Source organism: Uranotaenia lowii, chromosome 3 (genome assembly GCF_029784155.1).
Source record: "Uranotaenia lowii strain MFRU-FL chromosome 3, ASM2978415v1, whole genome shotgun sequence".
NCBI classification, from domain to species: domain Eukaryota; kingdom Metazoa; phylum Arthropoda; class Insecta; order Diptera; family Culicidae; genus Uranotaenia; species Uranotaenia lowii.
Genome location: NC_073693.1, coordinates 250276703 through 250418653, shown reverse-complemented (window position 1 = coordinate 250418653; position 141951 = coordinate 250276703). Strand labels below are relative to the sequence as shown.

Genomic DNA, 141951 nt, shown 5'->3' with positions numbered 1-141951 from the left:
TCCCGGGACATCACGACGTTTATTACCAGCCGTGGCCTTTTTAGGTTCAAAAGGCTCCCGTTTGGCCTGGTATCGGCACCAGAGATTTTTCAGAAGGTCATGGATGAGATTTTATCAGGATGCGAGGGAACAGTTTGCTATCTCGATGATATTTATGTCGAGGGAAAGGATGTAGAAGAACATGACATTCGACTCAAGATAGTCTTCGATAGGCTGACTAAACGGGGAGTTGTTTTGAATATGCAGAAATGCATAATCAGAGTATCGGAACTGCAATTTTTGGGACACGTCATCAGCCCAAATGGGATTCGACCATCACCCTCTAAGGTAGAGGCACTGTTATCTTTTCGACAGCCTGAAAACGTATCTGAAATCAAGAGTTTCCTCGGGCTGGCTAACTATCTTAATAAATTCATACCTAATCTAGCAGCCGTGGACGAACCACTCCGAAGACTTTTACATCAAACAGCTAAATTTTCGTGGGGTCAGGAACAGCAACATGCATTTGATGTCATTAAGCAGGCGCTGACGAAGGATAACAATCTAGGGTACTACAATTGCAAGGACGTGACATCGGTGATTGCAGATGCAGGTCCTACTGCCTTAGGTGCTGCTCTTATCCAGACCAACAACCAGGGTGAACATCGCGTGATTTGCTTCGCCTCCAAGTCGCTGACCGAGACAGAGAGGAGATATTGCCAGACGGAAAAAGAGGCATTGGCGTTAGTTTGGAGTGTCGAAAGGTTCCAAATGTACCTCCTTGGAAAATCGTTCGATCTAATAACGGACTGCAAAGCGCTATTATATCTCTTCAATCCCAGATCCAAACCATGTGCGAGAATTGAAAGGTGGGTTCTTCGTCTTCAAGGATTCCAGTACAATGTCAAGCATATACCCGGACATAAGAACATAGTAGACGCGCTCTCCAGGTTATCCACTCTCAAACCAGTACCGTTCGACGTTGCTGAGGAGCTTTTTGTTAACGGAGTTGGACAGGCCGCAGCTTCAACTGCAGCTATACGTTGGGAGGAAGTAGATCGTACCTCCGAGCAGGATGAAGAAATTATGCAGATTTTTGAGTCTATTAGCAGTGGTCGTTTATTTGAACTTCCGATGGAATATCGCGGCGTGGGAAGAGAGCTTTGTCGGGTAGGGAATGTGCTGATGCGGGGTGATCGCGTGGTTGTTCCTAAGAGGTTGAGAGAACAAGTGTTGAGTCTGGCTCACGAAGGCCATCCGGGCACTAGGATGATGAAGAGTCACCTTCGGTCTTCGGTATGGTGGCCTAAGCTAGACTCTGATGTCGAAGCGTATGTGAAACAATGTAGAGGGTGCTTACTCACATCAGCTCCGGACGCCCCGGAACCAATGAGAAGACGAGATCTACCATCTGCTCCGTGGGAGGATATAGCAATCGATTTTTTGGGGCCGTTGCCCGAGGGGCAGTTTCTACTTGTTGTGGTAGATTACTACAGCAGATACTACGAAGTTTGTGAAATGGCAACTATCACAGCTGAAGACACCATAAAGGAGTTAGTGACCATTTTCAGCCGACATGGAATACCGGTTACACTAACTGCAGACAACGCTCCACAACTTAGCGAGGATTGTGAACTTTTCTCCAAGTTTTGCAAAGATTTCGGTATTCTACTAATAAACACAATTCCCTACTGGCCTCAAATGAATGGGGAAGTGGAGCGCCAGAATAGAACCATTTTGAAACGTTTGCAGTTCGCTCAGGAGCTAGGCCAGGATTGGCGCAGGGAACTTCAAAAGTTTCTTCTCACTTATCGAGCTGCATCCCATTCTACGACCGGTCGCTCACCAGCAGAGCTGCTATTTGGCAGGAAAATACGCACAAAACTTCCACTCATGGTATCAAGCCGGGACGATGAGGAATTAAGGGATCGCGACGCTATGGTTAAGCAGAAAGGAAAGGAATACAGCGACAAACACAGGAACGCACAGGAGAGCGAAGTGTCAGTAGGAGATCGGGTATTGATGAAAAGATTCAAGAAGGACAACAAGCTGAGCACACCATTTAGCAATGAAGAATATGTGGTGCTAACCAAAACGGGTTCTGATACTACAGTGAAATCTACGGTATCCGGGAAGGAGTACAGGAGAAATACTTCTCATCTCAAAAAGATACCGAAAAGAATGGACAAAGAGGCGCATGACGACGGTACAACTGAGAGGACTTCGATGATGAGAACATCTGCGGAAACTGATGACCCTGGTGCAGCTGATCATGTAAATACAAATGCGGAACATGAAAGAAAACGGATGCGCAAGGAACCGGCTTGGTTTCAAACGTACGTGCCGCATTAGTTCAGGATGTTTTGAGGGGGATGTAGGGGCGCATCCCGAACAACACATACAACTATACAACGAATGATGGTACCTGTTCAAGATTATCCATCCTGAAAGAAGAGAGAACTGTCAAGTGTCACGAGCGGGAAAGGGGATACGGTTTTAGTGCGTGCGAGGTTTTGGACGTGTTTTATGAAGCAGTGAAAATAAAGAGGTTTTTTGATAATCGGAATTCAATAGTGTGGCAAGTTCTTATTTTATTGTTCGGAATACCTTTACAAAAATAGATTCAGGTGTAACTTCGTCGGCATGAAAATCTCATTGTTATGTATACAAAAAATTCTAAAATATTTTTTTTATGGCAAATTTAGCCAATGCTAATAGGGATAAAAGGCAAACACAAAACGCACTTAACAATATTTTTTGGCAAATATATCTAAGAAAAATCTCTCGGATGAAAGCTCAGAGGATTCAGAGTTTTCGACAGGCTCTGATCATGATGTCACATACTATCCCACGGAACAAAATGAAACTTCGAAAAGTTCAGATGGGTCGTTGCGACAGGTAGTTTATAAAAAATTACATTAAGTCTTTTAAGGAATATTTACATAACTGTCTAGGAAAGAGGCCTGGTATAATTAGACCAAAAAAAGAAAAATTAAACATCCACGGTTCTTCTGGAGAATCAGAAGTTGCTGCTGCTGCAGTTGCTAGCGAGAATGAGTCCATTCCTGGAGAGTCAACTGGCCATTCATCAAGACCCCAAAAACGCCAACGAAATCAGGCAGTCTGGAAACTCATCTTGCGAAAAAAGCTACGAAACCAAGGGGAAGCGTACGTTGGTTCTACCGGAAAAAGCGACCAGCTAAACAGTTAATTTCAATGAATGAACACATATGCAGGTATTCTTGTGTATCCATTAAGGAAAAAGAGAGATTGAAAGTTTTCAATAAATTCTGGGAATTAGGATAGTGGAACTTGCAAACCTCGTTCATTATAAGTTGCATAGAAATTTGAAGCCCGAAAACGCAGAAAATTAAATGTGTGAACAAAAACAAAACATCTAGTATCGTACTGAAAATACTCGTTACATACAGATTTCAAAAGGATGCTATCATATTGTTTGGAGTCAGAGGGGTGCAAGTGTCATTATTGGGATCAGAAGGGTGCAAGTGAAAAATATCAATAAAAGTGGTTCGCCGTTTTAACATAAATATCGCAAAAACTTTGGTTTTTCCTTCAGAATCGTTCATTTTAGACCTCATGAGACACACTCCATCGAAAATTTAGTAGAAAAATTGATTCGATAATTTTGATTTAGAAAAAAAAACTTTGAGGCCCGTTTTCTCGAAATCATCATTTCGGCACTTGCACCCCTCTGATCCTAAGCGCCTCGATTTATATTCAAAGAACACCAGAAGCTTGGTTCAAATGTGCGTTTCTTTCGTTCAATGGCAGTTTTCTCTGCGTGATCTAATGACTTTTTCTAACATATTTTAAAAGGTCTCGCTTTTTCTCTCAAAATGTCCCACTTTTTTTTAAAACTATCTTTCGAGCCTATGATATCGGCTGACAATTATTTTCTTGAACACACGGTATGCAATCGGTCTGGAGCGGGCTAATGAAAAGTATGCAACAGGTGGCGTAAGCTAACGGTTTTATTTTGAATCCCACGTTTACTATTGCCGCCGCCGGTTTTGCAAACGATGGTGCTGTTGATATAGTTATACCGACATGTTGCTGCAATACATATATAGAACCAACAAAAAATCGATACTGGCACTGCCAGTCGAGTTTGAGATGTTGTTTATTTAGAATGATCATCGAGATGGAAATGAAAGCGAAATAAATAGTGTGAATTAATTGGTCCTCGGCATTGAAAGCACTATGTTGCCCTTTTTCTCGAGTAGCATCGCGAAGATGCATTATATTATATAAGAAAAAAAATCTACTTGCAAGGAACCGTGGAGCGCAAAGAGATGTTCATAAGTATCTACTGAAAAAGTTTTGGAAATTAAATGGCTCAAGTTTTGAAATGCCTGTTTTCGGGTCGTCCTCCTAGGCGATACTTCAGCTCAGTGATTGGGAATACGACTCAAACGGCCCGAGTTGTAATAGCCGGGGCTGGACTGCTGGGTAATTCGGTGGCCTTTCATCTTACCGAACATGGGTGGAATAACGTAATTGTGCTGGACCAACATAAGGTTGGTAGTGGTACTTCAGAATTCGGTTCCGGTACCATCGGGTTGTTCAAACCAACACCTGAGAAAAATATCATCCTGGAAAGCGTTAAGCTGTACGAGAGATTGGAACGAGCAGGTCATAGCGTGGGTTTGCAAAAGTGTGGTAGCTTGAATTTGGCTCAAACTCATGATAGAGAGATTGCGTTGAAGCGTCGAATCGCGTATAATGTTCCGTCCGGTTTGTTCTGCGAGTTCATCGATGCTGAAGCAACGAAAAAACTACACCCTCTACTGAATGTGGACGATATTCAGGGCGCAGTATATGTCCCAGATGATTGCGTGGCTGATCCGGCGTTGGTACTACAAGTATTGGTAAAGTTGGCAAAAAAACAAGGCGTTAAGTATTTCGAGGAGTGTCAAGTCAAATTTGTAAGTACAATCTAATGGATGATTCTCGGACTTGTTATTGCTAGTATCAACCCTACAGGTAAACACGAAAGGTGGTCGTGTGGAAAGTGTTGAAACCGACATTGGTACAATCAAATGCGAATACTTTATAAACTGTTGCGGAATGTGGGCTCGTGATTTGGGATTGAGATGTAAGAGACCCGTCAGCATACCTGCTTATCCTGCTCAACACTTTTACGCTTTAACAACTAATCTGCAATTGACGAACGAAGATCTTCTACCTTGTGTTAGAGATTTCGATTCAAATCTTTACGCAAGACAGCTCAATGATGAAATGTTAGTTGGTTGGTTCGAAAAAGAGGCAAAACCAGCATTCGAGAATATCAAAGACATTCCCAAAAAATGGAAAGGCCATTTGCAACAAAATTTATCTGGTCACTGCTCTGCACTTTGGGAAAGAGCTATGGACAGAATTCCACTACTGCGAGACAACCCCGATCCCATGGTCACCAACAGTCCTGATAACTTTACCCCAGATGGTCGCTTAATATTCGGAGAAACTGCTGAAGTGAAAAATTATTATGTTGCCTGTGGAATGAACGGTAATCCACTCCAGGGCTCGGGAGGTGTAGGGAAAGCTCTTGCCGAATGGGTAGTTAGCGGCAGTCCTTCCATAGAAATGTTACCATTCAATGTGCAAAGATTTCTCAGCTTGCACAACAATCGGCAATACTTGCAGCAACGAATCCGAGAAGTTGTAGGGCGACAGTACGCAATTCTTTATCCGAACCAGAGTGAGTATAAGTTTTCTCGAAAGCTTAGATGTTCACCATTGTACAGCGTCCTGGAGTCCAGGGGAGCAGTTTTCGGAACCAAAATGGCCTACGAACGTGCGTTGTATTTCGATACTGATTTTAAAAGTAAGTCGCTCGGTTTAATTTTCCTGTGAATTTATTTATTATGGTCTGTTCTAATAGGGGGAGCTCCTTTGCCAACCTTGCCAAATGGGAGTTTTTATAAGCCCAAATTCTTCAACTTCATGCAAAAAGAATACTACGCATGTGCTCAGCATGTGGGAATCATCGACATATCATCGTTCTCTAAAATTGAAATTATGGTAAGTAGCTTTTTAATTCAATCGATTAAATTTGTTATCAGAATAAAAAAAAAAAGCAAAAGTACCAGAAAAACTAGAAAAAATAGGTTTTGAAGTCTGTTAGCTTTAATTTTTCGGCTGAAATGATAAGCTAAACAATTTTGGTAATGTAAATAAAAAAAAAAAACAAATGAAAAGCTGTATACATACGTCTGCATTTAATATCTACATACCTAGTTGTTTCGCTCTAATAATATTTCTTAGCCTGGAGTACGTCGTCAGGGTAACAGCGTTCTAGATTACCTACAGAAGATGTGTACCAATGATATAAACATCGAAATCGGCCACATAGTCCATACCGGAATGCTGAACGAACGAGGTGGTTACGAAAACGATTGCATGCTGATCCGGCAGAGCAGTGACCACTATTTCATGATATCGCCTTCATCCCAGCAAACCCGGATATACGAATGGATGTCTCGGAATCTGCCCCAGGACGCCACTGTCAAGTTGAACGATGTCACCTCGATGTACACGGTGCTGAATGTGGTGGGACCCAAATCGACGCAGCTGATGAGTGAGCTGTCCAATTCGAACGTGAAACTTCAACCGTTCACTTACCGGAAGTTGAATATCGGTTACGCCAGTGACGTGATGATCATGTCCTTTACACACACCGGCATGCCAGGGTACTGTCTGTATATCCCATCGGAATATGCCCTTCACGTGTACGATCGTTTAATGACCGTGGGTCGCGACTATGGGGTACGTGATGTCGGTACATTAACGCAACGATTTTTGAGAATCGACAAGTTTATTCCGTTCTGGGGAGACGAGCTAACGAGCATGACAACGCCCTTGGAGGCGGGTGTATTTTACTCGGTACGATTGGATGTAAGTAGCAGATTAAGTTCATTTGTTTCTCTGAGCGGCAGCAATACTTACAGATTTCCCATTCGAAGAAAAAGGAAAATTTCATCGGTAGAGAAGCGCTAGAGAAACAAAAGAAAGATGGGCTCAAGAAGCGGTTGGTACTGTTTCATCTCGAGGACATAGATCCTGACAAGGATGTTTGGCCCTGGGGAGGCGAACCGATCTACCGCAATGGTAAATATTGCGGTAATGTCACTTCGGCAGGGTAATATATTTTTATTTTTATTGGTTAAAATGATTCTTTACACCTTTTTTTTAACCAGATACGGCTTTGCTTCAGAGAGACTAGTGTGTCTTGGGTACATAAGCCGACCATCCGGCGATGAAAGCAATGTGATTAGCACCGAGTTTATAATGGACAAAAATGCAATCTATAACATTGACCTTGCAGGTCGACTGTTTCGATTAACTCAGCACATACATCCAAAAGCAGCACTTGCCAAAGTGATCGCCGAGCGGGAATTAGCGAAAACCTATCGTCCGACAGTGTTGAAATTCAAAAAGCAGTTTGAAGCTTGATTTCTACAACTTTTGTTTAATTTGAAATGTGATATAAATTTAGTACCTACTTCGTTTTAAAAAGATTGACTTAGAAAAAAAATTATAGATTAATATTTTAGAACAGTATTGACAAACATATTTAAAAACTAAGCTAAAATTGTTCCAAAAACATAATTTTACATTTGGTGTGTATATCAAAAAGCAGTTTGTTTTATAATTTTGTTTTGTGTATATATGTGCAGTGGTGTGCGAAAAAATAAATAGCAACGTCACTAAATTAATGTTAAATAACAAATTCCGGATACAAAAATACATAAAACACCATGAAAAACTTAATTTCTTAATTTTTAAAAATGTTTTGGTTATTCGATTGTATTTTCTTACATCCAGACTCCGTTCGTTTTTGGTGAAATTCAATTTTGGCAACATTCGGTTTTTTGGAACGATATTACCATACAGTTTTCGCTATAACAGAACCAATATAATTTAGACAAACGCCATAAATACGTTTTTACATTCTTGAATGTTGATAAAATATAACAATAACAAAAAAATTAAAATAATATAATTTACTCAAAAATGACAAAAAACAAAAACATTTCAAAAAACTCAAAAACAAATACAAACAACAGAACAGAAATGACAAATAATATCTAAAAAAAGATGTAAAATGACAAAAATAACAAATATGATAAAAATAACAAACATTCTATACATAATAAAAAAAGTTAAAAATGTGTCTAAATCATGATAAAAAATGACTAAAAATTATCGAAAAATCAGGAAAAATTAAGTTGATAATGATAACAAGGGTTTATTTTTATCTATAAGTAAAAAAAAATTGTACGAAGTACAAAGCATACAAAGTATGCAAAGAACGTAGAGCTCTGTGTACTGAAAGTATGTTAAAATCACCTCAAATAGGAAAAAATCTAAATTCTAATTAGGAATTAAGAAGCAGGGATATTTTCTTTCAAATTGATTGAAATTTGATTTGAGTATGGTAATTTATTTTCCATCAATTCAAAGTTTTAAGATAAGTATAGTAATTTGTTTTCGAATACCACCTCCATAATTTCCGACCACTGTTTTTTTTTTTTGCAAACTGTCTTCGGTTCATCCGAGAAATACGTTTTTTCGTTGGGGATTGAATTGGCCATATCATGATGGATAATCTGGAAACCATCCTGATGGGATTTGTCACACCAGAACATCAATTTTTTAGCTTGAGCTGTCGCCTTTAGATCCAATTTCTGTGGCAGGGTGTGATTCAACAGTCGACTTACGGACGAAGTTGAAAATGCTAAATTGTAAAAAAAAGGTAGAAATATGACCTTTGATTCAAGGCTTTCTTTGTTGCGGCCGCAACTATGGTGGAATCGTCTGATGATAGCGTTTCATGTCGCCTCTGGACCCAGCTGAAACCAGCAACTATATTCTAAAATTATGGAGATGAATTGAAAAAACATTCAGCAGAAATAAATGTTACCAAACTTACCGAGAGAAATTTTAATGTTTTCGCAAGGACTTTTGGGGAAGTTCTGCAAAAATTGTTGCGTGCGCGCAAGTAGGATGTAAATCACAGACTGACTCCCTGGTGGTGCGAGTGAGAAGCAAAACACCGTCAACTACAAATTTACCAAAATTGCAGTTCTTTCTACAGAGAGGGTTTTGTAGAACAGAAAGAACTGACAAAGTATGTAATTTCTGAAACTCACTTCTACGTATTAGTTGTCGAAATTCAAAGTATGTACTTTTTACGGTACCAATATGTACAATTTTCTTAGAGTGTATGGGTCCAAAATAGCTTGGAGCACCTGCAGGTTCCTTCCACGGAAGGAACGGACGGTGGCACTATCCTCTACCTTCCTCTACTGAGGCTGAGTGCTATGCATTGGCTGGCAGACTGCATTTGCGAGATATTCACCCTTATTCTTGTTTACGGCGTATCTGTCGTTCATTCGAACGGATACTTTAGATGGAATTCGAAAAAGCTATTCTTTTTTTCGTTCGAATGCGATATGTTCGATTTTGGTGTTACTAGGGTAACGGACCTATTTTGAACCTCCTTGGAAAGTGGCTATGCTATTTTCTGGAATAAAAATGCATTTGTTACAATTTTCGACTGCTTTATCCGTTTATTACGAAGATCAAGGCTTTTTCTATCGAGAAATATCGTCATTTGTTGCAATGTAGCAAGATTTAAGCCTAAAAATACGTTTCTTCAATCATTACTCTGGTCAGTATTTTGGACCACCAGGTTTCTATTTTGGACCATCCTTTGGACCTATTTTGGACCACCCTTAAACTAAATAAGTTTTGCTAGTTTTTGCTTTATTTCGACAGCGAATGATGCGCAATTATGCGAATTATTCAGATAATTTTGTCTTTTCTTATTGTTATAGACTAGTCAAGTTTTGTTTGTTCGACAAGAATAGAGTAAAAATAGTAAAATTCCTGTTATATAATGTGTTCCAATTGTTATGAATATTCTGGCAGCACACTTAAATTTCGACGAAATTTGTTCTGCAGTGTTCAATACTGGCCAGTTGGCTTATCTTTAGGCTCAATTTCCAGAACGCAAAACTCCTTCAGGCGACCCAATGATAAGTTGAGAAAGTCTGACATCATGAACTTCGCGACATCAATTGATGCATGATGCATGACTTCCAAAACCTTAGTGGATTTGGTTTGGCTTCAGTTCTGTAGATAGATTCAAAAAGATAAAAATGTGCGAGATTTTATCTTTTAAGCCATCTAAACGCCAGATTTTTTTTCACGAAAATTCAGTTTTAAGTTTGGTACTAACTTTGTTCCAGGATAAAATTTATCGTTGGAGTAATTTTCCAACAGTTTTTTTTTTCAAATTGCATAACCACAGGGGCTTAAAACTAGATTTTTATTACTTGTAAAATTTACGCATTTCAACCACCTTTTCTCAAGTTTTGAAACATATATAGCTATAATTGAATATATTATTTGATAAAATTGTTCTAATATTAACTAAGATATTTCAACTGTTACAAAATTGAAACTCGTTGCATATTTGCCGATTTGTTGACGTTTTTCCAAACCCCTCCTTTTAAACGGTTTTTATATATTTCGTTTCTTCTACCAATCCAAGTTTTTTTTCCTCGAAAATCATTCCTGAATGCACTTGTTTTACTGGAAATCCTAAATGGTTGAAACTTTAAGACCAAACTTTCAATAATTTTTAATGAAACATAAAAAACAATGACTTAATAAAAAAATGGTACAAGTCCAAGTTTTCATGTTTTGAAACTTCTCTAAGCTGTAGCTTTTAACAACTGCTTATCAAACAGTTGCTTTTGATGTAGATTGTTAGATTAACGTGATTCAAAGCATAGTGCACAAAAAGTAAGTTAAAACTATGAAGGACTTGGTTTTATGCCGATTATTTAAAATGAACCTCGTCTAATGGCAAGTTTGGGCTTTGGCGAGTTGATTGAATAAAATCATGATTAAATTCCAAATTTTATTCATAATGAGTGATTGAAATAGTGTGCATAATTCTTTCATATCGTCGTACAACGTCTTATTACGTTCATGAACATTTAACAGCAAGTTTAATACCCAGGTTATGTTGAGTGGTCCAAAATAAGTCCCTAAGGAATAAAGTAGAACCTATTTTCGACATGGGTCAAATTGCTATCAAAAGCAGTTATTTTGCTTTTTCGAGCTTGCAAAATAGTTTTCACGTGTTTTATCATAGCTGTGAACATGTTTGTATTTGTAAAATTCATTCCAGCTATGCAGCAAACCTCTTGAAAGTAGACTCCAATAATGGCACGTCCTCCTGAAATGGCCCTGATTCGGTCCAACTGTGAAAAATCAAAACTTTATTTTCAATTTTCTCTCCGTTAGCAGCTTACTTAAATAAAATTTTAGATGTGATTAGAATCATAAGAAGTAACTTTAACTATATTTGTTCAAAATTTTTATGAATAACATGATTTATGAGAGAAATATTGGCAAAAAGCTACAAGGTGGTCCAAAATATGTACCCGGTCCAAAATAAGTCCGTTACCCTAGATCGAATTCGAAATTTTTGATCAGCAAGCTACGTCAAAATGACATTTGTTGTCATATATTTTCCGGGTGTTCGGGTCGTGAAAAATTTACACGTCGGTCAACGGCGGAAAATAATTGAGAAAAAAATGGTTTACGGTCGTGTGCTGAGGGCCGTGCACGGAGAAAAATCTATAGATTTATCAGTTATATTACGCGTCTACAGGAACATAAATATGATTGTTTGGTTCTGACTGACCCGAAAATACTATAAAGCCAACAATCTGGTTATATTTATCATCACGTCACGCGCGGCGCAGAATAAGGGCAAATGAGCCAATTTTACAAGTTTAAGGGGTTGCGCCAGATGAGTGTGTAAGTGTCCAAGGTAGTAGACAAGTTCCCCCTAACTTATTTGAGATTTTACAGCCTAGCCCACACTCAGCATGATGAACTGCGATCTCGGTTGCTGAGACTTGTTTATGTTTACATTTTGAACTAGACGTAGAGATGCATGTCTCAAGTCTCCCGCCCGACAAGCATGGGAGACTTTCAGCAACCAAAATGTAAACATAAACAAGTCTCAGAAACCGAAATCGCAGTTCAAGTTGCCGAGTGTGAACGAGGCTTAAGCCTAGTCCACACTCGGCAACTTGAACTGCGATTCCGGTTGATGAGACTTGTTTATGTTTACATTATGGTTGCTGAAAGTCTCCCATACTTGTTGGGAGACTTGAGACATGCATCTCTTCGTCTAGTTAAAAATGTAAACATAAACAAAGTCTCAGCAACCGAAATCGCAGTAAAGTTGCCGAGTGTGGACTAGGCTTTACCGATTGCTCTGTTTATTTGCTAAAAGGATTTGATAAATATTTTAAAATTGTTTATTACAACGAACAAAATCACACCCTTTATTTTTCAGTTTGAATGTTCATGGAAGTTTTCATTTGACCTCAATTAAAATACACACAATAGTTAGTGAGTATAGAATGAATACTTTATTGTTCAATTAGAGTTACAGTTTCATAAACAGTTGCTTACTAAGTTATGCAGAAATGTAAATAAAATTCTATTTTAGTAGGATGAACTCCCATAGCAGATTGCTCAATTTAACAGTCGAGGGCTATATATGATAGATTAAAATACAGCTCATGCAATTGATTAGGCTTGACCTTAGTTAATGAGCGAGGGGCTGAATTGTTTTAGATTATTATATACTCAATTAAACATTCATATCAGAAGATCCTACTCGTGGTAAGCTTTTAACATGCATTTCCTTTATCAATATTAGTTGGTATCGGATTCATGCGCTTTTAGGTAGCAGTAAAATTACTAAAATCTGTTTTAAGCTGAATAGTTGGTTTCTGCTGTTGAGTAGCACTGGCCTTAGCCGCTGCATTGGCCGCTTCCGTTTTATTTTTTGCCTGAATTGCGCTCATCTGGTTACGCTTTATGGCCGTTTCAAGCTTGGTTCGAAGTTCCGGTTGCTGTGTCATGAAAATTTTAAATTCGTGAGGATATTTTGGACCTATTCGCATCAACCCCTGCAATGAATGTTCGTGCAATTGGTAGCACTGTTTAGATTTAGATCGATGCTGTTCCGGCTCCAGCAGATAGTTGATGAGGATGGGAATCAAAAGCGTCAACATTTGAATACCTGTGAAAAATGACTGTTTTAATCAAACTATTTTTTCATCAAATTTATTGTTGAAGCATTAAATTAAAAAAAGGTAAAATTAATTTAGTTTCAACTCATTACCTTGCATTAGTTCATCTGTTTATCGGTAGCAATTTAGCAGGTGATAAAAGTGTTATTATTATTATGGTTTAATTTACTTCAATCTTGATGAATCTAGTATGGAGGCCTCATATTGGCAAAAAGTAGACAAGGGTTGGATGCGGTGGAGGGGGCGAAACCCTGATTTTTTTTGTAAAACACGGACTTTTGCCAATCGTCAAGATATTGCTCAAAGATTTTTTGCCAGTTTAGCAAAGCTGGAAGAGATTGGTCGGTAGCCGTGAGTAACATTAATTATTGTGGAGATGAGTCTCATCGTAGCAATCGCTGGGACACATAGCAACAAACACATAATTAGTAAACAAGTATTATATGTAACCATGAATAAGATTTAGTAAATAAGGTAGCGAAATTAGTTAAATAAAGTACTTCAAGTTCTACCAGCAAGTAGTACAGATCTCTCCTTTCCACTGCCCAAGTGCTTCCATCAACAGGTTATGGGCCCAGCACTAGTAGAAAGGATGAGAAGCGGAATCAACAGTGACAAGAAAAGCCAGCGCCAATGGAAGTCAACGAGTCGAAGCCAGGAAGGACAACGAATCAGGAACCATTGGGAGGTCATCGAGACAAGGTCGAGGAAGGTCGTCGGACTGGAAAGCCAATTGAAGGTCGTGAGGCTGGAACCACTGGGAGGCGCAGGCCTCAGGAAAGGCGTCGATGAGAAAGAGAAAGCTTCGAGCTGCAGCAAGGGAGTCGAGACCAGAGGTCAGATACAAGGTCGTCGGATCGGAGCCAGATGGAGGTCGTCGGATCAGGGATCATGAAAGGTCGTCAGACAAGGAGCCAATTGGAAAGTCGTTGTGCCTGGAGGCCAGTTGGAGCTTGACGAGCCAGGAATCATGGAAGATCGACGAGCTGGAGCTGGAGCTGGAGGTAGATCGTCGAGCCGGAAACCAGAAGTGAGGTAGTCGAGCAGCAACAGCAATGAATGCGACGAATAAGGTCCCCATATTCAGGAGGAGTCGTCGAAGACTGCGAATGTTTTTATTGAGGAGGAGTGTTGAGATTTGTAACATCGCAGCAATCGATGGGAGAAACAACAACATACACATAATTAGTAAACAAGTATCATATGTGACCATGGAAATGGTTTAGTATATAAGGTAGCGAAATTAGTTAAATAAAGTATTCCAAGTTCTACCAGCAAGTAGTATCTCTGTTTTCCACCAGTGTTCTCCTTTTCGGCGATAACAAACAAAAACGGCTGGTATGTATACTCTGGGCCCATGACTGGCAAGAGTGAGTTTTTGGATGATATCAAGCCAGCAACCGGAAATGTCGAACGGAGGTAACAAGGAAGTGACTGGAACTGGTACTGCCTGCGCCCCAAGCGCAATAGTGATGACGTTCTAGTGAGTAAAGTCAAAGCAATCAAAAGTCCATATGTACTTGAATATAGGCATTGAAAGTTACATATTGGCTGACAAAGAAAATCAACTGCCCAATTCCCTTTAAAGAGCTTTATGTACTCATTAATGAACTTGAAAGTTGCAAAAGTGATCAATATGTACGTTGTATGTGACTTATTTTGACCAATTCTCATGAGTGATCTATATGCACTCATTAACGAACTTGAAAGTTGCAAAAGTGATTTATACGTACGTTAAACGGGACTTAAGTCACATAAAGGACACAGAAGTGCTCAAAACGGGATCTTGTAAATCACAAAAAATGCATTGATGCTTTCAAAATCAAATCGCCAATTGGAGTTTTAGTTTCAGTTAGAACAACATCTAGGCGTGGTCTTGTGGTAGCGTGTTCGATTCTCACCACGGAGGTCGAGGTTCGATCCCCAAGCCGGGCAAGTGTTTTTTTCAATAAGTAATTTGGTAATTGAGTGACCATTCTGATGCGATATATGTAGGGAATGTAGGAAAGAAGCAATTCAGCAATTTGTCGAGTTTGGAATGCGGCGCGTGGCATCATGGCGGCACCTTGTACAGAACATAGTGAATAATCAATAGAAGGTGATATGAACCAAGGGTTCAGTTGAGATAGCGATTTTTTGCTCATTTTGCGATTTTTTGGAAGCTGATTTAAATTTGGATTGAGTTTTGGAACTTGAAAGTATCAATAAGAACTTAAATTTTGAGAACGTACTTCATATCAATAATGGGACTGAGTAAGCGTTTTTGTACCTGTTTTATGGGACTTTTGGTTGCTTGGGTGGTACCGGAACTGTCGGTGAATTTAATATCGGTAAACCAAGATAGTGGACAGTGATGGTGAAGTTGTGGTCTCTGCTAACCGCGAAGATGATTTGTTTCGAGTTGAGCAAAAACGGGACTCTAGTGGTCTAGTATGTTCGTCTACCGGAAGTCTCAGTATGTGGTACAAGAGAATAGGACACTTGAACAATTACAGTGTGAAAAAGTTAGTAACTGGTTTAGTGAACGGAATTAAAATTTTCGGATAAAACGATAACAGTGCTTGTGTTGGGATGGGATATTACAATGGTAAAACATTGTAGGCTACCGTTCGGAAAGACAGGTTCACGCGTGTCGAATTAGTCCATACAGACATTTGTGGCCCGATGGAAGTGACATCGATAAGTAAAAGTCGGTATTATCTAGCCGTTGTGGATGATTTCTCTCGAAAAATGAGGATTTATTTTTTGAAAGCAAAAACTGAAACAGAAGAGATTAGTGTCTGCGTGAAGTTTTTCACGCGATGGCGGAACGCCTCTCGGGACTAAAATTGAAAACCCTTCGAAACGGCTGGTAAAGAGTTTTGGGCCAATACCTCTGTGTACCTGATCAACCGGTCCCCGACCCGCGGACCTTATTCGACCCCTGAGGAGATCTGGACAGACAAAAAGCCGGATTTGTTTCGACAAATGTTCGCATCAGGATTTTCGGCACAAGAACTGTGGTCCAAATTCCGAAACAACGACGTAGGAAGTGGGATCCAAAATCTCACGAAACTATCCTGGTCGGCTTCGACGAGCACACGAAGGTATAAGCTCTATGACTCGAAGTCGCGAAAAGTGTTCGTAAGCCGAGAAGTGAAAGGTCTGCGGCGTTCTAATTCTTTACAGCGAACTGGTCCGAACGCAGTCGATCGTGGTGGCGAACATTTGGATGACTCTGTAGCTGAATCCAAAGTCAATTTCAGCGGGGTAGCTGCATCGTCATTCGCTGGCCAAAAGGAGATCGAGGACGACCCCGTTTCGCACCAGAAAGCGCTTCCAAGAGGAGACGCTGAATGCTAAACGAAAGCAATGCGTGAAGAATATCAACCGCTTATTCGGAACAACACATGGACTTTGACCGAGTTGCCAGCTGGTCGCATAGCGATCAAATGTAAATGGGTTTGTTACTTCAAATGGGCTCGATACTGCATATATTTCGAGAGCAGTGTTTTATTTACGCAGCTTTAAAGCTAAAAAATACATATTCGATTTTAAGTTTTGGTACATGTTTTAGGTTTAAGTTCGATCACACTTACATTTTAGTGCGAGAAAGTTGGCTACGCTAAGCTAAGCTACTCGTGAAAATTTTCTCGACGGTTCAGATATTATTTAGTTTATTATAACAAATTTGGACGGATCTTCGAACTATTGTGCTTAAATCCCGAAATCGCTGCTTCAAACCGAGAAAAAACAATATTCCCATGGGATTTCCTACTTGTCGCTCTACAAAACACCCAGGCAAAGCGCGACAATTTCCAAAGCGCTCAGTATGACAGGTCTGCGCTTTTTCTATGGAGATTAAATGAGTAGGTATGTCGCGTGAGTACATTACAGTATAACAGCACCCTTATTCCCCAGTCCTGCATCACAGCTCGTTGCGGTACTTATTCGCCTTAACAGCGAAACATGATTTGTCGGTAGAACAAATGGATGCAACAAATGCATTCCTGCTAAGCGAGCTCAAAGAAGAAATCTTTCAGGATGCCGACCGAACCAAAGTGTGCCGTCTAAACAAGGCACTGTATGGCCTAAAGCAGTCAAGCCGGACGTGGAACTGCAAACTTGATACAGCTTTGAAAAAACTGGGACTCAAACCATTGAAGTACGACACTTGTTACTACTATCGTCTAAACGGTAGAGACATGCTTGTAGCAGTTTTTGTTGACGACGTAGCTCTTTTCTCGAATGATGACGACCTGAAGAATTAAGTCCATGTTCCAGATGAAAGATTTAGGAACAGCCAGCTGTTGGCTAAGAATCCGAATAACCCGTACGGACAAAATTTTAAGGCCGTGTCAACATCGATAAACACAAGTGAACGCCTGACGAAGGACATTTCGCCGAAGACGACCGAGAAAATGGACAGCATGGCCGTGGGAGCACTCATGTATTTGGCCCAGTGCACACGCCCTGATGAACTATTCGCTGTGAACCATCTTAGTCGCTTCAACACATGCGCTGGTGAGAAACAATGAGAAGCTGTCAAGCACCTGCTGCGATACGTACGAGGATCGTCGAAGATGAAGCTGTGTTACACAAAATCGTGCGAGGCAGAGTACATAGCTTTTTCTGCCTCGGTTCAAGAAGCTGCATGGTGGAGAGGTCTCATCTCCGAGTTTGGTGAAACTCGTCCCTTACCACTTCGCTGCGACAACCAGAGTGCTAACTGCGTGGCCAAAAATAGTGGTTATACGCCGTGTACCAAGCACATAGACATCAGACACCACTACATCCGTGAGGCGTTGGAGAAAAACGTTGTGACGCTAAGCTACGTGAGCACCGACGAACAACTGGCGGATGGTCTAACCAAACCGTTGGAGCGCATCAAGCTCGAGCGTAACCGTACAGCAATGAGCTTCGCCCGAACAGCTTAAGGACGAAATGGGTGATGTAGCGTACTCATTGCACAACTAAAAACTACAAGTCGAGGTTTCACACAGTAATGTGTATAATTCGTTTTGTTAAATGTATTCTTGCATTACTGTACAATAAACGCCAACAACACACATCGTTGGCCTACATAAGCTTGTGCACAGACATACACAGACTTTTTTCAAATTTTTCTGATTTTTTATCTCAAACACCTGGCATCCCTCGACCGAATTTTTCGTAAACACTTCAGCCAGCTGTCTAAATTTTTTTTTAATATGGCTGAATTTGGAATTTGAGACCACCATACTAGATTCATCATGACTCCGATAGGTATTTAAAAGATCCAAATACTTACGATTTTGTGGTTCCGTAACCGTAATTAATGCTTCGATTGTAGTTATTCCCTCTAGAATGAAAGCCAGCTCTACGTCACTCTGTGGGTTCCGATGAGATTCACCGTAGAGCGTTTCGATGAGCCTCGGTGCCAGTGCGTGAATGTATGGAGTTGACACCTTTAGATCCGCATTAACAAAAATTGATCGCATTGTCTGTACACATTTTAACCGAACCATGGGAGAGCCACTGAGAAAGCATTGTCTGAAGTGGTTGATACAGGGATATTGCAAATTTGGCACTGATACCAGCGAAGAGGGCGTATGTAGAAGGAAAACTGCAATAGCCAACATCATTGTAACTTCGTCCAGTTTCGTTTCGTCGCAACCCGTTTTGGTGAGATCGATTATTTTCCCAAGAGCACTTTGTAACAGCTTCTTCCAGCCATCAGCTGATGCCTCGTGTTTGCTGTATCGGTCTGTGGCTAACAACTTCAAAAGCTGAAGTGCCGACTGTATTACATTGGAATTAGCTAGAATGGTTTCATCGTTTACCGATTTGGTGGCGATTTCCTTAATAGTTCCGGTTGTAAGGAACAGTATGGTCGGAAGAATTGAAACAGCTCCTGTGAAAATGATCATCAATTTAGTAGACCTTGTTTGCATTCGAACTCTAGCTGAGTTATTATTCAACAACGTTTTCAAAGTGGAACAATATTGAAAATGTACACTTACCGGTTGGGGAACAAAGTTTTGTGAGATCCGTCATACTATGGATGGCAGCTGCAACCAGGAGACTATTGTCATCCGACAGTTCAAACAGTCCATTCTTGGCTTGAGCCATTTGCCGTTGTATTTGCTCATTAGCAACACGCGCACTTTGTGTTGGGTTCATTGCCGGTATCTGACGGGCCAGTAAGCACAAAATCACTTCCAAAATAGCATATACATGGGATTTTCCAGGTAGAAGCTCGCCCTCTTCACCGCCTTCACCAAGATTGTCAATATCCGGATTCTCTTCGTTGTCATTACCGGATTTGTTTTGCATTTCTGACAATTTTTTGTGCTTTTCTGTTTCCAGATTTTCATTGGCAGCCGTTATTGTTTGCTTAAGAATGGAAATGCATAAATATTGGACTTCGACGCTGTCTCTTGTCAAGATCAATCTATGTAGCACATTGCACAGCTCGACGATAATTGTTTGATTTTTTGTCAACATAGATCTAGACCATTTAGAATCGAAAATGGTATATAAAGCCTGCAAGCATGCAATTACGCTCTCTAATTTTTCATTGGTTCTTGTACTGCACAGTGCTTCCATACATATTCCAAATAGCAAGTGGAACCGATCTGCACTGAGGCTTCCGTGGGAGATCGTACTGTTACTAATGCTTCCACTGGTCTGAGCAGTGTTAATCTTGTAACTACTCGGTATATCATTTGCGTTCTCTTTGTCTGCTTCATTGGGCTCTAAAACTGCAGTGCTTTCCATTGAAGTGAATCCTTCTGCATTTAACCAAAGCCCTGCGGCGTACAATATTGATGGCCACGACGTTAAGTAATGTGGTTTCGATAGATTCATAGTGTCATTCGTGTAAAATGCGCCACCATCATGTGGAAGTTGGCTGGCGTATTCAGATGGCAGCGAAAGCAAAGCGTAATCCTTCAAAGCGGCCAACCAATGAGTCGATAAATTAGACAACTCCGGCTGAACTAAAGTTAGAAGACTTTCTCCTCGACTTTCAAAATCTCCAAATTCATCCTCTGCTTTTGAACGATCGGCTTCATTTATCAACGTAGTGACGCCGTTAGCAGAAGACGAAAGGCATTTCAGTAATGAGCTTGCTGGAGCAGTGCCATTTCCTATCATAGCCATTATGTATACTTGAGCCCATGCCTTAAGAATGCTTAATTTTTCCAATGTGGCCATACTTTCGTTGTAAAGTTGAGTACTATTTGTCCTATCATTTAATTTACTCAAATTGGATACCAATAGCTGATGAACACGTCTAAGATCATTGAGATCTCTGGCTACACCAGATCCAATCCAAGCAGAGCAAACTTCACATGCTGCTGCTGTAACGTGTGATGGCGTATCTTGAGAAAACGCGGGTCTCAAGGCGGCTCCAACTTGGGCTTGAAATTGCTCTAGTAGTAGATGACCAGGAAATTCTGGTTCTGGGACTCGTGCAAATTTGTCAATTATTTCTTGTAGAGTTTTTAATCCCTCTAGCCGGAGCTGATCGGAGTCACTAGTGGCTGCCATGAACGACATACGAATAAGATCAGACAAATGCAAAACCAAATAATCACCACGCGATTTGGTGATTTGCATTTCTTTCGCATGCAGAAGATCGAAATGAACAGAACTTGCATTTTCGCATGTCGCAATAATTTTACGAACACATTCGGCCGCAAAAACTCGCGTTGGCCATCGAGGTTGAACAGCCGGATGAGTTGCTTGGTTATCTTCAGCATGAAATTCGATATTATCATCATCGGCTTCATTGTCGTCGTCAGCATCTTCAGCTTCCTCTTTGACAGAAGTAGTAGTTTCGACTGGTCCAGCAGCTTCCGATGTTACAGTCAGCACATTCTTACACATACTTAACCATTGTGACAAGTTATCTGCAGCTAGAATCTGCAACATTGACGTTATTGTGTCATGAATATTTTTTATCATTATCTGATCACTCTCGGTGTCCAACATCCCGAATAGCACACCCGGTAAACCGTAATCAGTTAGAGCGAAACCATCGTCTTCATTGACAAGACTTAGAGCGTGTTCACAAACTTCTTTGGCTTCGCGCGTTGTCAATTGACGAAGACATGAAACGGCCGCCTTGCGTAGCATCAAATAGTTACTACTCAAATTTTGACACAAATTCGGAACCAAAGTCGATAAATTGACATGACGAGGTGCGAACAAATGAAGCTGTTGCAAACATCCAGTCGCTTCTGCTTGGACCAATGGGTCAGAATGCGCTTGCATGATTGCGGCTGCGCACTGGAACGAGGACCGTGCTGTGCATATCGTTGTGTTGTTTCCTTGCAGTTCTGGGCCAATAGTTGTGATTAATGCACTAAGAACTCTCCCGATGCATTGGTGGACATCAACGTGTGATTGTGGCACCGAAAGCAAAAGTTTCAAAACCAAAGAGAGTGCTGGTTCTACGTACCCTCTAAACATTGGTCCGCCGGAATCTGCTATCAATGACAAGGCGTACAAAGACCACACTTGAACAACGGGAGAACTACCATCCTGAGCTAACGCCAACAGTATAGACACGCTTGTGTTTAAGTGTTGCGAAGATCCCATTCCACCGACGTAACGATGCAAACAACCCAATGCTAGGGAGTGTCCAGTTCTGGTCACCACATCTCTCGCAGACTTCAGCCTATCAAAACTGGTTTGAGCAAGTTCAGCAGTAATTCTAGAGTCACCAACGACTTGCGCAATTCTTCCAAGCGCTTCTCCAGCAGCGCAGCGTAATATCGGATTAGCGCTGATTAGTGCACCAATTATCAAATTCGTTGCACTCTTACGAACCTCATCTTGCCCGATTCCGGTTTTTGTTTCGGTTAATCCTTTTAGTCCACTTAGCAGGGCAGTGAAAATGTTCATTTGAACTGCCTCCTGACGGGAACTCTTGGAATGTTTAATACACTCGCCAAAATGTTCCAACATTTGAAGACGGTGCTTATTGGCCACCTTGGGGAAAATGAGACCGAATAACGTCACCGACATGTCAATGACAGCAACGCCCAAAGGAAGTGGTCCAGGGCATTGATCTCCATTGGTCACGACGCGGTATAGACAACATGGGTCGTGTTCCAAGGCACCAGAACCAGCGGCGCTGTTTGGTTGAAGCTGAAAAAAAAAAAAATAGAAATATGAATAAGTAAATCGTAAAAATTATTTTCAGGAAAACAATACTCTTCAAGCAAAACTTGCTACTGCTGACAAAAACACATTTTGAACGTTAAGTCAGTTAAAGTTTTTAGTGCATTAAAAGCATTGAACTAGCGATTCGTACAAAAAATCATATTTTTTGAGATTACATTGTCGTACTTAAAGTCGAATTTTAGGGTTTGCACACAATTTTATCCCAAAAGCCCGAAAATCTTAGACGCGGTACTCTATCGTATTGATATTGCTGGCAGCAATTTGTGTAGTTGCGGCCAACCAAGGTTACCATGACATCGAGCATATTGTTTGGTCGTGTGAGGTCCATCTTATCTTCGGGCCCGAGGAAAACCACCTAACGTTCCAGTGAGAGACGTGCTAGGTGTGCTTGACTTGAACTACATGACCGAAGTCTACACCCAAGCAACCAAAAGTCCCATAAAACAGGTACAAAAACGCTTATTCAGCTCCATCATTGATATGAAGTACTTTCTATGCAGCTCAAAATTTAAGTTCTTATTGATGCTTTCAAGTTCCAAAAAAAAAATCCTAATGATCTTCTATTCTGCTTCCAGCTGCCTTTTAATTCAGCTTCCAAAAAATTGTAAAATGAGCAAAAATCTCTCTCTATCTCAACTGTACCCTTGGCATTGGTTCATATCACCTTCTTTTGATAATTAACTATGTTCTGTACATGGTGCCGCCATGATGCCACGCGCCGGATTCCCAACTCGACAAATTGCTCAATTGCTTCTTTCCTACATTTCCTACATATATCGCATCAGAATGGCCACTCAATTACCAAATTACTTATTGAAAAAAAACTTGCCAGGCTTGGGGATCGAACCCCGACCTTCGTGATGAGAATCGAACATGCTACCACTAGACCACGCCTAAATGTTGTTCTAACAGAAACTAAAACTCGAAGTGGTGATTTGATTTTGAAAGCACCTCAATGCACCTTTTTTTGACTTTTCAAATCTCGTTTTGAGCACTTTGGAGCCCTTTATGTGACTTACCAAATCCCGTTTTGAGCACTTTTGTGCCTTTTATGTGACTTAAGTCCCGTACAACGTACGTATAAGTCACTTTTGCAACTTTCATGTTCAATATTGAGTACATAAAGTTCACTAAAGGGAATTGGGCAGTTGATTCTCTTTGTCAGCCAATATGCAACTTCCAATGCCTTCATTCAAGTAAATAGATGACTTTTGATTGCTTGGGCACCTTTCTAAAAGCTATCGATCTCCGTATTTAATCCTTTTTTATTTTCATATTTCTCTTTCTATTTTCTTTTTTATTTAAAACAAAGTGCTAGACTAAGAAAATGATCGTAAAAACTAAAAACGAGTGTGACACCTTAAAACCTTTAACTCGGGCCATAGACTACACAAATGGCGTGTGCAAATTCGATGATTCCACGACGATTGTTTGATTCTATGATCGCCCACACACGATACAAACACATTTCGCGCGAACACGAACGATTGATGGGGAAAGGACTCGAGAAGGACTCATTGTGGACCACGCCAAAACAACCGTTATACCATTTACAAGGAAAACTAAACTTATTTGGGCACACTAACACTGAACGAACAATCCCTAAGTTATAGTTCTGACACTAAATTTTTAGGCATTTTGCTTGACAAAAAGCTAAATTGGAATGCCCATATGAAACAAATAATTGATAAAGCTACTAAAGCCTCATGGATTGTTAAACAAACTTTTGGTAAAAAATGAGGCTTGAAACCAAGAATGATACATTGGATATACCTACTCGGCCATTGTGAAACCAAGAATAACGTATGCAGCTCTTGTGTGGTGGCCTAAAACCGAAGAAAAGACTACACAAAAAATTTTCCGAAAACTACATAGGACTGTTCTATTGTACATATCTGGTGCTATTCGTAGTACACCTACAAAAGCTATGGAAGCAATTCTTTGAATTCTTCCAATTCATCAATGTGTGCAGCTTGAAGCATGCTCTGAGACTTGAAAACAAAATATCACTTACAGGGAAAGCCAATAGTAGTAACCTAAAAATTCTCGACAAATTCAAAATCAATCCAATAATTTGTAGCAATCGAGATTGGGTTTTGGCTAAACCCATTTTCAAACATTCTTTCAATATTCTAGAGCCTGATCGAATTACATGGAGCTCAGGTGGCCCCGAGGTCCGATCAGGATCTTTATTATTCTATACAGATGGATAAAAAATGGACAATAAAGCTGGTGCAGGGGTAACATGTCCCGGCGCAAATATATCGATATCAATTAGAAAGTGGGTGACAGGTTTCCAGGCCGAAATCTACGCTATTCTCGAATGCACAAACCTGTGTTTAAAAGGAAGATACAAACATACAAGTATTGCATTTTTTTCAGACAGCCAAGCTGCACTTAAATCATTAAAATCATTTAAATGTACATCAAAACTGATATGGGAATGTATTGAGGCACTTAAAAATCTTGCACAGAACAACTTAGTTACTCTATATTGGGTGCCAGGGCACTGCGGAATTGAAGGCAACGTCAAAGCTGACATGCTAGCTAGACAAGGTTCTTCAATTCCGTTCTTAGGTCCTGAACCTTTTTGCAGCGTGTTTCGTTGCTTTTTAAAAATGTAAATAAGAAATTTAGAAAGGCTGAGAAGGAAACATCGGAGCACCTTCTATGTTAATGCCCTTGTCTTATATCAAAAAGAACTAATCTACTCGGTAAAGGAATATTAGAACCTTCTGATGTATTTTCTTTAGGTTCCAATAAGGTTGTTAACTTCATTCGTGTTGTTCTTCCAAATTGGGAAAATGCTGAGTAATCTTTCTTGATAACCTTGAGTAAATAGGGGATAAACCACAAAAGATCTAACAACTGGTCGCAGTGGTAGGGACCCGACAAAAAAAAAACGTAAACCATGCCTTCGTCGGAACCTAAGGGATAATCGCATAGAGCCAACGTCCCAGTGTTCCATTATACAAGCAAGACTGCCAAGCGTTAATCGCTAAAGTGCGAGGTATTGTAAAATATTCATTGCAAGTTATAATCCTCTAAAAGATTTCACCCTAGCCGAAGAGAGAGAAAGAGCCGCCGCTATTGGAGATATCCGATTACTTTATGACATTTCTCGCCGCCTTAGTGGCGTCAACTCGGAAGCGTCCTCGCTGGCTGAAATAGAAGCGGCAATCAAAGACATGAAGTCCAACAAAACGCCTGGAATCGATTGTATTCCTGCTGAGATACTCAAAGCCGACCCTGCCTTGTCACCACAAATGTTGCACCGTCTTTTCGCTGATATTTGGGATACTGCAACATTCCCGACCGACAATGAAGGGTATCCTTGTAAAGGTTCCGAAGAAAGGAGAACTGACCGAGTGCGGTAACTGGCGTGGCATAACTTTGATCTGTACAACTTTCAAAGTACTCTGCAAAGTGATCCTGAACAGGATCCAAGAGCAAATCGACGCTACATTCCGAAGGCAACAAACTAGATTCCGATCCGGACGATCGTGTGTGGATCACATCACAACGCTACGAATTTCAGGACTCTCTTTTGCTGGTGTTGATTTCGAAAAAGCATTCGACCGACTGAACCACGAAAACATCTGGGCGGCTCTAAGGCGAGGAGTCCCAGAGAAACTAGTCCATCTCATCGAAGCACAATACTAGGCATTTTCGTACAAGGTCCTACACGACGGTTTCTTGTCTGATCCATTCCCGGTAACTGCTGGAGTGAGACAAGGATGTATCTTATCATCGCTACTCTTTCTCAACGTAATGGATGAGATCTTAGCTGGATCGATTGACTGTAGTAGACCAAACCGAGGATTACCGTGGAATCCTTCGACAATGGAGCAGCTGAACGACCTTGACCTGGCAGACGATTAGTCTGTTCAATAAAGTCTGGTCGAAACAAGTTGTCGAAACAATCCATTTGACAGTTGATCACCTGTCTCTTTTAAATTGACTTCGATTGATTTCTACCAGGTTGAAACGAATCCTGCTGCCGAGCTGGATCGGTTTCGACTAGTTTCAACAACGATCTGACTGGTTTCAACCAAAACATTGGCTCGTTGAACATCTACCAGTTGACAGAAACCAGTTGATACCGATTTTTACCAACGATTGAATGAAGCTGATATTGTTTTGCTCGCCTAAACACAACAAAACATGCAGAGCAAATTCGACGACTTTGCCGAAAGCTCCAAGGCAACAGGTCTCAAAATCAATGTCGGAAAGACCAAGTCGAAGGAAATCAACACAGAAAATCGTTCCAGTTTCGTGTATGCTGAACAACAGATTGAGAAAGTGGAGTGCTTCCAGTATCTTGGTAGCCAGCTCACGCCTGAATGGTGGTACCAAGAAAGACAACGAAACTTGGATCAGAAAAACACGATTTGCGTGTGCGAGTCTCCGCAACATCGGGCGCTCACGCCAGATCTCTCTACGAATTAAAATCCGAATACGTAATTGCTGTACGGGTGCGAAACTGGGTGCACATATGCGGTGACGACGCGAAAATTGCAAGTTTTTGTGAATCCCTCCCTGCGGAACATCACCCGCGCTTGGTAGCCTGGCTCAGAAGCTCGTGGCGGCGTAGTCTAGCCGCTGAAATCCGCACAGTTGACGAAAAGCTTGACTGACAGCAAGTGAAGATGTAATTTTGAGTGTACAACTTTTTTACAGGACTTTCAAGGAAAACAATTTGAAATTACAGGTTTTGTTAATTACAGGTGGTTTATTTCAAAGGTTGCAGTTTTCAGCGACACGTAATAGTAATTTTACGTAATTTTTTTTCTGTGTATACCTACGAGTTTTCGATCAGATCGCCCAAATATCCCTGAAATTTTCGGTAAGAAATGGGAAGAGTGCTTCAACGGAGCTGAGACTATCCGAATAGATTTAATAGTGGTCTACGGGCAGTGTGCGAATATGTTCCAAGGTACAACAAATTGCGGCCAGTTCGGCAACGCAAAGGAAGCATGACTCTCGAAGCTTGAAAGCGCTCATTGTACACTGCGAAATCAATCGCGCCGTCGATTCTAGAGCCATCAGTAAAAAACATTTTTGTAGGACCAATTTCACGTACTTTTGATGCAAAGATTGAAGGAATGATGTTGGGTCGGACGTGATCTGGAATTCCACGGATGTCAGCAGTCAAGGATAGACCCGCGATGCCAGGTAAATGTTTGACGTTTTGTAGTTAGGAAAAAATGTAAACAGAAAGGTGTTAATTTAACTTATTTTACTAGGGCTTTTTTCTTCAGAGATCTCTTAAAAAGTTAGAAGAATCAACTTTTAAGTCTTCTTCTAGTGTTTCAAATAAATTTTGAAAAAATATTGAAAGCTACTAAGCGATAAATTGAGTTTCAAAAACTTGTAGCAAGTGTGAGACTCTACCCAAATATCTGGCGTAATTCGTGGCAAGATAAGAACAGGATTTCAAATTTCAAAATTGATGGCTACATGATTTCTTTGGCATTTTGTTGCGCACCCCAGAAAATTATAGAGAATGATTATGGGACTTACATGATCTGCTTTCTCGGTGATATCATTGAAACGGAAGTTCCATCAGAAGTCCTTGTTGGAGCACCGACGAATGCTGTGGCCGGGTTCCTTCTGCATTCCCCACTTTGCTTGTGCTGGGACTTTGGGACCCGGATGCCTGGAAACCTTGAAGCAAACTTGAGCTGCTGCGCAGAAAACCGGATCTCCACCATCCACATTCGCACCATGCATTTGCGAACAGTCGGCGCTGTGAGGTCGGTGTTCACGCTCGTGCTTGCGAGCGAAAGTGAGTCCCGTGCCCACTGGAAAAGGTTCCAACCGATGTGCCGTGCCCGCTGGAGAAAATTCCAACCGATGTTGATACGCAGCGCGCCGTCTGTCGAGTTAATTGCATGCACTCGGGAAACACCCGACTTTCCGTCCTCCAATATGCTTCGCTGTTTTGTCAACACGGTCACCAGTATGCGTGCCAGCGCGATTGCCTTCATCTAGTGCTACACCGATTAATCCGCTGCCCTGTCCACTCAGTAGACGACCCACGCACTCGCGTGATTGCCGGGAATCTTGATCCGGGCAGTTACTGCGCGCACTAAGGATCGGCTCGGCAAACTGGCCGAGATCGATTGCCAGAAAAATCGATGGTCCTCACTCGCTTGGTCGATCAAATTCAACGGCCTGTCCTGCTCAGTAGCAGCTATTCGGAAGCCGGGGAAAATCGATCCAAAATTGTTCGGAAGCCAAAATCGGTATCGAACAAAAACCCTGGATTGAAAAGTTTTGTATAAGGCTCTGTTTGTTCACATGAAAAGAACGTAACCTACCTCTAGGAGGGTTGTCCGTAGGCACAGTTGGCTAGAGCTTGATGGCGAGCGACTGCTCGATGAAGCCGACAATCGGAGTTGCCCTAGAATTTTCGGAAGTGGTTAGTTAGATCATCCGGATGTTCTTGGTGGTGTTTCGTTAACTCACCTCCTAGAGGGTTTCTCCGTCCTGTTTGCCGTTTCGCTAGCAGCGATTGCAGTGTCTGCTTTTTTCCGGTGAAGCGAGCCGAACAATGTGCTTTTTGCACGTTTTTTAATTCGCGCACTTTTCTCGAACGCGTGTCGTTCGTTCCGTTTACAAGTGAAAAATGTGCTCTTTTTCGCTTGCCTTTCTGACAGCTGTCCTTATTTGTCAGTTGTTTGCTTGAAGTGAGCTGCGTGTCGAAAATTTTCTTTGTGACGTTGCCTACTTTATCGATGCACTGTCGTTATTCTGTGCCCATAATTCCACACGCTCAATATCATTTCTCCTACTCTGGGTGCTTATAGCCAAAATAACTCAATTTTGCTAAACAAACGTTACACAACACTACCACAAGAGAGAAGTTTCTTGTGAGCTGAGCGAAGCAAGCTCACAAGAAACTCAAACATCTGTTCAACCCAGGAACGACATAGAGACTATTCAGATCAAGATGTTTATTCTCAAGTATATCTTGAGCGGTACGACGAAGCTAAACTTCAACAAAACTAATACACATGAGCCCACAGCTCACCAGATCGGTTGATCCTTAACGTCCACGAAGCCACAAATACATAACGACAATCCATGTTGCCAGAAGTGATCAGTAAACCAGCCAAGCTGGCGAAGTCGTCTCTATGCCGCCCTAACCACTCTACTACCAAACAGTCTTGTGGTAAACATTCATACGAAATCTAATTTGGTTCAATTGACTAACCAAGAGATCTCACAAAAGGAACTGCAAGATACAAAAAGAACAGATTATTAGCTCAATAATATGGAGGCATGTCTATGTCGGTATTCCTCGGGTAAGGGTGGATTTAGCACCCAAATTGTCATGAGTCCAGATGGAAGTTTTACCGCGCTTCCAATTCGCGTTGCTTTTGACGGGAAGTGTCATGACAACCCCCTACAACCGAAGACTATCCTCAAAACCCCATGCCTCAAATTTTAATTCACTACCATAGAAATACTAATCAATACTATGCTCCTTAACATTATGCTCTTATTCTAGACTAATATAGATCAACATAAGATTATGCTGAAGTTGTTTAATTGTCGATAGCTGTATGGTTTCTTAACATTTTAATCGTTCTCGTTTATGGTGCTTGTGCTAAGACGTAGACGAGGTTTTTTGACTGCTCTGTGTCCTCTAGTCTTACGTGCTGCACAGTTTGTTGTTGCTGCAAGCTTGTTGGTTGCTGCGATGGTTCTGCATAGCTCGGTAAACGAATGAGTGCGTCCTGTACGAAGTTTCACAGCCTACACTGAAGTCGATATGGCGGTAGCGGCCGTCATGAAGTCTACCCCTCACAACTTGCAATGCAGTGCTGTTTCGTTGGAGTGTCATTTTCGGGAAGTATTTGCGTCGTTTTCTCCTTGACTGATGGCTTTGCTTTGCCGGTTTCTTTTCTGGAAGGGCAAAGTGAAGCGTTCTTGACTAAACGTATTCGGGTGTTGTCGAGTTCGGTGTGTCGTTGCATCAGGCATTTGTCACCTGCGGAACATCGTCACCTTCGGGAGTTGTCGCATTCAGGTGTTGTCGTATTCGGGATTTGTCGCCTTCAGGTATTGTCGTATTCGGGATTTGTCGCATTCGGTGTTGTCGTATTCGGGATTTGTCGCCTTCAGGTATTGTCGTATTCGGGATTTGTCGCATTCGGGAGTTGTCGAATGGGGTGTTTCGTGCTATTCGGGGTTTGTTACATGCGTTTGCTGGCTGCATATGTTGTTCAGTGACGAGTATTCTCCGTAGTTTCTATTCGACGTCTTGCTGCCTCGTGCCGTCGGTGGTGTTAAGGGTTTTCACTTTTCACTAGGAATACGGAGGTTCTTCACGATTATGCTTGGCATTCCAGCAATGACTGTTTCTCCGATGAGTATGAGAGGCGAGGTTTCTAGAGTGGGATGTCGGTCCGTCAGCCATCATCATTTCGTGTTTGGGTGGCGTTTACTGCTCGTGGTCTACAACATGAAGTCTGCTTACATAGCTTGAATGTGTTCCTCCCGGTCGTTTTTTGTGGTTTTGGTGTCCTGACAATCGTTTCAATTGCAGCGACATGGTATGCAGCGCCTGGCTACGGTGACTCACCAGTGCTACTATCCCCAGCGCGATGACGCTGCTTGTGAATGACAGGATTGCTTTCAGGACACTGAGTGGCGGCAATCCCACGCAAGGTTGCCGGCCCTCCCCAAATTCTGACGAACTGCATGGCGGAGTTCTCAGAGTCTGTACAGCTGACGCTGGTCCCACGCAAGGCCGTTGTCTCCTTCATGAACGCCTACTTCTTCGTATTCGTCGGTGTACTAGCGACGAGTTCCGTTGTGTTCCGTTGAGTTATTCGAATGGAAGAATTTCTGCCTAATTTCTCCGAGTTGTTGAGGCGAGGTTTCAAAATGATGTTGGTTGGCTTCTCCATTTCGTGTTTTCTGCTCAAGTTGAGCTTGTGGTTAGCGTTGCTGCTTACATAGCTTTAAAACGGAAGCTTAGTCAGCCTTGATATCTTTGGCGTGATAACGACCTTGCTTTCCGCTGATGACATCCTCCAAAAGATAAAGATTTGCGCCGATAATCTGCTTGATCAACGCCGGAACAAACTTCGGATTCAGCTTTTGGTTTATGTGATCGACCTTCGATGATAACGTGAACGATCTTCGCCAAACTACATCTCCAACCTGGAAATTCACCGATCGCTTTCTCAGGTCGTAACGCTGCTTCGATTTGTCGTAATTGCTCCGAATCTTCTTCACCACGAACTGCTGGATACGGTTGATAGTAGAAATGCGTAGATCCTGAGCAACCTTCGGATCGTCGGAGGTGTTGAGGTGCTGCTGGTCATACAGATCCGTGTAGAGAATAAGTTCACGACCGAAGTTTGCCATGTGCGGGCTTACACCGGTAACGTCATGTCTTGCGCTATTAATCGCGGCTAGGATAGCTGGTAGATTCTCGTCCCAAGCACGATGATCCTCCTCCAGAAGCGAACGGATACAGGTGATCAATACTCTATTTACCCTCTCTGCATTATTGACCATCGGGCAATAGAAAGCGGTCTGCATGTGGGATATTTTGTGCTTGGCTAGTAGTGCTTTGAACGATGCCGACAAGAACTGCTTCCCATTGTCTGATAAAACGATCCGAGGTCTGGAAAACTTCAGGAAGATCTGCTGCTCCAAAAACTCGACCATCTTCGCTGCATCTGCCGATCGCATCGGATGCGCAATCACATACTTCGTCACCCAATCAACGACTACCAGCATCACCGTGTTGCCAGCTTTGGAACGAGTGAACGGGCCTACAAAGTCCACTGAGATGAGTTCCCAAGGAAGTTTCGCTGGTTTTATGGCTCCCATACTCGGCATCAACGTTGTGGTCGGTGATTTGCACGCCTTGCAAGTGTCGCAACCCTTTACGTATTTCGCTACGTCCTGCATCATCTTCGGCCAGTAGAAGTGAGCTTGAACCTTCAACCAAGTCTTCCGGAACCCTAGGTGTGCTGCAGAAGCCGAATCGTGGAATTTCTGGATGACCTCAGCTCTCTTTTCTGTTGGCACCACCTTCTTCCAACGGTGTGTCGTTGCTCCCACCTCATCTTTAACTAGGCAATTCTTGAAGAGCTCGCCATTGACTAGCCGGAAATCTGGGAATTTTCCTCCTTCCTTCTCGACGCGTTCAACCAATTTTGTGTACCAGGTGTCCTGAACTGTAGAAACTGTGAACATCGTGGCAGTGGCGATCCTTGAAAGGGCATCTGGAACAACGTTGATGGATCCTTTCCGGTACTTGATTTCAAAGTCGAAGGCATTTAGGCGTAACAACCAGCGGCTCATCAACGCCGTCGGGTTTTTCATCTGCTTCAGGTAGCTTAGAGCGGCGTGATCACAGAAGACGACGAAGCGAACGCCCTCCACGTACCCTCTAAACTTCTCAATCGCCCGAATCACCGCAAGGCACTCTCTCTCGGTGACTGAGTACTTCCTTTCCGATGACGATAGTTTCTGCGAGAAATAGCAGACTGGATGCTCTTGACCTTCCCACTCCTGTGTCAGCACTGCGCCTATCGCCACGTCGCTGGCGTCACACGCGATGGAAAATGGTTTAGTGTAGTCTGGCATGGCTAGTACAGGTGCCGAGACTAATGCTGACTTCAACTTAAGGAATGCGTCTTCCGCCTTCTCCGACCACTGGAACTTTGTTTTCGCCTTCGTCAGCTCAGTTAGTGGAGTAGCGATCTTGGAGAAATCCCCGATAAATCTGCGGTACCAGTTGCACAATCCCAGGAACCTTTGGACTTCCTTGCGTGACGTCGGTATCGGAAACTGCACAATACACTTGATCTTGTCGTCGTCAACGTTCCAACCCTTTTCGTTGAGCACATACCCAAGATATTTCATCTCCGCTCTACAAAACTTCGATTTCTCCTTCGATATCGTCAGCTTGGCGCGTCGCAGTCTGGCAGCGACTTCCTCCAGCGTCGTAATGTGCTCCTCAAATGAGCGCGAACAGATGATGATGTCATCCAGATAGTGAAACACCTGTGGCTCTAGATCCGCGAACAAGTATGTCATCAACCTAGCTAACGCTTGGCTAGCTGTACAAAGTCCGAAGGGAACTACCTTGAACTGGAAGTGTCCACGTTGCGGCACGGTGAACGCTGTAAACGGCCTAGAGTTCTCTTCCAGCGGCAGCTGCCAAAACGCGTCCTTGAGGTCTATCGAGGAAATGTATGTGCATCCACCCAAGTTGTTCACGATCGCTGAGATTTGTGGAATTGGGTAGCCTTCATTCGTCATGATGCTGTTCAGGTGCCTTGCGTCTAGACAAACACGATAACTACCGTTCTTCTTTTTTACAGCTACTAACGGGTTATTCCAGGGTGAGAAACGAGCCTCCTCGATGACATCCAGCTGTATCATTCGATCCACCTCTTTATTCACCTCTTCAAGTACATACTTCGACATTTGATAAAACCGCTGTTTCCTAGGCTTGGCTTCACCGATGTCAATCCGATGGCTGTACATGTCGGTTCTTCCCAGCTTTCCGTCTTCGGCTACAGGAAACAGTTGAATCGTCTTCGCTAGGATCTCCTGCTGCTGCTGGCTAAGTGGCTTCATTCTCTCCGACTCCTCGACCTGTTCGGCGATGTCAGCTTTAATGGTGCTACAAATGGCTTGCACCCCGAAGGTATTCCAGAAATTCATCCCGAGGATGAGACAATCTGGTAACGAAGGAAGAAGAATCACTGGAACCGTCTCGTTCTTTCCGTTGTATGCTATCGGAAGCCTAACGAAGGATTCACAACGATGCAGTGTACCATCCGCTGTCTGGATACCTCCAACCAAAGCTGTTTTGCGAAGTCCCAACCGGTTGACTACTTCCACCAAACGACCACCGAGAAGCGAACAATTTGCGCCGCTGTCCAATAACCCAGTCATCTGCTCACCTAAAACGTCTACAACGGCGTGTGGTCTGTTGTCGTTTTCTAAATTGATGATAAGCGTATTGATTTGACGAAATTCTGGAATGCTTGAGGGATTGTCTACATAGTGCGAGGATTCTGCTCCCTCTGTGGTTGAGTCCCCGCCTGCGCGTTTCCCGATCGGTGTTGACAAGACGGACAACTTCGGAGTGAATAGCCTTTCTGGCCACAGCGATAACAAAATAGAATGGCTTGAGGCTTTCTGCAATCCGTAAAGCGGTGACCAGCTTCGTCGCAGTTCCAGCATACGTTGTCTGCCTGACGTTGCCTATTTGCGTCCCTGACCTCTCTTGGTTGCTGCGGCTGAACGATGTTCTGGTTGTGGTTCTGCGATCTAGTTGCTCCTTCGTTGCGATCAAACTTCATGCGTAAAGCGTCTACCTGCTGTATTAGCATCTCGATTTTGCTGTCTGTACTGTCGCTTCGTTCCTCTGACATGGTTGCTTCACACTCCATCTGCGCTGCTCCCAACTTCGCCTGTTGAACTGCATTCGCCTCCATCACGTTGACGCGACTATAGCGTTGGTTCTGCATCGCCGTCCTGTGTTGACGCGTTGGTGCTGGCGTTGCTAACGTTGGTTCTATTAGCGCGTTGTGAGGCACTGTCATGCGCCGCATATTCTGCTGAAGTCTGTTGAAGTCGTCGAATTCTTTGCACGCCTCCACTAGCTGATAGACTGTTCGAGTGTGCTGTGCGGCGGCAATAGCTGCATACGTAGAGTTGACGTTCTTTTTGATGATGAACAGCTTCTCTTCCTCTGCCATCGGCGGCTGAACGTGACTGAAAAGCATATCGATGTCTTGGTAAAAGTTGCTGAACGGCTCGTCTTCTCCTTGAAGACGGTGATAAGCTTCTACCCGAACGACGTATGAATAGTTGCTCGGAAGGAAGTGCTTTCGGATTTCTGCTTTGAATGTTGACCAAGTCCGAATACTCCCACGACGGAAGGCGCTGACGTACCATCGCAGAGCATCGCCCTTTAGGAAATGCTTGATGTTCTTTAAAATCAGCTCTCCTGGAATGTCTTCCGAGTTCGCAAAGGTTTCAACTTGCAGCAGGAACGTATTCAGAGAAACTCCATCCGTTTCGCCTTCGTACTGTAGCCGCCAATTGTGAATTGCTTTCGTTCTTCGATCCTCGCCAAAAGCAAAATTGTTTTCTGGAGTTGTGTGTTGTCTGCCGTAGCCTTGTTGCCACAAATCAGCCAAAATTTCTTCCCGCAAACGGTCGTATTCAGCTCGAGCGTTGTCTTCACCCGCATCGAATCTTGGAACCCGGTAAGGTGGTGGTGGAGTATCACCGACACCAAAACCTAATGTGGCTTTAGTGTGCGGCTGCCTCGATCGTTGTGAGTCCCGCGGTTCCCAAGGATTCCAGTCAGCAATGTCGTTGTGTTGCTGCCCAAGATTTAAACTAGTCGCTGTACTGCGTCCCCTGATATTCCTACCCGATGCTCTAGCTGTTGCAGAATCATGTAAGCTTCGGCTGGCCTGAACCGGTAGAGCTGCTGCCGAACGTTGCGAAACGTTGAAAGAAGAGCTGTTTCTAGGTTCGTTCCCATTTTCGTCGAAACCCCGGAAAGCACCTGACGAGTTAGCTTGCGAAGTCGTCCTTGGAATAGCTCCGGTAGTCCTGGCTGGCCTTCCTCCTTCGTTCGCCGTTGCTTCATCTGCTATTGCCTCAGCTTCCTCTCTGACATCTGGTGGACCACTCATATTAGATGCACTATTCGTATTGACAGATTTAGTAGCACGTTTGTTTTTTCTCCCGAGCGCGTCGTCAATATCTTCGAGCGTGAATTGTACGAGAAGAGACAGCGTTGAAAAGGTATCTGACAATTTACTAGGAGCTTCAATTATGTCTAGTCTATTTCGGTAGTGAATCAAGCGAGAACGAGTTTGGCGAATAAAGTCCAAATCGCTTCTCTTAAATGCGTTTTCAATTTCAGGTAAGAGTTCGCGCATTGCGCCTTGGCATGTACTAATATTTTGCTCAACGTCCATGACGTGAGACGAATCTTCATAAAATCTTCCTCTAATTTCATCTTCTTGCATTAATGCACGTAATCGAACTGCTCTTGCACGGCGATTGATAGAAGTGAGCCGTGGAATGTGTCTCAGAGCCAATTCATAATTGATCTCTTCCTCCGTTAGACAAGAAGGATCCATAGTGTTGTTTAAATGAGCTAATAACTTATGGTAGTGGTAACGAACAAAAGTGGGACTGATTCAAAAAGTCGCACAAAATTACAAAATGCCACAAAACTTCAAAAATTCTCAAATATAACTTCAAAATAACTGAGCAATAATAGTGATTGCTTCAGTGATTGGATTCATTTACGTTGGGCGCCAATGTAGCATGTGTGAGACTCTACCCAATTATCTGGCGTAATTCGTGGCAAGATAAGAACAGGATTTCAAATTTCAAAATTGATGGCTACATGACTTCTTTGGCATTTTGTTGCGCACCCCAGAAAATTATAGAGAATGATTATGGGACTTACATGATCTGCTTTCTCGGTGATATCATTGAAACGGAAGTTCCATCAGAAGTCCTTGTTGGAGCACCGACGAATGCTGTGGCCGGGTTCCTTCTGCATTGAGCACCGACGAATGCTGTGGCCGGGTTCCTTCTGCATTCCCCACTTTGCTTGTGCTGGGACTTTGGGACCCGGATACCATGCATTTGCGAACAGTCGGCGCTGTGAGGTCGGTGTTCCCGCTCGTGCTTGCGAGCGAAAGCGAGTCCCGTGCCCACTGGAAAAGGTTCCAACCGATGTGCCGTGCCCGCTGGAGAAAATTCCAACCGATGTTGATACGCAGCGCGCCGTCTGTCGAGTTAATTGCGTGCAGTCGGGAAACACCCGACTTTCCGTCTTCCAATATGCTTCGCTGTTTTGTCAACACGGTCACCAGTATGCGTACCAGCGCGACTGCCTTCATCTAGTGCTACACCAATTAATCCGCTGCCTTGTCCACTCAGTAGACGACCCACGCACTCGCGCGATTGCCGGGAATCTTTGATTCGGGCAGTTGCTGCACGCGCTAAGGATCGGCTCGGCAAACTGGCCAATATCGATTGCCAGGAAAATCGATGGTCCTCACTCGCTCGATCGATCGAATTCAACGGCCTGTCCTGCTCAGTAGCAGCTATTCAGAAGCCGGGGAAAATCGATCCAAAATTGCTCGGAAGCCAAAATCGGTATCGAACAAAAACCCTGGATTGAAAAGTTTTGTATAAGGCTCTGTTTGTTCACATGAAAAGAACGTAACCTACCTCTAGGAGGGTTGTCCGTAGGCACAGTTGGCTAGAGCTTGATGGCGAGCGACTGCTCGATGAAGCCGACAATCGGAGTTGCCCTAGAATTTTCGGAAGTGGTTAGTTAGATCATCCGGATGTGCTTGGTGGTGTTTCGTTAACTCACCTCCTAGAGGGTTTCTCCGTCCTGTTTGCCGTTTCGCTAGCAGCGATTGCAGTGTCTGCTTTTTTCCGGTGAAGCGAGCCGAACAATGTGCTTTTTGCACGTTTTTTAATTCGCGCACTTTTCTCGAACGCGTGTCGTTCGTTCCGTTTACAAGTGAAAAATGTGCTCTTTTTCGCTTGCCTTTCTGACAGCTGTCCTTATTTGTCAGTTGTTTGCTTGAAGTGAGCTGCGTGTCGAAAATTTTCTTTGTGACGTTGCCTACTTTATCGATGCACTGTCGTTATTCTGTGCCCATAATTCCACACGCTCAATATCATTTCTCCTACTCTGGGTGCTTATAGCCAAAATAACTCAATTTTGCTAAACAAACGTTACAAACTGGTGTTTTTCTTGTGATTGAAAACACACCTAAGTATTTTAAAAGCGAAATTTTCACAAAAAGTGATATTTTCACAAAAACTTTCATACAAAAAAATGTTGGAGATATTTGTAAGCTAAATTTACGAAAGTTATGTTTGGAAAGCATTCTAACAAGGAAAAAACCTGATTGAAAAAACTGTAATATTATCCTGTTTTCTGCTAACCAAACCGAAGCAACCAAAAGTCACATATTTACTTGAATGAAGGCATTGAAAGTTACATATTGGCTGACAAAGAGTATCAACTGCTCAATTCCCTTTAGTGAACTTTATGTACTCATTAATGAACTTGAAAGTTGCAAAAGTGATTAATATGTTTGTTTGTTGTTTTGCCCAATTCCCATGAGTGAACCATATGTACTCATTAACGAACTTGAAAGTTGCAAAAGACGAACCCCTCATCAGAAATTGAAATCGCACTCACCGAAAGGTTACTTTTCGCCGGGTTGCCCCAGGTCTTTAGCATACCGAACAACAGTTTACGCTTTTAAGACTCTGCATTTTCAAATTCCCGTAATCTGGACATTTTCGAGCCAGCTGTCCCGATTTTGCATACGGACCGTCATCATAAGGCATACATTCTATGCCTCGATATCAACCAAGTGGATAGTCCCCACGAAGAACTCGTTTGATTTTGATTTTGGTAGATGCGATTATGTTGCGGTTGCTGCTGCGTTAGTTTCGACAGATTGGGAATCTCTGCAGGCAGCCGAAACCGTGGAATCCGCCCTTAATTTATTTACGTAAAACTATATACAAATCGTTCCAAAACAACAAAGAACGCATGGTAGAACTCCGATTTAAGGCGACTAAGGAACCAGCTACGTAAAGTTTGCAAAAGCTTCAACAAGAACCGCACAGAAGCTCTTAGATGTCACTTGAAGTACTTGGAAAATGAATTTAAACATCTAAACGACCTTCTCTACCGACAACATATCTCTCGAATCGAAGAAAACCTCAAACGAGATCCATCATCATTTTAGGAACATTTTGAGGGTAGAAAACAAAACGCCCCCGTACCCGTAGATATAAGCTTCAATGGTGTCACTGCCTCCAATTGCATCGTTGCAATCTTACGTTGTAAATTTTCCTTCACCGTGCTTCACCGAACAGGATATTTATGAAAAGTTGTCCACAGTCGATCCTTCTAAAGGTTCTGGTCCAGATAAAATACCTCCCGCTCTTCTGAAACATTGTGCTGCATCTTTATCCGCCAGTTCCCTCTTAGCCTTCGTCGGTGTCGGTTGTATTTTACTTTCGCTCATCGATCAAAAGGCAGCGATTTTTATTGTGGATAAAGAATAGGATAGCGCGTGGTGATGAGGACGGTTGTATTATTTATCACTTCAAGGTGCCAAAGGAAAAACCCGTTCTTGATTGACCGTTCGATCGAGAACTTTGCGGGTAAAATTGAAGAAGCCTTTTACGAGAAATCCCGGAAATGGAACGTGCTGAAAATAAGAAACAAGAATCAAGGAAGGCTGCTGACAACACTAACAACTCTTTTAGACGGTACACCTATTGTGATAGGTCGCCATCCAAGTTAATGCTGTTAATAATCTTCGTGAATGACCTGTGCTCAACACTTCAGTCCGATACACTCCTCTACGCCGAGGATCTGGAGATTTTCCGGAAGATTCATAACACTGTTGACTGTTTGGCCCTTCAAGCTGACATCGCTGGACTGAATGAGTGGTGCCGCTTAAACGGAATGCTAGCAAACGCGAAGAAGTGCAAGGTTAAACTTTTCTCGTGCAAGAAGAACGATCTCTTTTGACTATCAACTAACCGGAGTAAGGCTGGAGAGCGTGAAGATCGACAACAGGCTCACATTTGCTGAACATGTCGCGCTTACTTCTGCAAAAGGCTTCGCTGCTCTCGGATTCCTGCGTCGCAACACCAAGGATTTTGATGACGTTGACGCATTGAAAGCCATATACTGTGCATCAGTACGCAGCGTCATGGAGTACGCCGTTCAGGTGTGGGCTCTAGCTCAGAGGACACAATGCCACCGTCTTGAACGAGTTCAACGCTGTTTCTTAAGATACGCTCTACGGCGGCGTCTTCCCTGGAACGACCCGATCCAACTACCGCCGTATGAGGAAAGGTGTGCACTGATATGCCTGACCTCACTCGAAAAGCGTCGCATCGAGCTGCAGCAAGGTTTTATATTCGACACATTGACCAATCGTATTGACTTTGCTTACATTCTACAACGTGTTAATATTTATGTACCAACGAGAACACTTCGACAACGTCAGTTTCTTTCAATACCTCACCACCGTGCTTATGGTCAAAACCACCCTATTGACAAGTGTTGTGAACTTTTTAATTTAGTGTATCATTTGTTTATTTTTAATATGTGCAAACGTCGTTTGAAATTAGGTTTAAGCAGAATTTCGTAGTTTTTAATTTATCAGTCTGTACGGTAATTTAAACCAAGAACTCGTTTGATTTTGATTTTGGTAGATGCGATTATGTTGCGGTTGCTGCTGCGTTAGTTTCGACAGATTGGGAATCTCTGCAGGCAGCCGAAACCGTGGAATCCGCCCTTAATTTATTTACGTAAAACTATATACAAATCGTTCCAAAACAACAAAGAACGCATGGTAGAACTCCGATTTAAGGCGACTAAGGAACCAGCTACGTAAAGTTTGCAAAAGCTTCAACAAGAACCGCACAGAAGCTCTTAGATGTCACTTGAAGTACTTGGAAAATGAATTTAAACATCTAAACGACCTTCTCTACCGACAACATATCTCTCGAATCGAAGAAAACCTCAAACGAGATCCATCATCATTTTAGGAACATTTTGAGGGTAGAAAACAAAACGCCCCCGTACCCGTAGATATAAGCTTCAATGGTGTCACTGCCTCCAATTGCATCGTTGCAATCTTACGTTGTAAATTTTCCTTCACCGTGCTTCACCGAACAGGATATTTATGAAAAGTTGTCCACAGTCGATCCTTCTAAAGGTTCTGGTCCAGATAAAATACCTCCCGCTCTTCTGAAACATTGTGCTGCATCTTTATCCGCCAGTTCCCTCTTAGCCTTCGTCGGTGTCGGTTGTATTTTACTCTCGCTCATCGATCAAAAGGCAGCGATTTTTATTGTGGATAAAGAATAGGATAGCGCGTGGTGATGAGGACGGTTGTATTATTTATCACTTCAAGGTGCCAAAGGAAAAACCCGTTCTTGATTGACCGTTCGATCGAGAACTTTGCGGGTAAAATTGAAGAAGCCTTTTACGAGAAATCCCGGAAATGGAACGTGCTGAAAATAAGAAACAAGAATCAAGGAAGGCTGCTGACAACACTAACAACTCTTTTAGACGGTACACCTATTGTGATAGGTCGCCATCCAAGTTTGAACCAACGAAAATTGGTGGTTACTAGGAAGTAGATGACATGGATGAAAAACTACTCTTAGAAGAATCGATGTCCGCCGCATAACAAAAAAAAACTACAGCAGGAATAGTAGGTACATCAACTTTAATTCTCACTATCAGTAGTATGTATAATAATTCCGGAATTCATAAATTTCGGACTCCTTCGTGTTCGCACGCGAGTTTATTACTCGCAGCCTGCAAAAATTGCTCACAAAATCACGATAGCGCTAACTGCCAAGAAATAAACTATTGTGGAAACTGCAAAACAACAGGCCATTCCCCTCTTGATCGAAAATGCCCCATTTGGACAGCGGAAACATCAGCCCTTAAACTCAGCACCGATAAGAATATTCCTATCAACGAAGCCCGAAGAATGATACACACGAGCAACAATTCCATTAGCTACGCGAATGCATCCAAATCGAACACCACCCAACAAAGCACCAGTAACCAGCAACAACCCCAAAAAACAGAAGAACCTCACCAACAGACGAGCCTGAACCAAAAAAAGAACGCATGAGAAACCGCACACTCCAACAATACCACAACTTCTCCAGACTGATGTCATCAGTTTGGATTTAGATTCACCGCCTCGGAAAAGGACCCCGCTTCCAACTCCTCTTCCAGCAACTTCGTCAAAAGAAGTTGTCTGTGAAGATATGGTACAACCTAATTGCTCCTCTCGGTCAGTTGTAACGCGTAGTATGCAGCAGGTACGACCGCCAGAGATACGCAAATAACCCTTCCTTCTTCTACCCTTCCTCATCCTATTTCCTCCCTTAACCCTCTCCAAATAATTTATTTAAAAGTGACCGCACAAAATACTGGTCGCAAAGTTGAATCGACTAGGATTCCCGGCTTGGGCACTCGAGTGGATTGCGTCATATCTAACCGACCGTTAGGTTTTCACCAGAATACGAAACACACGGTCACGAATGTTCGCCACACCTTCTGGAGTTCCTCAGGGGAGCCACCTTGGACATCAGCTGTTAATAATCTTCGTGAATGACCTGTGCTCAACACTTCAGTCCGATACACTCCTCTACGCCGAGGATCTGGAGATTTTCCGGAAGATTCATAACACTGTTGACTGTTTGGCCCTTCAAGCTGACATCGCTGGACTGAATGAGTGGTGCCGCTTAAACGGAATGCTAGCAAACGCGAAGAAGTGCAAGGTTAAACTTTTCTCGTGCAAGAAGAACGATCTCTTTTGACTATCAACTAACCGGAGTAAGGCTGGAGAGCGTGAAGATCGACAACAGGCTCACATTTGCTGAACATGTCGCGCTTACTTCTGCAAAAGGCTTCGCTGCTCTCGGATTCCTGCGTCGCAACACCAAGGATTTTGATGACGTTGACGCATTGAAAGCCATATACTGTGCATCAGTACGCAGCGTCATGGAGTACGCCGTTCAGGTGTGGGCTCTAGCTCAGAGGACACAATGCCACCGTCTTGAACGAGTTCAACGCTGTTTCTTAAGATACGCTCTACGGCGGCGTCTTTCCTGGAACGACCCGATCCAACTACCGCCGTATGAGGAAAGGTGTGCACTGATATGCCTGACCTCACTCGAAAAGCGTCGCATCGAGCTGCAGCAAGGTTTTATATTCGACACATTGACCAATCGTATTGACTTTGCTTACATTCTACAACGTGTTAATATTTATGTACCAACGAGAACACTTCGACAACGTCAGTTTCTTTCAATACCTCACCACCGTGCTTATGGTCAAAACCACCCTATTGACAAGTGTTGTGAACTTTTTAATTTAGTGTATCATTTGTTTATTTTTAATATGTGCAAACGTCGTTTGAAATTAGGTTTAAGCAGAATTTCGTAGTTTTTAATTTATCAGTCTGTACGGTAATTTAAACCAAGAACTCGTTTGATTTTGATTTTGGTAGATGCGATTATGTTGCGGTTGCTGCTGCGTTAGTTTCGACAGATTGGGAATCTCTGCAGGCAGCCGAAACCGTGGAATCCGCCCTTAATTTATTTACGTAAAACTATATACAAATCGTTCCAAAACAACAAAGAACGCATGGTAGAACTCCGATTTAAGGCGACTAAGGAACCAGCTACGTAAAGTTTGCAAAAGCTTCAACAAGAACCGCACAGAAGCTCTTAGATGTCACTTGAAGTACTTGGAAAATGAATTTAAACATCTAAACGACCTTCTCTACCGACAACATATCTCTCGAATCGAAGAAAACCTCAAACGAGATCCATCATCATTTTAGGAACATTTTGAGGGTAGAAAACAAAACGCCCCCGTACCCGTAGATATAAGCTTCAATGGTGTCACTGCCTCCAATTGCATCGTTGCAATCTTACGTTGTAAATTTTCCTTCACCGTGCTTCACCGAACAGGATATTTATGAAAAGTTGTCCACAGTCGATCCTTCTAAAGGTTCTGGTCCAGATAAAATACCTCCCGCTCTTCTGAAACATTGTGCTGCATCTTTATCCGCCAGTTCCCTCTTAGCCTTCGTCGGTGTCGGTTGTATTTTACTCTCGCTCATCGATCAAAAGGCAGCGATTTTTATTGTGGATAAAGAATAGGATAGCGCGTGGTGATGAGGACGGTTGTATTATTTATCACTTCAAGGTGCCAAAGGAAAAACCCGTTCTTGATTGACCGTTCGATCGAGAACTTTGCGGGTAAAATTGAAGAAGCCTTTTACGAGAAATCCCGGAAATGGAACGTGCTGAAAATAAGAAACAAGAATCAAGGAAGGCTGCTGACAACACTAACAACTCTTTTAGACGGTACACCTATTGTGATAGGTCGCCATCCAAGTTTGAACCAACGAAAATTGGTGGTTACTAGGAAGTAGATGACATGGATGAAAAACTACTCTTAGAAGAATCGATGTCCGCCGCATAACAAAAAAAAACTACAGCAGGAATAGTAGGTACATCAACTTTAATTCTCACTATCAGTAGTATGTATAATAATTCCGGAATTCATAAATTTCGGACTCCTTCGTGTTCGCACGCGAGTTTATTACTCGCAGCCTGCAAAAATTGCTCACAAAATCACGATAGCGCTAACTGCCAAGAAATAAACTATTGTGGAAACTGCAAAACAACAGGCCATTCCCCTCTTGATCGAAAATGCCCCATTTGGACAGCGGAAACATCAGCCCTTAAACTCAGCACCGATAAGAATATTCCTATCAACGAAGCCCGAAGAATGATACACACGAGCAACAATTCCATTAGCTACGCGAATGCATCCAAATCGAACACCACCCAACAAAGCACCAGTAACCAGCAACAACCCCAAAAAACAGAAGAACCTCACCAACAGACGAGCCTGAACCAAAAAAAGAACGCATGAGAAACCGCACACTCCAACAATACCACAACTTCTCCAGACTGATGTCATCAGTTTGGATTTAGATTCACCGCCTCGGAAAAGGACCCCGCTTCCAACTCCTCTTCCAGCAACTTCGTCAAAAGAAGTTGTCTGTGAAGATATGGTACAACCTAATTGCTCCTCTCGGTCAGTTGTAACGCGTAGTATGCAGCAGGTACGACCGCCAGAGATACGCAAATAACCCTTCCTTCTTCTACCCTTCCTCATCCTATTTCCTCCCTTAACCCTCTCCAAATAATTTATTTAAAAGTGACCGCACAAAATACTGGTCGCAAAGTTGAATCGACTAGGATTCCCGGCTTGGGCACTCGAGTGGATTGCGTCATATCTAACCGACCGTTAGGTTTTCACCAGAATACGAAACACACGGTCACGAATGTTCGCCACACCTTCTGGAGTTCCTCAGGGGAGCCACCTTGGACATCAGCTGTTAATAATCTTCGTGAATGACCTGTGCTCAACACTTCAGTCCGATACACTCCTCTACGCCGAGGATCTGGAGATTTTCCGGAAGATTCATAACACTGTTGACTGTTTGGCCCTTCAAGCTGACATCGCTGGACTGAATGAGTGGTGCCGCTTAAACGGAATGCTAGCAAACGCGAAGAAGTGCAAGGTTAAACTTTTCTCGTGCAAGAAGAACGATCTCTTTTGACTATCAACTAACCGGAGTAAGGCTGGAGAGCGTGAAGATCGACAACAGGCTCACATTTGCTGAACATGTCGCGCTTACTTCTGCAAAAGGCTTCGCTGCTCTCGGATTCCTGCGTCGCAACACCAAGGATTTTGATGACGTTGACGCATTGAAAGCCATATACTGTGCATCAGTACGCAGCGTCATGGAGTACGCCGTTCAGGTGTGGGCTCTAGCTCAGAGGACACAATGCCACCGTCTTGAACGAGTTCAACGCTGTTTCTTAAGATACGCTCTACGGCGGCGTCTTCCCTGGAACGACCCGATCCAACTACCGCCGTATGAGGAAAGGTGTGCACTGATATGCCTGACCTCACTCGAAAAGCGTCGCATCGAGCTGCAGCAAGGTTTTATATTCGACACATTGACCAATCGTATTGACTTTGCTTACATTCTACAACGTGTTAATATTTATGTACCAACGAGAACACTTCGACAACGTCAGTTTCTTTCAATACCTCACCACCGTGCTTATGGTCAAAACCACCCTATTGACAAGTGTTGTGAACTTTTTAATTTAGTGTATCATTTGTTTATTTTTAATATGTGCAAACGTCGTTTGAAATGAGGTTTAAGCAGAATTTCGTAGTTTTTAATTTATCAGTCTGTACGGTAATTTAAACCAAATAAATAAATAAATAAAAGTGATTAATACGTACGTTATATGGGACTTAAGTCACATAAAGGACACAAAAGTGCTCAAAACGGGATTTGATAAGTCACATAAACAGCACAAAAGTGCTCAAAACAGGATTTGGTAAGTCACAAAAAGTGCAATGATGCGCTTTCAAAATCAAATCAACACTTTGAGCAGTTAGAACAACATCTAAAGTCTGTTTCACATAGAATCTGGTCGCATCTTTTCATTTACTGCAGCGCCCCTAGTTGTCACATCGCGAATCTATTGACAGTGTTTTGATCCGGATGGTTTGTTTCAAGGGATTGCAGTGGAGAGAGAATTCTTTGCATTTGGAATGGTAATGATCAAAATTCCACAAAGCTTCACAAATTGCAACAATTTGCCACAATTAGCACATTTTCACTCTCTCTGAGCTCCGTTTCCTCTCATTTTAACTTAAACCTTCTAATTCTCTCTCACAAATTGCCACAAATTACCACAAATTCAATCATTGGCTTCACAATTTGTGTGATCATTGACGATGATTCTCCGTTTATCTCAGTCCCCTGGTTTGTTTACTTATACCGTATTTATTTATGCCGACTGTTGCACTGGTGCACCACTAGGTGCTGTCAAACTGTGTGTTAATTCGGACGGTGTTGCACTGGTTTTGACCTGGTGTTGCACTGCCATCGGACGGAAGTGCCCCGAAAATTTTGTCATTGTTGCGAGAGAGCGTGTGAGTGAGTTAAGTAGCAATACACTGGCGACGATTTGTGTTTGTTTTTATCGGGTACGGTGGAACACTGAACGAGGGCGAAAATAAATACGGTATAAGAAGGTATTTTGTTATCGGGGTTGAGACCTAGCCGAAGAGAGAGAAACAGAGATTATTTTATGACATTTCTCGCTGTCTTAGTGGTGCAAAAACCAATGCAAGAATGCCGCTGAAAGACCGAGCAGGTTAGTAAATGACCGATCGAACAGATCAGCTCAAGCAAGCTATGGACTGAGCACTTCGAACAACTCTTCCGAGTCACGAATAGCGATGGCCAACAGAACCCGCAGCTCGAAGTGCCAACAGTAAGTTGCATTAATAGCGTCAACTAGGAAGCGCTCTCGCTGGCTGAAATAGAAGCGGTAATCAAAGCCATGAAATCCTACAAAGCGCCTGGGATCGATTGCATTCCTGCTGAAATGCTGAAAGCCGGCCCTGACTAGTCACCACCAGGCCTATGAAGTATTCATTGAATCCCATATAAATGGAAATCAAAAAGTTGAAATCGCACATCTGGTGAATTTTCTGCACACTTGGTGAATTTTGTGCACACTTGATGAATCTTGCCGCACATCTGATGAATTTTGCTGCACATCTGGTGAATTCCAGCGCACAATTCAGTGTATTTTTCTCGCGTTTGGAGGCTATTATAAAGGTTTAAAAATACTCCGAGTGTACAATGAAACGCTAAGATAGTTTGTTTTTTAAATTTTAAAACCCGGTTGTGCATCATTTTTGTACCTGTTGGAAGAGTTTCTCAAAGATGGCCGACGGGTTAACCAAACCTTTACAATCAACGAAATTTAAAATCAACCGTAGCAAGCCATAGTTATTAATGTAGTTTTATGATGTTTTAATAAATTGCCATTCCGTTTGTAGCATTCAACCGATCTAGTTGTTCTACTGAATAGCTGTCTACAAAAAAACCTATTTTCAAAAAATATATAAATTTGTATAAATTTACGTATTAAATTTGATAAAATAAAAAATGATCGCTTTAAAAAAAAATTACAATTATTTTTAATGGGAACCCCCACCCCATTTCCTGAGGTGGGAGGGGTGTCTTCTTTTAAAATATTATCATGTCAAGATAGGTACCTATGCCCTAAATTGTATGAAAATCGCTTCAAAATAATTATAACTTCTAGTGTTCTCCGTATCTCTTCCATGGATTAACGGATTTAGTCACATCCGCGTCAAAATGGCACATTTGTCAGTTCGTTTTTCTGAATTTACTTAAAAACTATATGGAATATCTTATCAAAAAACTTTTCAGAGCATTTGAAAGCTTTTAGAAAACTGCATAAAATGACGTCAAAAAGTCAAAACCGATAAAAATGGATGTTCGTCACTTCGTCATATCATGGCAGTATAGGTTTAAAAATTTACAGTTGGTCACAACTCAATTTGTACATAAAAAATTTGCATTAAGGCATCGATAACCAATATATTTTTTTTAATACATACTTATGAAATTGTAAGACAGGTTTCAACGAAACCACGAAGCTTGATATTATTATAGTCCTTATAAAAATGAAATACAATTTTAAACAAATTTAAGGGTCAGTTTAGTCTGATTTATTGCCCAAAAACAACCATCTTTTTCGATGTACTGTGTGGAAATATGTTGTAATAGGATATAAGCTTAAATCTTATTGGCATATAAGCTGTTGCGGATTGGTGTCAAGTAAAACTGTTAATTGGTTAAAACAAGTTAAACTTACATATTCACCGTCAGCTTTACGGTTTGGTTCCATCTTGGTGGAGAAATAGGAATTTTTTAACGATATATGTATGTTCGAAAACACAAGAAAAAATTAACATCACTCATCAACATGTACATACCTGATCTTCGATAGTGCGATGATCAGTTTCCTGTAGCCAAGTTCCAAGGATGATGGAATCGTCAGCGTGACACATTTGTCGCAGCAAGGAAGTAGTGGTATTGGCGGGATTTTCCGTGAGCGTAAATTCGGAGACCAGCATACGTAGCAGGTGCGTGTAGGAGGATTCTAGAGCACTTGCCGGTAGGAGTGATAATGTTTCATACAAACGAAGACGTACCATTGCTGTTGGGGCCTTAAGTTGCTGACCGTAGCTTTTAAGAACAGTTGTTATACTGAAACAAAAATCAATCATAAATCTATTTTCATTTTAATCTAACCGCAATACTTACTTAATTAGCATGGCCAAAGCACTTTCGATCGGAGTCAAAAGTCTTCGAGTTATATCATCCGTGATCAATTCTGGGCAATGGAGTAGAAAACTATGCATCGCAGAAAGAGCGCCGGCTCGACCTTCTAAAGTGACCTGCCACGTGAATGCATCACCTCTAGCCTTTTCTGATTCCAATTCTTTAGTGGATCGAGGGAATGCATTGCGCCAGAGAAGAAGCATTCGCGGTAGCAAACCCTTCACAACCGGTACACCAAGTGTCATGATAGAACCGATGAGAAGCCAGCCGGCTTGTGTTCGGTTTAGCGAAAGACGACTGTTTTGGCTGGCGGTTCGCAGTAGTTCTTCAGCGGTGTTGAATATTACTTTGCCTCTGGTGTGTGGAATGCCAAGCGGAGAGTTCCTAACTCCTCCAAGAACTGCAGAAAGCGCACCGCTATATCCTGAAATTGCGTCAGGAGATGTGCGCATCTTTTCGATCGCCTCGATGAAGCGGTCGATCAACGGAGTAATTTGGCTTGGAACAGCAACACACACACAACGCAAACACCAGGCGGCTGCCAATCGAGCCGCCATACACGGATGAATGAGAACAGCACAAGTTGCATCAATAAAATTTAAAGATTGATCGGTCAATAAATTCTGTGCGGTTGTTCCCAGGAGGAGCACTAAGCTTCCAAGCTCTTGAAGAGCACATACCAACAAATGTTGACTGAAGAGTGTTTCTTGATTAGAATCTTTAGCATTTTCTGGATTGAAATCAATGGAATTCATTTGTTTTGCTATAATATGTATCAATTCTTTGCAAGCTGAGCTTTGAGCCTTTTCGCCAAGCATTTTCCCGATGACAGATCTGAGTATAAAATTAATACATTTTCTAGAGTATACAGCATCTACATGCGATGAAGCTGCTTTCGGATTGGCAACCAAATCTAGGACGTGAACAAGGAATGCTTGAATATTTCGCTCGAGCCAAAGTCCTCCCATGGTTTGAACGAATACTACGTAGGCATGCGTGACACCGACCCGTACTTCACGGTTAACACCAGAACTTCCTTTTATAATTTCTCCAGTTCCTTTAAGAAAAGATACTCCTCCTCGCAGAAATCCACCCATTAGCACTCCTAGTGCTTCATCCAGTGAAGTGGTCCGTAATGATTTAGTGCTTGAAGCAGATGTCGTCATATTGTTAAAATTCTTCATACTTCCATTCTGGGTACAAGCTATCAAGGTACCCAGAAGTTTGGCCACTGCGCATCTGACTTCGTAGTTGCAACTATCGAAGGCTCGGAAACACAACGAAGCTAAACTTTCCAATTCTGTAGTGTACAGGAACGGAGCGTGACTGGTCATTTCCAGTAAACAGTTAGAAGCAGCAACTCGGACAGCCATGACTCGATCCGTCAAACAATAGCGTACGGCTTTGTATATATCTTTGTGCACGTTTGAAATAGCTGTTCCCATTCCGGCACAAACTTTTTCCAGGGTAAGCATAATCTCAATCCGTACCTGCGATTCAGCGTTTTTCAATGATTTGATCAAAATCTGTACCGTGTCTTCATATGATCGACCCATCATACGTCCCAGCTTTTCGTACATACAACCCACGACACAAATTGCTGCCAACCGAGTGGCTAGATAGCTTGGAGAATCATCTTTGTTCTTCAGAATATCGTTGCATTTGTTAACCGTCTCGAAAAGTAGGAAGGTATCTCCTACCGAAAATAGAGTTGCCAAGCATCTGGCAATTAGTTTTCTCGTTGGCGGTCCCGGTGATCCTTGAATGTGCTGGGTCAACTGGTTTACTAACTTTTTCTGGCAGCTTTTGATATCAGATTTTTGAGCTGCGACCAGAACCTTGTCCAGAAAACGGAGCCATTCGAATATGAAAACAGGTCGCTTATGCTCTGGTATCTGGCTAAGCGCTTCTTCGTTTAGAGTCAAGCTGTGAGACAGCTCCATTGTGCACTTCCAAGGAAAGAGAAAACAAACTTTATCAATACTTTGGTTTAGCATGAACTTAGTTTGGATTTTTAATCAGTTTTTCACTATGAAAAAAAAAAAACAAATAATGATATCATCTACATAACATGAGCCAAACACGAAATCACTTTTTGGACTTCTGCAATACATCTGCTGAATACTGCAATATTAATTTACCTTGAATTGAACTTACCTTTTTTTCCGCAACGTAGGAAAGTTTCAAATGATTTTGGAATCGATTTTTTGAAAACTTTCACTAAAATGTCGAGCTAGATTAACATGTTGACGACAGACGAAAAAACATAAAAATTTCTTCTCAGTACACAGTCGTACACCATATGTTAAAATTGGTTACCGAGAACTCATACACGCTCAACCAAGTTCAACCCAAATAGGTTTATTGCTGATCGTTTAGACCAGGGCGCCTACAGCTACGGGTGGATGCATTTTGAGGAAAAGTAGTCAAGGGTAGTGAACCCCCGCATGAAGCAGTATCATACAATAACCTCATTGTATGTACCTCATTGATGAAAATTGTAATAAGAATTTGCCTGAGTGTACGACAAATGCTCGGATCGATTGGAATCGATTTTGACAGTTCTTTTGTACACGCAGAAAAAAGAAGGGGGGTCGATTCAACAAAACGTTTTGTCATTTTATTTAGTTTTTTCAATGCATATTTTTTAATACTGTTCATGAAAAAAACGATTGAAAATAATTACAAAATTTTGTTATTTGTACACACTCATTTTTTATCACTGAAAATCCAAATTTGATTTGTTTTTAAACGAAAAACGAGCTAAATCCATTAATCGTGTATATTGTTTGGGCATGAAAAAAAGAAAAAAAAAACAAAGTCGATTCCCGAAAAAATGTTGACTCGCGAGCGCGAACATATTGCCGGATGGACGGAGCATTTTTCTTGCGATCGTATTTCGGCCAGCATGCCTCCATGGTAAGTTGCTCACCTTACTTTACCCAACTGTTCTTCCAGACATTATATTTTGGTTTCAACAGTTTCAATATCTTTTTTCTTCCCTCTTTTCGGTAATATTCCAGCTGCTGCATCCCTACAGACGGTCCCAGTCAAATTCTAGGTTTCATGCCAATGCCAACGAAGCCCAATTATCAGAACAGCGAACGCAGAAATTCCAGCGCGATTGTGTCGGTGCATATGATGACGGGCAACACCGCAAGAAGCCAGGGATCACGAGGGACGGTATAGTCCTTTAAAGATAACAGCATCAAGCAGATGATATGCAGACCGATTGCTGCGTCCGGTCAGCTAGTCACCAGATGCACTGGTCTTCCGCCTAACTAAGAAGATTCCGGTAACAATTCGAGCAGGCTTACCTGCTCCAAGGAAAATCATGATCGTGTGTGAAAGCAATTCCGGCCCTTTTTGCTGCATTAAGGAAGCTAACGAAAGCCGTCACCAAAGTCAGTTGGAATGGTAATTGATTGAATTTGCCTATTTAATAGTGTGAATAAAGAAAATAATTTATAAATAATTTATAAATCGTTTCTTGGTGAATAAATCCAAAAATTCTTCATATCAACATTTCTTTTTTTTATTTGAAATAAAAAAAAAACCCCTCAATGCTTTATTTTTCTAATAATAATAATTTTGTAATTCTCAATCTAATTTGATTTTATTGTTTTGACAGAAATTTAGAATCATTTTTAAAAAAGGTGTATTTTAGTTTCAATCAAACGATAAGTTCAAATCAAATCGATGTTTTTTGTCAGTGTTATCAAAAATATATTTGTGCTTTTTCCCAACCAAAATTTTTATTATTTTTGGTCGAAATCTTATTATTTTTAAAATATATTTTTCTGCGTGTATCGATTGGAATTTTGTGTTTCAGACGTCGCTTCTCTTATATTAGGTTCACTAGGCAAGGGGTACCAAAAGTTTCTCAGTGGTAGAGGGTGCGGAGACGGAGCGCTTTTTGACGGCCAGTTGTTCGCCTACCACGCCCATACGATTACGATTGCCTGTCACTTATGTGAAGTTAAGGCCAAGGCCGAAACATGGGCGATTCCGTGTTTTGGTATATAAACACACCCGTAGCTATAGTATATATACTCGCCCTGGTTTTTAGACTGCACACGCTCCTTTTTTTTTAAGTTAAAATTAAGTAGTTTTGATTCAAAACAGCACTTCAGTGGCAACCAGGGGTGCCAGGTGGTTTCGTCAAAAATCAGGACAACGCGAAGTTAAAAATCAGAATTTTTCAGGACATCTTTGGATTTACACGCTTACTTTTGGCTACCTCTTAAAGGCGTAAAATTGACCCGTTATTGAGAACCTCCACGATCTGTCAAATAACGGGTCATTTTATCGGGTCAATATTACCCCTTATTTCGAAAAGCTTGATTCCCTTTAAAAGGGGTAGTTTTGGAAGTCGTTACTAGTGAACCTACATATAAGAGAAGCGACGTCTCAAACACAAAATTCCAATCGATACAAAAGAACTGTCAAAATCGATGCCAATCGATCCGAGCATTTTGTCGCCGAGCTTTTACCTTTCTTATTGACTCTCCAACTCAACCAAGGAAGGTATTGTGATTGTTGTTATATTTATTTATTTATTTATTTATTTCTGATCAACGGATCACATGTTGATCCCAATGATTACTTAAAATTAAGGTTAAAAACAAAACATTTAAATCTAACTATGGGGATCTCAAGGCCCTAATCACTTTTCTTCGGAAAACATCCCTCGAAATGTCGAAGTCAAAATGCACCGAAAAACGGTTGAAAGATTTCATTGCACCGATGAGGGCGCTGTTAGCTCCGTAATTGTTCATTCGAAAGGGAATGTACAATTGAAGATCCTGATTCCTGAATCCACGGGGTCGTACACTAAGCGGAATAGCCTCCAATAGCGTGGGACAGTCGATTCGCGATGTCAGGAGGTCGGCGACAAATGAGGCACGTGTTGCTTGTCTGCGGGCTTGAAGGGTGTCGATATCTATGAGGCGGCATCGATTTTCGTAGCTAGGCAAGCGAAAAGGGTCTTGCCAGTTCAGGTGTCTAAGGGCATATCGCAAGAATCGCCGCTGAATGGTCTCGAGCCGATCGACACCGTTCTGGTAGTAGGGACACCAGACAGCTGAAGCGTATTCAAGGATGGAACGAACAATGCTGCAGTATAAGCTTTTCAAGCAATACACGTCCTTGAAGTCCTTCGCCACTCTAAAAATGAAACCGAGGCTTCTGGATGCTTTGTCAATCACATAGTTGGTGTGTGCCTTGAATTCCAGGCGCTGATCTAGGATTACGCCAAGATCGTTAACGTGGTTCACACGTGCGATGGGTTCGTCTCCGAGGAAGTACTCCGCAATTAAAGGCTGCCGCTTACGAGAAAAGCTGATGATTGCACATTTGCTGCGGTTTAATGGCAGGCAGTTAATGTCACACCACTCAGCGAAGAGGTTGAATTGACGTTGCAGGAAATTGATGTCGTCGTTGTCGTTTATGGTGTAAAATAGTTTTAGGTCATCAGCATAGCCAAGTTTGGGGACGTCGAGGAGTGACAACACGTCGTTGAAGTAAATTAGGAAAATAATCGGTCCGAGACGGCTACCTTGAGGCACACCGGAGGTAGCAGGAAATTGCCTGGAAAAGGTGTCACCCGTTCGAACAATCAATTTACGACCAGTTAAATAACTGCGGAACCAGCCGAGTAGAGTACCGCAGAATCCTAAGCGTTCGAGTTTACCGATGGCAATTTCATGGTTCACCTTGTCGAAAGCAGCAGACAGATCGGTATAGATTGCATCGGTTTGAGATTTGGCAACAAAACTTTCATGCACAGAAGAAGTGAACGTTAGCAAGTTACTTGTCGTAGAGCGTTTGGGCATGAATCCGTGTTGATCATTGGAGATGTTATTTTTGCAGTACGTGAAGAAAGGATCCAAAACCACCAATTCGAATAGTTTGGCAATCGAACATAAGGCAGAGATTCCACGGTAATTGTTAACATCTCTTCTATCTCCTTTTTTATGTACCGGGAACATGTAAGCTTCCTTCCATAGTAGAGGGAAGGTGGCTCTATCTAGCGAAGCTTGAAAAATGAGCCGAATAGGGGTCAGCAAGACAGGCATGAAACTTTTTAAAAAAGCAGCTGGTATCCCGTCCGGGCCCGTAGAAAAGGAATTCTTAAGCTTCGCTGCTGCTCTAGAGATGGCTGCCTCCTCGATTTCAATACCATTTATTGAGAAGCCCAATGGCAAAACGTTCCTGACAGCGCTATCTATATGTTCTGAGGATGTTGAAGCTGAAGTGAAGATACTGGAAAATTTTTGGGCGAAGAGATCGCAGATTCCACGGTCAGAGTTCGCCGTTATGCCGTCTAAAAACATGTTTGAAGGTATACCAGGTTCTTTCCGCTGACTTTTTACGTGTTTCCAAAACGATTTTGGGCAAGTCTTGAGGTTACGTTGTACGCGACGTAGATAGTTATGGTAACAACGTTCACTGGCTTTTTTATAAACGGAGTTAAGTTTACGATATATATCCTTAGTATGCGATGATTTATGCTTCTTGTAGTTTCGAAGAGCACATCTTTTTGCCGTCTTCAGTTGTCGCAGCTCAGTCGTGATCCAAGGGATTCGCATATTTCTGCTGTTAGAGCGTTTTGGGACGTGGCGATCGATGACGTAATTCAGAATGTGTGAAAAGGTATCAGCGGCAGCGTTGGGATTAGAAAGATCGAGCTCAGATACCCAGTCGATAGTGCCTAGAACGTGAGAGATGTCATCGAAGTTGGCGTTCTTAAAGTCGAGGTAGAAGGTCACTGGTTTTTCTGCTGCAGCGTTCAGCCTAGTTACTTCGAGTGATGCCATGAGAGCAGGGTGATGTGGGACTACTTTAACAAGCGGTGCAGGAGCGACTTCGATGGTCGGTAAACGAGGTCCATCATTGGCAAAGCAGAGGTCCAGCGTACGACCGTATTCGTTCACCACATCGTTGATCTGGCGCAAGGTCGCTGCACTCAGGGAGTCCAATATGATGTTTGAAGGCGCCGAAAAAGTAGAGCGTGCTGGGTCTGGGTACAGAAAGCTGCCATGGATGGAGCACCACTTCAAACCGGGCATATTGAAGTCGCCAATGACTAGTAAGTCATCTTCAGGAGCGCAGAAGGAGCTAACTTCGAAGATGCAGCGAGAAAACGACTCGGCGAGGGCAACATCTCTTGAGCGATCGGGTGGCAGATACACTACACATACGTACAATTTCCGGTCTACAAGATCAATGCGAATCCATACAAGTTCCAGATCGCACCAGGAATTGTTGTCGATGAACTGCGCTGGAAGATTCGACTTCACGGCAAGTAGTACCCCGCCTCCACTGGACTTTTTGCTGTTTCGGGCGCTACGGTCACAGCGGAACACTGCGTAATCAGGGCCGAAGATCTGACTTGATAGTGTGCGGTCATTCAGCCATGTTTCCGTGAAGGCGATGACGTCATAGCAGGAACACGAAGTTGCGAGCAGGTAGTCGGTCAGGCAGGAATTGATACCCCCCACATTCTGGTAGTAAATGGTAATGGTATCTAAAGGACCCGGAGCGGATCTGGTGAGACGTGCACTAGAAGGTGGAACATCATCAGGCACAGGAATACAATCAGGGGTACCATACTTGCCTGAATTCACAGGCTGGAGAACCCCTTCGCCGCAGACGAACTCAGGGCCGGGACGACTGATGACGCTGGCAGGAATCAGCGCGACTGAGTCGAAGGGCTCAGGGGTCTCCGAAGTGCCTAGCTCGTTGCGTCCCAGTGTAGAAACCCCAGAATAGTTGGAGATGTTCTCGTTAGGTGAGTGGTTGCCGAAGTAATACTGGCTGGAGTCAGCGCTGTTGGTACGACTGGAAACCGAAAAAGCGTCACGCGGTGTGAAAGTTCCAAAGGACAACTTATACTTGCCTGTCGATGCAGGCTGGAGAACCTCGTCGCCGCAATCGAAGTTCAAGTTATAGTTCAAACAGATAATTTTTAAGCTGGTCATATGAATTTATGATTAGGTGCAATTTTTTTTAATGCTTTGGTGAATCGTGTTAGAAAAACGAAATTCAAGTCATTCATATCGTTTAACGCGATCCTTCGGGCATCGAGTTCAATGTTGTTTTGTTGCATTGAAGGAGCGTTCACTTTAGAGCTTGAACATTGAGCCAGAAAACCTGAGGATTTTTTTGTCCAAGATTCCGGCGATGTTGCCACATATTTTATTTTAAGAGGGATCAGACGTCGCTTCTCTTATATGAAGGTTCACTAGTCGTTACATTCAAAGCGTTACTTTATTTGTCCGGTGAATAAATTATGCAGAGATTGTGGTATTCATTGGATTCATTGAAAATTTATATTATAATCTTCCAGAAATAACATTCTATCATATTATTTCTTCAGCACATCATCGACGAGGTCACTAAAAACAAGTAAATTAAAATTCTACTTGAAATCGAACCGGGATCAAAGTATGCGCGTTGGAACATATGTGTCCAAGCGGATGAATCTAAAACAGAAAACAACTGTTAGTAGAACAATGATCAACTTATACAACAATCTTACTTATCAACTTATACAACAAATTAAACTTACATTTTCGCTTTCTGATGTGCGACCTCCAAAAACTCTATACGAACAATAAGTGAATAAAATGCTTTTTTTTTATTTTCTTGTAAAAAAAGTGATCGATTTTTTTTAAAAATAGGATTTGATTAGATGTTCCAAAATTTCAAACGCGTTTTTCTCGTTTCGAGCTAACTGCTAGTTTCGGCCTTATGAAATGTTACGCTGAAATGTTGATTTAATATTAAACTCATAAGACATTAAATTTTTATATCGTGTGATAAATATTTTTTGATTTTCTACTTAATTCTTGTTTAGAGTGTTTTTCGCCATTTTTACTGTTTTTTCTGAACGCTGGCTCTCATGTTGGACAAAAATTAATTTTAGTACTGAATAAGTAGATAAAAACCACTTTATTCGGCAATACATTAAATTTTTTCTCTTTATTCGGTTAGTAGAATGGCTGAATTTGAAAAGTCAATCGAAATAAAGTTGTCCGAGGCTCGTAAGAAGAGTGAAATGAAGACCGAAAGTGTAGCCCAGAATAACCCCGGTAGGGCCGATGTAGATACTAAAAGTTCCCCAACAGTATCGAATGTCGATGGTAAAGATAAAGACACCAATATGAAAAAATCTGTAAATGATAAAGGTTCTTCGAGTTTAAAAAGTTCTTTAAAGAGTAGTGAATCTATGAAGGATTTGAACGTAAAAACCAAGGCTTCAGCCGATATTAGTAGAACCAACGATGACAAAAAACTCGCTGACAAGGATAAAATGCAAGAAAGGCAGGCAGATCGTAGCACGCGAGATAGATCGAAAAGTCCTAGATCTCGAGCACGTTCCCCATCCCTTAGGTCATACATTAGGTCTACGAGAAGTCCTCCCTGGCGTCACACAAGAAACTACAGTCCACGTAGACGATCTCGAAGCCCTAGAGGAACTCGAAGAAGATCCCCTAGCCGGTCGCGCCGCAGTCGAAGTCGGAGCCCAGGTAGTCGTTCACGGCGAAGCCCGGTTAGGAGCCGGGATCCAAAAGCATTGATTGCAAAGAAAAGTTTCCTTGACGATTTGGCGGTCAAGTTTGCACAAGAGGGCAAAGAATTTCCGGAACTTGAGCAATATCGGTGTGAAATAAACAACCAGTTTGTGTCGTATCCCACGAGGCATTATGCACACAACTCCAATGATTCCAATTTCAACCCTTCTATTCCTCAAATGTTCATGGACAGTGATATGGGTTCGTCTCTTATGGATGGTCAAATAATGATGACCGATCCATACAATGCAGTAACGGTGCCGTATGAATTGAACCCAGTGCCACCTCAGGAGGTCTTCGAAACTACTACCTCTTCTAGCCTAATATCGTATCCCATAGCTTATGGAGTTCAGCAGCACGATATAGAGCCAGATATGGTAAGCATTATAAGCTTTGTAAAAACATGATCTGAAAAAGTATTAATTAATAATCAATTTGCTTCAAAAGTTTAAACAGTTTCCAACACAGCCTGAGGCTCCTGTTATAAAAAAGAAAAAACCGGCGGAAAAGAGTAATTTAGGTAAGTTATGGAGAATATTCACTGGATAATCACATTCGTTTATTTGAAAAGATTATATCAAAGCAGGTTCAAAGTCGTGCCTTGTTTAAAAATTATAATTTTCTCAGAACCCGTACAAACGTCCAGAGATTTATTCGAATAATACAATCATTTCAACACATAAGAAAATTTTTGTTTTATGAGACGGTTGTAAATTGATTTTTTGAAGCAGCTTTTCGAAACTAAATTACATGTTTTTTGGTTTCGAAAGGTTCGATTGATAGAAACAGTGTTTATGATTCACGAACACCGTTCCATCACTTAGAACAAATAAAAAATTATGTAGCCCCATTAGTTTGTTAATTCAAAACGCAGAGAATTCATAAATTATCACTTTTTTCGATTTTGTAAGGTTGGTATTGAAAGTTTGTATCAACTGTGCCCTTTGTAACTTCAATTGTTATTAACATTATATTTGTTTCTATCGTGACTAAGTTAACTTGCACGAACAATGCGGGTTTAAACCATATTGATTTGCTCAAGGTTACTTTTTTAAAAGAATAAGATAAGACTTCTCGTTCTATGGAAAAGCTGCGCAACAGTTAATTCCGTCCGAAGGAAAAAAAGATGCTGCAATAGTGCAATAGATGGATGGCCAGGGACACTATTTAGCATTAATCGACTACAGTTCTGAATGTATCAGTTACTCAGCTTTGAAATTAAATATAATTATTGAAAAAAATCTCAATAAAATGAATTGCTCAAAATGTTGAATCATGTTTAATAAATTATAAAACAAATAAAGCTTTATACATTAATTTCCTCTTTTTACACTATTAGATACGGTCCCATTCCAACCCTTGGAAAGAGGCACTAAATTCAAAGGTAATTATCTAGTTTTGTTTTTCCTGTAAGGAAATATGACTCTTAAAGATTTACTTTTCTACTGCTCTATTTTCTAGTAAAATCGCATATCACCCAAGCAATTCAAATACTCGGAGATTTGGAGATGTCCTTTAGACGATCCGGCAAGTTTTTGTACCGTGCTCCTACGCTTAATACCAATAACGTGAACAAAAATCGTTCTGTATTGCTACAAAGTTCGAGGAACGCAGTATTTGCGTTTACTTGTCGTTCGCGCGAGCCAAATGATCCGTACGGTAATGTGCCACCAAAGTTGAAAAAAATCATCAATAGTCTCTGTCTAGACGAAGGGATTATTTCCCAGAAGATTTCCGCTCGTCATAAAAAAATAAATGACGCCATTGCCTTGCAACGTCAGAAAGTTGCAGTCGAAAAAGATATCCGGATTAAACAAACGCCTAAAGTAAGTCCTGGGCCATTGTTGGTCAAGGCCGCTAAGCCTGAAACTTCAGCCTGTACTGAATGCTTAATCCGGAAGATCAAGGTTAAAGCAAACAGTTCAACTCAGACGCCTTCCGCTCGGGTTGTTGATTCCTTTGTGCAAACCAATCCTACACCACTAAATGCTGTTTCAGAATTTGGTTCTATAAATGAACTTACTCCGAATCAGGTTCGTGCAGTGAGTGAGTTGATCAAATACATCAAATTGACTGCCACCAGTGGAACAGTGGAAGAAATGCGTAATGCGATGCGGAATGATCAAGTTCAAACACTTAACAGCGACCTTCGTACTGCATACAACTATTTTGACAACATGGTCGAAAGAAAAAAACGAATGGAACATCGAGAAATTTCAGCTGGACAAAAAACCGCCAATACTACCTATAATTCCTACCACCAAAAGCACTACGAAGAAGCACATGCACAGGTTGATCTTACGAATGAGAAACAACCACAATGCTACGAGAACGATCCCAATGATGATTATGATCAGTTTCACCGTAATATGCAAGAGTATGACGATCTACAGGAACAGTTTAAAGATCCAAGTCAATCATCAGAAAAAACGGAGTCATTGGTTGAGGAACAAGAAGTGGAGAACTATTACGATGACAATTTTGATCTCGAGGTTGGTCAATCTTTTCAGAGTTTTTCTAAAAGTCAGCAACTCAACACATTCAGACAAATTGCAGCTGGAATCGGTTTCGATTTCAGTGGTGCTTTGCCATCAAAATCCACTAATCCATCGAAAAAAACTTTCAAGCAAAGTGGCAAAGTGTCTGGTGCTTCACATCTTACGCCTGGTGTATCAACAATCCCATTCAACAAAGCCGCTGTTAAAAACCATCGCGGCAAAGGCAACAAGGGCAAAGGAAATTTCCAAGCACGGTCGGCCCCCAAATTACAGTCTACAGCAGCAACTAAAACAAATATACATTAGTTGAATAGTTTCGTATATTTCAATGGATTGTAACTGAATAACTAAATGTCAAATAAAGGATGAATTCTTTTAAAAAATATATTAAAAAATTATTAATATCTTATTGGTAATTTATTAATTTGAACCCAGCTTGTCGGTTACAACTATTAGTTCAACTGGTTTACGAGTTGCTGTGCTACATGTAACAACCGGAAGTACCTTAAGTTGCGATAATCTATATCCGAGCATCTTAAGAGCATCATCTGTACACAAACAGCCAAAATGTTTAAATATTTTCAACAGTAAATTACGAATTATAAAATCGAATACACGAATAATAAGGTACTCAAGTACTTGAACTTTATATAGGAAAGGAAACATAACATCTTCAAATGTAACAGGTACATCAAACGTGAATCTTGTTTGAGCTATAGGCAGGATTGTAAATAAATAAATCAGCAATCCTCCACCCGTACATTGGACTCGCAACAAACTCAAGGTTTTATTCAGGACATCAACAAACGAATAGGTCAACGCGTATTTTCTCGATCTTCGGGATCAGAACCAGGAAGATGAAAAATTTACTTGCCCGGACTATGCCAGAACAGCTGAAAATAAAATAATGATTGTAATGTTTTATATAATGAGTCTCAAAATAAAATTTTGAAAAAAAAACACGTGTAAAGATAGTTTTCTTTGTTTCAAAAGATAAAATAAAGAATGAAACAACAAAAATGTAATTGAAAATAATCGTTTTAAAAAGTTTCGTTTGTGGTAGAACTGACAACAAATGCATTTTTTATTTAGGTCACTTTGCCTTATCCATTTGAAACTTTGCTTCCTTCTAACCCACACAAAAAATTTGTCACCCCAACACTGTACTAGGGTTTTTGATTCATCTGATCAGTCGTGAAGGTCGTGAACAAAGATCTTACGGCGTGTTCGTAAATTGATTTTTTGGGTGATGCATCGATTTTTTTGGTAGATGTCAAATCACCTTCCAATGCTTTTGCATACAGTTTGTTTAATTATCGAACGCCAGCATCGATAGGAAAAATCAATTTACGAGCAAGCCGTGGAAACTATTCTCAAGCTGGCCTGCTGGAAAGAGAAAATTCAAAATAAGATGTAAATATCTATGTAACATGGATAAAATAAACGTAACTCCTTACTTAGGCATTTTAAGTAAAATAAATAAAACATCTATGAACAACAAACCACAGGTTTAATAAAGAGAGGGACATTTGTTAACCAGTAAATTGTGATGCAGCCGATATTAAAATGAAAAACGAATGCAGTGATTTTGCTTTAATTTGAATCCTTTGCTGCATGAACTCTGAATCCGTTGCCATTTTTTTGTCGATGTAAAGAACTTAATTACCCTCTAAATAAGAGATTTATCTCCCAGAATACTTTATTTATTTTCTCAATAGTTTTAATTAGTGTAAGAAGCGCGGCAACATTTTTTTAGTTTTCGCTAAGTGAATTTTGTAAACATTAAAAAAGTGATGATAAAAATGGGAAAAAAAACTTTATTATGTGTTGTGAGCCTACTTGGTTGAATAATTCTACTGAATCAAAGCAGCGAAAGGAAATCATTCGATTGGTTTAATTCAGTGAAAAAACTACGTTACCATATTATGCAGTAGAGGTAGAAGTACTTATACTTGAAGAAAAGAAATGGTAGTTTCGAGTAATTTTTTTATTAGTTCTAATTAGTCTTTTTAACATCGGGATCAGCCAACCGTAGCATGTGTTCTAATTGAAACAGGTGCTCATCAACTTCGCCAGGGTAAAAGTACCTCATTGCTTCCGCTAACTTGTAAACATATTCTGAATTCTTCCCACTAGCTCCGGAAGCACCTAAAATCTGTGTACAAATTTCTACAAGATTATCGTTGTGACCAGCAAAACTGGGGTTGTCCTTGGTAGCCAAATATACTAGAATATTTTTAGCTGCGTTGGTTTGAGTGTCGCTTACTGGGTAGGGGCAGAACAAAACACGATGTCGATCATACCCATTCTTTTCACGATGGTCCAAATGACTCAGTACCTGGGCTGCTGCATGCTTCGCTATACGATAGCCCATACCCCAAACTTTTGATTCAGGGTCATTGGAGTAAACAAGAGTTACGACACGACCAGGCTGCAAGGGATATTTATTGTTTAGAGAAAAATAATAAACACAAGAGTCTGATAATTTACCTTTTCAGGTGTTCCTCTATGATCAATACTGTTCTGATAAAATCTTCTAAGAAAGCCTTTGATATATCCGGTCCTTTTTTCTTCGAATGGAAAATCTGCTTTCCAAACAAGTGATCCGTATCCGAATATCCAAACATCTTCATCCTCTGATTCGGTACTTGAGTTATCACAGATATTGTGCTTCGTAAGATTATTCAAATCCCGAATTACTTCACTCATTTTTTTCAACTTTAAATTTGGATGTAATCTCGTTTCTAAATATTTATCAAGTAAAATGACTAATGCGACAAGAATTTGTTATCAGAACCATAGGATTGCTTCGATTTGCCTCGATGTTTTGAAATTTGCTCCAGCATAACAAAGTTTAGATTATGCTGTCATTTGCTGGGCCGATAATGAAATTTTCAGCGGTGAAATCGCCCAAAATTTATTAAAAGGCTGGCAGATACAAAATCTTTAAAACTTGCTGCACTGAATTTAAATATTAAACTTGAAAGCAGCTCTATGCGTACAAATGTTCAAGCATAAGCATAACTTTCTCGCGTCACCATAGATTTTCATGTGTCACCACACATTACAGTGTGTTAAAATTTTCAACTGATTTTAGCTGCGACCCGTCAGACCACGTGAATTTTTATGCGTCCCGCACATCTCAACGACTTTTACATGTCTCTCCTTAAAAAAACCCCGTGAGATCTGTTAAAAATTGGGTAAAACTTTAGCTGCATCCCACTTGCACTAATGCGAAACCATCATCCAATCTCGGCAGCGCTTCCATCGCTTCTTATAATAGGCTAAAGGATACACGATTTTTGTAGCAGCGACCTGTTTCATATGGAAATTTTTTTTATTTGGTCTTTGCCTGGCCTTGACGATAAAACGCACAAATTATATAGAAGCATTGAAAGACCCGATATGGTCTTTCAAAATCCAAGTAAAAAAGATGTAGGAAAAATGAAAAAAAATCTATTGAGAAAGTCTCACTAATTGCTTTTACATCCACATTAAATTTAGTAAAAAAAATTTCTGGTCATACTTATAAGTATGTCAGTAATAAAATTTGCAAAAAAACACAGACACAATACTGTGCCCTAAGGGCATCCGCAGCAATCGCGAGTATAGTGAAAATGCTCACGCGTTTGATCACTTTTAAACCGCACCGGGGGTTAGTATGTGGGTGAGCAAAATAGGGCCGTTGCCGTCGGGACCGACAAAATCACCAAATTTGCTCGCTAGAAAGGGGCGAGAGCAAACATGCACTGAAAAAAATCTACCATTTAAGGCTAAGTTCAACAAACGATGTTTATTAAAATTTTGTAATTTTGGTAAACAATTTGTTGATTAATTAAGCAATTGTGGCTTTTCTTTTGATTCGTTCGAACGTGCGGACGGAATTTTGTTCGCGGGGGGATCGGAAATGTGTCGAAAATTATATAGAGCCATTTTGGAAGTATTCTGTGCTGGGTCGAAAGAGGTGAAAATTTAGGCCCTCGGAATCGGTGGCCCAGGGTTTGTTCTTCGCAGCCGAGTGGGTCGTCGGAATTAGCATAATTTTGAACAGTGCAGAACTTGCAATTGACCAGCATCGAGTAACAACAACGTAAGCAATGCAGGTAAGTGAAAAAACTGTTTATTTAGCGAAAATTTATTTTTTTAAAATTTTTTTCTACCCTCCGTACAGGTTGGAAAAGTATAGGCAACAGATAGACAAAAAAAACTTCACTGTCTGACCGGGGCCATGAGCAGCATCTTTAGCAGATAAGTTTGAACCGGGGCAATGACGCATACAATCCTCCTTCTCGCTGCGCTGCACCAGGGAAAACGGTTCCGACTCACTGAAGCCAAAGTCTTGGACCAGCGGCGGAAAACCTCCTGTTTGATCGTGGAACTCCACAGCAGCTGGCATATTTCGCGCAAGTTCCGCTGAATTTCGGATGATTCCGGCTGACACTGCACAGAATTCACTTAAGTTCTAGCTGCATCCGCAACCTGACCCGGTTGCTGGTCGCTCGAAACTGCGTGGCCCTGTTGCTGCTGTATGGCATCTTCAACCAGCATGTCGACTTTGGCGTCACATAACGGATAGCAGTTAACCCGTCGAATAACCTCCAACAATCGCTATGCATAATAATAATTAATAATTAATAAAAATGATAATAACCGAAATTGAAGCGAAAAAACTATCGACTCCGAAAATTTATTCGATCAGTAAATTTAATTTAATATTTTCTGTTAAAGTTTTCTCAGTGCAATGCACAATTTAAAAATAATATGCTTCCACCCGGTGCGCGAAAGAGTGTGTATACCAAAATCGGTCCGCTGAAATGAGCAAAATCGGGCCGCGTATACTCTCGTATTGGTGCGTTTGCTCTAAGCCTGGCATCCCGCAGTTTGATTTAGAATAATTTATACGGCTCTTGTTTCAAAGAAAAAACATGTCTAGATTTTTTGTGAATCCTTATGATGATTACGATCAATCGAAACATGGAAATCAATTATCAGAGTTGATCAATTACGATTTGGTGATTGAACTGGTGAAAAGATGCGTCGAAGTTATAATTAGAGAGACAAAACTACCTACACACAAATCGCGAGATGATTTGTATGTTGGAGATGCTGGTAATTATAATGCTAAGCCCGATTTGAATATCATTTCTTATAGCAAGTATATATTGTTTTATTGCAGGAATTGCATTTATGTTTTGGAAATTGAACCGATCGCCTAATTTTCGACACTTATTTCTATAGGGAGAGATAGCGCGCAGTAGAAAGAAAAGCGTCCTCCCTATTCAAACGTTTATTGTACAGTAATGCAAGAATACATAACGGAGTGAAAAAACGAATTTTACACACTACTGTGTGAAACCTCAACTTGTAGTTCTTAGTTGTGCAATGAGTACGCTACAGCTTACACTCTTATATCAACACTCCTCCTTAAGCTGTTCGGGTGATGCCCATTGCAGTCCGGTTACGCTCGAGCTTGATGCGCTCCAACGGTTTGGTTAGACCATCCGCCAGTTGTTCGTCGGTGCTCACGTAGCTCAGCGTCACAACGTTTTGCTCCAACGCCTCACGGATGTAGTGGTGTCTGATGTCTATGTGCTTGGTACGCGGCGTATAACCACCATTTTTGGCCACGCAGATAGCACTTTGGTTGTCGCAGCGAAGAGGTAAAGGACGAGTTTTACCAAACTCGGAGATGAGACCTCTCCACCATGCAGCTTCTTGAACCGAGGCAGAAAGAGCCATGTACTCTGCCTCGCACGACGATAGTGCGACAGTTGGTTGTCGCTTGCAGCACCACGAGACTGCTCCTCCTTGGAAAGTGAACAAGTAGCCACTTGTTGACTTCCGGTCATCCAAGTCTGCAGCCCAGTTGGCATCGGTGTATCCCACAAGTTCCGATTCGGAGGATTTTGTGTAACACAGCTTCATCTTCGACGATCCTCGTACGTATCGCAGCAGGTGCTTGACAGCTTCCCAATGTTTCTCACCAGCGCATGTGTTGAAGCGACTAAGATGGTTCACAGCGAATAGTATATCAGGGCGTGTGCACTGGGCCAAATACATGAGTGCTCCCACGGCCTCCTGATAAGGAACGTTCTTCATCCTGTCAATTTCCTCGGTCGTCTTCGGCGACATGTCCTTTGCCAGGCGTTCACTTGTGTTCATCGGTGTTGACACGGCCTTACAATTTTGCATGTTGAATCTAGCGAGCAGGGATTCAATATACGGTTCCTGGTCGAGGGAAATGGTACTGTCCGTACGGGTTATTCTGATTCCTAGGCAACAGCTGGCTGTTCCTAAATCCTTCATCTGGAACATGGACTTTAGCTTGGACTTGACTTCGTTCTTCAGGTTGTCGTCATTCGAGAAAAGAACTACGTCGTCAACGTAAACTGCTACAAACAACATTTCTCTACCGTTTAGACGATAGTAGAGGCAGGTGTCGTACTTCGAAGGTTTGAGTCCCAGCTTTTTCAAGGCTGTATCAAGTTTGCAGTTCCACGTCCGGCTTGACTGCTTTAGGCCATACAGTGCTTTGTTTAGGCGGCACACCTTGGTTCGGTCGGCATCTTGAAAGCACGGAGGCTGCTCCATAAAGATTTCTTCTTTGAGCTCGCTTTGCAGAAATGCAGTCGTCGCATCCATCTGTTCCACCGACAAATCATGTTTCGCTGCTAAGGCGAACAAGTACCGCAACGAGCTGTGACGCACGACTGGGGAATAAGTCTCGTCATAGTCGACCCCCCTGCGTTGCGAGTACCCTTTAATTACTAAGCGGGCTTTGTGTCGGTCGATGTTGCCATTTGCGTCGTGCTTGGTTTTAAAAACCCATTTACATTTGATCGCTTTGCGACCAGGTGGCAACTCGGTCAAAGTCCATGTATTGTTCCGAATAAGTGCCTGGTATTCTTGACGCATTGCCTTCGTCCAGCATTCGGCGTCTCCTCTCGAAAGCGCTTCCTGGTGAGAAACCGGGTCGTCTTCGATCTCCTTTTGGCCGGCGAATGACGATGCAGCTACCTCGCCGAAATTGACCTTGGATTCAGCTACAGGTTCAGCCAAATTTTCGCCATCATGATCGATTGCGTTCGGACCAGTTTGCTGTAAAGAATTAGAACGCGGCAGACCTTTCTTCGGAACTTGAAAATCATTGTACTTACGTGGAAGTACGTGCTCCCTACCGCTTCGCCTCAACACCTGTGACTGAGGTGGTTTTGAAGATTTGCGCGGCGGGAGCACGGAAGTCACTGCGTCAGATTCGAAACCTCGGAATACTTCGTCGTCACTGATGTCGCCACGAAAAGTTTCTGTGGCATCAGAAAAGAACTCCTCGTCGTCAGTTTCTTCGTTGACTTCCTCCTGCCGATCTCCAACTTTCGCTGTTGGGCCCAGCGACACCTCTTCGTCGAAATCCAGTAGAACCACAGTTCCTTGTTCGCGGCTTGCGATTTTCGGGGCACCTTCATCAATAAAGGTCACTTCTCGGCTTACGAACACTTTTCGCGACTTCGGGTCATAGAGCTTATACCCTTTCGTGAGCTCGTCGAAGCCGACCAGGATACACTCGTGAGATTTTGGATCCCACTTCCTACGTCGTTGTTTCGGAATTTGAACCATAGTTCTCGTGCCGAAAATCCTGATGTTCGACAAATCCGGCTTTTTGCCTGTCCAGATCTCTTCAGGGGTCGAATCATGTCCGCGGGTCGGGGACCGGTTGATCAGGTACACCGAGGTATTGACCGCCTCGGCCCAAAACGACTTCTCCAGCCCTGCCTGATGCAGCATACATCTTGCGCGCTCCACTATTGAACGATTGGCTCGCTCCGCCATTCCGTTCTGTTCCGGCGTGTATGCGTTCGACTTCTGATGTTGGATCCCATTCTTCTTCAGGTAATTCTCAAAACCGGCGTTAACAAACTCTTTGCCATTGTCGCTGCGGAGGGTTTTCAGTTTTTGTCCCGAGAGGCGTTCCGCCATCGCGTGAAAAACTTTAAAGACACTAAGCACTTCCGTCTCAGTCTTTGTTTTCAAAAAATAAACCCACATTTTGCGAGAAAAATCATCCACAAAGGCTAGATAATACCGACTTTTACCTATTGATGTCACTTCCATCGGACCACAAATGTCCGTATGGACTAATTCGAGCAAACTCGACGCGCGTGAACCCGTTTTTCCGAACGGTAGCCTACAATGTTTTCCCATTGGGCATACAACACAATCACTTTTATCGTTTTGTCCGACAATTTTAATTCCGTTCACTAAACCGGTGGCTAACTTTTTTACACTGTCATTGTTCAAGTGTCCAAGTCTCTTGTGCCACATACTAAGACTTCCGGCAGACGAACATGTTAGAGCACTAGAATCCCGTTTTTGCTCAACACGAAACAGATCATCTTCGCGGTTAGCAGTGACCACAACTTCACCATCGCTGTTCACTATCTTGCACCCAGAGTTCGCAAAAATAACTGAATATCCTTTTTTCACTATCTGGTTTACCGATATTAAGTTCACCGACAATTCCGGTACCAGTTGCACTTCACTCACTAAAACGTCATCACTATTGCACTTGGGATACAAGGTGGCAGTACCAGTGCCAGTCACTTTCATATTACCTCCGTTCGCAGCAATGACATTTCCGGTTGCTGGCCTGATGTCATTCAAAAACTCACTGTTGCCAGTCATGTGGGCACTTGCCCCAGAGTCTACATACCAGCCGTTTTTGTTTGTTATCGCCGAAAAGGAGAACACTGTACTGAGTGCATTTTGCTTCTTCTTGGCACCATCAGCATTTGCACTTGCACCTCTACACTCACGAGCAATATGCCCGTATTTGCCACACTGTCGACACTTCGGACCTTTCGATGTAGTGGTGTGGTTTTGTTTGAACTTACCACCACTTCCAGAGAACTTTTTCGCGGTCAGGGCGGAGTCGTTTCCGGGAGATTGTACCTCTTGCAATAATTTTGTTTTTATTGCATCACCGGTAATTGGGGTTCCGGAGTTTTCTAACGCCATTATCATAGGGCGATACTCCTCTGGCAATCCGGCGAGCAGGAGGGTTCCAATCCATTCTTCGGATATGGGAAATCCGATTCCATCCAGTTGATGTGCGGTCGTTATGATCCGGTTGACGTAATCACTCATCGAATCGCAGGAGGCGAGCTCGGTTTTGATCAATTTATGCAACAAACCTACGCGCCGCGTTAGCCCCGTGTCCTCAAAAGCCGTCTCCAATTTTTGCCAAACATCCCGCGCGGTTGCGGCATCGCGAACGTGCACGTAGTTTACCGGGTCCAAGAGGAGAATTATTTTGGCTCGGGCTTTGCGATTTTTATCCGGATCGATGTCTTCCTCTGTTCCGTCCGCCTTACGACCTGGTTTTACCGTACACCAGAGATCCTCCAGCTCAAGGTAAGTTTGCACCGCAAACTTCCATGTCGCCCAATTTTCGCGACCGATTAGGCGCTCGATTCCGGGAAGGCTCGAAACATTACCGACGCTCATTTTCACGGTTCGCAAACTCGCGAAAAAACTTTTTACGACCGAAAAAACTGTACGAGAAAAAAAACAACGTGTTTTATAGGCCCATAACCTATAGGGAGAGATAGCGCGCAGTAGAAAGAAAAGCGTCCTCCCTATTCAAACGTTTATTGTACAGTAATGCAAGAATACATAACGGAGTGAAAAAACGAATTTTACACACTACTGTGTGAAACCTCAACTTGTAGTTCTTAGTTGTGCAATGAGTACGCTACAGCTTACACTCTTATATCAACAATTTCCTTGCTTGGAACACGCCACATTTTATATTAAAAAGGCCGAAGCTACCAATGAATCCAAAACAATGAGCAAATCGTCTTCCCCAATTGGATTTTTATGTGGAAAGATAGGAATTCTTAGTGTTGCTGCTGTCATTAATTACGATCTAAACAAACCGAACGATACTGCAAAGGAAATAACAAGCATCTTAAAGGCACTTCCGGTGGCAAAGACTAGTCGTTACGATGCCGATGAAATTCTTGTTGGTAGAGCTGGTTTCTTGAGTGGTCTCTATTGGTTGAATCAAGTAATGCCACAGAAACCAATAAGCAATGATATGATAGAAGACGTATGTACAGCATTGATTAAACGTGGACGCTCATATGCGCATAACAATCGAACTCCTCTGCCGTTAATGTACGCCTATCACGAGAGCGACTATATAGGTGCAGCCCACGGTTTATGTTCAATACTGCACATGTTGTTGGAGTCGCATTGGTTTGCCAAAACTGATGGCCAATTTAGAAACATTTCGGCATCAAAATTATCCGACATCAAGCAATCTATTGAATATTTCCTTACGCTTCAAGACAGCGAAGGGAATTTCCCTACAAGATTGCAGGGCTCGAACAAAAAAATTTTCCATCGGTGTCATGGATGTTCTGGAGCGGTTTACTTGCTAGCTAAATCTTATTTATTGTTTAAAGATGATAAATACCTTGATGCGTGTCGGAAATGTGCTGAATCTGTTTGGAGGAATGGTTTGCTTTACAAAGGCCCTGGCATTTGCCATGGCATCGCGGGGAATGGTTACGTGTTTTTGTTAATGTACAGACTTACGGGAGAGGCCTTGTTTTTGCACCGCGCTTCTAAATTTGCTGAATTTTTGAGCACTGAACAGTTCAACAGGGAAGCACGGCAACCAGATCGGCCATACAGTCTATATGAAGGACTGGCCGGTACAGTATGCTTCCTTTCGGATCTTCTAGAACCATCCAAAGCTTATTTTCCATTTATGGATGTTTTCGAAATAAAATATTGCGAAAAATAATATGCTCTCGATAATTCATTACCGTCAGAAATCCATATTATAAATTATCAAATAATTGTACTGCTGGGCTGCTGAAAAATATCTAACATTTACTCAAAAGAAAGTGCTTTTCCCAGAAAATGAAACACTATTCGCGATGCCAGGTAAATCTTTGACGTTTTGGAGTTAGGGAAAAATGTATGGTGTTTCCCAAAAGCTTCCCAACTACTCTAAACTTTACTATGGAGGACATGGTGTCGCTACTGTTTGCTTAATAAGTCCCATTTGACAGATTTTTCACTGATTTTCCTCGCATAATGAAGATCGGGTAACGAACATTTTTATTTAATAGAAAGGATATTTCTCTTGAGATAAATCAAAACTATTGTTCTATCATTTTGGTATTCATTGTACGACAATTGATGAAATACTTACTCAATTATGTTCGGATGCTTCCTTTTCAGAACCCTCGGCAGACGATTGTTTTTCTGCCTCCGCAACTTTTGCGACGAGCTCTTTGTAGTGTTCAACGGATCCAACCTCTGCAGTTGAGGTTGGTACTGTCTCTACTACCGGTTCTGGTGTTGGTGGTTTTCTGGCCTCTTCCTCCTCTTCCTGTTTCTTTTTCTTTTTTTTCTTCAACTTGTCACGAACTTTATTGCCAAGTCTCGAAGTGGCCATAACTTTGGCAACACGGTTGCTCTCTAACCAACGTGAGTTCCAAGATTTTTCCTGATCATCTTCTGCCATTTTTTGATCAAGCAATGTTTCATCGCTGGAATCATGAATTTCGACTATATCTGAATCGTCATCATCTGGCAGCATTTGTTTTTTCACCTGATTATTCTTTTCAACATCACTCATCGAATCATCCGATTCACTTTCAACGTTGTCTTTGTCGTTTCCAGGCATTAATTCTACTGGAACAGTGTTTTCCGGCGCATTTTCAAAATTTTTCTTTTCTGCCTCGTTACAATTTGCACTAGTTTCTGGTTCAGAATCAGAAGTTTTAATTTCGTAATCTAATTCTTCTTGATCAAATTTACTTCCAATACTGTCGTCCAGTTGTTCGTGTTCACTTTGACTCTTGGAAGTGTTTATAGAATGTGTATTTGACTTTCTAAGAGATTTTTCTTCTTCTGAAATTTCTCCTTCTTCAGGTTCTTCATTTTCAACTGTGTCCTGTGGAACTGGTTTATCTGTCACTCTAGTCATTTCCTTTTCTAGTTCTTTCACATTTTCAACAAAAATAGACGGTTGTTTCTTTGATGTTTCCTCGGACTCAGATTCTGAAGAAATACATAAAGTCTCTGGACTTGGAATCAGTGGTATAACTTCAGGACTACTGTCTCTGCTTTTAGTTTCTTTTTGCTGTTCATTTGTTGATTTAGAGACCTCAGCTTGAGTCTTGGACATCTTATCTTTCGACTTGTTAGGTGAAGTGCGTTTAAAATTTTCAGACGATTTCGATGAATCTTGATCAGCTTCGGTTTCCTCCTGTTGTTCTTCATCACCAACCTGACGAATACGAAAATTTCTCTTAAGCCGAACACGTTTAGGTTGTTCCACAACTGTAGATGATGTAGACATTTTTGCTTCATTGCAACTATTCTCTTTTTTCTTACGTGATGGAGCTGCTTCGGAATTTGATTCATTACCAGCTTCTTGATCTGAATCTAGTTCTATTTTCGTTATTGGTTCCAGAGCCAGTTGCGAGCGAATTGCCCTTGCACGTGCCTGTAATTCCAACAGCTCCAAAACCGTCATCTCCTTTTCACCTGCAAAGATCAATATCTCAGTAAGCTAGAATTTTGACTTCAATATATTAAAGACTCACTTTTTTTACCACCATTTTTTGAAACTTTCTCGTTTGAAGCTGTATCTGGAAGAAAAGGTAAATTAATATCTCCAAAAAACACCATGACATACGTATCAGAAAAATCATTTATGTGGCAGAAGATAGCAGTGGAAATAGAGCTATCAGATTCCCAAGAAGAAATTATACAAAGCATCAGAAATGGGGCAAACATTTTATACATCAGATTCGGAAGGCACAATTTACAAGAAAATCTTACTTTACTACACTTGGCGAAGCAAGCTCTTTTGGAATACTCTTTTGAGATAAGTCCTTTTAAGCCGGTGATTGGCATTGCCTGTGAGTTGTCAGGAAAATGGTCAAGATTAAAATGTCACAGACACCAACGACCAATTCAGTTGCAACTCAACCAAAGGATTTTGTTAACATGTGACAAAGCGTACGAAGATAAACAAGCAGATAATGTGATGTTTGTAACTAATCTGGACCAAAGAATGAAACAATTGAAAACGGGAGATTTAATCACTATATCACAAATTACTTTGAAAATATGCAAACTAAAAGGAAAATTCATATCTTGTTTTGTGAAGCATCTTCCAGATAACGGGTAAGCATTTGTTAATAATAAGAAGTACATATTTGGAGAATACATTCGAGTTTTTATACTCATTTGTATGAGGAAAAAAAAACTCATTTGTATATAATTTTAAATGATAACTTTGTTTTCAAACACTGAATTTGAACTAATTCAGCATTTGTAGTATCGATTTCCAGGTCACAAACTACGAACGAGTTAATTTCTATGGAACCAACAGTTGCGATGTTAATGACATTGACCTGATTGAATGCAATCTTTTATTGGAAAATAACATCGAATATATTGTTGTACCGGATATCGACAATGAACAATACGTGTTATCAATAATTGAAATGATCAATGGTAGTGAACAAAGTTCGGAAATATCCCCGATAATTTTGGGATCTCTTTCTCCAGCGGCTGATGACAAAACTGTAGAAAATCTAACGGCGCTCATCAATGGCATTGTCACAGATAGGGAAAATATTGTTGATTTATACCGGAAGGCATGTAAGGTTATAATTTTCAATATAACGGATTTCGAGAAATTTGCAGAAAACATTCTACACACAGTTGATGTATATTTGACCAAGTCAAGCTTACAAAATTCTTTAAAAACCAAACTGAAAACATTTAATCAAGCTTCTATATCAACATTCAAAACTGGTAACAAGTTGAATGCAACATGTACAGCAATTAGCAAATGTATTGAATATACTAGCATTAGCATAAAGGCTAATGCAATAATTTTATACATAACTAAAAGTAATTGTGAAGCGGAATGGTTATCACGAAAACCTTTGCCATGCCCAGTTCTAATTGCAACTAGTGATAGACGTATTATTCAAACCCTTTTATTACGAAAATACTGCTTTCCTATTCATCTCCCTGGAACTATCCTGTCACACCGGATGATTATCAAATACGTTACAATTTACGGAAGAAAATTCGGATATTTGTGTCCCGGAAACATTACCATCACTGGTTTTGGAGAAAAAGATATACAAGGTGTGGAGCTACGTTACGTCCCGGATGATTTCATTACCCTTTGCCAATAAATTCAATGCCTTTGAAATACATACCAGATATTTTAAGTTTTTTTGATTTTTTGTCAACTTTCCTCACATTTTTAATGTCCACATCGGAATCCGAAGAAATTTCATCTAGAGATATGTGTTCTTGAAAATAACAAAATAACGTTTATGTATTAGTTTGGGAAACAACAAAGCACATGATCTTAAATTACCTTCAATTTTGTCTTCACCGTCATCCGACGATTCGGTATCGGTTGGACATTTAGTGCTGTTGATAATAGAAAGCAATCGTTTCGTGGAAATTCCCAACACTTCATCCAGGCACTGCTCCTGAATGAACTCGATTGATTTTCCTTGCAGAGTGTCCGGGACTAAACATTTCACCTCTTTAGGCTTCAAGCAGGAGAAGGCTTGCCGGATCAGTTCTACTCGATCGTCGATGAACGAGCTTAGCGGTTTAATGTCCAGCGGCTCGGATTTTATTTTCATCGCATTTGTTGTTGTAGCAGTTTCCGCTACTTGTTTATTATCGATTTTGCTTTTCTTGAGTTTTTTCTTTTGGGTGGGCATATTAAACCGATTAAATTTCGGTCTGTTTTACGGGTTTCAAATGCCACAAAGTTTTATTGTATTATTCACTTTTAAATTAAAATTACACGTTATTAGATGGATGTTCAATTTTGGATAAAACTTTCAGCGGAATGCAGAGATGCCAATGTGCCTGATTTTTCAGGGAATGCCTGATTTTTTGAGGCTTTGCCTGACAACCTGATAAGCCATTGAATTTCTCTGATTTTTAAAAATTTGCCTGATTTTGCCTGATTTTTGCGAATATGATGAAAAATGGGCAGTTAAGAACTGGATTAGGTACCATTGCTGAAGTTAAAAAGTGAAATGTGGCTGAATCAAAGCAATCAAAAGATTCCTTTCAGTTGATTTTTAAAAAAGGGAATTAAAGGGAATCTTTCGATCGCTTTGATTGAGTAGAATTATTCAACAATGTAGGCTCACAACACATATTAAAAAGGGAAATGTCGAGTGATGACCAAAAAAAAAAAGGTCATCACTTTGAGCGAAATTTCCGTTACTTACGTTGCCTGATTTTGCCTGATTTTTATTTCATCAGTTCCCTGATTTTTGAAAACAAATGTTGGCAACCCTGGCGGAATGAGTAGCATACACGAAAAAACATGTGCACTCATTTTCCTACATTAAAACCAATCAAAACCACTTTGATTGAGTTCGATGTGTTAAATAACACATTTTTTGAATATTTACCGTGCGAGACCCAATGGCCGCTCACTTTCAACCTCAATCAATATTTTCTTCGAAAATCATCAACAAAAATGTCTATGTTTAACATTTTCTGATACCTTAACTAAGTATTTTTCTCTTCACCATACTGGAAACTAATTTATTTAGTTTTTGAAGCTGGGGAAATAATCGCGGCGACTCAACAGTTAAAAAAAACTTTAAATAAGGGAGAAGTAAGGGATTTGCAGGGGTTATTCTTCGATATCAGTTTTCCATTAGGGTCCGGTGGTGGCCTCCTGTTGCTGCGGTTTGGTTGGAAGGCAGTTCTTTAACAAAATAAATTAGTTCTCAAATTAACTCAAATCGTTCTATTTATTCGGAAAGATCTTTATTTCAAACGAATATTTTATTTCACCACTAGTACCCGCCAATTGGGTCTTTATAGCACATGTTTACTTAGCTCTGGAGGCAATAGCTCCCAAATCGGCAATGCATCGGTTTAAGGTTTCTTTCTCCTGATCAGGAGTAATCGATTTGACCACGTTGTTTACGATCCAATCAACCATATGCTTCTGCGAGATGCGACGTTCGACGTTTTGACGCTCTACCTGGTAATCCAGACGCTTCTTGACTTCGCGATAAGCAGTCATAGCTCGATCGCGATAAGCAGCTTCCAGTTGAAGGGCTACATTTTCCTTCTTGGCTTGCATCAACAACGTTTGGCCTTCAGCACGCCACTGTTCTTTTTTTTCATCTTCGATAGCCTCATCCAGCTGCTTAATGCTATCTTCTCGGCCCTGTCTCCACTCGCCTTCGATTCTCTGAAACATGATTAACAAATTCAGTATTGGTGTATCTTGATGGATTGATTGTAACTTACGTCGATTTCCTTGTCGCAATACGCAGCAACAGCTGGCCCCAGCTTTTTAACGGCAAAAATAACCATGATTGCAAGCGACAGGCCGTTGTAGTACTCGTGCTCCATAACATAAATTTCCTTGGAGCACAGATAGGTCATCAAACCAGCGCCAAACACGTATGGTCCTGTGACACCGGTTTTGTTATAGAAGAACGTGAACCATTCTTCCGGCAGAAATCCCATCCGGACCTTTCCAGGGTTCTCAGGTCGCACTGGGCGGTTAGTATCGGTGCCACTAGCTGATCCACGAGCAAGAACCAGAGCCGTGGGTCTCTTTGCAGCTGTAAATGTAATATTTATTCGTTTAGGATCTTTTACCCTTAGGGCTATTGAAAAGTCACCTCCTTTTAAGTATCTATTTTTGAAAATAAGTCTTAGATCTCTTCATATTTTTTTTTTTTCAATTGATTCTCTCTTTGTCGCTGTTATAATAATGTTGATAATTAAATAGAATTCCTCTGGAAGAATGTTTTAAACTGGATTTACACAATTTTACAAAACAGTTGTTTTGTTTTTCAATATGTTGGTTAACCTAGGGTTTTTTCAAAGACATAGAGATTATAAAAAAGGGCATTTATATTCTGTTGAGGCTTCTAAACTATAATTATTTAACGTTTAGAATAAATAGAAGGAATGTATAAAAACTACATATGTACATATTATGCCATTTTTGTGGTTTGGTCTAAAGACACGTTCATGCATATGTATTTATATGAACGAGGATGCAGCAACATAGCCGTCTCTAAAAAATTAAGGAAAGTTTTTGTTGAAATGACACATCAAATGCGCCACAAATAAAATGGTGATTTCAATTCAACAAGCAATTTTACAAAACAAAACCTAAATTTTGAGATGCGATATTTTTTTGCGAAATTTCTGAAAAAATCGTGCGCTATTTGCATAAAAAATGATTACATAAACCAGGCGGTGCTTTCAGAGGAATGTAATATGACATTTGAAGGAATGTAATATACCAAAGAAAAATTGATTATACTCACCGGACAAAAGGGCAGCACGAGACAGCATTTTTTAGCTGGAGTAGCACTAAAATTTAATCGGAAATTAGAAAAATCTTATCTGGATTTAAACGAAATTTGCAATCCTTACCGACAAATAAAGATGGTCGTCTGGTTGGTTCGGAGATAAAAATGTCAGTTTTGACGTTTTCTCTCGCTCCGCTCTATGCTGCGAATTATGCAGGGTAGCAGGAATATCGTTTAAAAGTCATGCTGAGCTTATCGTGTGCAACACTTGCAACAAGTTGTTGGAACGGGTTGAAACAAAACAAATCCCTTCATGCCAGACAATCAAGAAAGGTTCTTCTTGCGTAGCCATACAAGTGTTTTACTATAAGTTTTCATTTTTTCAGTTGTATTTCAGCCGCAAAGGGACGCTTTTATACTTCAGATGGGTTTATGTTCATCGTGTTTCAAAGGATCTACAGAAGAATTGCTTCAACCCAACGCGGTAAGCCTTCTCTAGCATTCTGCTGAAAAGTATAGAAATCATGTTGGTTTATTTATTATGTTGCGTGATAATTAGGAAATGCGACGCCAACAACAGCTCGAGGCAGCTGAAAGACGCCGTCAACAGAATGAGACGCGTGGTATAAAAGATCCGGAAAAGGTGCGACGCATGCAGCAGAGAGCAGAGGACATGGAACGACGCGAAGAAGAGGCTGCTCGCACGGGAGGTGGTCAGCCAACTTTAAAAGTATGTTGTCAAAATTCTTGCTTAAAATGTATAAATTTTGATTTTTCTTTTCTTTTTTTTTCCAGTGGCAGCAAGATTAGATACAGTTTTTAGAACATTTTCTAAAGCCTAGTCCATACTCGGTAACTTGAACTGCGATTTCGGTTGCTGAGATTTCTTTATGTTTACATTTTGAACTAGACGAAGAGATGCATGTCTCAAGTCTCCCGACAATTATGGGAGACTTCCAGCAACCAAAATGTAAACATGAACAAGTCTCAACAACCGAAATCGCATTTCAAGTTGCCGAGTGTGGACGAGGCTTAAAGTTTGTTTTGCTGTGTATTCGTTTTCGTTGCATAGATTTATAATTATGTAAGGTACACCGGGGTAAGTGGGGACGGTTTTTCGTATAGTTCAACTTTGAAAAATCATTAAAAAATCAGCAGTGGGTCGATTTTGATATAATTACGTTCAATGTAATGCAGAACATGTTGTTCACAAATGCTGAAGAGATGAGCTTGATAGACGCAAAGCGAAAAAAGTTATCACGTAAATTTTTATGGACGGCTGGTGTCTTCACTTACCCCGCTTTATGGGGTAAGTGGGGACGGTAGATTTTCCCTTTGATTTCGCAGAAAATTTTCAACAAATTTGTGTTTTTTTGGTTGAATACGTTACTTTATTGCTCGAACCATCCGAAATTTTGAAAAAAGTTCATGGTACTATTAATAAGGCATCTTTAAATGATTATTGTGTGTAATCCGATATTATCGAAAATATATACTTATTTAAAAAAAAAAAACAAATACTTTTTCCAACTTTTCATTATTTGAATGCTAAATAAAGCTAAATTGTATTGAATGAAGGAGAGAAAATTGAAAAAATGTGTAAACATCAAGTATGTATAAGACCGTCCCCACTTACCCCAGGTAGGGTTCGGAGACACAATTTTAGATTTTTGCAAATAAACCCTTTTTTCGCAATTTTTAACCGTCGTTTCTTTTCCTAACTGGTTGTTTCGAATGTAAGGATTGTTTCAATGTAGAGTTTTTCGTCAAGAGCCAGCTAGTTTACGAGAAATTTGCGATTGAAAAAGATGCACATCAACTCCACATCGTAGTTAAAAATAGAAAATTTACAAAAAGTCACCGTAAACATCAGCAATTGTCGGAACCGTATCTCTTTTACAGTTATTGGATAGATTACACGTAAATTTAACATTCTGCATCAAAATTTTGAAAAAATAGTTCACAGTATTGTTTTAATAGCCACCGTCCCCACTTACCCCGCGTCCCCACTTACCCCGGTGTACCTTATAAACTATTCTGTTTAAGCACTGCATGCGTACTATAATAAAGCTTAGCTTAAAAACAAATGTTTGCATGATTATCGTGGACAAAGAATGGTAAATATCGAAATTCCAAAGCTAAAAATTCGCTTTATAAAAAACACAATGACTTCATTTGCTTGCTTGAAAATTATTTGAAATTCCCTACTATAACACGGTCAGTGCTATAACTGTAAGGCCGATGAAATAGCCTGTTAAAGCAATTTCACTGGTGTTGGGAAAAAGTGGTAGAAATTTGGGCAATTTTAGAGCAAGTTCACTGGTGTTGGGAAAAAGTGTTAGAAATTTTGACACTTACGGGTCGTAAGTTACGGCACATTTTGAAAATTTTGCCATGCAAAAACATTTTCAAGATCTGTGGCCTTCTAGTTTTTTTTACAACACGTGTTGTATTTTCGCATGCTGTGATGCAAAAATAGCAATATTTCTATCACATACGGCTGAAATAGAAACAGTGTTGTAAAAGAATACAACGCCCCAAGATCTTTGCATGGTAAAATTTTCAGAATGTCAAAATTTCTACCACCTTTTCCCAACACCAGTGAACTTGCTCTTAGCACATTTTAAAAATTTTGCCATGCAAGAACATTTTTAAGATCTGTGGCCTTCTAGTTTTTCAACAACACGTGTGGTAAGATAGTAACGAAATAAGATTGGAAATGTAATTGTAGTAGTTTTGCAACCGCACCTTGGTGAGGAGAATATAAATTCTTTATTTAATTACAGTAATACCTCGATATTAAGCAACTTCTTTTTAAAGCAACCTCGATATAACGTAACCCAATATAAAGCAACTTTTGCCTCTATATTACGTAACTTTTTAAAATGTTTTCAATTTGAATGAATATGTTTAATTTCAATACTTTTTTGTCATAAAAATATAATAATGTTTTTTATGGGCAATGTGGTAAATTCTCAGAGGCATAAAGAGCGAATGAGCAAGCGTTGAAAATGTAACTCCAGTACTTTCAGTAGGGGAGGAGCGGGCTATATGCGCCTATTAAACAGAATACTGATTTATTCAAATATTACATCAAATATGTGTACAAAAACTATATACACATGAGAAGACATCTGTTTTCTATACATTGGAGTAATTTTTTTGTTGAAACCTCTTTCCGTTTTTGAGAAATTGATTTTATTATACCTGTTGTCAAAATTACCGAACCTCAAACCGTGTGGGCTAAACGCGCCTATTTATGTTCTAGGTAAAATTTCTGTTTTTTTGGCAATACTTCCGTATAACTTCATTGGAAATGCTAGAAACTGATAACTTTCATACGACAAAGCTGAAGTTTTATAAAAATTTATGTCTTTTATAACTTTATGGAATAAACAAAATTTAGGATTGCCATCATATGGAGGAATTTCATTCCTAAGATAAATTTGATCAAATCTGTTTGTTTTGAGAATTTCGATTTGCTCTTAAGATATCAATTAGAGCTTAGATTTGAAGTTCTAATGATAAAAATTATATATTTATTCTATTTAACCTGTTATTTTAGGTTAGCGGCATTTTACAAACATGATGGGGGCATACAAAAACACTCTCTTATTCCACTTTCCCAGCATTATGAAATCATCATAAAAGCTTAAATTTGTTTTACTTCTAAGGTTCATTTGAATAAGAAACAAAAACCACCCAACTTTTTGTTTTGAGCTTCTCTACGTATAATTTTTAAAAGTCAAAATATTACATCAAAAGGTATCAAAACCTTGTATGAATTTTTAAATTATTTTGAGTTGGTTTATTCATGAAATTCTTTCTTGCCTTATGTTCCAAGCGTAGCACCCTCAAAATGCATTGATTAGATTTGTTTTCTTGTCAGCCATTTCGTCAAACGGCTGTAGGGTCATTTAACCCGATAGGCCCATTTAGGAAACCTTTCCCCTATTGTGATAGTCGCTTTTGTACTTTTGAAAATCCATCCTATAGAGCATGTTTCTTAATTTCAAAACTTAATGATTATATTTGCACCTACAGATAAGTTGCTTAAGCTGAAGTGAGGTTAGGGCATGTAGCCTTTTATGCAAATAAGTTTATATGATTGCTGACAGTTGATCAATGACTGTACAGACTTCTGTACCATCGCGAATGCACGGATTTTATCACTTGCTATGAAAATAACAAAGGAACATTTCTGATGTTTCCGAGCCGTTTTGAAAATACACCATCTTTGAGAATTTTGTTTGGTTTCAATCGCCTATCATATCAGAATGTCATTATCTGGTGACATTTATCACAATTATATAACGTTAAGGAATGCATTTAATTAACAGCTAAAAAAAAACAAAACTGTCTGCAGATGGCGCTTTTGGGCAAACAGAATTTAGAATCAACTTTTTCACATTTACGATCACTATCGATGCTCCAAAGGGCCATTTTAAGTAGTGTTTCGATATAACGTAACTTCGATGTAAAGCAACGAAAAAAAAAATTTCGTTGCTTTATATCGAGGTATTACTGTAGTTGTAAATTCATAAAAAGTTAAGACATGAAGGTATGTTGATGATTTAAGAAGTTTTTAGAAGAAAGCGTTGAACAGTGTTTATCATCAAAGATCGAAATGGCGACCAGTTAGTGTTTAAATTTTTCAAAACAAAAACAAAAAGGTACCGTACCACAATCTGTCCCAGGAAATACTCTGTATATTTGTATAAACTTTTCCATCAAATGTGGTTTACGGCGAATTAATAATCAGTGGTTTGCATCGCATCGCGTGCACTATGTCATCGGCCTATATAAACCTCTTATAAACTGGAAAAATTATTTTAAATGACGCGAATGAATTCTTCAGATGAACACTTACTTCAATAAAAGTTTGTTGCTTTTCATAAGAGGGTTGGAAACAGAAAATGTCATTTTTGATGAGAGTAATTCAAGATTATTGATGTTAAAAACATTTATTTTCTGGTCCGGAACAAACATCGGCCGACGCACCCTACGCGACCCGACAGAGTATGGTGAAAAGTAGGGTACATTTCCTATAGGGTTAAGGCGATGAAAATTATCGTTTCTGCTCGGTTGACGTGCGGCATTTTTATGTTTCCTCGCACTTTTTGTTGCTCTCAATACAGCGATAATTTGGCATGAAATTGTGCATCCCTATATATTATCTTACTTCGGCGCCGCTCTGCTCGTTTGTTAATAAATATCAAACAATAAGATCAGCCATATAAATTTTTATCAAATTAAAGTTTATCACACATTATTTGTTTTTAAGTTTGTTCATTTGTTAGTTCTTTAAAGGAGCTTTTTTGGCGGATGTTAAAGTCTGCCATATTTTCCGCCAGTAATCAAATTCAATACATTCGAGTACAGATTGTTTTGTATCGGTGGTGTGGATGCACATTGTAGGACCAACATCGTCAAATTTGGCACAATCAAAACAGTCTGAAGTGAGCATCGCACACGTCAGGAAGTTATCCAAGCCCCCATAGGGTTAGTGATCGGAAGGAAAAAAAATGTTGGACGTCCCAAACGAAAAGAAGGTTAGTTACTCAGATGATTGGTGATAAGTGTAATGTTAGGTGTTTATATTTGTGTTAATAGAAACGCAACTGATAAGAGTAGACTGCTCAGTCTGGAAAAACAGATGTTCTTTAGTTTGCTGCCACCGTATTACACAGCGTAAATAGAAAGCTTTAGCAAGGTCCCATCTTATAGGACATGACCTTCATTACCCTTGAAGCACAAGTACACGGCCAGCTTCCATATACAGTGGCCGGCAAATCAATTGCGACAGGGTTTGGTTCGTATTATAAAAGCCGGTGCAGTTAAAGTATTGAACTGATGGACGCTGTATAATTTCAACATTCATGAGGATTGTCTCGGTCCAATAACAATCAGCTTGCAAGTTATATAATCTTGATATTTTAATTTGCTTTTATTCTCAACGAAAAACCTTTCCAATTTTTGTCGAAAAATTTATAATATGTTTTTCATAGTAAAACAGAATAAGCTTGTGTCACGTTATTTTAAATGATTGAATGAACTTATTCAAATGAATCAATTCGAACCTAGTAAAGCTTAGATGTTTAATTATAGACGTGATAGTAAATGTTTAGGATTCGACTTTCATCATTTGAATCTATTCCTGTGACGTTTTTCAATTTGCGGTGTTGATGATAATTTAATGATGATTCGACAGCAGAACGCCACCCTTATTATAGATGTACAAACCCCGTTCGTTTTTGGCAACATGCTCGTACACGTGTTGCCAAAATCTAACAGTTTTTTTTACACATTTTTATAAGTATTTCAAACTACTTATAATTATATAGTAAACATTATATTAACTTTAAATTTATTAAATTTGCCCAATTTTAAACAGAAAAAAGGTTATTCGTTTTTTTACTGCTTAATACTAAAAAATGGAGCCAATCTAATAAATTTAATATTAATATAATGTTTTAAATGAATTTTGATAAAAAAGTGACACAAACCGTTGTTTCGTATGTTTCCATAAAACGAACGGTTTAGCACGGGTCTGTACTAAAAACGCTATCCCTTCATTTCATGATTTTTTACTTTCCCTTAAAAATCATTTTAAAAAGTTTTAAATTATGTGTACATCAAGAAAAAAACAATACGATCACTTTTTTCACACTTATTGTTGAAAATTTGTTACTTTATGAAACGAAAGGGTTAACTCAATATAAATGCTTTTTCCCGTTATCCGGAGTCAAATAGATAAAATATCGGAAAACATGCCTCATGAAGAACAGATGTACTTAATACAATTACCGTGACCGGCCTTAATTCTACGCAGTCCCAAACTCTGCGCATTTTCATGTTCAATCAGAAATATTTTAAGAATTGAAAAATTGAATACTTATCCATAAAATAAACAGAATCTCTTCAGTTAAGCTACATCGGGGCATATGCAATAGAGTGCAGTGTGGGAGGAACACAAAAATCCAGTTTTTCATGAAATCGACTGAAGGGGATAAAATTATTCATGAAAAACTGGATTCTCATGTTCCTCCCGAACAAAATGTCTCAAAATCCCATACAAACTTTAGGCTCGTTGAGCGACCCCTTCCCGTGATCCGATCTGGCCCAAATTTGATATGCGACATTGTGCTAGGGCTAGGATCAATTTAAGCCTGCAGCGTATATCATTTCACAAGCTTAAAATTTCTCATACAAATTTTGGGCAGTTTAAAGTGCAACTAAATTTTCTCTGATGTTACAAAATAATTCTTTTCGAAATTGTTAGTTTAGGCCCAAACAAACAATACATAAAATAACAATAAACATAGATAATCTAAATTGTCTTAAAATTATTCACTAAAAACACTGCACTGTTTGATTACACATGAATTCAAGTACATACTAGACATGAAAAGTGTGTTCTTCTGAATCAAAGCAATAGAATGATTCCCTTTAGTCGAAGGCATCACGATCTGCGTCTGAAAGTAACATGTAGCAAGTGTAGGTATAAAAAGATTTCAGAAAAGATTCAAAGGTCCATGGCATGAATTGATCTCTATTCATAGTTTGCAATACTTTGCTTGGTGTAAAACATGGTTTTTTTTAACACTTTTTGATTACTTTAATTAAATATTTGTCTTACCAGTACGAAATGGTATAAGGTACACCGGGGCAAGTGCAAACTCGGGGCAAGTGCAAACGATCAACTTTTCTATGTTACAAAAAAAAGTAAAAAATATTTCTTCTTCTAGAAATTGTTGTTTAGACCCAAACGAACAATCTGACATAGATAAACTAAACTTTCTTTAAATTTTTCACTTAAAACACGGCACTGTTTGATCACACAAAAATTTAAGTACGTACTAGACATGAACAGTGTGTTTTTGTTTTGCATATTTTGGCTACAAAAAAGGGCATTCAAATCCGAATTTTCGTTAAAAGGTGAGTGTTTGGGACCGATATTCAAGTGAAAGCAGAAAATTTATGATAAATTTTCAGTACACCCCGAAAGTTGTGGAAATAATATTCGCTCTTGTTAACCCACACTGCGGGGCAAGTGCAAACGACACTACCGGGGTAAGTGCAAACGCACCTTTAAGCCATGTAACATCAGCCATTTCAGAAAATTTATCACCAAAATGGTTCAGCATTATATTAAAATGGTCAGAAGGGGTACCAAAGAGTTTTATCTAAAGCGGATGTTCAAAGTTCCGTAATAACTTAGTAAATAAAGGTCTTTTGCTTAAAACAACAGTCACCAAAAATGGAGTTCCAAAAAGTTATCAATATTGCAAAAAAAACAGCAAATATATGAATAAAAGTTGATAAAACGTACCGGAACATGTATTCAATTCATTTTAGGACCGATACACTGACTCATCTGTGAATTAGTTAGGAAAAAGTATGGCGTTTGCACTTGCCCCCATAAACGGGGCAAGTGCAAATTTTGAAATTTTTTCACAAAAGCACCGTTACTTTTTACCAACATTTTTTTATTTTTCACTTTCAATGGGAATTTGTTTAGAACTATTTTAGTGATGCAACGAACGATAATTGATAATTTTTGAACATAAACATATTTTTCTAGGACATGTGAAAGTTGAACTATGGTGAAAACCGTTTGCACTTGCCCCGGTGTACCTTATTGGTTTTATTTACGTGCGCCAAATATGGGACATATGCGCAAAATTAGGAACAAAAAACATTGTGTGCAGAATAAGGGCCACTTGATTTCTTTTTTTCAAATGTTGCAATCAATTCACATATTTGCTCCAAAATAGAGATCTCATTTTTTTTTGCCTTTAAGTTTGGTAGTTGGCCCAACTGTACACTTTATTTTGAGGCAATTAAAATTTTTATAAGTTAAAACATTTCAAAAATCCTTAAATGCGCAAAATTAGGACCGTTTACGGTACGAGGCAATCACAAAACTTGCATTTAACGGATGAAACTATAGAATTGACAAATGTAGTGTCTGGGTATTTTAGGTGCTCCCGTAAACAAGTATTGATGCAACATAACAGGATCTCTGAATCCATAGGAGTATTAGTAGAAAACAAAAATCCTTCTTAGATAATCATCTAGAAGCTCGAAATGAAAAAAATCACTTTGAACTTAGAGTGCCACAAATGACACGACTTTTGAAAAAGTTATGCGCTGCCGACCAAAATTGATCCTAGGCTTAGTACAAGATCTCATGCTAAATTTGGGCCAGATCGGATCACGGGAAGGGGTCACTCAACGAGCCTGAAGTTTGTAGAGAATTTGACATTTTGTTCGGGAGAAACATGAAAAAACCAGGTTCTCATCTATAACTTTGATTCTCTTCGACCGATTTCTTTTGAACACGGTTTTTCTCAAAGCCCAAATTATGACAAGTATTAGAAGTTATTTGGCTTCAAAAATGAGCTAACTTTATTAAGGGTGGTATTCATCTCTGTTAATAAGGCGTTGATGTGTTCGACCGCCCTGACTCATTACCAGTAATTAATACCACCCTTAAAAGAGTTAGCCCGTTTTTTAAGCCTAATAACTTCTTTATTTAAACTCTAATAGAAATGCAGTCTTGGGATGAAATATTTGTCATAATTTAGGCCTCAAGAAAAACCGTATTCCAAAGAAATCGGCCGAAGGGAATCAAAGTTATTGAGCTTGAGCTTGAGCTTAGATAAACCGTACATTTCAGTAGTTGCTACTCCGTGATTGACAAGAACCATCAAAATTGCACGTAGATCCAAATAAACGGGGCTTGGGATTAGCTTACCATTTTCTGTGTGCACGTTTCGAATGTTCCTTATCTTATATGGTCAATAACGGCGCCGGCCACGTCCTTACGGTTCATCGGGGAAAGGGAAGGATTGTTAGTTCGACTTCCGTTGCTACTAGAGACCGAATACACCTCTAAATCTCCACGGTCGTCACAGGAAGGGTGGTTTGTTAGTGGGGAAGGTAAATAAGATCTGGATTCCCTTTGGGAAGGGATGTGATCAAAGCAAAGTTAAAAATCGTCGCGGCGCACGAGTACATCGCGTTTTTTAGAGCAAATACGTCCTAACGTGGCAATGTCATACCCGTACAATGTACTTAGCACCGGTGCAACTCACCGAATTTTACCGCGCGCTTATAACGAGAAGAGCAAAACATCCTAACGTGGCATTGGCATACACATTTAGCACCGGTGCAATTCACCGAATTTTATCACGAGTAAAAACTTTCTAACGCATTATGCAAACGGAGAGAAGAAGAACGGAATTCAACCGCATTGGAAATTTTTTATATTGAAATCATCATACACGTACAACGGCCGAAGGGAATCAAAGTTATTGATGAAAAACTGTTTTTTCATGTTTGTCCCAAACAAAATCCCATACAAACTTCAGGCTCGTTGAGCGACCCCTTTCCGTGATCCCATCTGGCCTAAATTTGGGATGAGATCTTGTACTACACTGTAAATTTTTGCCTCGATTTCCAGCAAAAAAATTTGCTGGAAACGTTCAGCAATCCAAATTTTTGCTGGAAACCAGCAATCGGTTTTCGATTTGCTGGATTTTTCAGCATTCAGTTGTGTTCTTGTCATTTTTGCTGAAAAATCAGCAATCGGTTTTCGAATTGCTGGACTTTCCAGCAATTGATCTAGTTTGCTGGAAAATCAGCAATCGAGTTGTCAATTTGGAGTTTGTTTTTGTTTCGTACGCTGGAGCAAGGTGAGATTCTATTTTACGAATTTTGGTTAAATTAATATAATTATTTTAATTTCCTCTATATTCTAGCAACCAGATAATAAGTTAAGGGTGAGTTTTTCTTGGACAGATAGATAATCTCTAAAATATTCTTATCAAAACTATTTTTACAGGTGGCGGATGATCAACACTTTGGTACAAAGCTGCCAGCCCAGCCGGTGTTATAGAATATTTTTAAAAAAATATCGTGTTTCTGGAAATAAACATACACTGTAAATTTTTGCCTCGATTTCCAGCAAAAAAAATTGCTGGAAACGTTCAGCAATCCAAATTTTTGCTGGAAACCAGCAATCGGTTTTCGAATTGCTGGATTTTTCAGCATTCGGTTATGTGCTTGTCATTTTTGCTGAAAAATCAGCAATCGGTTTTCAAATTGCTGGACTTTCCAGCAATTGATCTAGTTTGCTGGAAAATCAGCAATCGAGTTTGTTTTTGTTTCGTACGCTGAAGTAAGGTGAGATTCTATTTTACGAATTTAGGTTAAATTAATATAATTATTTTATTTTCCTCTATATTCTAGCAACCAGGCATCAAGTCAAGGGTAAGTTTTCATTGTACAGGTAGATATTCCATAGAAGATACTAATCAAAACTATTTTTACAGGTGGCGGATGATCAACATTTTGGCACAAAGCGGCCACCCCGGAGCCGGTGTTAGAAAGTTGTGAAAAAAAAGAAGTTTTTTTTGGAAAATAAATTAATCCCTTATTGAAAATAGGAGAAAATAATTGTTTTTATTGCTTATTTTATGCACAGCCAATATTAAACTTTAATTTTGAATTGAAATATAAATTTCATACTAAATACTGCCGGTTGTGTTGAAAGAAATAGCTGGTTTCCAGCACTCTGGATTGCTGATTTTCCAGCAATTTGAATTGCTGGAAACCAGCATTAACGTTTGCTGTTTTTTCCAGCAATTGAAATTGCTGGAAATTTTGCTGGAAAGTCAGCGGGACAAAAACCAGCAAAATTTTGCTGGTTTCCAGCAAAAAAAAAATTGCTGTGTACACACTAAAACTGCAATTATTCCGCTCGGGATTATGGTTTAACGAATCACAGGGAAATTGCTCACGAAAGACATCACGAAACTCGAATTGAAATCCATTCGAATCTCGTGACACTTCATTACTTCTGAAATATGAGACGAAATTCCTACGAGTGCACAGGAACTCGAAGGAATCTCCTGAAAAACAGACAATGTGCTCCTGTAGCACGTTAGATACATTTGTTTTCCTTTTCTCTGTCGCTGTCAAACATTCTTTCTTTTTCCGTTCAAATCGCGACAATTAAACGCTAAGTCCGTTGTGAATTTTTGTCTATCCCGGGCTTTTCAGGTTGCTGCGCGAAATTTTGTTCGAAAAGTTTTACATTTGAAAAGTGTAAAAAGAACAAGTGGAAACGCACATCGTAGCTTGTACAACATCACCTCACTATCGAAACCGACCGACATTGCTGATTCCAGAGAAGCTGAAGATGGCTGCCAGCAAGTCAAGAAATCCGGCTCCCTCATCAATTATCAACACCAACCAACAGCCGCTCCTCAGAAGTTTTTTCATCCAACAAGGGTCTCAAGCGCGACAGCGAAAGTCGTCTACTGGTAGTTCCGGAATACCAGCCAAATGCTTCGCCCACCAAAGTTTCGTGTAAGTGGTTTCAATTTATTCATTTTTTTTATCAAACGGCTGACATTCCGGCCGCGGGGGCAGTAGCGTCTCAGTAATTTTAATGTGAAAAATAAAATATTAATAAATTGGTTTATAAAATGAAAAACATGTCTTTATTTTAATTGAAAAACATTACAAGTTTCCGATAAGCAAGGGTAAGAGGGGTAAAAATTTCAAAATTCCATAACATCTTGGAATATAGAACCCGCCACCTGCTCACAGGAGCAATTCAAAATTCCCTGCAAATTACAGGAGAACACCGTTTCGTACCTACAGGTGCATTTGACAGTTGTTTTCCTGTAGTGATTTTCTGTCCTGAAATCGTCCTGTAATTTCAGCTGTTGAAAATACAGGACGAAATCCTCCCGACAACAGGAGAAAAGATTAAGTGTGTATACCTTTATTGAAAAACGGGAGGAAATAATTGTTTTTATTGCTTATTATATGCATAGCCAGTAATCAAAATTTAATTTTGAATTAAAATATAAATTTGATACTAAATGCAGCCGGTTGTGTTGAAAGAAATAGCTGGTTTCCAGCAATCTGGATTGCTGATTTTTCAGCAATTTGAATTGCTGGAAACCAGCATTAATGTTTGCTGTTTTTTCCAGCAATTTAAATTGCTGGAAATTTTGCTGGAAAGTCAGCGGGACAAAAACCAGCAAAATTTTGCTGGTTTCCAGCAAAAAAAAATTTGCTGTGTAGGCCTAGGATCAATTTTATGCTGCAGCAAATAACATTCCACAGGTTTTGAATTTCTCATAAAAATTTGGAGCCGTCTTTGAACACTAATAATTCGAAAATTCAAGTGAAAAATTCTGTTTAGGAAAAGATGAAAGAAACAAACATACAAAACCGCCGATATAAGTATATCTTCGAAAACACAAAACAGAAAATAGGAAACAGAAAATAAAAAAAATGAAAATAGAAATCAGAAACAAGAACCATAGATCAGACTAAGATATCAGAATTTAAATTAGAAACACAGGGGAAGTAATTAGAAATGAGATAGGTATCGGAAATTAAAATCAAACTGTTAATGTGAGATATTGAACTTCGATATTAGTTCGAAATTGATTAAAAAAAACTGACACCACTAGTCAGAAATCAAAAACAGAATTACAGAATCCAAAAACCAGAAAAAGAAATCATAAAATAAAACAAATGAAGAGATTAATCACCGTAATTTTTATGTTTCTTACCTAATTTATCGGCTTTATCGGTAAAAAGTGATGTCCTTTTTAGTAAGAACATCTTTAAATTATGAAGTTTTATTGATAAATTGATAAATTAGAAGCATTATCATCACATACCAAATTTTTGTTCGGCCTAATTTTGCCATCGGGAAAAATTCGATACTTAAATATGCTATCATTTTGGCATTGATAGCTGATTTTGGTTACTGTTTGCTATCGATTTAGGCATCAAAGTCTGCTCGGGCCGACATCAACGTTAGACATCGGATATCGGAACCTGACAACCAGCCATCTGAAGCGAAATCGTGTAATATAATTTAGGCTAGAAATCTGAAAAGTTTTAAAATTGACAACTTACAATGTTGGGCAAATTTAATTTTAGGTACCTATTTAAAATATCGAAAAACCTACTTTAGGAGTGAATTCTGTATTCTGTTAATGTTAAACAACCGTATCTTATAAGCACGAAATCATCGTGACGTATATCTTATGAACTTATCGCCAACAATGATTGTAATCTACATTCTTCGAAACTGTTTCAACAGAGTGACGCTTCGAACATGTTGTACTGCAATAATGAGGCTGTACAATATACCAAAGCGAGCGTTATTCTTAATTTAAGTTCGCCCAGAATCACATGCCGTACGTGATCAGTACACAATCATCTTATTTTGATCATGGTTTTTCTATTCGCCATTACGAAACTCTATATGTGTGGACATTCAAATGTGTTTTCATCGTACTAAGTAGATTTTTGTTTGTCGTATCATCGGTTCTACGATGGTATTATCAATAAAGACCACTCCAGCAGTGCTTACGCTCTATCGTGCACTAGCTGGAAGTCTCATTTGAATCCCGCCGTCGGACGGAAGAACCGGAGATTCACGGTCAAACTGTTAGTTTTGAAGCGCTTTTTGTCTAATGAAATAGTTTTATTTCAAATTTTGCCGTTTTAAATCGTTGTGTTTTCGCGCCAAGAATCGCCGAACTACATTTGTATCTTACATCAACCGTTCGATAAGTGCGTTGGGTGGGTGATTCATAGTTTGCTATAGATTTATTCGCGACATCATGACGGGAGTTATGGATATGTTGTTAAAAGTAAGTAATACTATAATTATTCATTTTCATTTATAAAACAATGAAATTCAATTTGGATAGATGAAAAGTGAGTCGGCGGTTTTTGACGGTCGCCTTGTCAATGTTCAGTTTTCATGATTAACCGCTCAATAACATATTGGCGGAATTTATCAAGATTTTAGAATGATAGGGATACGGATAGGGAGCGGAAAAAGGTCGATATGAATGAAGACTTTTCAAGGGTCATATTTTGATTATTTTCCTCTGATACCATATAGCTTTAAAATTTTGATTTTTAATATAATTTTGAGAAGTATCATGGATTTAACTTACCTAATTGATTTTTCTAAGGTAACATTTTAATGTAATAATTTGTATGTAATGATTTTAATGTAATATTGATTTACACTCAAACAAAGTTAATCAGGGTTTGTAATACTTAAGCTGCACTACTTTTAGTTAATCGAATTTTGAACTTCTTATGGATTTCACGGAATATGATATAAATATCATAATGAGTGTATTCGAAAAAATGCAACACTTTGTTTTATGAATAACTTTTAAATGCATGAATGTAAATTGATGGAATTTTCACCGAAGCTACTTGGTAAGGTAATGTTCACATGTGCAAGTTTTTGTGAGGTTCTATCAATTTGTTTTTGAGATAGCGTCCAATGAAGAAATTTTTCGTCTTCAATTTTTGGGCAACACTACAATGCATACAATGAACCACCCTTTCTCCAAATCAAGGCTACTTTTGATTACGTTTTAATTTTTCTAAAGCTGGACCTTCAAAATAACTCAAAATTTTGAATTTGATCGAAGTTATAACAAATTTAGCCGATTGTCTAACTTGATCTAACTTAAACTTTTGTGGGACCTATTGAAGTTCTTTGCAGGTGAAACGGTCGCATTTGGAAGCAGTAATTTTTGTATTTCTATAGTCATTCGCCTCGCCAATCGTTATGAAAGCACACAGCAATTTTTTTTGCTGGAAACCAGGCAGGGCTGGTAGCGAGTCACTTTTTAGTGACTTGGTCACTTTTTTGGGTCAGTCACTAAAAAGTCACTTTTTTCATCATTTGGTCACTACAGTCACTATTTTCCGAAAAATGGTCACACGCAGAAAAATAGAAATTAGTTTCAAAGGAAAGTGCCGCAAAAACAAAGGATTTTTTCCTTTGATTTTGGGACACATAAAAATTCCTTTGATTCAAATGCATTTTCTTTTGTTTCGAAGAAATGCTTTCCTTTGAATCAAAACTTTTTCTTTGGTTCAAAAAACAAAATGCTTTCGATTCAAAAGCCTTTTCGTTTAATTTTATGAACTTTTCGTTTATTCCAACGGTATTTGGGTTTCAATTTAAAAGCATTTGTTCTTCAATCCTACTTTTTGTTTCTAAAAATTCTAGTACTACATATTAATTTTCTTCCTATTGGAAATAAAAAGAAATCAATTATGGTTTAAAACATTTTATTTATTCAGTTTATATTATCACATTCACATTATCGATTTTTCTCATAATTAGAGTGTTGAACCGGTACATCTGTAAATAAAGAGGAGAACAAAATGTACACATGAAATTTTTACATAGCGCACATAATACAGAGTTATGACAAAAACGCTCCTCTTGTTATGAAGCTCACAAAAAACGATATTAAGCTAAATAATGCTTACAATAAAAATTTAAATTGCATGGAAAGTACTTACTGAACGCTGTTTGTTGGCGACAGCTCCTTTCGAACAACTCATGAAGGGTTTCGGCGCCAGATGTCTCCTTGAACCGGATCGGAAGGGATTAGTTGGATCTGGGGGAGGAAGACTGAATAAAAAAAGAAAAAAAAATTTCAAACGTCAAATTTCTCTCATCAATCTACCGACCAGTGCGAAGGTTCAAAATTTTACTTTCTTATTTAGTAATTTTTAATAAAACTTTTTTCATGCTGAAAAGCACTTGTTTTGCATAAAACAATGATTTAATTAGGTTTTGTTTTGCTCTGGCAAATTCCTGCATGATCAGGCGTATTATGTCGCTCAAATTTCGTCAAAGTTTTGAAGCTGATAAATAAAAATGGCTTGATTAATAGTTGTGCTAAAAATATAGCTAAATCTAAATTTAGCACCTAAACAACTGAGTTACATGACTCACTACACGAAACTGATCATCTAAAGTTAAAATTTGAACGATTTTAAATCTTTTCAACAATTGCAGGCGTTTTGCCGAACAGTAAAAAAACGATGCAGAAAACGATGCAGCAAATTTCAGTCTTCCTCCCCCAGAGTTGGATGAATGGTTGCCCTGAAAAAGTTTGTTAGGTTTGTTTATTTGAAATTAAATTGATTTTGAAAGACCTACCTAAGAGTCCACTACCGTCTGCCCTCTTAAAGACTTTCCTACGCCGGATCTTGTGATGTCTGGCTGTTGCGCGGCAAAGCTTCTTGTCGTCCCGTTCACCAAACAGAAGCTAATGAAGATGTGTCGACTATTTGACGAAAAAATACTTTGATTCAAAAAAAAATTCATCTAAATCAATGAATTTTCACATTGATTCTGAGTCAAAAAAAAAATCTTTGAATTCAAATTAAATACTTTGATTAAAAAATTTGGAATATTGGTTTAACGGAAAAAAAATTCGGTTCAATATGAAATTTACTTGAATCAAGGAAAATAGATTTTGTTTCAATGTACACGAGGTTTTTGAATCAAAGATGTATTTTTTTTAACTCAATGGTATTACTTTTCGCTGCGTGCACTTTCATCACCAAAAGTCACTTTTTTCACCGAAAATAAACCAATGAAAGAGTAATTTAAATTGTGCGTGTTAATATTGACAGTAGTAACGGTAAATTACTTGATCAGTCAGTCAGAAATTTTTTTCGACCCCGGCGGAATTTTGGCGTGCATCACCCTTGGCTTGAGACATTTCGATCTACGACATTATTTGACGTTCATGAATTGAAACTAACTTTGATTGTAGATTTTAATTTTTAGTTCAATCAACCTTTTGTATTGGAACTCAAAACTTGGTATACAAAAACCCTATCTCATCTTTAGAATGGGTTTTTATTAAGAAGTGTAACTAAGATTGAGATTGAAACGAACCATTTTTTTATTAAAAAAATCTGTTATGTCATAACAAATGTTATGTTGATATGAAATATTCTTTAAAAAAACAATTTCATACTCAATTTTATTTCGTGTTTTTTGTTCTTCTAAATACTTAAAAAATGGTTTTAAAAATTTACACAAGGCCACAAAATTTACATTTTTTTTAGGTGCAATGAATTTAAACGGTTATTTCAACTAATTTGGGTTCCCCGAATCTAAATATTTATGCAATATTTCTATCAGCTTTTGTTATTGAAATGACTTTTGAAAATAATTAAAAAATTTTAGAGAAGTTTCTGCACTTTTTTTTTACAAAAACTCGAATCAAAAATATATTATTTAAAAATAAAAGTTTTATATGAAGAGCTTTAAATAGAATCAAGTTTTTTTACACTTTCTGCTGTGATGTCAAAAATACTTGTAATGACATTTTTCCATAACCAGTTATCTATCAATGTTTTTAAAAACTAATCTTTTTTATTTCCATATTGTTTTTTCAATTTTCAAATAAATTTACCGAATTTTATTGTACATTTTTTTTTTAATTTTCTAATCAACTTGCCGGATTTTTTTTAATCAAACTGTTATCATTTTTAAGACATTTTTAACAATTGTTTCCTTGTTTTTAAATTCTGAATTTTCGTGTTCTTCAACCATAAGCCTTTAACTCCAAATTTTTAATAATAAAACATAATTTCAACCTTCTGTTCTTCCAGGACCCAATATTTTAATCAAAAGAGACAATATACTCAGAGCTTGTAATTCAAAGCTTAAAAACCTGCGATTTAAAATTTAAAAACTTTTTATAAATATTTTTTTATGAAATCATGTTTTTTGGATCGATCATGATATTTAAATTAATCTAAAAAGTTTAAAAAATTGTTCTTAGTAGCAACTTTAAAAATAAATTTTAATACGCATTGTTAACTAACTTTTTTATTTGATTTGTGCTTTCAATATTAATAACAAAAGTTTTGAACTCATTATTTTTAATTTTTCATCAGTTTTTATCATTCACGTAATTACTCATTTTCTAGCATTTCTTTGTCAGTGTAGTTGATCATGAAGTTATTATTTAAGCTTCAAAACTGAAATTTTGACAACTAGAGGATTTTACTTTTTTAAAGGTTTTATGTCTGGCTTATATAACTGGCACTTTTAAAATAATTATAAATATATTCTTCTTTCTATCAAATTAAATTAAACCATCGAACATTGAATAAATTCTGTTCAAAATTCATTTCTTATTCAGTAATCGGTAATTCAAATTTTAAATCGTGATTAAATATTTTTTGTTCAAATTAAAAAATTACAGCGGAATTTCTCACTAAACTTCCAGTTGAAAATGAGGAAAAGAATTTCAAATTTAGATGAATAAAAATTAACAATTATTATCATTTTCCTAACATCTATTTATGGTAAGTTTTGTACAAGATTGGACATTTATTTTAGAATTCAGATTTTTTTAATTTTAAATTTGTTCAGAAATTCTTTTGAAACTAATTTATTTCTTACTTTCTTGATTTATCGAAAATTTGAAACATTCATTGTAATATGTTTCCAAAATTTTGTTTATCAGTTATTTTTTTTTATTTTGTGTGTTGAACATGAGTGACAAACGGTGTAAGAAAACCTTTTCCTTTTCAATTTTTCATTTTTGGTATTGTTATAATTTTTATCTAAATTTGAAATTCGAAACCCCCCCCTCTCCCCCCCCCCCCCATGGACGGGTCCTTCGCACGGGTCTGATTTGGTCACATTTTTTGTACTTCAAAGTGTTACTATTTTCGTTCTACATAGTCACAATTTGGTCACTTTTTTCGGTCCTCAAAGTCACTATTTGGTCACTTTTTTTTTCAAATTTTGGTCACTAAAGTCACTACTTTTTCATTGTCAACCAGCAAAATTTTGCTGGTTTTTGTCCCGCTGATTTTCTTGCAAAATTTCCAGCAATTTGAATTGCTGGAAAAATCAGCAAACATTAGTGCTAGATTCCAGCAATTCAAATTTCTGGAAATCAGCAATCCAGATTGCTGAAAACCAGCTATTTCTTTCAAAACGTTCGGCTGTTTTTGGTATCAAATTTATATTTTAATTCGAAATTAAGTATTGAATACTGGCTGTTCCTATGATGAGCAATAAATAAAAATTATTTCATTTCTTCAATTATGTATGTATTTATTTAAAAACTATACATTTTTTTAATATAGCAGCACCGGCTCTGCTCTGGGGTGGAAGCTTTGTGCCAAAGCGTTGACCACCTGAAATAGAGTTTTGATTAGTATATTTCATGAAATATCTACCTATCCAATGAAAACTCACCCTTGACTTGATGTCTGCACACCATGGTTGCTATAATATAGAGGCAAATGAGAATAATCGATTAATCTATTCAAAGTTCGTGAAATAAATTCTCACCTTTTTCAGCGTACGAAAACAAACAGACTCCAATTTGACAACTCGATTGCTGATTTTCCAGCAAACTAGATCAGTTGCTGGAAAGTCCAGCAATTTGAAATCCGATTGCTGGGTTTTCAGCAAAAATGACAGGAATACAACCGAATGCTGAAAATCCAGCAATCAGAAAACCGATTGTTGGTTTCCAGCAAAAAATTGGATTGCTGACCATTCCAGCAATTTGTTTGCTGGAAATCGAGGCAAAAATTTACTGTGCAGTCATTTGGAGTTTCCACAGATCGTTAGCCTTCTCAACTACTAGACATTAAAATTTTAATTTTTTATTCTCCTTGTTTATTTCAGAGAAATACAGGCTAAACTTGTAAATTAAAAGTTACTAGTTGGAAACCAGGCTGTCCATTACGGCATATCTCCCTTGAAGCAGTCCAAATATTTTTCGCACAATTTGACCACCCTATTTGGTTAATTTTACTGGTGAGCAACTTTTCTACCTTGTAGAAATGAAGTCATACCTATTTAAAAGTCAGTTTGACGAACCAGTCAGAAAAATTTGACTTTTTTATCACATTTTTTTCCTATCTTCGGATTTTGCTTGAAAAAACCCTCACATTCCTCTCACTGCATGGAATCAATCATCTTCACTTTTATTCAAATTTAACTCCCTTTGAATCCTTGAGGACTTCTTAAACGATTTACCATGTGAATTTTGGTCGAATAGTTGATTTTCAGCTGTTTTTTGGTCTCCCACTGAGATTTTCTGGATTTTTCACTCAAAAGTCATTTACAAAACAAAGTGAATACACTCCTCCGAATACCCTCCTTAGTAAAAATATTTATTTTTTACATTTATCCATAACATTGCATCCATAACATTAGAATGTGTATTTAATGAAACTTTTATGCAGAATATATGATATATTTTGATCAATTATCAATTGACGTGAAAAAATTTTCAGCTCGTGTCAACATAGTAAATTGTCTAAATAATCATGTTCGACAAGAAATTAAATGTTAAGTGTATATAGTAGACTAGTTCAATTTTCGGTTTTTTTTTTCGTAGATCAAAGCCGGACTCATATGGATTGTTCCTCATTCGTTTTCAAGTATTTCTGCCAAATTTGAGATCTATTAAAGTAATCTCTGTTCTGCGCAATGAGTTTTTGTGAAAAAGGTCAATTTTTCTTGAATTTTTTTTATGAGAGTTCTACCAAGTATTTGTTCATATAAAATGATAATTTTATGGTGCATCATGGTTAATATCCTAAGCACTTTTATGAATCTGTTTTAAATAATCTTTCAAACTGAAAAAAAAATTGAAAAATCATAAACTACCATCTTGTACAGAAATTTTACTTACAATTTGGAAGTTTAAAATCTGCTGTAAATAAGAAAAAAATATTTTTCAGAAAATCTTTTCTTGTTAAGATAGCCCTGTTTAGAATCATTTATTTGATGTTTATAATGTAATTATTGCAAGAATAGGAACAAAGTTATTCAAATATGTATGCATCATTTTTTTTAAATCCGAATAGTGTTCCTGTTCAAGGTTTAGCTTCATGCAACCTGAGAAAAGTGGCATCAAGAGAATTTGCTTACAACTTGATCAAAGCGCGCGCTTTTTTAACTTCTGGCCCTGGTCACACCCATGTAACTTATCAATAATTCTGTCTATACGCTCAGTGCTGCTCCCTTCTGAGAAGAGGGATCATAACAGGCGACTAAAATAGCTTGCACAGTGCACACCCTCCATGGGGGTCAATGGTTTGAGTGTTCAACAAAATCAACGTCAAATAACACACAAAATTATCAAAGCAAACGTTGTTCGTATACGCAATGTTGGTATCAATTTTAACATGCTTGTTTATATGAGCAAAAAGATTCCCAATTGAGCATTCAATAGATGGTTTTCTTCTCGAACAGAGTACAATAAGAAAAGTTGAGTTTTGGTTTAATTCAAATTCAAATCAAGTGTTTTCCGGATGGCAATATAAGGTTAATAATTCGTCCAAAAGATCAACCAAAATATATTTTCACCTTTTAAAGCAGTGGGTTTCAAACTGTTTCCACTCACCGCCCCCTTTTGCTAAATTTTTGAGTCCATCGTCCAATTAAAAAAAAATCTTTGAAATATAAAACGCCATTTGAAATCTTTAAAACCCATAAGCTTTTATCACTTTTTTTTATAAAACAAAACTACACATTTATTCAAATTATAGAGTAAAAAGATTGAAAAAAAAAATTAAGTAAGTTGCTATTGAAATACCGGTATCCGAACTTTTCTTTTACCGTGGTTGAATTAAAGGGAATCTTTCGATTGCTTTGCTTCAGCAGTGTATCACCTTAAATTCATCTTTTTTTACGTACATTGATGTAGACCAATATATTGCCGTTGGACGCACAATTGCCAAATGTTGCATTTTAACACGTGCGAAATTATGGCGTCTCTCGTCTTAGTTCGATACATTTTTTTGTCATATTTAATTAAAACAACTTTTTTAGATCGAAATAATTTTATGAAATTTTAACAAAATCAATCTAAATAAGTCGATTAGACACCAAAATATCAAAAATGTTAAAATAAAATAAATTGTGACAATTATGCGTCAAACGGTAGTATTGTAGAATAAAACTTGTAATCTGAAAACAATCGTGACTGAACTCTTTAGCTTTCTACTTATACTTTGTGAAATACAAAAAATCTTTTCTTGAATAAGTATTAAATTAGTATGTAGTTAAATTAGTAGTAAATTAGTAAATTTTGTTCTTCGAATTTATGAACCATTTTTTCATTATTGACATATGTGAAGATTAGGTAAATATTGCCAAAATGGTTTATACTTCCTGCAACTGTAGATATCAGTTATTCACAAGCTTCCTCAAGTGCATACTTTGAGATAACTTAAGTGTGTCGTCGCATAGGTCGTTGGATTTGCAAAACAAAGCTCATCATGAATCAGCAAATAATCGAGGCTCAGATTTACCTAATTTTTTTTAAGACAATCATTCTGTTTACGCGCTGCGATAAAAATGTAGAATAATCCATCAAAATAGATTTATTTCAGAGCTCAATGAATCTGAATGTGTCCAAAGCCAAGTTTAACTTGTATTGTACCTACAGGACAAGTTGGAATTGTACATAACGCACGTATTATTGGCAATGTAATTGTTGGATGAAATATAATAATGCGAGGTTCAAAACATGATGCAAACAAAAAACCAAATCGACCAAATTAGCATAGAGCCTAGGCATTTCGTTTGTTTTCCTGTAGAAACATCGACAATCTCACTTATTGATAACCCGTAGACTTTTAGTGGTTGCTAAAGAGTCGTATCTATCTGTTTTGTAATAAATATATGAACACTTTAGATAATCACGTCAGTACATTTTGCAAGCTCGTGGAAAGCAAACAGTCATATCAATCGGCCGGCAGAGCTTTCATTCTCATCGCAAATCGTGTTCACCTGTCCGTTTTGTTGAACGTTCTAGACTTGAGCTTTTTTCTCCCATTCGGTTGGTTGTTTAGTGGTGTTAAGTCGCGCGCTTTGACTCCCGCGCTCAGTGCTTCTACCCTCAGGTGCGGTGCTGTGGGTGGAAATGAAAAATAATACGTTTTGGTAATTAGACCATCAACAGAAACAATAAATCGCATACCTACATACAGTGTGGTTTGATCGGGGAGGCACTCTAGAACTTTCCCATTGTATCTTACCAGGTTGTAACGAACGTGCAAAGGTAGATCTTACGCTTATCTGAGCAGCAGTTAGCTTCATACACGTACCAGCTGGGGTAGTCTTCTCGCGTTTAGTGTAGTGCAGCATGTTCGGACTCCAGAATTCATGGGTCGTCCTCGGCTCGAAGGCGGTCGACGTGTCGGATGCTGATGAGATACAGTTCAAGATGCTTAATCTCAATAGTGATGATGATGCTCAAGTTAGTATCACTTGGAATGATCTGGCATTTTTTGTCTTATCAAAGCATTCTCGTAAATACCGGTGTGGCTTGAAAAGTAAAAAATCAAAATGTGTTTGTTTACAAATTATTAAAAATAGAAAAAAAACAATTAATTTAAATTTAGTAATTTTTTGTATTTAAACATTTGAAAAAAGGAGATGGTATATTGGTATATCTTACAGAATCATCTTGAGAAGCGAACCCTTCTTGTCTTGCCATTTTCGCGATAGGTCAGGTAAGACCGACACTTCAAGCACTGACCACTGACTGGACACTCGATTTCGTCTGTTGGATAATTTTTCCAGCAGTACGCAATATCGATTACAGAGTGCTCATCGATCGCTTTTGATAAAATGCTATCCCAGTTGGAAAGTGCCACCAAATTGGCAAGAAAAAATAGGCAATTTCGACGAGTCAATCGTACTAAACAGGTAACTTCTTCCTACCGGGAATTTTTTGTCAATTTTTGAAAAGTTCGCCATACCGACGATAGGTGGCAAAATTAGACCGAAAATGATCGGATTTTTGTTGTAAGTGTCATGTCAGTATGATCAGTGTTTCGAGGTCGGGTAAAACGTACATATAAGTCCAGGTATTTATTTTTTTATATTGGTTTGATGATGATCCTCCATAATGCCTTCTCAAGACCTTGGCAAGAGCAATTGTCGATCAAAAGCACTCAAAATCTCGAACAGGCAATAAAATCTATCAATAGTAGATCCCCGGGTCAGTTGGTTCCATTTCCGTTTAAAAACATTCTCCACAAAAATATGTGGGTAGGTACTTGTACAGGAATTCTTCTGGCAATATCTACCTTTTCTACGCAGTGCCCGTTTTAGCCGACCTTTTTTTTATAAGTTTAATTCGCAAGAAGGTTATAGATTACTATATAAACAATTTCGATGAAAGAAATTGATATGTCAATGATAAATGCGAAAGCAAACAACTTAAAATGCTCATCTGCGCGAAAACTGAAATGAAAAAAGCTATATTTGATTTTCTATTGCGATTCTACCTTAGGGTGTCCGTTTAGGATAGTATTAAGCACCACACACAAGTGTGCTGTTATGTCTAGTAATTTCTTTCTCAGATTAAAAAAAAACAGATAAAACTCGCTATCGATTTTGAAGAAGTGCTTGTTCATTTTATTTGCGCTATTTAATCGTTTATTTTTATCTACGTATAGCTCATTTACTCGTTGGAAAATTTATCGACTCGGTTCGACTTTTAAGTCTCTTTCAGTAGGGACCGTCGTGCGGGGTGATTATGGGTTAAAATTAAAAATGTTTGTTTTTGATATACAGAGACCCCGTTCGTTTTCGGCAACATTCGATTTTAGCAACATCCGATTTTGGGAAATGTGCCAAAATCGAACGCTTTTTAAGAACGACATTACCATATATACAGTGAAAACCCGATTTTGTCACACACCGATTTTGTCTGCCCCCGATTTTGTCTACCCCCGATTTTGTCTCATTTTTTCACCCGATTTTGTCATCATTTTTTATTCAACGCAAAAATACTAAATATCGCCTTTTTCATTTCCGTTGAACATCTTAGGGTTTAAATCATTCTGAAAGGACAAAACTGATGGATGATTACATCGATATTGAAAGTGAAGATGATTGATCAGAGACGCATCCAGATTTTCATACAAAAAAGTCAAGTTTTAAACAGGTTTTTTGTTATTACAATTTTGAACTAATTCAAAGTTGTTGAATACAATTATAGCTAAATATAATGGTATAAAAGAACACATTCAAGTAATCTTAAAGCTGTGTTTTATTTGTTTGAGCTTTCTTCAAAGCAATCTCTCTGAAACGTTGCATGAAGATGACATCATCTATAGAGAGATCTGAAGCATCAGCCCAATCAACTATGTTGTCCAACATACGTACTGCTTCAACATCAATTATGTTTCTTGAAATTTCACATGAATCATTTGGGGTAGATGCCGCTGATTCTGAGTCTGGTGCTACATCCGCAATTTTTATAGCTCCAATGATTCGAGGGGCTCGTTTAATGCTGACTGATCATCCAGCGTCATGTTTAGAATTTCTTCATCCGTAAAAGCTTTATTTACATATCTCTCCTCAGGGTCCTGTGGCAAAATAGTTTCATCGCGGTTGTTAACATCAATCAAATGTATCAAGTGAACAACATCTTCGTGAACGAGTTTGTTATTTAAATAATTCCAATTTTCTTCCATGACTACTGGATTACTGTACGCTTTATTTCACTCCAAGCATCGTGCATCTAGAAACAAAAATCCCTCAACGTTATGCTCTTCAAGTTTTGACCGATATCGATTTCGCGAGCCATGACATGTAGCAAAAATTTTTGACGATATTTTAGTTAACAGTTCTGATTAACATTCTGGCCCATGGGTTGAATCACTGCAGTCACATTTGGAGGCATAAAAAACAGTTATCAAACCATCATCTCCTTTTAGCTCATCATTCATATGATGTGCTTAGCAATTATCCAGTAACAACACAACTTTAGGAGGAATAGACATTTCACCTGATATAATTTGCATACTGCTGGTACGAAGTCCTGGAGGAACCAGTTTTTTTTAAATCGTTCGAGTCATCCAGGCATTTTTAGAGGCGAAATATGTGACAGGCACATTATTTTTTTTTTAATTTTTATTTAAACGGAAGCTTTGAATCTTATCTTCACTAAATTATAACCAAAAGAAATAATTCGATCATAAGGATTTGAACCATTAAAGATTATTTAATTTTTCTGATAACCCCGGTCAAAACAAGGTGTTTAAAGATGCGTAAAACCAATATTGTATGATGTTTTGATGTAAAAAGGACCTATGTCAAAAAAAGGAATATCTACTACAAAACCTCTACACTGTTTTCTTGGGATAATATACGTTTTTTGCAGTAATTTATTAGATAATGACGGATTAAAATCATTTTTTTCAAAATCTCCCGATTTTATCACTCTCCCCGATTTATCACTCGAAAATTCATCATGGGGGTGATAAAATCGGGTTTTCACTGTAGTTATCGCTATAACAGTACCAATATAATTTAGACAAATACCATAAAAACGTTTTTACGTTCTTGAATTATGATAAAAAATAACAACAATTACAAAAAATTAAAAAAAGTAAAGTTCTGAAAAACATGAAAATTAAAAAAAACTTTTATGAAGAGATTAACCACCGTAATTTTTGTTTGTTACTTTGATTTATCGGCCTAGCGGTGAAAAGTGATGTCCTTTTTAGTAGGGACATCTAAAGATTATGAAATTTTTATACAGATGGAATAGAAGGTTAGAAGAAATGAAAGATGGTGAAAATGAGCGGGTAGAATTTGTCTAGAAGCATTACCATCACATACCAAATTTTTGTTCCTCACGAGCCTACTACTATGAAGTGGTAGATACAGATAGAGTTGCATCTACCACCACACATTAGTAGGCTTAGCGTGGTCCGCCCCACAAGCGAGAACTTGTAGTGCGGACGAACAAAAAGATGGTATGTGATCGCTCAGATAAGCTCCCTTTAACTCAGAAACGCATCTATCGATGTTTAAGTCTTCTCAGTTTGTTATCTTCGCATTCGTTACATGCGGGGTTTGCATGCGAAACGGTACGGTCGATAGTCTGATAGTGACCAACCACCGATGCTATGATGTCGTGTTTTTATTTCTTTTTGGCCAAAGTTATTTAATTTTATGAAGAGATTAACCACCGTAATTTTTGTTTGTTACTTTGATTTATCGGCCTAGCGGTGAAAAGTGATGTCCTTTTTAGTAGGGACATCTAAAGATTATGAAATTTTTATACAGATGGAATAGAAGGTTAGAAGAAATGAAAGATGGTGAAAATGAGCGGGTAGAATTTGTCTAGAAGCATTACCATCACATACCAAATTTTTGTTCCTCACGAGCCTACTACTATGAAGTGGTAGATACATGTATAAAAATTTCATAATCTTTAGATGTCCCTACTAAAAAGGACATCACTTTTCACAACACAACATTAAAAAATTACGGTGGTTAATCTCTTCATAAAATTAAATAACTTTGGCCAAAAAGAAATAAAAACACGACATCATAGCATCGGTGGTTGGTCACTATCAGACTATCGACCGTACCGTTTCGCATGCAAACCCCGCATGTAACGAATGCGAAGATAACAAACTGAGAAGACTTAAACATCGATAGATGCGTTTCTGAGTTAAAGGGAGCTTATCTGAGCGATCACATACCATCTTTTTGTTCGTCCGCACTACAAGTTCTCGCTTGTGGGGCGGACCACGCTAAGCCTACTAATGTGTGGTGGTAGATGCAACTCTATCTGTATCTACCACTTCATAGTAGTAGGCTCGTGAGGAACAAAAATTTGGTATGTGATGGTAATGCTTCTAGACAAATTCTACCCGCTCATTTTCACCATCTTTCATTTCTTCTAACCTTCTATTCCATCTGTATAAAAATTTCATAATCTTTAGATGTCCCTACTAAAAAGGACATCACTTTTCACCGCTAGGCCGATAAATCAAAGTAACATTAAAAAAAACTTCAAAACAAATACAAACAAAAGAAAAGCAATGACAAATTATATAAGGTACACCGAGGTAAGTGTGGACGGTTTTTCGTATAGTTCAACTTTAAAAAATCATTAAAAAATCAGCAGTGGAGCAATTTTCATAAAATTACATTCAATGTGATGCAGAACATGTTGTTTACAAACGCTGAAGAGATGAGCTCGATAGAAGCAAAGCGAGAAAAGTTATCACGTAAATTGTAATGGACTGCTGGTGTCTTCACTTACCCCGCTTTATGGGGTAAGTGTGGACGGTAGATTTTCCCTTTGATTTCTCAGCAAATTTTCGAAAAAATTGTGTTTTCTTGGTTGAATACATTATTTTATTGCTCGAACCGTCCAAAATTTTGAAAAAAAGTTCATGATACTATTAGTAAGGCATCTTTCAATCATCATTGTGTGTAATTTATGTTGCAACACACGAAATCCGATTTTATCAAAAACACAGAACAAACAAGTACTTTACCCAACCTTTCATGAACCGAATGCAAAATATAGCTAAATAATACAATTCATGAAGGATGAAGGACAGTAAATTGCAAAAAAATGTGTAAACATCAAGTCTTTTTAAAGCTGTCCACACTTACCCCAGGCAGGGGTTAGAGACAAAATTTTAGTTTTTTTGTAAATAAACTCTTTTTTTTTTCTTCATTTTTAACCGCCGTTTCTTTTCCTAACTGATTGTATGGAATGTAAGGATTGTTTCAATGTAGAGTTTTTCATCGAGAGCCGGCTAGTTTACGAGGAATTTGCAATTGAAAAATATGCACATCAACTTGACATCGTAGTTGAAAATAGAAAATTCCAAAAAAGTCGCTGTAAACATCCGTTATTGTCTGAATCGTATCTTTTTCACAGTTATTGGATAGATTACAAGTAAATTGAACATTCTGCATTAAAAGTTTGAGAAAATAGTGCACAGTATTGTTTTAATAGCCATCGTCCACACTTACCCCGCGTCCACACTTACCCCGGTGTACCTTATAAGAAAAATTGCAAAATGACAAAAATCACAAATATGATGAAAATAACAAACATTCTGAAAATAACTAAAAAAGTTCCAATTGTGTCTAAAACATGATAAAAATAATAAAAAATTATCAAAAAATTATAAAAAATTGAGTTTATTTGACAAAAGTATTTCGGAAGTCCTGACTTTCAAAGTAAAATTTAGTGCTGGCGCATTAATAATAGGTAAAAAAAAGTTGATGAAAAAACTTCGATTTTGGCAACGCGAAATTCTCGAGCGTGTTGCCAAAAACGACAGGGGCCTATATCTCCATTAATATTGAAGATAGATATCCATTTCAATTTTTACACATAACAGCTGACAAATAACTTCATCTTTTACTTTAAAAGTTTCTTCTCAGAAATATTCAGTTTTATTTCTAAAATTCTTGAAAATTCTGCATAGAATTGAACATACAAGCAACAATTGTCATGTAGGAGACAAATTAAACACATTACAAAGTTTTTTTTATCAGATACATGCACTACGAATTACGATTCGCTTAACAAGGAACGGTGTTGTTTTGAAGAAACGGAATATCCAATTTTCGGAACACTGTTCAAAATGTTTTAAATGGGGGTGACTACCCGCATAATCAAATACCGTACACTTAATCGTCTAAATTATTTGCTTCTGATTACGTTAATCGTCCCGATTAGCAGAAAGTTTTGAATATGTAGCTATGTTGACTGATTTTAGGGTAAGATATCAAACACAATATGTTCAATATTCCATCATTTTATAACAAAACCCATTTTTTTGCAAATATGGTCCAAAATACGCGAACTTAGTAAAAAGCAGAATTTTCTTTGTGTGTATGAAAAGGTCTTCAGAAGTCGACACAGCGAGTCAAATGCCAATCGGCAGCTACTGGGTTTGATGGCAAATTGAATATGGTCATGAGATTTTTCAATGTAGGACTGAACCCGAATGGGGAAAAAGGCATAGTCCGAATTCTAATTTAAGAAAGATTTTTTTATATTCATATATTAGGGCATTTTGCTTTGAAAGTTTAATTTTCTCGAATGTATCTATTTCATTATACATACTATGTTAGTAAGAGGGGAAGCCGTAATAGTCGTGGCGACTCAATTGTTAGCATTCAAACTACTCTCGAAAGGAAAAGGGAACCCTTAGGGATAAATTCCAAGAGCTGTTTTTCGTTTCAGAAGATCTAAAACAAAATATTTTTTAATAATTATTATACCATAATTACCTTAAAATTTAAAAATGTAGCCTACGAGGCTTGTTTGATTGGAGTACTTTTTCTGTACCAAATTATGTGTTAAAATAACAAAACGCAGAATTTGGCTGTGAAGAATAAGGGCCTGTAACGGTAAAATTATGTCATTTAACACGAATCGTTTTCTTTTGCTCTATAAATCGTAAAAAGATCTGTAAAAGATACCTACATGGTATCATTCTAAAAAGTTGAAATGGATTATATAACAACGATTATATCTATCGTTTTACTACATTTTCTAGAAAAATCTCTCTAGAAAAAAGCAAAAAAAAAATGAATCGTTTCTTTGCTTAACAACCCGTTCCCTGTATCGTTATTTGTGTCTTAACGATTCCATTTGTATGTATGTATGTATGTATGAGAACCCACCGGTGGCTGATAGGTCTTTCGACCCGAGGCGGTACGGGAAGTCTCGATCGCGCATTCAGATATTGTTCATGCTTAACTCATAAACAATAATTGCAGCACAACCAAGGGGTCCGTTACCACTGGCTTGGGACAGGTTTGACTAATCTTACTCACTTCCAACTGTTCGAAACAAATAAAGAATCTTGCAAAGGTGTCTAACTAACCTACTCAAGATTCCAAATTTGCCGAGATACTCCGGCTGGATTGAACCCACAATCCATTGTATATAAGTTTTCTGGTCATTTGATGACCTGTCCAATCCCCCCGCTAATCCCCAATAACAGAGTTAAGCAGTTATGAAAATATGAATATAATTTGAAAAAAAGTTACACATTTTAAACATCTTACCATTTGAAAAGGACTCTAAAATTTCTTCAATTACACAGGAGAAACACTCTGCCTCATGGAACAGCTGACAGAATTCCAAAAAGATTGAAATTTTGCATGGTTTGCACGTTGTACATTAGGTTGAACCAGTTGATGCTTGATTTGAACTTTTTCACTATCCACTATTTCACCAATTTTACACTTTTTCGGTATCAAATTTGGCAGGAGTAAAAAATCTGCTACTTTTTATTCAAACAACGCCTACTCAGCGAATCTTGTGTCTTAACGATTCCATTTGATGAAAAAACGATTAGTATAATCTTTCATTTATAATCCAAAAACGATGAAGGGAATCTTATGGGTGTCTCGGGAAGAAGATAATGAGAATCGTTCTTGTATAATATAACATTTCTATATGAAAAATTTAAAAAATACTTTAATTGGGGATTTATCATGTTCAACAAACGGATTTTTAAATTATTGCGCGAAATGTTACTCACCGTCTTGTGGTGTCGTTTGGAGTAGCAATGCACGAAATCGAGAAGCTCTATTTGAGATAAAGCGGTGGTTTTAATTCCCAAACCTAATTTCATTTATTTCTCACACATACAGTGAGCGAAACAAGAATAGAACTATTAGTGGTATGAATAAGGTTTAGCAATTGCTTCGATAGCTTTTACTTAGCTCGAAATCAATCAAAGCAAAAGTCCAAAGCATTTGCTTAGTTTGGTATGAATAAACATTTGCTTAGCGGATGTGTACTAAAGTCTTAGAACATAGCTTTTGCTTCGAAAAATAGAGCTATCCAACCAGCAGAATCTGAAGTTTCCTAAAGTAAAATGAAAGAAGACGATCAGAAAATTGAAAAGTACGGCTAAAGTAGCCTTGAAGTCGACGAAGCGGGTGGTGCGTGTAAGAACGACCGGAATTTTTTGTTAATGAGTGCTCGTATGTTGATGTTTAAAGAAAAATGAATACATATTCGAATATTGTCAAACAAAAATGGCAACTTTAATATTTATCATAAGCTCTCCCACATGTATTCGGATCGGGATAATCCGATGTATAAAAAATAGGCAATAGGCCCGCATTTTAATTTAGATTTTTTTTTTAAATCATAGGATTATAAAAAGTTATTAAAAATGAGAGATCTGTATAATGTTTTAAATTATTACAATTTATTTCTTACTTTGAGCCAATTGGGACTTCTTCCACTATAGCCGGATTTTTTTTAATTTGAAATATTTACTAATTGATTTGTTTATTGTCATCTTAGACGAATCATATTATACAACGACAGGAATATGAAAAAAATTGGGTTATCACTTCGACTTTTCTTTATCCATGTTGAAAATACCTTTTTGAATTGTTTTGAAGTGAAATATTGCTAATTTGATAAGTTCATGACGTTATTGAAGAATTTTTTATTGGAAAAGTCTGCTACCGAGCATGCTTAGAAAATGAAGCAATTACTATGAAATTTGTCGAGCAATTGCTTCAGATTTGAGCTTTATTCATACCAAACTAGCTTGTTCTAAAAGTAAAAGCTCCTGACTGAGAAAACAGCTGTCAAAAAAAACTTTATTCATAACAACCGAAGTAATTGCTTTAAGCGACTGCTCGACTGCTCGATTCAGTTTAGCAAAAGCAATTACTAAGTTTTTTTCATACCACCCTATGTGTTTAACTTGTTAAAATATGAATGATTAAAAATCGTGAAAAAAAAAAATTTTCTACAAAATGCTTTTAATTGTTCAATTTTTTAAGATTGGTTTGGTGGCGTTTCACTTTCTCTTAGTCTGAGACATTTTAATCGATTTAACGTTTATACGGACAGTATGGGAAGATTAATCTTGCTCGTTCTTGTATCCAAATGACTCATTATCAAACGATGGGATGTGGGAGAAACCGAATAAAACTGTTCCCGGTACGTGACTTCTCATTTGATAATTACGATGTTCATGCCACAGCCGAAACAAAATTTTGTAAGACGGTGAAAACGACGTGATCCGTTAGTGGTAATTAAACAATTTATGGAAAAATTACAAACTAATTGGAGCATGATTTGGAACAAGCATTATTGAAACCAAATGGCTCCACATTAACCTTGTTCAATTTATTCAGAAACGCATGCAAGTCCGCTAACAATGTGCCCGAATTTCTTTTATGTTTAAATATGTTATTAAAAAGCAACTTAAAATAAAGAATAAAATCTTCGTGAATTCAAAAGAGTTGCGGAATCACATAACTGAACGTATTAATAAGAAATTCGAAGTAACACACAACGAAAAGATTTTTTTTATTTACAATGAAAGTGCTGCAAATACAAAGGATTTTTTAAAAATTCCTTTGGTTCGAAGGCATTTTCCATTGCTTCAAAGAATTTTTCTTTTGAAAAAACTTTGAATCAAAATCTTAATGCTTTGAAATAAAAAAAACCGTTTCATTTGATGCGAAAATGTTTTCGTTTGCTACAATGTAATTTAGATTTAGATTTAAAAGGATTGGTTCATTGAACCATTTTCCTTTCATTCCAATTGGAAGAAATATATTCTGTTGTTCCGAGGTTCCTATTAGGAATTTGGAATGATAAAATGAAACCTCCTAACCGAAATGATCCTAATTTTTAACTGAGCGCATTCTTCTTAGGCCGCTCAATAGACTTCCGGAAGCAACTCCGGTTGCTAGCTTTAGTGGTCATCCAAATGGTGAATGCCGCTGAAGATCGGGCCGAAGATAATCAGACCGTTGACAGAGTTTATATAAAATCTTAAATATTCATTTTTTGAGGACTCAGTAGGCCGTGCCTGAAAGTGACGGACGCGTTTTTGGAGAAGAAAATCTTCATTACAGCAAATTTTCTCTTTTATTTTTGTAATGTTTTAAATATAACTGTTTAAACCGCGTATCTGCGTTAAAATTGAACCACGGAAACAAGAAGTTTTGAATACACGCCTTCAAGAAATGAACCTTCAAAGATTGTGCCTTCAATGAATTTGGTCAATGGCGCATCTAAACCTCCGCTTTTTAGCTTCTGGATTTCGGTTACATTGATTCGATCGGCTAGAACGTGTGGTTGCATCTTTTACATGCTGACATGAAAAATCTGGCATGTCAGGACGCGATGTAATGCTTGCTGGAATTGACTCCAGTTATCCTGCATTGGTGAGTCCGTTCCGATTTATTTTTATAAAATATTCAATTTTATAGACTTCACGAAGTAAGATAGCTTATTTTTGACGGTTGCATTCTACAAAACCTGAATTGAATTATTATCGTGTTCATGTTGCCTAGTCACAATTTTTTACGATCAAATAGTTTATGAAAAGGCGTTGGAAGGTTTAAAAAACTTAAAAAGGTACTAGTAAGCTAGGAATTTACTTGTAGTAGTAAAGGAATATGATTGAATAATAATTTTGAGAATAGGATCAAAAACTAGATTGCACTAGTCAAAAGTGTTTCCTGATCATATCCTCCCACCCACTCTCCAAAACAAAATTAATTTGCTAGGATGCAGAGGTGACCTCGGTCCTTAAGCACAAATTTACTTCTTTCATCCTTTTCTCTATTTTTCCAATCTAGGACGTGGCCGGCGCCGTTATTGATGATTAAAGAGTTTGGGGCAACAGTTTTGGGCATTGTGAATGTAATTGTCAGTCCCAGACACCATTCATTTGACCTTTGAACAAAATTGGTGGCCTCGGTCAATCACGGAGTAGCAACCATTGGCGATGTGGAACTATTTCTACTGAGCCACGCCTGCGATCATGGGATTCTAATTGCATTTAATTCAATATCAATCATACCAACGAAGAATATCAATAAAATTTATTAAAGCAATCAAATGAAATTTAAATTCGAATTTATCACAAAAAAAATAAATACAGCATTTCGGGTTCAATGATTAATGGTGGATGTGAGTAGTCAATCAAGCTAAGCTAAGCTAATCTTAAATATTAATTTTTTGATCAACGGATTAACACACACTTACTATTTTGCATTCTGATTCACTAGTTTTGATTTTTAACACGACCGGCCAAACTGTATTCAAAATTCGGATTGATCAATCCAAAATATCTTCTAGGTTTGAAGTTAAAATAAAAAGAAATTATTCCTTTCTGCTGGAAACATTTTCTTTGGTTGAAAGAAAATTTACTTTTTTTCAATAGAAATATGCTATTGAACAAATTTCTATTGAATCAAAGAATTTGTTTAAAATCCAAGTCCAAAATTATTCAGTTCAAAAAATTAATTCTTTCTTTCCAAAATTATTCATTTGAATCAGAACGATAACTCATTGATTCAAAGAAAACAGGAGTTTGATTCAAAAAACTGAAAGTTTTGAATCAAAGTCAGTTTTGTTTCGTTTCAAAATCCAAGCTTTCTCTGCGTGAATGTTTTATAATATTCGCAGAGAAGAAGAGTCGCTATAATAGCTATTGTTCAAATATTTACTCAATGGACAGAAAAACTCGAAGTTGTATAACAACTTTCAATGTCAGTTCAATTTTTTTAAACTACTTTTGATTTTTTCTTAAAATTTCACTCGTACACTACTAACCTTAGCTCTTCATGATTACGTATCTGCAAACTATATAATAAATGTTAGACAATTAGTATAACTAAAGTTGAGCATTAGGTAGGTGATTTTGCGTTGCTCGTTATAATCGTTGTAACTACGATGCTCCTTATTTTAAAGTCGATTAAGAATCCTGTCGAATGTCACCTTAATTTAATGCAATTTTAACATCACATTACGTCAAACGTGAGCTGGCAAGATTAAAACACGTGCAAAAAGATCACTGCAAGCGGCCAGTTTTGTCAACTATGGCTTTATTGTTTATTGTTGTTTGCTTAGCTAAGAGCTCAACGGGCGGTTAGGCGAGCTCCTCCTTATCAATCCCCTTTACTGCCGAATAGAACTGCGCAAGCTAGCAGTGAGTTGTAAACATTTACAAACTCAGACAAGTTCCTGATTTCTGAATGCATATAGGTACTTCGTACAATTTACGTGATACTGGGGGAATCCGTCGCTTAATTATATTACAGTATGATGTAAACTTGATAAAGGCAATAAAAATAAAATTATTGGAAAAAGAACTGAAGATTCAATTGATTTAAACAGATAATGCAATGCACATAACAGTACAGAAATTATTATGATATTCATATTTGTACATATTGTGGATGATTGAATTCTGGATATTCGTGTTTTGAAAAGTTTTTCGAAATGATAAATATGTTATGATATCCCCAAGTTTAGTTAATTATTTTAAAAAGCGTACATTTTTAGCATTCCACTAAATTTTTTATTGAAAGAAGAGCATCTCAACATTGGAAAAGAAAGTGAATAAAAATCTGCCATCGTTTTTTTAATGCACATGTTTGAAGTTGAAAAACCGCTTAACTGGGCGGTAGATGATGACCTGATGATACATAAAAGTGAACAAAATGCGCAGAGTCATAATGGTGAAGCGTATTATCAAAATTTTTAACTACCTTATTAAATAAATTCACAATTCGACTCAAAAATGCATATGTCTATCCAAATCAATGAAGAAGGCACATCTACAACTGTTAAATAAGTTTTTTTTGTATTTTATCAGGTGCGGGGTCATCAGCGTGTGCCCTCCGACACGAAAGAATTCCACGAAGCTACAAAACGAGATGCTCTGATTCGTCTGCGTAAGGATTTGGACAATCTCCTGGAAACTGCCGAAGATGCCAAAAGACCAAACCATCAGAAGGAGATGTGCGGCTTCGAGGCGCTGTATCATCGCTTCCTGCAGGAGGATGGACCATCCGTCGAATGGGATCGTATCGAAAAACTGCCAGCGGATGCCGTGAAGGACTATTCCAGCCTGAAAACTCCCCAGGAATCAGAAATTCATGCTATGTTGGATAAACTGGTGGTAGTCAAACTGAATGGTGGTCTCGGAACGTCGATGGGTTGTCACGGACCGAAAAGCGTCATCCCAGTGCGTCACGACCTGACATTCTTGGACTTGACGGTGCAGCAAATTGAGCATCTGAACAAAACATACAACGCGAATGTCCCGCTCGTATTGATGAACTCCTTCAATACCGATGAAGATACCGAGAAGGTCATACGCAAGTACAAAGGGTTTCAAGTACAAATCTATACATTCAACCAAAGCTGCTATCCTCGTATCAGTCGTGACTCTCTACTACCCGTGGCGAAGGACTTCAGCATCGAAAATGACATCGAGGCGTAGGTCTTATTCGTTTTCACTGCAAGAAGGATTTTAATTGTTCTTTTTCTTCTTACAGATGGTATCCACCTGGTCACGGTGACTTTTACCTTTCGTTCCAAAATTCAGGTTTGCTGAAAAAATTCATCAGCGAGGGACGTGAATACTGCTTCCTCTCGAATATTGATAATCTGGGAGCTACTGTTGATATCAATATTTTGAACCGATTGCTCGGCAGTGATCGCCAAGGTTCTAAGCCAATCGAATTTGTGATGGAAGTCACCGATAAAACCCGTGCTGACGTTAAGGGTGGTACCCTGATTCAATATGAGAACAAACTTCGTCTGCTTGAAATCGCACAAGTCCCCAAAGAGCATGTAGATGACTTCAAATCAGTAAAAACATTCAAGTTTTTCAATACCAACAACATTTGGGCCCGTTTGGAGTCCATTGAGCGAGTCCTGGACGCCCATTCAATGGATATGGAGGTGATTGTAAACAACAAAACCCTGGATAATGGTATGCGAGTCATTCAACTGGAAACAGCTGTCGGTGCAGCCATGAAATGCTTTGATGGAGGTATTGGTATTAACGTGCCACGATCGCGTTTCTTGCCAGTCAAAAAGACCTCTGATCTGCTCCTGGTAATGTCCAACCTATACAGCTTAAAATATGGTTCCTTGGTCATGTCACCGCAGCGTATGTTCCCTACCACTCCACTCGTTAAACTTGGAGACAATCATTTCAGCAAGGTCAAAGAATTCCTCGGACGTTTTGCTAATATTCCTGACTTGATCGAACTGGATCATCTGACGGTGTCGGGTGATGTCACTTTTGGTCGGGGTGTTTCGCTACGTGGAACGGTTATCATTATTGCCAACCATGGAGACCGTATCGATATCCCGGCAGGAGCTATCCTAGAAAACAAAATTGTATCCGGTAATATGCGTATTTTGGACCACTAGAATATTGTTCTGAGTTTCGGCAAGATCAGCTTTATTCACTCAGGAGTTGTACTGGCTGCAATCACCACCCTTTGAAGAGCAATCTCCACATTGTCATAGACAATGTGTTGTTCGTCCAGCAATATCTAGTGCAACAGTGTAGAATTTAACCGTTTTGAAAACGAATTTATTTGTTTTAAAGTGTGTCATGTCCCAGCTTTCAAAGATTCATGGGGCCGATTAGTTTTTAAGAGAAACGTAAGAGTTTTATTATTTTCAATCGTGTATGAGCTTTTGCAGCAAATTTTTTTGTTTTGATTCACGTTAGTTGTTGAAAAAATAGGCCAATATAAATCGTACCGCTGTTTGAATTATATTTTATAATATCCGATATCCATGATTAAACGATAATAGCAAATATTCTAAAGGCCATGCATGTTGTGACGGTCCAGAAATAGCCCCCAGTATTCTACGCCCATGCTGCGATTACAGTAGTGACAGCAACAAGAGAACATCCGGTTAGCTGTGGATTTAAGGGGAGCTAATAAATGTATAAGGTACACCGGGGCAAGTGCAAACGGTTTTCACCATAGTTCAACTTTCACATGTCCTAGAAAAATATGTAAATCTTCAAAAATTATCAATTATCGTTCGTTGCATCATTAAAATGGTTCTCATCAAATTCCCGTTGAAAGTGAAAAATTAAAAAAATTTGGTAAAAAGTAACGGCACTTTTGTGAAAAAATTTCTAAATTTGCACTTGCCCCGTTTATGGGGGCAAGTGCAAACGCAATGCTTTTCCCAAACTTATTCAAAAATGCGTCAGTGTATCGTTACTAAAACGAATTTAATACATGTTCCGGTATGTTTTATCAACTTTTTTTGGTGTATTTGCTGTTTTTCTGCAATATTAAATACTTTTTGGAACTTCAGTTTTGCTGACTGTTGTTTGAAGCAAAACACCTTCATTTGCCAAGGCGTTACGGAATTTTAAATATCCGCTTCAGATACAACACTTTGGATACCCTTTCTGACCACTCTAATATAATGCTGAACCATTTTTGAGATGATTTTTTTTTAAATGTCTGATGTTACATGGCTTAAAGGTGCGTTTGCACTTACCCCGGTAGTGTCGTTTGCACTTGCCCCGCAGTGTGGGTTGACAGGAGTGAATATTATTTTCACAATTTTCAGGGTATACTGAAAATTTATCATAAATTTTCTGCTTTCACTTGAATATCACCCCCAAACACTCACCTTTCAACGAAAAATCGGATTTGAATGCCCTTTTTTGTAGCCAGAAAAAGCAAAACAAAAACACACTTTTCATGTCTAATACGTACTTGAATTCGTGTGTAATCAAACAGTGCTGTGTTTTTAGTGAATAATTAAAAGAAAGTTTAGTTTATCTATGTCAGATTGTTGGTTTGGACAACAATAACAACTTCTAGAAGAAGAAATATTTTTTAATTTTTTTGTAACAGAGAAAAGTTGATCGTTTGCACTTGCCCCGAGTTTGCACTTGCCCCGGTGTACCTTAAATAGAACCCCGTTTAGAATGCCGACGTTGGACTCTATTCTGGCGAGTCTTGATGGAGCCAAATGGTTTTCGACGCTTGATTTGACAGGCACGTATTTTCATGTGGAATTTCGCAGGCAGGGCAACGTTTCGGTTCAAAAGATTACCATTTGGGTTTACCAACGCACCAGATATTTTTCAAGAAGCTATGGAGACCATTATACTAAATGGACTCTAAATGGTTGCCCAGGAGCGGTTAATTACCTGGATGATGTGCTGGTTTGTGGTCAAACTTGCGAAGAACACGATGAACACTTGAAATCGGAGCTGAATCGATTCAGAGAACACAATGTTTTACTCAATGAAAGCAAATGTTTTTTTGCACAAAATATAAAATTTCTTGAGTTCTGCTTGTCAATCGATGGCCTTCGAGTCGATGACGACAAACTACAAGCTTTAGAAAAATTCCGAAAACCTCAGTCCCAAGCTGAAGTTAAAAGCTTTTTGGGCTTAATAAACTTTTCTGAACGATTTATTACCAATAGAGCCGACAAAACAGAATATATGAGGTTACTGTCCGCATAATCAAATAATACCGTACACTCAATCGTCTGAATTATTTGGTTATGATTACATTAATAGTCAAGATTTTTTTTTGCCACTTTGCTCATGGCGTCTTTGCTGGGAATGATTAAAAAGAATTTCCGAAAGATACGATTTATGATCTTAGAATATTCAACATATTCAATAATCAAACTTTGTGTGTTGTGTGTCTTCGCTGATGATCTCATGAGAAAGATCTTATCTTTGACATGTGGTTTGGAGGTGTTCTCAATGTGGTAATTTGCCAGGCACCTCAAAACAGAGTATAAAATAAAGAGGACTTACGGTTCAATCCCTGGGGCGTTGTCTGGATCTCCGAGGGTGATATGCGCTTTACAGAATCTATAAATTTTCTGAATCGCTCAACAATTGTGAAGTGGACCATTTCCAAATACCTTCTCCTGTGAATGTGGTTGTACGGTCTCTGTGGTACGTCCTAAATTCAAATCATTTTGTAGAAATTATTTATTGTTCAAATGAAACTAAGTTTTTTACCTACCAATCGCCAATAACTCAATTTTGTTTATATTGGTTCATACACGTAATCGAAACAACTCTAACAACTATAATCATAAAAACTTTCAACAAATATAGTTGAAGCCCGCGGGCACTAAATATATTTTCACTAAATTTTTTCATGATTAGTTAATTATATATAGCTTAATAATTCGGAATTTAAATATTTTCTTTTTAAATGCTGTTAAGTTCAGAAAGTGCAAATAATACACGTACTAACAGTTTATTGCAATATGTCTATTCTTGTCAAAGTGAAATGGTGATTTCCTTCGGTGTATGTCAGATGGCTGATTTGCGTTTTGTTTACAAAATCGGTTCGGTGCGATATCGAGCGAGGAACACGGATGATTTTCTATTCGTTTAAATGAAAATTTTGCAGTTTCTTTCGCGTATTAGTAAGTGTTTAGCTTCAGGCGCTTGGTGAATAGTCATATGCATGCAGTGTTTAGCTGACGGGAATACAAAACTAGTGATTTTTGATAATAGAGAATAAGATAAAATGGATATCGGCGAAGGATCGAAAAAGCAGAAAACTGTAAGTCAATGATAATTTTAATTTCCGGAGCATTATTGAACAAATTTAGCGTCAATCCGTATGCGAGAGAATACATTAGAATTTTTCAATCATAATAGAATCATTCAGCCAGGCATTAGATGCTAGCTATAAAATCTCCACCCATTAGTGTTAACGTGGCAACACGTCGCATCAACATTGTACAATATGCTACCGTATGTGAAATTTAAGTTTGCGCAATGTACTCACTATCGGCTCTTTCAATTATTCTTCGTTAGCGGCTAATAAATTTATCATTTTCCGTTCTTAGTTAGTACCGTTTGAATGATTCGAAAGACGGTTAACACCGTTCACACGCATACTTAGCCTATGTTTGTAGGTAAACATGGCTGAGATTAATAAGCTCCAAATTTTTCTCAGTAAGCCGCGTTAGCACTAATTTACTACTACAGTACTACTAAATGATATTGCAAACGTAATTTAAATTCTGCTGAAAATTTGTAAATAATCACCTGATTTATTTTTTAAATTGATTGAATAAACCCGAAGGTGAAATTTAATGAACGTTAGATTGATAATTCCAACATCAACTTTTCCAAATTGAAACAATTTAAAGCCTAACACAACGATTTAGCTCTTAACGTTAGTTTTTGTTGAGTTCATTCAAAAATAAGACAGCTGAAATCAATTCAAATGGTAACGTTTTCTCCATTCTCTGTGATAAAAGCTTATGCAAATATTACCAAACTAACACTCTTGTGTTTTAATTTGATAAGAAACAGAACGGCTTGCAGTAAAATAACCGTGGATGTTGTGAAGCGCAATATATTTTAACTGCCGAATAAGCTTCAAGCATTCTCAAAATTTGCCCCCATTAAGCTCTGTGATATAAAAGAAAAGCAAACGACACACATTGAAATAGCTTTTGTTTTTATTTTTCTTTCTGATATCTTTTCTGCATCATGCTTGTTCTACAAACTTTATGATTGTCAACATAGTCACTTTTTTATTACAGGGAATGACAGCCTACTTGTAGTGTTGTAGGATATTTTTTCTCAATTGTGAAAGATGTCGGTATTTTTTTCTGTCGTTTGAATTTGGACGTTTTCCAGACAATTTTATTTTATTAAACACATTAACTCATGAAAACTCTGAATATGTCCAATAAATATTAATTTTTTGTGCGTTCTGTTGAATCTTTAAACTTCTTCATTGCGATACCAACTGTGCGGTTTGCTTCATCATTGTTTTGCAAACGACAGTCTACATACGATACGATAGTCCTACTACAGTCCCAGGAAATACCGATCTACTGTCCTTCAGATAACTGTTGCAGGCGTTTCCCACTCGTATGAGTTTAGTTAATAACGACCTGATCCACCTACAGCTTCTAGGGATTTTCAATCATAATAAAGCTGCTAGACATATTAACATGTAAATAATAACAATTTGTTGTATCAAATTGGGTAGCGCTGATGTGGTCTAGCGGATAGGCTAGCGCCCATTAACATTTCTCGTCAAAATGAACGTGAAAATTTTGATTTCGTCAATAGCTAAACAACGTGACTAAACTAGATTTTTTAACATAGTAGAATCGCTGAAAATCCGAAGAAAGATTGAAAATCATCTTGTTGTTTAAACTCCCCTAGAAATGTTTCAATTTCGATTCCCCCGCCATGATGAAAATTCCGTGGTGAAAACCGGGGGAATCGGAATAAAAAGAATTCTAGAAGGCTGTAAACAACAAGTCGATTTCACCATGTTACATAGCTAGTTGAGTCGCGTTCTTGAGTTTTTGACAAAATAAGATTTTCACGTTCATTTTCACGAGAAGTGTAAACCAGACATTACTCCAGGCAGGATCTGAAACTAAAGTTTTTGTGTTTTTCACTTTTTTATTTATTTTAAACAGCCGTTTTTTCCCTAAAGATTGCGGTACACCTCAGGTGAAAATGAGAATAAAAAATCTTATTTGGTCTATAAGTTAAAAAAGCGAAACATATGTATATTGGCTTTATAAAATGATGGAATCGATGGGGAATAGAAGTCTAAGTTTTGAAACGGTCTTAGTGTTAAAAACTGTTTTTATTTCAATTCTCCCAAGATAAGAAAACTTCCGCAGAGAAAATCGAGGGAATCGAATTTAAAACATTTCTAGAGGTATGAACACTGAGACCAGTTCAAAATTAATCTTTTAACTATTCCCCATCGATTCCACTATGTTACAAAACCAACTTATATCGTTTTTTTGAGTTATTGGCGAAATGAATTTTTTCATTTCTATTCATTTAAAAAATGAACACGCATTTTGAAAAATACCAACTTTGTGTATGTTGAGAATTTACTTGGCTGATATTTTCGCTTGCGGAGATTGCAGGTTCAAGTCCTGCCGGTGAGCCGTTGTATCTTTTTCGAAAAATTCATGATATTAACGGCTTATGTTCTTTCGTTCTTTGATACCTCATGTTTCTCTAATTCTTTCCAACATCTACAAAAATACTCTTAAGCTAGTTTTTTTTAAGTTTTAGATTCTCATGAAATCATGAAAAATGTACAAATTTTAACATTTTTCGATGGCGTTAATAACTTTACCCAGTATGACGATTTGGCTGATATCACATATCACCTACAAGCTTTATTTTGATTTTATTATCTTATACTTACACTTTTAATGTATAAAGATGTTTCGAAAAATCCTCAATTTTCTTTATATATATATATATATATATATATATATATATATATATATATATATATATATATATATATATATATATATATATATATATATATATATATATATATATATATATATATATATATATATATATATATATATATATATATATATATATATATTTTTTTTTTTTTTTTTTTTTTTTTTCATATCAGTTACCTATCTGGGGTAAAATGCCAAAAATTTCAAATAAAAGTGACACCTTATAAATCTCTTTTCCATCTACTGGAACATTATTGTTTTGCATCACGCGGTTGTTTACTTTAAAATTTCATTCATTCAAACATTTATTCTCATGATTTTTTACATTTTTTTTTTTATAATATTCTTGTATGTAATATAAAAACTCTAGGGGAGATAAGGGCATTACGAGCACCCGGGGCATAGTAAGCACTCTTCTTTTCTACAAAAGTACGTATTTTCTTTAATAATTTTTCATGAGGATAAGTTTTGTACTTCCTATATTTAGTATTAATTTTTCAGCAAAAAAAAAAAGAATCTCCTCATCATCTTTGCTGAAACTTACAAAAAACCAAATTACATAAATACAGTGAAAACCCGATTTTGTCACACACCGATTTTGTCTGCCCCCGATTTTGTCTACCCCCGATTTTGTCTCATTTTTTCACCCGATTTTGTCATCATTTTTTATTCAACGCAAAAATACTAAATATCGCCTTTTTCATTTCCGTTGAACATCTTAGGGTTTAAATCATTCTGAAAGGACAAAACTGATGGATGATTACATCGATATTGAAAGTGAAGATGATTGATCAGAGACGCATCCAGATTTTCATACAAAAAAGTCAAGTTTTAAACAGGTTTTTTGTTATTACAATTTTGAACTAATTCAAAGTTGTTGAATACAATTATAGCTAAATATAATGGTATAAAAGAACACATTCAAGTAATCTTAAAGCTGTGTTTTATTTGTTTGAGCTTTCTTCAAAGCAATCTCTCTGAAACGTTGCATGAAGATGACATCATCTATAGAGAGATCTGAAGCATCAGCCCAATCAACTATGTTGTCCAACATACGTACTGCTTCAACATCAATTATGTTTCTTGAAATTTCACATGAATCATTTGGGGTAGATGCCGCTGATTCTGAGTCTGGTGCTACATCCGCAATTTTTATAGCTCCAATGATTCGAGGGGCTCGTTTAATGCTGACTGATCATCCAGCGTCATGTTTAGAATTTCTTCATCCGTAAAAGCTTTATTTACATATCTCTCCTCAGGGTCCTGTGGCAAAATAGTTTCATCGCGGTTGTTAACATCAATCAAATGTATCAAGTGAACAACATCTTCGTGAACGAGTTTGTTATTTAAATAATTCCAATTTTCTTCCATGACTACTGGATTACTGTACGCTTTATTTCACTCCAAGCATCGTGCATCTAGAAACAAAAATCCCTCAACGTTATGCTCTTTAAGTTTTGACCGATATCGATTTCGCGAGCCATGACATGTAGCAAAAATTTTTGACGATATTTTAGTTAACAGTTCTGATTAACATTCTGGCCCATGGGTTGAATCACTGCAGTCACATTTGGAGGCATAAAAAACAGTTATCAAACCATCATCTCCTTTTAGCTCATCATTCATATGATGTGCTTAGCAATTATCCAGTAACAACACAACTTTAGGAGGAATAGACATTTCACCTGATATAATTTGCATACTGCTGGTACGAAGTCCTGGAGGAACCAGTTTTTTTTAAATCGTTCGAGTCATCCAGGCATTTTTAGAGGCGAAATATGTGACAGGCACATTATTTTTTTTTTAATTTTTATTTAAACGGAAGCTTTGAATCTTATCTTCACTAAATTATAACCAAAAGAAATAATTCGATCATAAGGATTTGAACCATTAAAGATTATTTAATTTTTCTGATAACCCCGGTCAAAACAAGGTGTTTAAAGATGCGTAAAACCAATATTGTATGATGTTTTGATGTAAAAAGGACCTATGTCAAAAAAAGGAATATCTACTACAAAACCTCTACACTGTTTTCTTGGGATAATATACGTTTTTTGCAGTAATTTATTAGATAATGACGGATTAAAATCATTTTTTTCAAAATCTCCCGATTTTATCACTCTCCCCGATTTATCACTCGAAAATTCATCATGGGGGTGATAAAATCGGGTTTTCACTGTATTATAATTCTTGAGCACCTGAAAATAAGCTCTTATGATCGTTAAATCATCTTGATCTTTTATGTACGCACTCCTTATTATTTGCTTTGCCGATGACATTGATATAGTCGGCAGATCATCTGCGGCGGTGGAGGAGATCTACTGCAAACTGAAACGCGAAGCAGGAAGGATTGGGTTGATGATTAATACGTCCAAGACGAAGTACATGCTGGCCTGCGGATCCGAGACCGACCGAACCCGCTTGTCCAGTAATAACAAGGTCACGATCGACGGCGACGAGCTCGAGATAGTCGAAGACTTTGTCTATCTCGGCTCGCTGGTGACCGCAGACAATGACACCAGCCGTGAGATCCGGAGGCGAATTATCAGCGGAAGTCGTGCCTACTATGGACTCCACAAGCAACTGCGGTCGAGAAGACTTGGCCCTCGCACGAAGTGTAACCTGTATACGACGCTTATTAGACCGGTTGTTCTCTACGGGCACGAGACATGGATATTGCTCGAGGAGGACCTGCGTACACTCGGAGTATTCGAGCGACGAGTGTTAAGAACCATCTTTGGCGGCGTACAGGAGAACGGAATGTGGAGGCGAAGGATGAACCACGAGCTCGCGCGACTCTACGGCGAACCCAGTATCCAGAAGGTGGTGAAGGCTGGCCGGATACGCTGGGCGGGACATGTTGCGAGAATGCCGGATGACTGTCCTGCAAAACAGGTGTTCGCCACGAATCCGGTAGGAACAAGACGAGCGGGGGCGCAACGAGCGAGGTGGTTAGACCAAGTGGAGCGTGATCTGGCGAACGTGGGGTGCCCGAGGAATTGGAGAACGGTCGCCATGGACCGAGTGAATTTTAGGAATTATGTTCGTCAAGTTATGTCGTAAGACGGAATACTATGTAAATAAAATAAAATGTACGCACTCCAACGTGATGTACGCATTGTTCCTCAATTTTCACCATCATTAAATTTTTGGTTTTTCACTATAATCAATTTTATTACTTTAACTTGTTGACTCGGGGCGTACAGAGCATCATCGATCAGAGCACGAGGAGCATTTTCTGCCGTAGGATCTAGCAGCACTAGTTTACATCTGACGATTTAGTCTATTGGTAAGGCGTCGGAGAGGTAATCAGAAGACTCGAGTTCGATTCCTGGTCGAGGCGATGTTTTTTTCATTTACCGTTCTTCCGATTACTTCGATTGTTGCATAATACGGCTAGTAGCATCATCCGCCAAACAAAGCAGCAGGAACATAATTTATGAATGTGTGTGATTGTTTGTATCCTACAAACAGACATACATTATTTTGTTATTGCTTTGTTTGATGGATCTAAGATTCACCGTTCAGTGCAAAATGCATCGATCATGATTGGTAAATGAAAAAAAAAAAATGCCACGACTAGGAATCGAACTCGAGTCCTCTGATTAACTCTCCGACACCTTAGCAATAGGCAAAATCGTCAAATAGAACAATTCAAGCTGTAGCTGTATAATTCAGTTGACTTCATCGAGTAGAATTCACTGCTAGATTCTACGGCAGAAAACGCTCACCGTGCCCCAATTAATGGTCTATACTGTCCCAAGGGGGTTCTCATTATGCCCCTACAGTAGACTGCCCCAAATTTGTATGGGAAATTCAAAACCTCTAAAATGTCATGCGCTGCAGGCTAAAATTGATCCTAGGCCTGAACGTCACGAAAATTTGCATATGTATACATTACACTGCATTAGATCGGTTGTTCTCTTATGGGCACGAGACATGGGTATTGCTCGAGGAGGACCTGCGTACGCTCGGAGTATTCGAGCGACGAGTGTTAAGAACCATCTTTGGCGGCGTACAGGAGAACGGAGTGTGGAGGCGAAGGATGAACCACGAGCTCGCGTGACTCTACGGCGAACCCAGTATCCAGAAAGTGGTGAAGACTGGTTGGATACGCTGGGCAGGACATGTTGCGAGAATGCCAGAAGACTGTCCTGCGCTTTTCCAAATTTTGAAGAAATGTTAATTGACTTCTCTTTAAATAAAATACAATTATAAATGTACATTTGGCTTGAGTTATCCTTCAAAAATATGTTAAATACTCCGAGAGGTCTTTGGGATAGTAAAAAATGACCCTTTTTTGTTGTCGATTTACGATGCTTCTCGGCACATACACATTTTCTCCTATGGCTCACAATAATCTCTAAACATTTTACTTTAAGTTTGTGTTTATCTTTTTTTGTTAATCGCTACCAAATCAGAGAAAATAATGATTTATTATAAACAAGTATTTCCACTCGTTTGTTTACATTTTCTTGCACGCACACGATCTGTCAAAAATTAGCTTCGTTATCACCAATTTCAGCCCAAATGTTTTCAATTTTGCGTAGCACGGAAATCAATTTTTGTATGGAAACACGCAAACACACATCAAATAGAGGCTTGTTGTATTCAAACATGAGCGCGTGGAGACAAATGGCGCCAACACCAATTTGTTGCACTTGGTTCAAGCTTCAATGTGATTAATTAGTTTTGAGAACTTGCACGTTTTTGCAAAAAACGTTCATGAAGTTCAAGAATTTTAAAATATTGTGCAAAACGTATGATTTGAATGTCACAACAAATGTTTAGAACATGTTATTCATGTAAATATTCATATAACGTTTAAAAAACTACTTTAAAAAACTTTTAAGTAACTATAAATAAAAAAAAAACTCTATAAGTCTGTTCTGAACAGGATAGAGTTTTAGTGTTTTCAACAGAATTAATATTTTTGCGTATTCTACAACTTTGCAGAACAAAATGAAGTTAAAATTTTCAATTTTTTCATAGTAGGCTTTTCATAATGTTTTATGCTTTCAAGTTATGAAGCATGTTTGAAGGAACAAATGTTTTGAAGACATTTAAGAGCTAAAATGAAATACAAAGACGCTAGGAAAAGAAATCCAATTTTTGCCCTTCTGGACCACTATGCAATGGGCGATAGAAGCCGTCTTGATTGAGCTTGAAAAATAATTTTACAGATTTCTATGATAATCTTACTTTTACTCATACATACACAGCAAATTTTTTTTTGCTGGAAACCAGCAACATTTTGCTGGTTTTTGTCCCGCTGACTTTATAGCAAAATTTCCAGCAATTTGAATTGCTGGAAAAAAACAGCAAACGTTAATGCTGGTTTCCAGCAATTCAAATTGCTGGAAAATCAGCAATCCAGATTGCTGGAAACCAGCTATTTCTTTCAACACAACCGGCAGTATTTAGTATGAAATTTATATTTCAATTCAAAATTAAAGTTTAATATTGGCTGTGCATATAATAAGCAATAAAAACAATTATTTTCTCCCATTTTCAATAAGGGATTAATTTATTTTCCAAAAAAAAACTTTTTTTTCACAACTTTCTAACGCCGTCTCTGGCGTGGCCGCTTTGTGCCAAAATGTTGATCATCCGCCACCTGTAAAAAAAGTTTTGATTAGTATCTTCTATGGAATATCTACCTGTACAATAAAAACTTACCCTTGACTTGACCTTTCTTGACCTTTCTTGAGCGTACAAAACAAAAACAAACTCCAAAATGACAACTCGATTGCTGATTTTCCAGCAAACTGGATCAATTGCTGGAAAGTCCAGCAATTTGAAAACCGATTGCTGATTGCTAGATTCATTTCTAATAAAAAAAACTTTTGAAATGGGGCAACATAGAATTGTTTTAAGTTCTGGTGATTCCTTAAGAATGATTTAACGGCTTCTAGTTAGCGGACCTTCAAAATTAACGGAATTTTCCTATCCACTAGCTCACTAAAAATTTAGCGAATTCGCTAGCAAAAAAAAATTTTTTTTTTGGTGCCAGTACACTGCTTTTTATTAACATTGAATCTAAAGCTACAGCTTTCAGCTCGATCACATACCTATTAGTGTTCTTGAAAAATTTAATAAAAATGCAATGGCCATTGACGGTTAAATTTCGTTTTGCACTAAAGCACAGTTACTTGATAATAGAAAGCATCAATCTGGTGTTTGAAGACCGGGAAATGTCGTGTAGCCCATCGATAAGAATGTTTTCGATAATTCTGAAGTTAAGATTTGTTCCAATAGAGGTTGTATTGTTCACATTATATCCGATACTATGCAGTACCAGATTACGTTACATGTTAAATCACACCGTTCAACGAGTTATGGTTTCAACTAAAAATAAAGGATTTGTGTGCCAACAAGTGCTTTGACTTTCTTACTGAAGAAACGTAGAAAAGCTTCAAGAGTAGTCATTGAATGTGTGCTTGCAACAACAAAATCCCTTGACTTGACGGAGACTCGAATCCGGCAATGACGGCGCCGCGCCGCACGATTAAAACCGTCTTCTAGTGGCGCGAATGAGTTTAGTCGTTGGCCGAGGCTCCATTTGGAAAGTTCACTACTCTACTCCCTTAGCGAGCGAGGCGTCCGCGCATCATCGTCACCACGCGTCGTCTTCGTTATTCAGTCAGATGTGGCGTTCATACTCGCAGCCCTCCTAATCGTACACAAGGTTCAATAGTTGTTGCTTGTCCGGATAGTGATTACAGTGAATTTCGCTGGCTGGTGTGCGATATTTTGTTAAGTATTTTGACTTTTCATCTTTGCCCGGATGGTGTTATGCAAAAATAGTGTTTCATAATAAGCCAAGCGCAGCATATATCCCAGCATAGTGTGGTACTCGCAAAGTTAAACGAAGGGTGCCTCAAGTATACTTATGGTAGATTCAAGCCGGCATCGCGGAAGCCGCCGATTGAATTGCTCAGCTTTTACTGAAGTGTTGCTCTTGTTGGTCATTTCGAGTGACGGCTTGAGCGCTGAAGTGTGGAATCAGTCCAGCCAGTGATAAAAGTGAGAGTTGAGTTTGTTCCACGAACTATCAACTGTGAAGCCCATCTTCAGAAGTGTACCTACCTGCCTATTCTCATTTGGTTTTCGAGGAATGTGCATAATCATTTCTTCGTGGCATAAAGATCGCCTCTGAGAGAAGCAAAAAAAACCGAATCCTGCTTTTGTGGTCTTCTGCAAACGACTGTTGGTGTTTTTCTCTGGTTGATTATCAAATCGGTGAAGCTCTAGAGTGTGAGCAGAGATTGAAAGTGCAGATATGTTTGTCAAGCGTAGAAAATTTGCCAATTCTAACAACAACGTTATGTTGAACAATTCCAACTACGAAGGCAATAATGGCTCAGAACGGTCCATCAAGGCGCGTTGCAGCAAGCATAAAAATTGCTACGGTGGCACAAGTGAGGTAATAGAGTTAATCCTACATTTACATACCACACACTCTGTAATTCAGTATAGGAGATAATTTTATGGTCCAAGCAAATAAGGCTGATTGAGGCGTATTGCGTGAATCACAGAACTAGTTTTTAAGGTTTAACACCACAGTTACCGAGTTAGAACATGTTTTACTGACCTTAATTTCTAACCAGCAGTTTGTTACAAAACTCAAATTATGCTTTCATCAACAGCTTGGCCTGAGGTCATTAAATTTCAGTTATTTACAAGAAGTGCATATGGAAGTAGGTTAACATAGAAAAAAAAACTATGAACAAAGAGTCAATGAACCATCCTTCTTAATTTATTAAAACATTTTTGTCATGCATGCTTTTACATTTTCACCATATTAAAACGATTTTTTAGCGCTGTAGTTTGTAAATTTTTCCTTTTCTTTTCCTTTTTTTTTTGCAATTGTCGAACCACTTTAAGAATTGGTGGCCAGCGCTAATTGATGCTGATACCATCAATCTACATTAGCCAGTTGCGTATATTCCTCACCTGGATTCGATTTTCTAGAACTATTTGACTCAGTTTTTTTACTAGTCGTTGCTTCGAGAAAGTCGCAATTGTGAAATTTTGGCTTCAAAATGTTGTGTATGCTAAAAGGCAGTTCCGTAACTCATTAGCGTTTTTTTATGTCAAAAAGTTTACTTTTCTTTTTAATGCATTTCAAACCTATTGGGGTTTTCATCCCGTTAATGTCAAATAGTGTGGTAGAAATAATGGAAATTGATATTAGATATTTCATTATCGTCAAATTTTTAAGTTCATCGCCCCTTCCTTGTAAAATTTCAAGTTGCACTGAATGTTCACTGACCCCTCTTAAATTCAACTGTTAATCAACTGTAAATTCTATTTTTTTTTTCAATTAGGCTGGAAAAAATATCGATTTCTTCGTTTGTCACTCGAAGTTGAAACAAAAAATCGAAACACACGCTTCAGAAAAAAATTCCATCTATTGGATGTTATTCATATTTATGTTGCACATATATCTACACAGCAAAAAATTTCTAAAAGTACACGCAATCTAAAAGATGAGTGATCTATTTTTTCTTGAGTGTAATTGCAAAAAGATGTAATTTTAAACTCCTTTTGATGTAATATTAGACTTTTTTCGAAAATAGGATAGAAATAAACTGTTTTGATGTAATTTTACATTACGTCATGCAAAAATCAACCGGTCAATGAATTTTATGTCACAAACAGTGTAAAATTAGATCTGTTTGATTTAAAATTGAATGCAAATATTTAACTTCTGCTTTTTTATATTTCGTAAGTTTGCGCACAAAGTAAACAAGTCGAAAAATTATTCGGAAACGAGTCGATCAAAGGCGTAACTACCTACAGCAGCACTTCTAGAGTCTTTTAAAGTCTTAAGTATACGTGAAAAGAAGAATGCGGTTGAAACTGACTAGTTTTTTCTCCATTACAGCAAGGTCAGATTTTTTCGCAGAGGCTGATATCCGGACAGTTATTCTCCGGAGAAACTTTTGTCAGATCAATTCAAGTGTCCAAGTGCTGACTGAAAGATCATGATGTTCCGGAACCATTCAAGCATACTGATGACGCTGATCTGTAAAATCATCCTCGTGCAGGGAATCATCGGATGCAACAACAATTCCAGCTTGACGCTTTCCGTGATGGTGTTTTAATTTTCAGTTTTGTAAATAAATGTGAATTAAAAATAATACATGTGGACGTATTTATTATAAGACAAAAGCAAAAACCTGAATATTTAGCAAAAATATCAATAATTACGATAATAAATTTAAAAATTTACATCCCTGTGTATTTTCACACGACGGCTTTTGTGATCCGATCTCGTGCATTGACTTCAATCTAAATTTACACGCGTCAAAAATTACATCCTTGAAAAAAATAAACCGTGATAGAATTTTACATCAAAATCGATGTTCCGTTTTCGTGCATCGTTTTCGATCTAAATTTACACGATTTTTTCTTGCTGTGTAGATATATTCTTTCACAAAAATGTATTTTTGCAGCGTTATTGTAATTATTTCTGTAAAACCGGTGTAAATTTCCTTTACTGTCTGTATCATTAAATTTATTGTGTCAAAATTCCTCAAAATCTAGGTGCAAGTTTGAATCCTGCTACAGTTTTTCACAATTTTCTTATTTGGTGATAGAAATTCATTTCTAATTGTTGAATTAAGAATATGATCAAACTCATTTCGGAGGTTCTGGTTCCATATTACTGAAATCCAAATTGTACTTTTGTTTTCTTATTTCGTATCCTAGATTCTAGATTTTCGGTTTGCATCATCTTTAGAAGTTAGAAATGGAAAGTTGTGTTTGATTTGCATTTTATTCCAAAATCGATACATCCTTTCAGAAGCTCATATGCATTTTCAATATTTAGATAACAATTAGAGATGTACCGAATATTCGGTTGGCCGAATTGTTGAGCTAAGTATTCGGTCGAATATTATTTTTTAAAATTTTATACAATAACAAACTTGTGAATTTCTTCAATTGATGTTGGATAATTTATAAAATATTTAAAAGTAATGTTGAAAAAGCTACAAAATCTTCAAAAACTTAGGGTTACAGTGAAACATTGCAGGTGAAAGCTGATTATCGTTTATTCCAGATTTTCTTGATATATTCAGGCTTACCCATAAGTCCAACAAAAAAAAAACGAGAACAGGGGATTTTTTTTTATTATCTGACAATTTGCGCCGGGGGTCTTCAGATTTTCCCCAAAATTGAAAATTTGGTTCATTTTTGCGACTTAAAAACACATGTATTTTTTCAGATTTCTAACATTTTTATTTTTTGAGTTAGCTTCGGTTAGATTTTTTTGTCAATAAAAAATAACCATTTTTCAAAGCTACATAACTCTGTTATTTTTCAACGGAAATTATAAAATAGCACATCAAATTGCATTGAAATTTTATCAGCTTTCCAAATAAAATAGCTGGAAAAAAATAAATAAAGACCTTCAACATGAAAAGTTGTAAATAAACTTTAAATGGCGTCTAAAAGTACCGGCTGCACCACCGAATATTTTGCAAAAAATACCATTGAATAGCTCAATTTATGATGCAACTTTCATCTGAAGACACCAAATTGGGCCATCAACTCCTTGAAGAGTTATGAAAGAAATAATGACGATAAATCTCTTTTTTTTCGACGAAAACAAACAATGGTCGAACAACTGCACACACATATGAAGTTAGCGCGCACTTCTAACAACATGGAAACAAAAGAACTTACCAAAGCAGGTAAAAAGCACTGCTTTTTCGTGCTTTGTAGAGTATTTGCATCATAACTGACTTAAAATTTTAACCAAAATTCTTAGTATCGTATTGTTAATGTGATATAACAAATAATGGAAATGTTGCTTTTACAACTTGGTCATATGCTATATAACTTATTAACTTTTCGATCAAAGATCATTGTGAAGCATAATCAATGCCAATAGTAGAAGGTTCAGTCCCTGTGTTTGGGATCACAAAAATGTGATTAAAAAAATGAAATATAGACGTGCTTTACATAGTTTTTATATCGGGAGCTAAGCACTGGGACACCAAAATCCTTTCCCATTGATCATTAACAAAGAGTGTGGCACAAATGTAGAAATAATCGAAGAGCTCAGTATGGTCAGCCCAGGATGTAAACAGCATCATTCCCATTGTAGGTGATATGACATTGAAAATATGATACTTTTACCGTATTCGTTTTCTCCATTCGCCCAGTTTTGAGGTTTACCATACTAGAACGAACATAATTTGTCGTCCGTGTTTTGCTACCTCGATCAAACGAATCTTCAGTGTTCCACCGTCCATTTTAAATCAAATCTGGGGAATCACGGATTCAAAACTGAGCGCATAAACTTCTAAAAATGACAGCAAAATTTGCAAAACTTGTTGTGACCTGGTGCAAAACTGGATATAAACGAATACGTTATTAGATTTTTGGATATAACATGAAGTCAGTTTAGCTGCAACACTCTACCGCCCCTACTTTCATAACAGTCCCATATGCAAAAACAAGTAAGCGAGAAAATCAGCTTTTCCTGTTTTGGAATACATTCTTAAATTGTGAAATCGTTTCTAGGTTGTCATAATAAATCGTAAGACCTGAAATTTTCGAAATTAAGTTATTGGTAAGGTCGAGAGCACCATTTTTATTCATTATGTGTTCATTATGGAGTTAATCGACCATATTTGAAACCTTTTTCAAATCTACTCGCATAACAGTCCCATACAGAATTTTTTTTTTCACCAAGCTACTTTCTAAGACTTAAATTTGATCATTTTTGAACTTCTAAATGCAATTGTCAGAAAAAGAAACATACAAAATATCGTAAATTCCACATTGTAAGTTGAATCTTTTTACGATTTTTGATTCCATCCGATAGTTTTTCGCTCAGGAAGTCATTCCTAAGGAAGTCAGACCTGCCTTCGAAAACTCGTGTGCATCATTCGACATTAAGTGAGTTAAATTTGTTTTAAATGATTCAACGCAATAAATCAAAGACTATTTCGCGGAAAGAAGCATTGAAAAGTAACCAAATCCGTGGTATTTCATGGAACTGTTATTCGGGTATATTTCATATAGGACAGCCACAAATTGATATTTTTATCGAAATTTGTAGAACAAAACCTTCTTTTTTTAGTGTTTTATTTTGAATCCCTATGTTGACCTAAAATGACGAAAATTCATATGGGACTGTTATGCGAGTAGGGGCAGTCTACAAAGCCCAAAAAATAGTGTTTTTTACCTGCTTTGAAAAGTTCTTTTGTTTCCATGTTGTTAGAAGTACGCGCTCACTCCATATGTTAGTGCAATTGTTCGACCATTGTTTGTTTTCGATGCAAAAAAAGAGATTTGTTGCCATTATTTCTTTCATAACTCTTCAAGGAGTTGATGGCCCACTTTGGTGTCTTCAGATGAAAGTTGCATCATAAATTGAGCTATTCAATGGTATTTTTTGCAAAATATTCGGTGGTGCAGCCGGTACTTTTAGACGCCATTTAAAGTTTATTTACAACTTTTCATGTTGAAGGTCTTTATTTATTTTTTTCCAGCTATTTTATTTGGAAAGCTGATAAAATTTCAATGCAATTTGATGTGCTATTTTATAATTTCCGTTGAAAAATAACAGAGTTATGAAGCTTTGAAAAATGGTTATTTTTTATTGACAAAAAAATCTAACCGAAGCTAACTCAAAAAATAAAAATGATAGAAATCTGAAAAAATACATGTGTTTTTAAGTCGCCAAAATGAACCAAATTTTCAATTTTGGGGAAAATCTGAAGACCCCCGGCGCAAACCCGTCAGATAATAAAAAAAAATCCCCAACAGTCAAATCTGACCGGGATGCTCAGATATTTTTCAAAACTTTCCGGATTTTACCCGGGTTCATTCAGATTATTTGCTAAATCGAATAAAAAACTCAAATTTATCTTTAAAAAAAATTAGAATTTGCGTTCACAGATGATCTTTTAGAGTTAATTTAAAAATGAACATCAGTTTTTGTTTAATCCTTAGATAGGATTTTAATACATTTCTGCAGCAGCTATAACTCGATAACAACTTTAAATTTCTAGTAATTTTCTTTCTTTTTCATCTTGTTTCGTTGAGAATAATGCCTAGATTCTGTTCAGGTTGGTCCTTTAGCTTAACAAGTTTTTCAAAAAATCATCCAGAATTGCCCAGCCGTGCGGCTAAGTGCTACGTATAGTAGAAAGTATGGTATGCTTAAGGTTAAAGATCCTAGCTCATTTCAAGGACATCTAGCTTAAATTCGAAATTAATCTAATCCGATATCAAATAGGCAATTTCGAATACTGAATCAAAAGGAATCTCTCGATTGCTTTGATTCGATAGAATTATTCAACCAAGTAGGCTCACAACACATACTAGTATTTCGAATAGCTTTGCTCCCGTTTCGATTCGATTTGTCGGTGAGCCTTTTTCGAAAACGTCATGATATTTACGGCTTATGTTCTTTCTTTCTTTGATAATCTCATACACTGCCGGCCAAAAGTTTGGGATCACCCGCCTAAAAACATGCAAATTTTGATCGTTCATATCTCAGCCGTCTTAGGACATATTGCAAATCTTCTGATCTCATTTGAAAGATAATGAGCAATAGCTATTTCGGAGGTATTTTGCCCAGAAATAATGTTTTAGTTTTGCACCTAAAACTTAACCTAAAGTTAGAGCATTTTCAAAAAAACGCACTCAATGTTCAAAGCCGATCATCTCGCGATAGGGTGGACCAAATTTCAAAATTTGAGTTACATTAGAATCCTTATTCTATACTTCTCAAAATACAATCAAAAAATTTTGTGCAAAAATTTAAGAATGTACTTTTAATTAATAGAATAGACACTTAAGTTATCGTCCAAAAGTTTGGGATCACCCCTCAGTATGATGTATTGGCCAAAAACATGCAAATTTATCTCATTCATATCTTTCTCATCTAACATCGTATTGCAGATCTGAAGGATGCATTTGAAACCTTAGGAATTGTTGTTTTTCCATAAATTCATACAAAAATTATTTTTTAAAGTGATAACCATAAACAATTTACTTGAAATTAATTGTTTTTTGAAAATTCACACTTATGATTGTGAATGTTTTATGATTATGGATTTAAAATATAATTTTTTAATGAATTTATGAAAAAACAACAATGCCTAAGCTTTCAAATGCACCCTTCAGATCTGCAATACGATGTTAGATGAGAAAGATATGAATGAGATAAATTTGCATGTTTTTGAAAAAATGATCCCAAACTTCTGGTCGATACACCATACTAGGGGTGATCCCAAACTTTTGGACGATAACTTAAGTGTCTATTTTATTAATTAATAGTACATTCTTAAATTTTTGCACAAATTTTTTTGATTGTGTTTTGAGAAGTATAGAATAAGGATTCTAATGCAACTCAAATTTTGAAATTTGGTCCACCCTATCGCGAGATGATCGGCTTTGAATATTGAGTGCGTTTTTTTGAAAATGCTCTAACTTTAGGTTATGTTTTAGGTGCAAAACTAAAACATTATTTCTGGGCAAAATAACTCCGAAATAGCTATTACTCATTATCTTTCAAATGAGTTCAGAAGATTTGCAATATGTCCTAAGACGGCTGAGATATGAACGATCAAAATTTGCATGTTTTTTAACGGGTGATCCCAAACTTTTGGCCGGCAGTGTATTTCTCTAAAACTTTGAATCACTTTCGAAAATTTGATAATTTTCAGGTACGAAAATGTACGAATTTATAACATTATACATGAAGTCATAGACACGAAGGGAGAAACTAACAGCCTTTACTCCCACTCAGATTTGCCATCATGTCGGAAAACTGTGTAGGAGGCAAGTGAAAGCTTATTCTCAAAAGCCTGGTTCAATTATTAAAAATTTGTACCGTTTTAGTTTACAACTGAACCAGTTTAAAAAAATTTGAAGTTGAAGGTTGAATTCTTAAAAAGAGTTTTCACCAAGGGGTATGACCCCGAAATTAGAAATTTTTTCAAAGGAATTTAACAGCAAGCTGCCATTCTTCCCAAAACCAAAAATTAGAATTAAAATAAAAGAATAATTATGAAAATGACAAAAATTACAAAAAAAAAATACGACAGAATTGCTAAATTTAAAAAATGACAAAATTAAAAAATTTACAAAATTGACAAAAATGGCAAAATAACAAAATTGAAAACATTGACATTCCAAAATCGGTCAAATTTTTCATATCTTTAGTTAATTTGACCGATTATTGTACCCTACGTTGCCGCATCGTATTTTACTCTAGCACAGGGGTTTTCAGATCATTTGCTCGGCGGAGCACTTTTTAAAACCAAAAGTTTTGGCGGAGCACCTACATTTTTGAAAGAATGTAAAAACCCGAGTTTTGGAAACTTGATAGTATTTATCGTTCAAAATGTGCCTTGTCATCGTAGTCAATAAAATCAGTAATGGATGGCTACTCTTTGAATAGTCTTGGTTTTATTAATAAAATACGTGCCATCAAAAATTATTGATTTCAAAAGAACAAATAACCTTTCTTCGATTTTTCAAGCTTTAACAAGTTTGGTTAAATTTGTCTTCGTTGCGAATTATTTTTCAGGTGACACCAATACTCCTCCAACGACTTTTTGGATACGAATCTTTCCTGAAGCTTTGAATCCGATGTCATATCTATCAAGCATCCATATTCTTGCGATATTAATGATTCTGGTTTCTTTGACAAAAAATAGGCTGTTCCACGCATTTAAAGTCATCGATTTAGTTTTTTTTTATTTTATGATATTCCTCGTGGAATTTGGCTGGAAGCTGTTCAACAAATCCTGCGGCAAAACATTGTAATTGTTATTGAAAATGACTTCATTAGACACTTTGTCCTGTTAGTTGAAGTTTACAACAAGGAATACAAAAATAAATTTATCAACGAAAAGTGTTGTGATTGTCATAATTCTTGAAAATTTTCGAATGATAACTTCAAGATTATTTCTGATTGAATGCTTCTTTAATTCGGAAAGCTGTCCGGGTTGCGCTTTGAGTTATTCTGTCCAAAATTTGTTTTTTCTCTTGATAGTAATGATTTTGCCGTTTTAATTGAAGATTGTTATTCCTTTATCTTGCATTGAAAGACTGAAGTCATTCTTAATTCAAACAGGCGAGACATCGTTTTTCTATGAGATAACCAGCGAACTTCGTTATGAAGTAGTAGCGTGGAATGTTGGCTAACCATCTCTTCGCACAACGCCTTGAATAACCCAGAATTTTTCGGTCGAGTTGATTTATTTTATGCTTTCGTCCAAGACTTCATTCAAAGATGATGATAGTTTCTTCATAGCGAGTGCATGTCGATGAAAGATGTAATGACTCCTACCGCAACTTTTGGTCTTTTCTTCGATCTTGGCAACGACTCCAGCAGTATTTCCAACTATAGCTTTCGCACCGTCCAAACATACATCTTTCTTGGAATATTGTTGTCCGTAACATAATCATCAATTATTTAGCTTGAAAATTTCAGATTCCGACGTGGAAGTTGGCAACGGTTTGCAAAGGAACGAATCTTCTTCGAAACATTCAGAACCTTGATAGCGAACAAATATCATCAGAATTGCTAGTCCTGCTACATCTGTGGATTCGTCAATCTGCATGTCGAATTTTGAAGCTCTCAATCGCTTTCAACATCTTCAGCCATGTCACAAATTCGCCGAGAAACCGTGTTGTCAGACATGGGAATCGAATTTATCAATTCCACTGTTTTATTATTATTATTATTATTATTATTAGGTTTGATTAAGTTTTCAGCAATAGTATGCACTTCTCCAGCTTTTCCAATCGGTAGCTCGCCAAGTACGGCGCAAGAACAGCCTTTTCATTGAGTGTATAGCCAGTAAAAACAAAGTAAACAAAATTTATTTGTTCGTACTAAACGCCCTGTGATTTTTTTTCTCATGTTTCGATAAAAATGAAACGATAAAAAAAATATCAGAGTTTTTCAAAGGTAGTTTATGATTTTCGTTGCGTACGTCGCGGAGCACTTTCATCTGAAAACCCCTGCTCTAGCAGATTCAGCTTGTAACTGAGTTTACAACAAAGAAAGAATACCTATCATGATGGCTATAATTTTAATTGTCAATTTCAAAATTTCTAATTTAAGTCAGTTTACACAGAAAATTTTTTCGACTATTACCTGTCACTGAAAACTGTAACCTTTAGAATAAATCATCTGTAATTAACAAAACCTGTAATTTTTAATTGTTTTCCTTGAAAGTTAACGAAGATTCATTTATCATTACAGCAAATGTCCTGTAAAAAAGTTGTACACTAAAAATTAAATGTCACGTAGTCATGTTTTCGACCTGTAAAATTATGGTAAATGTCCTGCTCCTTTTTGTTACAGGATAGGATAGTCGTTCTGAATCTTTATGAAATCAGAATTGGTTGATATTCTCAAGAGTCCGAATTTCAGAAATATCGAAACAGATAACCTATCTTATAAAATGTCATAAAAGTTTAATATTGAGAAACATTGACAGTAGGTAAAAAAGGAAAGCAATACATTAAAATATTCAAAAGCAACCATACATTTTGATAGCCTGTGAAGAAAGCAGAAACTATCGCGTGGAAATTCATTAATGAGACGGTGCTGCAATCATAACCTGTGAGCCATGACCATGCTTCTCTCATGGGCATACATAGGTATGTTGCGAAGCCCTAAAGCCGCATGTCCGATGAACTTTTTCTCACTTATGCACCGGGCTGGTAAACTAAGAACAACATTCATACATATGTTTGTGGGAAGGTCTCTCCATTGAGTGCGGCAGAGGATGTGTATCTTACTCTTGACCCTGCTTGCGTTGCTAAACCTTTCAGTCAATGTCAAGAAAAAAACTGATAAATTAAGCAATTGAACATTGTAGCAAGAATTCTTTCAGATGAAATTTGGCACAGATTCACTAATACATAATTTTTGGATGTTTTGTTCGATTTCTGGCTAATGAGCTTTCGGAATACCGGACGGTCTTTGTGCTATCGAAGCTTTATTTCGAGGTAAAAATAAGGCAATCCCTTTTGAATGTTGTAGTCAAAGTCAGCCAAATTTGAACTTCAAAATCTCCTTTTGGGTTATTGCGTGTCGTTTGATTACTTCAACAACTCAATAAAATAGAAGCTTTAACGATAACCTTAATCTGCTTTAGACGTATTTAACGCACTTGCGTCCTGAGAGTCGGAATTTTCATATAACTCCTATACAGCAAAAACTTTCTTTGTTTCTTGAAGAGAGGATGATTCAATGCGTTCGTAAATGTTTACATTTCACATTTAACACATTTCACAATTTAAATAAACTTCAAACCACTCCAGAAAGTAAAATTGATCAAATTCAATTTGTTTAAATGCAGTTTAGTAGTTTATTGGATATAAAAAAATTCAAATAAATTTTTTTATACGTAAGTTGCTATACATATTTTTTACGTCGTCACGTCACGAAAAAGGTACATTTGTTTAGTTTTCTCTTCACTTACAATTTGAAAAAGTGCCAAACTTCGTGATCATCGAGATCTTGGTGAGCGCTTTTCAAAAAATATCAGTTTTTTAAAAATTGGTTCAGCCGTTCATGAAAAGCACCTGCGCAAAGTTCCATCATCACGT

General features: G+C 38.3%; 12 protein-coding genes and 2 long non-coding RNA genes across 21 annotated transcripts in view; 9 read left to right on the top strand and 5 right to left on the bottom strand.

Annotated features, from left to right (window-relative positions):
- Positions 1-3391, top strand: part of LOC129756652 (uncharacterized protein K02A2.6-like) — a 3615-nt gene extending 224 nt beyond the window's left edge. Inside the window, exon 2 of the mRNA XM_055753579.1 lies at positions 1-3391. This exon is cut by the window's left edge and continues 62 nt beyond it. Within this exon, the coding sequence (XP_055609554.1) occupies positions 1-2331 (2331 nt within the window). The 3' untranslated portion in view covers positions 2332-3391.
- A 723-nt stretch (positions 3392-4114) lies between these two features.
- Positions 4115-7765, top strand: LOC129756651 (pyruvate dehydrogenase phosphatase regulatory subunit, mitochondrial-like). Of its 2 annotated transcripts, none has more exons than XM_055753578.1 (6): positions 4115-4925; positions 4984-5824; positions 5882-6021; positions 6265-6894; positions 6963-7138; positions 7197-7765. In XM_055753578.1, the coding sequence occupies exons 1-6, from the start codon at positions 4332-4334 to the stop codon at positions 7450-7452; spliced, it is 2637 nt and encodes an 878-aa protein (XP_055609553.1). In that variant the 5' UTR covers positions 4115-4331; the 3' UTR covers positions 7453-7765. The 2 variants fall into 2 exon arrangements, with proteins under 2 accessions (XP_055609553.1, XP_055609552.1); XM_055753577.1 differs by having other exon boundaries at positions 4116-4925; positions 6265-6882; positions 6948-7138.
- Positions 7766-12438: 4673 nt separating this feature from the next.
- LOC129756650 (HEAT repeat-containing protein 5B) lies at positions 12439-51463 on the bottom strand. 5 transcript variants are annotated; one of them, XM_055753575.1, is made up of 8 exons: positions 51323-51463; positions 49148-51114; positions 48817-49090; positions 48696-48728; positions 19112-22247; positions 18400-19002; positions 13223-13237; positions 12439-13120 (listed from the first exon to the last, which is right to left on the bottom strand). In XM_055753575.1, exons 2-8 carry the CDS (start codon positions 51106-51108, stop codon positions 12777-12779), a joined length of 6366 nt encoding a protein of 2121 aa, XP_055609550.1. In that variant the 5' UTR covers positions 51109-51114; positions 51323-51463; the 3' UTR covers positions 12439-12776. The 5 variants fall into 5 exon arrangements, with proteins under 5 accessions (XP_055609550.1, XP_055609547.1, XP_055609548.1 ...); XM_055753572.1 differs by having other exon boundaries at positions 49148-51194; positions 51323-51423; XM_055753573.1 differs by lacking the exon at positions 13223-13237 and having other exon boundaries at positions 49148-51194; positions 51323-51423.
- Positions 51464-58027: 6564 nt separating this feature from the next.
- Positions 58028-61624, top strand: LOC129750733 (uncharacterized). The gene is made up of 4 exons (XM_055745749.1): positions 58028-59120; positions 59191-59263; positions 60083-60127; positions 60205-61624. Exons 1-4 carry the CDS (start codon positions 58167-58169, stop codon positions 61545-61547), a joined length of 2415 nt encoding a protein of 804 aa, XP_055601724.1. The 5' UTR covers positions 58028-58166; the 3' UTR covers positions 61548-61624.
- A 1589-nt stretch (positions 61625-63213) lies between these two features.
- LOC129750737 (putative glutathione-specific gamma-glutamylcyclotransferase 2) lies at positions 63214-64636 on the bottom strand. The gene is made up of 2 exons (XM_055745754.1): positions 63732-64636; positions 63214-63672 (listed from the first exon to the last, which is right to left on the bottom strand). Exons 1-2 carry the CDS (start codon positions 63948-63950, stop codon positions 63238-63240), a joined length of 654 nt encoding a protein of 217 aa, XP_055601729.1. The 5' UTR covers positions 63951-64636; the 3' UTR covers positions 63214-63237.
- A 1480-nt stretch (positions 64637-66116) lies between these two features.
- Positions 66117-72088, top strand: LOC129750736 (lanC-like protein 3 homolog). The gene is made up of 3 exons (XM_055745752.1): positions 66117-66350; positions 66418-66474; positions 71021-72088. The coding sequence occupies exons 1-3, from the start codon at positions 66167-66169 to the stop codon at positions 72046-72048; spliced, it is 1269 nt and encodes a 422-aa protein (XP_055601727.1). The 5' UTR covers positions 66117-66166; the 3' UTR covers positions 72049-72088.
- A 263-nt stretch (positions 72089-72351) lies between these two features.
- LOC129750735 (uncharacterized) lies at positions 72352-75508 on the top strand. Its single transcript, XM_055745751.1, has 2 exons — positions 72352-74450; positions 74605-75508. The coding sequence occupies exons 1-2, from the start codon at positions 73948-73950 to the stop codon at positions 75476-75478; spliced, it is 1377 nt and encodes a 458-aa protein (XP_055601726.1). The 5' UTR covers positions 72352-73947; the 3' UTR covers positions 75479-75508.
- Positions 72386-76114, bottom strand: LOC129750734 (glutamic acid-rich protein). The gene is made up of 4 exons (XM_055745750.1): positions 75667-76114; positions 75503-75598; positions 73865-73909; positions 72386-73805 (listed from the first exon to the last, which is right to left on the bottom strand). The coding sequence occupies exons 1-4, from the start codon at positions 76022-76024 to the stop codon at positions 72463-72465; spliced, it is 1842 nt and encodes a 613-aa protein (XP_055601725.1). The 5' UTR covers positions 76025-76114; the 3' UTR covers positions 72386-72462.
- Positions 76115-77061: 947 nt separating this feature from the next.
- Positions 77062-78827, bottom strand: LOC129753053 (ATP synthase subunit b, mitochondrial). The gene is made up of 4 exons (XM_055748848.1): positions 78735-78827; positions 78626-78671; positions 77589-77908; positions 77062-77529 (listed from the first exon to the last, which is right to left on the bottom strand). The coding sequence occupies exons 2-4, from the start codon at positions 78651-78653 to the stop codon at positions 77161-77163; spliced, it is 717 nt and encodes a 238-aa protein (XP_055604823.1). The 5' UTR covers positions 78654-78671; positions 78735-78827; the 3' UTR covers positions 77062-77160.
- Positions 78828-78920: 93 nt separating this feature from the next.
- Positions 78921-80255, top strand: LOC129753054 (small VCP/p97-interacting protein). The gene is made up of 3 exons (XM_055748849.1): positions 78921-79094; positions 79170-79340; positions 79406-80255. The coding sequence occupies exons 1-3, from the start codon at positions 79035-79037 to the stop codon at positions 79418-79420; spliced, it is 246 nt and encodes an 81-aa protein (XP_055604824.1). The 5' UTR covers positions 78921-79034; the 3' UTR covers positions 79421-80255.
- A 3580-nt stretch (positions 80256-83835) lies between these two features.
- On the top strand, positions 83836-117836 carry LOC129755268 (UTP--glucose-1-phosphate uridylyltransferase). Of its 3 annotated transcripts, none has more exons than XM_055751672.1 (3): positions 83836-84162; positions 115928-116553; positions 116613-117836. In XM_055751672.1, the coding sequence occupies exons 1-3, from the start codon at positions 84136-84138 to the stop codon at positions 117496-117498; spliced, it is 1539 nt and encodes a 512-aa protein (XP_055607647.1). In that variant the 5' UTR covers positions 83836-84135; the 3' UTR covers positions 117499-117836. The 3 variants fall into 3 exon arrangements, with proteins under 3 accessions (XP_055607647.1, XP_055607646.1, XP_055607645.1); XM_055751671.1 differs by lacking the exon at positions 83836-84162 and adding an exon at positions 93036-93306; XM_055751670.1 differs by lacking the exon at positions 83836-84162 and adding an exon at positions 102239-102744.
- On the top strand, positions 89087-89512 carry LOC129755270 (uncharacterized). The gene is made up of 3 exons (XR_008739223.1): positions 89087-89310; positions 89377-89397; positions 89460-89512. It is a non-coding gene; the product is annotated as an uncharacterized LOC129755270 (long non-coding RNA).
- Positions 102042-119367, bottom strand: LOC129755269 (uncharacterized). Its single transcript, XR_008739222.1, has 3 exons — positions 119261-119367; positions 102466-102812; positions 102042-102396 (listed from the first exon to the last, which is right to left on the bottom strand). It is a non-coding gene; the product is annotated as an uncharacterized LOC129755269 (long non-coding RNA).
- A 1039-nt stretch (positions 119368-120406) lies between these two features.
- On the top strand, positions 120407-126438 carry LOC129757033 (uncharacterized). The gene is made up of 2 exons (XM_055754134.1): positions 120407-120650; positions 125636-126438. Exon 2 carries the CDS (start codon positions 125707-125709, stop codon positions 126409-126411), a length of 705 nt encoding a protein of 234 aa, XP_055610109.1. The 5' UTR covers positions 120407-120650; positions 125636-125706; the 3' UTR covers positions 126412-126438.
- The last annotated feature ends 15513 nt before the right edge of the window (positions 126439-141951 follow it).

Excerpts from the sequence above, each read along its gene's own strand:
- LOC129753053 (XM_055748848.1), bottom strand. The coding sequence starts at position 78,653 with ATGCTGTCTCGTGCTGCCCTTTTGTCCG. Across the intron at positions 77,909-78,625 it reads TCGTGCTGCCCTTTTGTCCG|CTGCAAAGAGACCCACGGCT; the intron begins GTGAGTATAATC and ends TTACATTTACAG. Across the intron at positions 77,530-77,588 it reads ATTGCGACAAGGAAATCGAC|AGAATCGAAGGCGAGTGGAG; the intron begins GTAAGTTACAAT and ends ATCATGTTTCAG.
- LOC129750733 (XM_055745749.1), top strand. The coding sequence starts at position 58,167 with ATGGCTGAATTTGAAAAGTCAATCGAAATAAAGTTGTCCGAGGCTCGT. Across the intron at positions 59,121-59,190 it reads ACGATATAGAGCCAGATATG|TTTAAACAGTTTCCAACACA; the intron begins GTAAGCATTATA and ends TTGCTTCAAAAG. Across the intron at positions 60,128-60,204 it reads AAGAGGCACTAAATTCAAAG|TAAAATCGCATATCACCCAA; the intron begins GTAATTATCTAG and ends TCTATTTTCTAG.
- LOC129750736 (XM_055745752.1), top strand. The coding sequence starts at position 66,167 with ATGTCTAGATTTTTTGTGAATCCTTATGATGATTACGATCAATCGAAA. Across the intron at positions 66,351-66,417 it reads TTTGTATGTTGGAGATGCTG|GAATTGCATTTATGTTTTGG; the intron begins GTAATTATAATG and ends GTTTTATTGCAG. Across the intron at positions 66,475-71,020 it reads TAATTTTCGACACTTATTTC|CTTGCTTGGAACACGCCACA; the intron begins TATAGGGAGAGA and ends ATCAACAATTTC.
- LOC129753054 (XM_055748849.1), top strand. The coding sequence starts at position 79,035 with ATGGGTTTATGTTCATCGTGTTTCAAAGGATCTACAGAAGAATTGCTT. Across the intron at positions 79,095-79,169 it reads AATTGCTTCAACCCAACGCG|GAAATGCGACGCCAACAACA; the intron begins GTAAGCCTTCTC and ends CGTGATAATTAG.
- LOC129755268 (XM_055751670.1), top strand. The coding sequence starts at position 102,631 with ATGTTCGGACTCCAGAATTCATGGGTCGTCCTCGGCTCGAAGGCGGTC. Across the intron at positions 102,745-115,927 it reads ATAGTGATGATGATGCTCAA|GTGCGGGGTCATCAGCGTGT; the intron begins GTTAGTATCACT and ends GTATTTTATCAG. Across the intron at positions 116,554-116,612 it reads ATCGAAAATGACATCGAGGC|ATGGTATCCACCTGGTCACG; the intron begins GTAGGTCTTATT and ends TTCTTCTTACAG.
- LOC129750735 (XM_055745751.1), top strand. The coding sequence starts at position 73,948 with ATGACATACGTATCAGAAAAATCATTTATGTGGCAGAAGATAGCAGTG. Across the intron at positions 74,451-74,604 it reads AAGCATCTTCCAGATAACGG|TATCGATTTCCAGGTCACAA; the intron begins GTAAGCATTTGT and ends CAGCATTTGTAG.
- LOC129757033 (XM_055754134.1), top strand. The coding sequence starts at position 125,707 with ATGATTAATACGTCCAAGACGAAGTACATGCTGGCCTGCGGATCCGAG.
- LOC129750737 (XM_055745754.1), bottom strand. The coding sequence starts at position 63,950 with ATGAGTGAAGTAATTCGGGATTTGAATAATCTTACGAAGCACAATATC. Across the intron at positions 63,673-63,731 it reads ATAGAGGAACACCTGAAAAG|CCTGGTCGTGTCGTAACTCT; the intron begins GTAAATTATCAG and ends TATCCCTTGCAG.
- LOC129756650 (XM_055753572.1), bottom strand. The coding sequence starts at position 51,162 with ATGCTAAACCAAAGTATTGATAAAGTTTGTTTTCTCTTTCCTTGGAAG. Across the intron at positions 49,091-49,147 it reads GCTTTGGCCATGCTAATTAA|TATAACAACTGTTCTTAAAA; the intron begins GTAAGTATTGCG and ends TTTTTGTTTCAG. Across the intron at positions 19,003-19,111 it reads AAAACTTTGTTCCCCAACCG|GAGCTGTTTCAATTCTTCCG; the intron begins GTAAGTGTACAT and ends TCATTTTCACAG.
- LOC129756651 (XM_055753577.1), top strand. The coding sequence starts at position 4,332 with ATGGCTCAAGTTTTGAAATGCCTGTTTTCGGGTCGTCCTCCTAGGCGA. Across the intron at positions 4,926-4,983 it reads AGGAGTGTCAAGTCAAATTT|GTAAACACGAAAGGTGGTCG; the intron begins GTAAGTACAATC and ends TCAACCCTACAG. Across the intron at positions 6,883-6,947 it reads AGGCGGGTGTATTTTACTCG|ATTTCCCATTCGAAGAAAAA; the intron begins GTACGATTGGAT and ends CAATACTTACAG.
- LOC129750734 (XM_055745750.1), bottom strand. The coding sequence starts at position 76,024 with ATGCCCACCCAAAAGAAAAAACTCAAGAAAAGCAAAATCGATAATAAA. Across the intron at positions 75,599-75,666 it reads CGGTGAAGACAAAATTGAAG|AACACATATCTCTAGATGAA; the intron begins GTAATTTAAGAT and ends GTTATTTTCAAG. Across the intron at positions 73,910-75,502 it reads AAAAAAACTTAAAATATCTG|ATACAGCTTCAAACGAGAAA; the intron begins GTATGTATTTCA and ends CTTTTCTTCCAG.